The sequence below is a fragment of the Peromyscus californicus genome, unplaced genomic scaffold (genome assembly GCF_007827085.1).
Source record: "Peromyscus californicus insignis strain IS unplaced genomic scaffold, ASM782708v3 Scaffold_8__1_contigs__length_139910024, whole genome shotgun sequence".
Taxonomy (NCBI): domain Eukaryota; kingdom Metazoa; phylum Chordata; class Mammalia; order Rodentia; family Cricetidae; genus Peromyscus; species Peromyscus californicus.
The window spans coordinates 78,471,177-78,615,355 of NW_026294606.1; the positions used below are offsets into that span (position 1 = coordinate 78,471,177).

At 42.7% G+C, this 144,179-nt stretch overlaps 1 protein-coding gene across 1 annotated transcript; it reads right to left on the reverse strand.

The window, feature by feature from the left end:
* Window positions 1-20,249: 20,249 nt before the first annotated feature.
* On the reverse strand, window positions 20,250-69,638 carry Kif5b (kinesin family member 5B). Its single transcript, XM_052728870.1, has 26 exons — window positions 69,401-69,638; window positions 61,542-61,629; window positions 53,937-54,010; window positions 52,783-52,887; window positions 52,196-52,244; window positions 51,576-51,631; window positions 51,400-51,487; window positions 51,146-51,270; window positions 48,966-49,070; window positions 48,379-48,524; window positions 47,329-47,477; window positions 45,414-45,607; window positions 44,033-44,101; window positions 39,164-39,370; window positions 36,545-36,688; window positions 34,299-34,487; window positions 33,848-33,965; window positions 33,085-33,146; window positions 32,876-32,985; window positions 31,806-31,907; window positions 30,287-30,347; window positions 30,115-30,186; window positions 29,836-29,940; window positions 28,846-29,062; window positions 27,988-28,135; window positions 20,250-22,810 (listed from the first exon to the last, which is right to left on the reverse strand). The coding sequence occupies exons 1-25, from the start codon at window positions 69,524-69,526 to the stop codon at window positions 28,005-28,007; spliced, it is 2,892 nt and encodes a 963-aa protein (XP_052584830.1). The 5' UTR covers window positions 69,527-69,638; the 3' UTR covers window positions 20,250-22,810; window positions 27,988-28,004.
* Window positions 69,639-144,179: the final 74,541 nt, after the last annotated feature.

The following is a 144,179-nucleotide window of genomic DNA, read 5'->3' on the forward strand; positions in this document are numbered from 1 at the left end:
GTTTTGGAGACAAGAATTCTCTGTGTAACAGCCCTGGCTGTCCTGAAACTCACTCTGTAGACCAGGCTGGCCTCAAACTCACAGAGATCCGCCTGCCTCTGCCTCCAGAGTGTTGGCATTAAAGGAGTGCACCACCATGCCCAGCTCGTTCCTCTCATTTCTTTGGGAATAATTTCTCTCCCTCTGCAAGCAGGGCCATTTTTACCTCCCAGACATTACATCTACCTATTAGAGCAGCCCAGGATCTTTGACCCTAGAGACAGCAATCCGTCAGTGATGGAGCTTCATTGCAGCAGTGACATTGTACAAGGGGATGTGGGCTGGGCTGGTATAGGTCTTCCAGAGTCTGGGGACTTCTTGGTTCCCATCCTTCCCCAGGCTGGTTTTTCTTCTCCCACTCATGGGCCTCTGTTAGGCTGCCAGTAAGACCTCTTCTCCTTAAGTTAGCCAGGGTCTATTTCTGTTGCTTGTAACCAAAAAAAAACAAAAAACAAAAAACTTCTCAATATACTCATTTCAACACCTGGATAATGAATAAAGCAAGTACGTAATGTGACAGCAGCTGCAGAACCATTCTTTGCCGGGATCCTCTCAACCGCTGACACCTCCCTCCAGCCCCCCAGGATCGCTTTTTAATGTTGATCCACATTGTTGATTTCTGTAGTGGAAAGTTGAGTAACAACAAAGCGGGATAGACATTGAGCTTTGTGCTAGGACAGTGTGCCCCAGGACAGGGCCAGGCTCCGTGCTTCCTCTGCTCTGGCGGCAGCAGTGTGTCCCTGGACACCTGACTTGGCAGCATGACGTCATTTGTTTTCCAAACCTTTCTTCGAGCCAGCTATTAAGATGATTACAGCCCTCGGTACAGCAGGTACGTACTAGGTCTCCAGCGCACAGCCGCAGCCCTTAGCTTCCTAACAGTTCCAAGTCCGAGCTTCTAAACCCTTTTGGTTCCCCTTCTCCAGCATCCTGCCAGTTTTCTCCAGCAGTTCTCAGGAAGATACCTTCCAGCAGTGAGTCTGGCCTGAATCCTGGACACATTTTAACACTCAGCACATTTAGGAGGCATCAACCATCCATCATTTTAGAAATAATGGCTGTAAATACGATTTTCACTCATTTTGCAGCTTTTCATCAATTATAAGGACAGTTTCTCAAGGGGAGCAGGGACCGTTATGCTTTAAATCAATGCATCTCAGTTGGATGCGCCCATGGATCATGGAGCAATCTTGTGAAGAGTGCGGATGAGGGCTGAAGGATTTTCTGGGTGGCTGCTGCCGCCCAGCAAACCCTCCCAAACACATCACACCAAAACAGTCATTAAATGACTAGTCATTTACTTCCTCACATCCTGAAATTTGGGCAGGGCTTGGTAGGAATAGTTGTTTGTTGATGCTGGTTGTCAATGGAGACCACAGCTGGGGCTCCTGACCATAAAACACACACACTTCCTCCATGTGTGGACACAAAGCTTCCCGACAGCATGGTGCCCGAGTTCCACCCAGGATCTCCCCCGCCTCCAGAGAGAGTAAAAATGCGTGGAACCTCTCAACCTGACCTCCAAAGTCAGGCAGCCATTTTCTGCCACACCCCTGACCAAGGCCATCCTAAAGGTCTGCCAAGATTTAAGGGAAGGTGTGATGACATCAGTAATTGATGGGGTGGGCGTAAACTCTAGAAGAAGAGCATGTGGAATGGAGCTTACCATAGCAGTCATCTTTATAAAATAGCATCATTTCCCTAAGAGCCAGATGACCCCAGTGCTGCTGTCATTGCACCTGTGCTTTGAGTAGCAAGGGTCTAGACTGCTTTTGAAAGTCAATACATGGAAATTCTTGAAAAATACTGTAATGGTTACTTTGCTGTGGTAACACACCAGCCAAAGGCAACCCAAGGAAGAGAGAGTATATTTTGGCTAACAGTTCCAAAGGATAAGAATCCGTGATGGGCCGGGCGGTGGTGGCGCATGCCTTTAATCCCAGCACTTGGGAGGCAGAGCCAGGTGGATCTCTGTGAGTTCAAGGCCAGCCTGGACTACCAAGTGAGTTCCAGGAAAGGCACAAAGCTACACAGAGAAACCCTGTCTTGAAAAAAAAAACAAAAAAGAATCCATGATGGTGGCGTGGAGGCATGGTACCAAGCGGCAGGAATGGGGGTTGGAGCAGGATGCTGAGAACTCACATCCGTTACTGTCAGCATGAAGTGAAGAGTGGACTGGAAGTAGCAGGAGGTTTTCCGCACTGAAAGCTCATCTCCAGTGATACTTACTCCAACAAGGCCACACCTTCTAAACCTCCCCAAACAGTGCCATCCCCAGGACCAAACAGTCCAGCGCCCGAGAGCGTGGGGGCATTTCTCATTCAAACCACCACAAGTGCCAAGTAACTTTTTTGTTTTGTCTTTTATTTTCTTTTGTTTTTTTGAGACAGGGTTTCTCTGTGTCGCTTTGCGCCTTTCCTGGATCTCACTCTGTAGACCAGGCTGGCCTCGAGCTCACAGAGATCCGCCTGGCTCTGCCTCCCGAGGTGCTGGGATTAAAGGCGTGTGCCACCACTGCCCGCCTGTCTTTTATTTTCTTACAATGTTCCTTTTCCCTCATCTTATTTACTCTTTCTCTGGGACGTTCATCAAGGAAGGAGAAAAGCTACATGAAGCTTTGCTTAGTGTCTAGTTCGTTTTCTATTGCTGTGATGAGTAGCATCACCAACAGAATCCTGGGGAGGAAAGGGTTCATTTCATCTCACAGCTTACAGCCCATCACTGTGGGAAGTCAAGGCAGGAACTCAAGAGAGGAACCTGCAGGCAGGACCTGAGGAACTGAAGCAGAGACCATGGAGGAGTGCTGCATTCCTGGCTTGCTTCCCATGGCTTGCTCAGCCTGCTGTCTTTTTTTCTTTTGTAATGTAGCCCAGGCTGACCTAGAACTCACATCCACCCACCTGCCTCCGCCTTCCGGGGCTGAGATTATAAGCCAGAGCTACATGCCTTGCTTAGCAAATCTGTTTCTTAAGGTCAAATTTATGCCTGCTGAAACTGGTTCGTTTTAAGCTAATTTGTCTTTATGACAGTGATTGTGTGTGTGTTTGTTTTGTTTTTCTTGTTTCTTTCTCACAGAACTGAAGATGGAATTCAAGGCCTTGCACTTGCTAGGCAAGCACTCAAATCAAACATTGAGCTAAATCCCAGACCCTTGGATTTCTTGTGTTTTGACCGGATCTGTTGCTTGCGTGTCAGAGAAGTGACAGAGCAACTCAGGAAGGCCGCCCCAAGAGTCCCTTGTGCCCGGTCACTGAACAAATGATGGCTGTGGCCCTCAATGAGCTAAATACTGTTCTAAGTACAGGTATGCAAGCTCCCCGCTCCCCGAAGCTTCTATCCGCTGGGTAGTACTGGGAGAAGGCAATTATAAATGAGCAATGAGTTAAAGTGTGGATTGTTGGGAGTCCCCCAAGGCCCTTTAAGAAGGACTGCAGTGTTGTGTCTGGGTAAAAGATCTGACCAAAGTACAAACAGACATTGGATTTTAATGAAGTGGAATGTGTGGAATCCACATTTCAGTTTGCCTTTAAGAAACTACTATGCATCCAGACTGCACGTAGGATCAGAGGGAAATATCCACATACCCACCTACATCATCTCCAGATCATCTCCAGACACTTCAGCCAAAACAAAATGTTTCTTTGCATGCAAAAGCAAATGAAAAATCAAGCTTTCTGGTCAGCAAATATTAAAGAGATTTGCAAATGTGGAAAACAATGCTCTTCTTACTTAACTTTAGATAATTTTTAAACATTTTACAGTTTTGTAGGGGCACATCCGACACAGGGAGCCCAAGGTCCGAGAGTAAACGTCAGCAACTGCTTTTCTCCTCTGCCATGTGGGGCTCGGGCCAAGGGCCTTTACCAGCCCTAATTTTAGTATGGAGAATATACTTGAATTCGTGTAAGGTATGTGCTAGGGAATATAACACAGTGGTAGATGGAGCAGTTGTTAATGTGCAAAAAGTCCAGGTTTGAGCCTTAGAGAACACACACACACACACACACACACACACACACACACACACACACACACTAGGATCATAAAAATATGCTGTTTGCCTTGGTAGTACCTCATGCCTGTAATCTTAGCACTCAGGAAGCAAGGGAGGAGGATTGCCCACAATTGGTATACATAGTGCGTTCCAGGCCAGCCAGGGCTACATGGTGCGTGAGATTCTGTCTTAACCCTGCCCCCATTAGAAACATGCTACTTATGTCTGCATATGAAATTTGTATTATTTCAAATCAAATATAACTAATACGGGCATATGTGAGCCACATCAATGGCTTTGAATGTCGGAATGTGCTTCCTACACTTCTTTGTTTTTTTGAGGCAAGGTCTCACTATGTAGCTCAGGCTAGACTTAAACACGTGATCCTTTTACCTTAGCCTCTGAAGCACTGGAATCACACCATGCACCATCCTGCCCTGAAACCTCCCACACTTAAGTTGCATCACATGTCCTCCTGGGTGGCTATCATGGATTATACTGACTGTCAACTACAAGAGCTAGAATTGTCTAGAAAAGGATCCTCTGGGCAAGTCAGTGAGGCGTTATGGAAATTAGGCTAGCTTCTGGGCATGCCTGTGAGGGATTATGTAAAATAGGCTAGCCTCTGAGAACCCCTGCAATGGATTATGTAGGTTAGGTTAGCCTCTGGGAACCCCTGGTGAGGGATTATGTAGATTAGGCTAATCTCTGAGAACCCTTGTGAGGGATTATGTAGATTAGTCTAATCTCTGAGAACCCTTGTGAGGGATTATGTAGATTAGGCTAGTTTTTGGGCATGCCTGTAAGGAATTAGGTAGATTAGGCTAGCCTCTGAGAACCCCTGTGAGGGATTATGTAGATTAGGCTAGCCCCTGGGTACATATATATATATATGTGTGTGTGTGTGTGTGTGTGTGTGTGTGTGTGTGTGTGTGTGTGTGTGTGTGTATGTGTATGTGTATGTGTATGTGTATGTCTAGTTTAGGGGTATGTCTGTGAGTGAATTTTTCTATTAGGTAAATTGAGTTGGGAAGACCCACCCTGAATGGTGATGGTAGCATCCCAAGAGCCGGGATCCTGCATCCTGACAGTTGATGCAGCATGACCATCCACTTCATGCTCCTACTGCTGTGGCTGGCCCACCATGATGGCCTGTGGTACTGTGGAACTGTGGGCCAAATAAACTCTTCCTTCCTCAAACTGCTATTGTCAGGGTATTTTGTCATAGCCACTGAAAAGTAACTAATACGGTGGCCACTGGGGATGTCGCATCCCATATCTTGCTGTGTGGTTTCAAGAAGTGGCTCACAGCCGTCCATAACTCTAGTTCCAGGGGATCTGATGCCTCTTTGGGCCTCCATGGGCATCAGACACGCACAGGGTGCACAGATATACATTCATCCAAAAACCCACACACATAAAATAATAACTTTTATTTAAAAAAAAAAAAAGAAAAGCTGGAGAGATGGCTCATCGGTTTTTTTGTTTGTTTGTTTCGAGACAGGGTTTCTCTGTGTAGTTTTGGTGCCTGTCCTGGATCTCGCTCTGTGGACCAGGCTGGCCTTGAACTCACAGAGATCTGCCTGAATCTGCCTCCTGAGTGCTGGAATTAAAGGCGTGTGCCACCACCGCCCGGTAGGCTCATTGGTTAAGAGCACTGGCTGTTCTATCAGAGGACCGGGATTCAATTCCCTGCACCCACATGGCAGCTCCTGGCTGTAACTCCAGTTCCAGGCAGGGTACCCGACACCCTCCCTCATACAGATATATATGCAGGCAAAACACCAATGCACATAAATTTTTAAAAAAGCATTAGAAACAAAAAGAAAGAAAGAAACCCTGCCTCGCAAAAAGAAAAAAAGGAAAAAATTCTAAAAAAAAAAAAGAAAAAGAAAAAGGGGGAGAAAGAAATAAGAGATAAATAAATCAAATGAAGCATTGGAGAGATTAGAATCTTTGTGCCCTATTAGTGGGAGTGAAGAGTGGTACAGCTATGTAAAATGATGCAGAAATGGCCCAAAATGTTCTTTAAAAAGGACCATCATATTGTTCTGCAATTCCACTTTTGGGTAAATACCTGGAAAGACAGCAGAGACTCGTGTTCCTAACAGTATCATTCATAATGACCCACATGTGAAAAGAGCCAACCCAAATGGCCCTCAGCAAATGGAGAGCTGCGATAGGGTATACACGGTGCGCCCTTCCGCTGCCTCACAAAGGAGCAGCGTGGGATAATGCCGTCACACACTGCAACCGAGATCGAAGCGTGAGGACTTCATACTAAATGAAACAAGCCAGTCACAGAGGGAGAGAAACGGTTCCAGCCATAAGAGGTATTTGAAGAAGTCAGGCTTTTAGAGATGGAAAGAAAAATGTCCACTGCCACAGGCCAGGGGAGGTGGCAATGGAGTTATTATCTGATGAATGGGCATAGCTTCTATGCAGTTTTCAGTGACGCAGGCAAGGTGGCCAGGGGTGGCTCCATCTGTGACCATGGGGACTTGATTATATCTTAAAGGGTTAGGGAGCAGAGATAGCTTTGGCCAGACCAGAAACATGTGAGCCTTTCAAGGTCCTGCCTTCAGTGACCCATTTTTTTCTAGCTAGGTCATGATCCCAATTGCTTCTGGTCATGGGAGTCTGAGCTGGGTTTCCAACTTCATGGCCTCTTAAAATCAAGAACGAAATAAAAGCCCACACAGTGAAGCCATGGGACAGGTTAGAAATACATAATCAAGATTGACAGTGGGCTGAGTGAGTGAAGGTCTTCAAGGCCTCCATTATTGTTGGAGCTCCCATTTATGGATTTCAAGTGCTTGGTTCCTAAGTGTGGTTTGAGTGGTTCTTGATTGACAGATAAAGTTATATAACCACGTCTCTACTCATACATGGGGCTGGAGAGATAGCTCATGCCCCTTCCCATAAGGCATCTGATTTTAATCAGTGCATGCCCAATTATGTATAGGCACAGATGGTGAATAGAGGACTCGTCCGTCCTAAGAGTTCATTTTGAGGACAGCTTGCCTTATTGTGCATGCACTCAAAACCAGTCTAGGCTGGATTGGCCCATTGCCCAGAGTTCCTGGATTGTGTTCCGGGATGTGTTTCAATAGAGCATTATCAAAGGCTCTTAAGAGGAGCAGCTTATTTCCATTATTTAAAGCAGGTACATGACTGGTGGCAGTGGCACACACCTTTAATCCCAGCACTTGGGATGGAGAGGCAGGTGGATCTCTGAGTTCGAGGCCAGCCTGGTCTACATAGATCCAGGACAGCCAGGGCTACACAGAGAAAAACAAACAAAAATCCTATGCTCAAATGATCCCCCCTCTTAAGTTCTGGAATTATATATAGGTGTGCACCTCTGGAACCAGCCATTTTGAGTCTTTTTAAATTCCACTTAAAGTGGCTACTGTATGTTGAAGACAAAATGTGTATGGAGTTCTTCAAGCCCACTGATGTTATTTATAACTGTGCACTACCTTTTCTACATTCTGAAAAATTCAAAATTCCATACATTTGTTCCCAAGGCTTGTGGGAACATCATTTTTGCCTTTTGTGCATACTGAATTGCAGGTGATGGGGGGGGGGGCCTCCCATGCAGAGACGCTTGTATGTACCCACCCTACCTGAGGAGCTGTTGACAAGGATGGCTTCCAGAGAAGGGGGTCAGTTTTCTTTTACACTGCGGCCCCTACTCAGCCCCACACCCACACCCACAAGCAGGGAGCACAAAGTGGACTTTGTGGTTGTTGAAAGAAGAAAGAAAAAAAAGCGACTGGGCATGAAGGCACACACCTTTGGTCCCAGAAGGCAGAGGTAGGTGGATCTCAGTGAGTTCAAGGCCAGCCTGGTCCACGTAGTGAGTTTCAGGACAACCTGGCTAGGTAGAAAGGCCCTGTTTAAACACACACACACACACACACACACACACACACACACACACACACACCAAAAAAAAATGAAGTTGGGGTAGGAAGATCTTGGAGGAGTCTGGGAATAAGCGAGGATGAATGTGATGAAAATACATTGTATTCATGTAAGAAATTCTTTTTAAAAAAAATGATTTATTTTTATTTTATGTGCATTGGTGTTTTGCCTGCATGTATGTCTGTATGAGGGTGTCCCTGGAACTGAAGTTACAGGCAGTTGTAAGCTATCATACAGGGGCTGGGAATTGAACCCAGGTCCTCTGGAAGAGCAGTCAGTGCTCTTATCTCCAGGCTATCTCTCTAGCCCCATGTATGAAATTCTTAAAGAATAAACATATTATTGAAAGGAAAGCAACCATTGATATGATGGGGATCTGAAGGAGAACAGCCTTCAGAGAAATCCCCTGAACAAAGGGGATAAAGGACTTTGTAAAGTTTTTAGAAGTTGGTGTAAGTTCCACTTAACATGGCTTAGTCCATATGATGGTTCTATGAGCAGAGCTAGGTACTGGACAGGATGCCAAATTTCTGTTGCTGCTTTGAGGGAAGGGTCTGATCTGGGGAGGCCACAGAACAATGTGGCTTCTCAACTCTATCCCAGAAAGAGAGCTACAGGAGAGAGTGGTCTGATTTCTAGGAGGGAGAAGGGCATCTAGAGGGTCTGTGATCTAACCAGACTACCAGTATTTAAGAGAAGAATACAGCCAGGCATAGTGGCACACACCTTTAATCCCAGCACTTGGGAGGCAGAGGCAGGCGGATCTCTGAGTTTGAGGCCAGCCTGGTCTACAAAGTGAGTTTCAGGACAGCCAGGGCTACATAGTGAGACCCTGTCTTGGAAAACAATACAAAACAAAAAGCAAAGAAAGAAAAAAAAAGAGAGCAAGAGAGAGCGGGGGGGGGGGGGGGGGGGGGGGGGACAAGGGGAGGGGGAGAGGAAGGGAGAGGGAGAGGGAGAGGGAGAGGGAGAGGGAGAGGGAAATAAAAGTCCATGATGCCTGGTGTTATAATACACACCTGTAGTTCCAGATATTCAGAAAGCTGAGGCAGGAGGATCACTTGAGCTCAGGGATAGAAGGCCAGATTGGGGACCACAGCAAAACTGCCTCCAAAAAAGTTCCAGGGCTGCAGGGGTGGCTTGGCAGGGAAAAGCACTTGTCATGCACGCCTGATGACCTGAGTTCAATGTAAGCATTCCACGGTGGTGAGGAAGAACACCCAAGGGCTGACTCTGACCTCTACGTGTATGTTGTGACCAGTGCCCTCACCATCACACACATGAGCACACACACACACACACACACACACACACACACACACACACACACACACAATTTTGAGAGTTCTCCGGGGCTTGAAGAGATGGATGAGCGGTCAAGAGCACTCCAGTGCTCCGTCTCTTTGGGCATATGCAGCCACCCCACACACACACGCCATAGACTCACTCATACACATTCATTTTAAAGAGTACATGAGTGGGCAAGTGCTGAGTAAGGGGAGCTGAACTAGTAGAGGTATGCTAGTTCCTGGGCCGTGGCTAATAACCACAGGAAGGACACAGTGGCCCTTGGATGGCCAGGAGGTTCTCCACAGAGATAGCTCTTGGGATTCAGAATGAATTCAGTCTCGTGGAATGCACATGTGGCTCTGGGTGGGAAGAGCTTCGATGTTCCCTCTACCAAGAGCCCCTGGACCTCAGTGTCCCTTAAAAACCAGGCATCTTCTCAGTGTCCCTCTAAGAATGGGGGTAAGGCCTCCCCTCCTGTAAGAGTTCTAGTTAGTGGCCCAGACAATTTCTGGCCCCCTCCACCATGTCTGTGGGACAACAGCAGTCCAGACCTTTTGAGGAACGAGGTGCCACAGTGGTGTGGGAGGCACCTGGTCCTCCACACAGGTACGGGCCATGGGAGACCTGGAGATCTTTCAGCTTCCTTCGGTTTCAGCAGGACTATTCCGAGAGTCCTAGTGTTCAGGTCCTTCGGAAACAGAGACAACTGACGGATTTCAGGTCTGTGTTGACCCATGTGGTCGCCTGTCTAACGGAAGAAAAGCCCCTTTGTCACGTTCAGCTGAATGTTCTCAGCCTTAAAATGTGGGCCTTTGTGCATTCTGATTCGCCTACATCTGCCTAAAACAAAAGTTCATTTTCAGAGCAGTGAGAGGGAGGTTTTGCACAATTCTAGTCATTGTACAGGGAAGCTGTGTGCCTAATGTTTTGTTCAGAGAGAAAATAATATATTGGAGATGCGAACGTGGTGATTTTCTGTGGTGCATACTGGTGGCATCTTGTCTGTCTCAGGAAACAATGGGCATCCAACTCAGTTGCTTGGACCTTGCTGTGCTGCTCTCATTTCAAATAACTCTGAAATAAATGGGTGGGAAATGCCAGTTTCTTAAATGTTTTAAATACTTGTCATTGATTTTAATTTTAGCTATGGAAGAATGCTTTGAATGTAATATTAATACTACTTTGGTAAATTAATAGAAAGTGACAAACTCTAAGCAAGTATTTTGGTTTGGGTTATGGAACATACTGTGGCAAGTTTATTGGTGGAGCTAGACAGAATGCTAAGTGGGTGAGGGCACTTGCTGCCAGGCCTGACCCCCTGAGCTCGGTCCCTGGGATGTGGTAATGTGGTAGAGGGAGGGCAGTGACCCTGGTAATATTGTCCTCGGACATACACAAGCATGCTGTGGCGTATGTGCATGCACCACCCTCCCAAAAAAAGTAAATGTAATTTTTTGTTTGTTTGTTTTTCAAGACAGGGTTTTTCTGTGTAACCCTGGCTGTTCTGGAACTCACTCTGTAGAGGAGGCTGACCTTGAACTCACAGAGATCCGCCTGCCTCTGCCTCCTGAATGCTGGGATTAAAGGTGTGCGCCACCACCACCCAGCTAAGTAAATGTAATTTTAAAAAGACACTAGCTTTTCTAGTTCTGAACCAATGTCTGTGTGCAATTCCTTGGGGGTGGGGGTGGGGGGAGACTCCTTCCAACACCTTTGCATATGGTATACTTGAAAGTGGCCCAGATGGTAAATATTGTATGTATATGTTTTACCACAATTAAATAAAGTACATTTCTCTTTCAGATCTTCAGAATCTGGAAGCACTCATTTCAAGAAAGGAGTTCTTCCAGTATCTGCTTATTTAACCCCGAGTAACTATACTCCAGATGGGGAGGGTGATGGGAGGTTGAGGCAGATAGAATGCTCCAAGTGTGAGACCAGCCTGGGCTACTTAGTGACTACAGGGCCAACGTGAGCTACAAGTTAGAACCTGTCTGAGGAAGGATAACAGTAACTGTAAAGTTGGTAAGAAGGAAAGACGGACAGAGAAGGGGCTCAACAGCAGGGGTAAGACCTGCAGAGGGGTGCTGTAGTCCAGGGGCCCCAGAGCCTGTGCTCTACCTGGGGTGGGTAGAAGGAGAGGGCAAGGGGACTGAATGTTTTCCATTTCTTGGTCCATGGTTGGTGGTTGCTGGGAATAGCAAGCGAAACTAGGTGAGTGGAGTTTCAGAATGTCAGGTAATGGATAAGCATCTTTTGTGGCCTCCGTTTCTGGGGTCAGTAGGGCAAGAGTCTAGAAAAACAAGTTACTTTAGCATGACCTTGACTGGCAAGAGCAAACCTCATGAAGTCCGAGATCTGGTGGGTTTGTTCTTATCCAGTGTGTTTATGAAGGCTTCATGAAAGCAAACCTGACCCTTCCTCCACTGCTACACTGATAACTTCAGAAAAGATCACTCAACATCTCGGAATCAGAGAGCAACAAGAAACCTAAGGGTCACCCTGAGGTTTTCACATGACAATTCATTGTTCCACAGATGAGCAGGGAAGATCCACCCTGAATGGCAAGCTGCGACAGCATTCATCCCTGCCTGCCTGTGGGTGCCATGTGACAGCTGCCCCCTCTTCTGCTGCCGTGACTCCCAGACATGGACTGAACCCGTTGCCTAGGAGTCACAAGAAACTCTTCCTTCTTGAAGTAGCTTTCACCAGGCATTTTGTCATAGCAGTGAGAAAAGGGGCTAATACTGCCAGAAACTAGGAGAACCACACAGCAAGGCAGTTGGCTCCAGGATGCCTGCTCCATAGCCACAACTCCCCGTCCCATCTCACTTCTTTCCTTCCCAGGAGCAAGCAACCACTTTCACGATTTTAATCTCCGAACCTCTGATACTTCTGAATTATCCATTCTTAGGCATCATCTATAACTCACTATGTAAGACGAGGAGTGAGCTCACCACCAGCACCACTGCCCCATCTCCCTCCTTCTCAATTATGAATTTTGTTAATCTGGTGAACTGCTAATCATAGCTGAGCCATATAACACAGTATGATGACGTTTCCTTTCTTGTCTGATTCCCCCCATCCCCCAAGTGCTGGAATCAAAGTTAGTGTCATGTATAGGCTAAGCATACGGCCTCACCACTGGGTTATCTGGAAAGCCCTATGCTTTTCTGAATCAGTAATTTTTCTTCTTTGTGCTTTATGTACTATTTTCTCAGCCCTAAGCTGCACTCCAATTGTATTAACTCTCCTATCAAAATGATACATCAATTAATCTGTCCCATTTTTTCGTAAAAACTTATTGCTGGCAGCCTGCCCGAGCCAGGACTGACTGTCCTGCATGCAGTCACCTTGCAAGTTCTCTCAAAGACTTTACTGTTTTCAGTTATGTGTAGGTACATGTGCTTGCGTGTGTGCATGTGCACGTAAGTGCAGGTGCCCATGGAGCTCTGAAGCTGGAATTACAGATGGTTGTGAGCAGCCTGATATGGATGTTGGGGACTGAATTCAGGTTATCTGGAAGAGCAGTTAGTGCTGTTAATGGCTTAGCCAACTTTCTAGCCTCAAGTCCTTTCTTTTGTTGATTTTACTTTTTTGTTTTTTGAGATAGGTGTGTGTGTGTGTGTGTGTGTGTGTGTGTGTGTGTGTGTGTGTATTGTGTGTATGTGTAGTAGCTCTGGCTATCCTGGAACTCACTCTGCAGACCAGGCTGGCCTCGAACTCACAGAGATCGGCCTGCCTCTGCCTCCTGAGTGCTGAGGTTGGATTACCTTCTGGAAGCCTCCAAGTGGGCTATGTATGAAATTGTGAGACCTCAAGATACTGGAAAGACCAACATAGACTGTCTGCTGAGGAAAGCTGTAGGTACTGAGTAGAACAATCAACGGGTATAAGGGAAGCTAATTCAGGCTCACATCGTGCTACCATGTAGCCTGGAAGCTGGACAGATTACAGAGAATGTAATGCTTGCCCTGCTGCATTTCAGCCTTGCTGTGGGTCCCATCTTGCTATTCCTCTGTTCTTCCCTTTGAGGACAGGAATGCTGATCCCATGCCATTGTACACTGGAGGTAGCTCTGTTCTAGAGTCCGGCAGCTGCAAGTTTGTCTGAGGGTTGTGAGGCGGTTCAGTGTGTAGAGGCACTTGCACATAGGCTGATGTGATGGGTCCAGCCTCTGGATCCCACAAAGTGGCTGGAGAAAACTGACTTCTGAGAATTCTCGGAGCCACACACATGCTGTGGGACACACACATCTGCACTCACACAATACGTAAAGCGCTTGCGTCTTAGCAGACTGACCTTTGAACACTCAGTGTTGGATCTGTTAAAATGATGGGCTTGATGTTAGCTTGAATACCATGGCCTTTAGGGCTGGGGTGGGATTCTCTGGTCTGAGTCTGCAGTACGCCCCACAGGTTCAGATATTAAGTGGTGGCCCCAGCCTGTAGTGGTGCTACTCTGAAGGTGGCGGAGACTTAGGGGGTGCAGCCTGGCTGGTGGAACTAGGGGGTAGGTCTTTGACAACTGTTAGCATCTTTGCTTCTGCCTGTCTGTGCTTTGTGAACCAGCCTCTGCTGCATGCTCCTGCTGCCATGACAACCCCAAATCTCTCCACAACTCTAAGTCCAAATAAACCTTTCCTCCATTATGTTGTTTCTAAGGTATTTTGCTTATAGCAATGCATGAGTAACTAATACCCCAGGGACACAAACCTGCTAGGCTTCAGTGTGATCCAGCCTAGGAAAGGGCTCCACGAGAGATGCAGACTTAGTTGCAAGCAGCCCCATCACATGTAATAGGACCAGAAGACCCAACGACGCTGGAGATACCAGTGCTGGGACAAGAGGCCAAATGCAACGAGTGGCAATGCCCTGAGGCCAAAGTCCCAAGCCCCAAAGCTCCGAAGTAAGATTGTAAACTCTACAGTAAAATGTATGCTCTTGGAAAAACAATTCTGGTGTAATGCTGGGTCTAGCAGGGATGGAGACCTGAACACAGAACCCAAAGTGACAGCCCAATTTGAAATGATACCAAGAGATAGATTTTACCAAAGTCAGAATGTTACAAGGTCAGTGGCGCATTCAGGATTGAGCATGAGCAAGACCACAGGTACAAGCAAAATCCAAGTGCTGGTCACCCTGATACCTGTATCATCTATCACTACCTTGACAGTACCTTTCCCCTTACTTCACACCTATCATTGTATGAGTGATCCCATATGAACTGGAGGAAAATCCCAGGTTTGTGTTACAGATGGGCTGTTTCAGTGAATACATTCAGGTCAAATATGGACTGCAGTATCTCATGTACAGTCTTGAACAATAGTGACTTGGGGAGACTTCTGGTTTCCAGTCAACAGATCAGGAGTTTGGAAGACATCACTCCATTCTCACAAAAGAAAAGCTGGACCCGATGCTGCCCTCTTCAACAGTGCTGAAGATGGAGCCTAAGGCCTTGAGCATGGTAGATATGTGGTCTCCTCAAGAGACATGGACAAAGTGCTGGTCCCCAAATTAACACAGGAGAACAGAGTTCTGGTCAGCTGGAGAAGTAGTGATGCTTTTAGGAGTTACATGCATGACTCTTGGAGCCAGTACTCAACTTCAGACCATCATGTCCAGCTTTTAACAAAATATTATAAGGCATTTCTTGACGGAACAGATACAGAAAAGAATCAGAAACATATTCAGCTATCAGTATAGACTTTGGATCAGACTAAGAATTTAAAGTAACTTATGAGGGTGGGGGTGTACCTCAGTTGGTTGAATGCTTGCTTAGCATGTCTGAAACCCTGAGCTTGAGCAGCACTGCCTAAGTGGAGTGTGGTGGCTCACACCTGTAACCCCAACACCAGGAGGTGACGACAGGAAGATCCGAAATTGAAGGCTATCTTTGGCTACAGAAAGAATTTGAGGATAGCTGGGGCTACATGAGACTGTTGTTAAACAAACAACAAAACCGAAACTGTATAATGGATATACAGAGTTGGTATAGTAAATGTGAGCAACACAGAAAACAGAGTCGGAAACTCTTAACCGTCAAAATCCCCCAGATGTAGTAAGGGGACAACGACTAATATACTAAGAACTTGCACAATTACAAAGGCATCCATGTAACGACAGCAAAGGAGTGTCTGAAGCAGGAACAACCTAAGTTTCCTAAAACTAGGGATACAAACCCACGGATCTGGTCAGGTATAGTGCTGTGGACCTGCAGTCCCAGACCTGGGGAGGCAGAGGCAGGGGAATCACACTGAAGGCAGCCTAGCTATTAGAAGACACTGTCTCAAAAACTAAAACACCACAGATCCAGTTACCCCTCAAAACTGAAAGGGCAGTACTTCTTACATAAAGCTAGAAGAAATGAATGTCACTGGGAGATGTGCCTGGCAAGAATGTTAAAATGAAGAGCTCAGTCAGGCCTATAGAAAGGAAGAGCGTGGAGAGGGAACACACTAAAAACCAACCCTAGTCACAAGGGAGAGTCCTCCTGTCCTACAACCAAAGGGAGTCAGCACTAGCTACTCTGGCAGAAAGATCAGGAAATATCAATCTGTGCATATTCACAGGTAAGAGCAAATGGTATGCCATTTGTCCGTCATGGGGATGATGGCATGGCAGCAGAAGCATGAACTCAGCCTGTTACAATGCATCCAGTCCTGAAACAGGAAGTTGGGCACAGCTGTAAACCCTCATCGACTGTCCCGAGTGTACTTCCTCCATCAAAGCTCTGCCTTCCAAAGACTCTGGAACCTTCCTGAACAGTGCTGCCTGGGAACGAAGTGTTTAAACACGAGCCTATGAAACGGACACTTCGCATTTAAACCTCAATGACTAGCTGGATGAGAACAGAGGTTTAGGCTGGAGCAAAGCCATGAAGAACTCTATATATGAACTACTACGCCTACCAGGAAGAAGCATTCCTACACAGCATGGAATGGTACTTAAATGGAGTGCCAATAGTGGGCTCTACCAAAACCACACCTGCTCCTAAAACAAGGAAGTCTGATCCAAGCACTGCTTTGGCGGCATGTTCTACCTCTTGGCAATGGGATTGGCCATCCTTGAAGAGATCAGCTAGCAGCCTGTTGGTAAGCTGACTACATTAAATCTACTACCCTGGAAGGGCTGGAGATTTGTCTCTTCTGCTTCTGGATCTTAAGCAGTATTGACAGAGGTTACAACAGCTTGCTCATTCTAAGACCAGGACTCTCATTTCACAAAGAGGTACAGAGTGTGGGCCCATTAATCAGATCACACACTTCAAAGCCCACAAGCTGCTGGTGTGGTAGCATAAGAGTAGTTTGATGATGATGTTAATTGAAAGACCATCTAAAAACAAAAATTTTTAAGAATGAAGTACTGGGCTGGAGAGATGGCTCAGGGGTTAAGAGCACTGACTGCTCTTCCAGAGGTCCTGAGTTCAATTCCCAGCAACCACATGGTGGCTCACAACCATCTGTAATGACATCTGGTGCCCTCATCTGGCCTGCAGGGATACATGCAGGCAGAACACTGTATATGTATTAAATAAATCTTAAAAAAAGAATGAAGTACTATCCTTCAGAACAGTACACTCATCTAAGTACTTCTGAGTTCTTTGTTTCCAAAAGGACACAGTTCTAGGAGAAGGGAGCACCAAAATCCCATTTATCACCCCACCCCATGTCTCTGTGACCATGGGAACATTGTGTCCCCTCCCCTATAACCTAGAGGTCCTGATCGTCAGAGAAGTTTTACAACACAAATTTAATCCTGCAGTACTCCACTGCTTTACACAAATTGTGTGCACATGAATTTGTAGGTCAAAGGTCAACCTGAGTAGCATTCCCAAGATATCATCGACCTTGTTTTTTGAGCAAGGGCCTCTTATTGGCCTGGGACTCATCCTTCAGGCTAGGATGGCCTGGCAAGTGAGCCCCAGGACCAGTTAGTCTTTTCCTCCCAGCACTGGATTATATGCAGGCCCCCATCAGACCCAGCTTTTATATGTGGTTACTGGGGATGAAACTCAATCCTCATGACCAGCTGAGCTATCTTTCAGGTCCTGCTTTATGTAAATTTCTTTCCACTATCAATATTTGAATACAAAACTATAAATTCTCTGTAGCCAAAGTGAAACTTAACTTTCAAAGAACAATGCCAATTTATATTGCCTGTGCCTGAGAATTAGAGCCATGGATCCCTTTAATGGTTGAGGATTTGTCATTACTTATGACCATCACTTCAAAGGCATTAGAACTCCTTTAAGAGTTTTGCATCAACTACTTAGCATGAAATAACCAAATTCTCTGGTCCTTCCTCTCATTTAGATACTGAAATGTATCTATTCCCTATCCTGGTTTGCCTCATTAATGCAAGCATACACATCTGCACTTACGTCTTCACTTGATGGAGTCCTTTATCACCCCACCCTTTACTTGGACTACCTGTAAATTTTGTTTGGAAACCATTTTGTTTACGTTTCTTCAGAAAAGGAAACACCCTGAAGACTCATATAACACCTAAAAAACAAAAACAGGGTTGGGAAGATGGCTCAGTTGGTAAAGTGCTTTGTAGAATAATCCTTTACACTGTAGAGATTTGTCATTTGGATTGGTTTAATAAAGAAGCTGACTGGCCAATAGCTGAACAGGATAAGGTTAGGTGGGAGGGCCAAACTGAGAATGCTGGGAGAAAGAAGTGCGGAACTAGAGAGTTGCCAGAGATGCAGAGAGAAGCAAGATGGGCATGCCATACTGAGAAGTTACCAAGCCACAAGGCAAAGCATCGGTAAGAAATATGCACCAACATAAATGTAAGAGTTAGTGAGTAACAAGCCCGAGCTTTTGGCTCATTTACAATATTAAGACTGTGTGGTAGTTTGGAAGCAGTTTGGTGGGACAGGAAAACTCGACCTACATACTTGACAACTGGGGAGATGGAAATGGCTGGCTAGCTAGTCTAGCTGAATTGATGAGCTCCAGGTTCAATTTGAACCCTGTCTCAAAAATGGTAGAGAGCAACTGAGGAGGAAAGCTGAGGTTTGCCTCATGCCTCCATTTGTACATTCACATGTGTATATACACAGAGAGGAACCTGAGCAGCCACCTGCTCATCACTGATGATGAAGAGAAGCAACAGATGTTTTGAAACTTAAGAGACTGGGAAGAGAATCAGGTATTTATTCCATCTTTCTTATGCAAACTAACCTTTGGGTAACCAAATAGGAAGAGGGCAAGTTATTCTACTGAAGCTAACAAAAGGAATGATAGGATTACAGTGGTGCCATTCAGTAACTCCTACTGAACTGGAACATCTATGGCATCATTAAATGCCTGATAAGCTGTAAGATAGACTATAAGGTATTATGTCCCACTTGATGTAATACTAGTAGTACTACTGGTAAGTTCTCTAATGAAACAAAGTACCTAAATCCCAGTGGATCTAAAAACAAATGTACAGAAAATATAAACAACTGAGTGATAAACAACTGAGTGATGTTAAATACTCAAGGATTGTAATCAGCAACATCTGGGAAATGGCAGCCTACTGGCTGTCTTCATAAACTAATTTCAAGAGAAAAATAATAGAATAGGATTCTGCAATATGTGGGTGGCCCTTAATTGGATTTTGATGCAAACAAAATTCTTACAAAAACTAAAAATCTGGTTAAGAAATTATTTCCGCTGGGCTGTGGTGGCGCACGCCTTTAATCCCAGCACTCGGGAGGCAGAGGCAGGTGGATCTCTGTGAGTTTGAGGCCAGCCTGGGCTACAGAGCCAGTTCCAGAACAGGCTCCAAAGCTACACAGAGAAACCCTGTTTTGAAAAACAAACAAACAAACAAACAAAAAAAGAAATTATTTCTATTTTGGTGTGATAATGATATCTGGTGTGTCTTGTGTTCTTTTTAAGACAAAGCATACAGTCCAGGTTGTCCTTGCCTCTGCTTCCAGGGTCTGACATTAAAGGCATGCTCCACCATACCTACCTTTGCTATATGCTTTAGGGCATTTTTATTTTTAAAAAGCAGACAATAACAGCATCATGAAAATACCTTTAAAAAACTATGGACGAGGGCCGGAGAGATGGCTCAGTGGTTAAGACCACAAACTGGCTGCTCTTCCAGAGATCCTGAGTTCAATTCCCAGCAGCCATATGGTGGCTCACAACCACTTATAATAGGATCAGTGGCATCCTCTGGAGAGCAGAGGAACAGGCAGATAGAGCAGAGCACTCATACATAAATAATATACTGATATATGATTAAAACTTTCCACAATAATTTTAAGATACAAACCAAAATACAAGCCAATCCCACCTGAATTTAGTAGAAGTCACTCATTGCTAAAATATACACAAATGAGTAGAAAGATGCAAAATAACATTAAAATAACAAAAATGAGGCTGATTTCTAGGTCTTATTTTTAGCCTGTTGTTTGAGAGGCAACAACACATTAAAAACACACACACACACATGCTGTGGGATGTTCTGTATGGCAAATGTGTTGCTAATTAGTCAATAAATAAAACACTGATTGACCATTGGCTAGGCAGGAAGTGTAGGCGGGACAAGGAGGAGAATAAAGCTGGGAAGTGGAAGGCTGAGGCAGAGAGACACTGCCAGCCGCCACGATGAGAAACAGCATGTGAAGATGCTGGTAAGCCACGAGCCATGTGGCAAGGTATAGATTAATGGAAATGGATTAATTTAAGCTGTAAGAACAGTTAGCAAGAAGCCTGCCATGGCCATACAGTTTGTAACCAATATAAGTCTCTGTGTTTACTTGGTTGGGTCTGAGAGGCTGTGGGACTGGCAGGTGAGAGAGATTTGTCCTGACTGTGGGCCAGGCAGGAAAACTTTAGCTACACACACACACACACACACACACACACACACACACACACACACACACACACACACACACACACGCTGCTATTCTGTCAGGGCAGGCCATTCAGTTATATAAAATCAAGCTAATATTTCATTAAGTAAAGTTCAAAAAATGCCAATACATTTCAAAAAGATTTTCCTTTATTTAAACTCATTTACAGCATGCAGGTTAACTTAAAATTATATGGCGTCTTCCCAAACCAATTCTGTGTGAATGTAACTCTAAGCACTGACAATAAACCAGCATATTCCACAGGTAGACTCAGACTCTCTTCTGTTACCTCAAGTCAAACTGAGAGTTGCAAATAAATTCAGTTATGCATAGTAGTTAGTTTCCTTAAGTTAGGCAAATAATTTAATGATCACCATGAATAAATACTACTCTTATTTCACCGAGTTTCTTTTCTGAACCAATTACCAATACCACTCAGAAGGACATTAATATATCCAGTCACAAAAAAAGACACTGCAAATTAAAATATTTTCAATATTCTAGATGATAAAAAATGTCCATTTCAAGTGAATGCTATATTTAATGACCTATCATAGCAAAAAAGAGCAGTTCAGTTCACTGAAAAGAAATTTATGAAATTCTTAGTATAGTTTATGAAAGTTTGAAATTATAAATAGAAAAGAAACATTAAAATTTAAAAAACCTAACAATGTGTTTTCTTAACAACATGCTAGTTACAATTCATTGTGTTACACAGCACCAATACCCATGATACATTTTAAAACTACTCTATTCAGACAAAAGAGGATTTTTTTTTCCATTATGAAAACTGCCAAAGCAGCAAATTTTCACTTGGAAAGAACGTCCTTATGAATGCAGCCAGATGTCTCTCACAGAGACAGTGATAACCACAGGAGCCGTGCATCTTACTTAATCACGACTTAACACCTTGCTGCATGAAGGTTTCACTTCAATTTGTGGAGTGTTTCTTTCAATCATAAAAGCAACACAATCATTAAAGGCTGCAGACTACAACAGCAAAGATTTTGACTGTTAAAAAAATAAATAAGTTTATTTTTCAAATCAAAATTATTATAAAAGTGGAAATTACAATAGTTAAGGAAATAGAAAAATAAGCCAATTATGATCTGAGTCTTCTGACTATGGCTCCAAATTTAATAATACAAATATCTGTATATAAAACTTTTCCAAAGATTCTGACAGCCAGATTCTAGCACAGAACTTCCAAAGCTCCTCTATCAACTGAATAACCTCAGACACCCCATTTCCTGTGGATTTCTGCTAACAGGGTTGCAGTTACCCCAGCACTGAGGAAGCAGATGTTGAAATCTTTCCCTGTTACTTTTATAGTTCCTTAAAATAAACCTGATTTGAATTTAATCATCTGAAAAATGAGTGGCAAAAATAGGTACACACAGTTTTAATTACAAAATTATGCACTATGGCCAACAATCTAACTTTTTCGAGGATTATTAGTGACTTGCAAACAATTTATTATTTCTAACCAAACAAATTATAGTGTATGACTTAGTGTAGCAGGTGAAAACCACCTTCAAGATTTCAGAGCAGAATTAACCATGTATTTTTAAGTTTATGGTTTATCTGTCCTATTCACAATTTTTCTCAATTTTCAAAGGCTATGAATTTATAACAGTCAATGCAATTATTTAACAATTTACAATTGTTTAATTCTATAATGTCTTAATCCATAATATTTCCTAATATTAAAGATGACATTAGCATCTGTCAATTCTTGCTCTAGCAGGCAGGTCTAACAGAATGAAGCAGGGCACTACTGTCCCATTAAGTTATGTTAAGTGCAGAAGTAGAAATACACAGTTATTTCCAAACTCATCCTTAAAATGAGACTTGCTTTTGATATGTAAAATATTTCTATTTAAAGTAATATGCAACAGGAATTTCATGAGCTAACAGTCAAGCAGCCTGCTCAGTCTTGAACTCCTGGCTAGACAACCAGAGGTCTCAGTGTTCAATGTTTTCAGAGGCCAGCTTCAGAGACTCCAGAGACATAAACTCTGATTTCATTTCAAGGGATATTTATTTTTACATTTATTAATTTTTTTGTCTTTGTTTTTTGAGACAGGGTCTCTCCTGGAACGTACTAGATAGATCAGGCTGGCCTCAAACTGGCTGATATTCACCTGCCTCTGCCTGGGATTAAACATGTGTGCCACCACACCCTGCTCAAGGGATTTCTGAAATACAGTACTCACTGATCTGATATATTTTGTAGCATGTAGTCTTGTAAGTGGTAAAATTTAAGACATTTAATCTAAATATTCCATATTTCCTTAAAAAAGAAAAAAAAAGAAGACATTTAGTAGGAAAAGAAAAACAAACAGCAATAGCAGCTAGGTAATGTAAACAAGATTAAAGACACAGAAAGGCATCGAAAGGAACACAGTCCTGTCATGTAGTTACTCGGCACAGTGCAGACACCAAAGACAAACTGTAATAAATAGGCCGCAGCTGTAACTGTCATTCCCTTCTAGGACATCGACATTGCACTCTAGTGTTGGGAAGCAGCAGAGTTTACAAGAGTAGATAGGAAACAGCTGTACAGGTCAGGAATAATTTACACAGTAAAAAATCAAATGTCTACAATCCCAAGGGGGTAGAGGTTAGAGTTATTGAAAGACTGTTTTGATTTTATGTCCTCTTCAAACTTCAATTACTTTTCAACACCTGAAATGGGAGAAAGCAGAGAAAATTTTAGTTTTTATAAAACTCATGTTTGAGATAATAATGAAGGATGAAAACAGGAATGACTTAATTTCTTTTAAAAATACTTTTCAATTAGAGTTATGTGTGTAATTGTCTTGCCTGTATGAGCACCATATGACCGAACCCATGAAGTTCGGATGAAGGAGCCCCAGGAACTGGAATTAGGTACATGGGTAATGGGAAAGGAATTCAGGTCCTATGCAAGAGCAGCAAGCGCTCTAATCAATGTGTATCTCTCCAGCCCCATTTCTTTCTTTCTTTCTTTCTCTCTCTCTCTCTCTCTCTCTCTCTCTCTCTCTCTCTCTTTTTTTTTCCGAGACAGGGTTTCTCTGTGTAGCTCTGCGCCTCTCCTGGATCTCACTCTGTAGACCAGGCTGGCCTTGAACTCACAAAGATCCACCTGCCTCTCCGATTTCTTTCTTTTACTTATCTTTTAACTTGAACATTTACGAGCAGGACAATGTGTACAAGGTCAGCCAATCATTTCTTTTCATCCCTAGTAATAAAGCCATAGGTGGGCTGATATATGAATAATTTTAATAAAGAAATAGAGCTGGGCATGGTGGCTCAATTGTGTAATCCTAGTATTTGGGATTCTCAGGAAGAAGGCTTAACCATGAGTTGGAGGTGGGGCATGGGGAGCATGGAGAAGTGGGGAAAGCAGGCTTGTCAATCTTTTAAACATGACATTCTTAAATCAAAGGACCACTTTTAATTAGCAGCAGTTAGTTACAAATATATGTGGCTTAAATAAACATAAGGAAGTGCTGGGGAGAAGCCTCATTGGGTAAAAGTGCTCACTTGAGTTTGGATCCCCAGAACCCACATAAAGCAAGGTACAGGAGTGTATGCCTGTGTATCGTAGGAGACGTGAGAATGTCTGGACGCTGTCGGGACAGTTAGACTGGAGTGTGCAGAAGAGAGTCTGTCTCAAACAAGGTGGAGGACAATGAGTGTTGACCTCTGACATCCACATACATGCTGTGGTACTTGGGGGCCTGCAGATATACCCCCCAAATACACAATTATCCTCAAGTGCCTGCATTTAGTAAAATCCTGTTCACAGTGCTATGTGGCAAAAGACTGGCTATGTAAAACTGGAAACAAAACATATTAACACTATTACAAACTCTTATCACTGCCCTAAATGTATCCATATTTTGAAATGATTTTCTCAAAAATTAAAAAAACTTATCTTCAGGGTATTTAACTTTTCAACACTTCATCAGTTACCCATCACAGTTTAAGATACACTGGAATAAGAAATTAAAAGGCTTGAGGGATGATCAGCATGCTGCTCTTGCAGAGGGCCTTAGTTCAGATCCCAGCACCCACTGGGTGGTCCACAGCCACCTATAATTCCAGTTCCAGAGGGACTGATATCACTGGCTTCTGTGGGCACTATACATATACACATAATTAAAAATATTAATGAAAATAAGCCAGGTGGTAGTGGCACACACCTTTAACCCCAGTATTTGGAAGGCAGAGGCAAGTCGATCTCTGTGATTTCGAAGCCAGCCTGGACTACAAACTGAGTTCCAGGACAGCCAGAGCTGTTACACAGAGAAACCTCGTCTCAAAGAACCAAAACCAAAACAAACCAAAAAAATTAAAAAGTTAAAAATATTAAATAAAAAATGACTATCCTTGATACAGCAATCCACAACCCTATAAGCAATTATACTTCCTAAATTCATTTTCAACTCCTGAGAAGCCACTCAGCTGAGCCAGCTAGCTGTCTCCCCTATGTGTTAAACTGCTATCGCTATATAAATGAGCTGTACATATTTAACAGAGAACACGCTCTACTCTATGCAAATGAAATAGGAGTTCAAGGTTTACATAGGAATTTTAACATGAAAACAACATCTGAAGATATCAACTTTGAGCTCTAAAACTCCCTCCTCTAGGAAGGCAGAAGGGGCAGCTTCTATGGAATAAAAGCTTGCTGCTACATGATGATACCTTAACTCATATAATTCTCAAGAACTGTTTCCATCTTATTAATAAATAAGGGTTGAAGTCAGTTATTAGTCCAAAGTGGGCAGACAGGACATGGAGTGTGGAGGGGCATCTCTCAGTGTAGGAACATTAACTACTCTGTTTCCTGTGTTACTATAGTATAGCTCAATCAAAAACGCTTACATTACCACCTGGGTGCCTTTAATCCCAGCACTCAGGAGGCAGAGGTAGGCACTCTGTGAGTTCAAGGCTAGCCTGGTCTACAAAGTGAGTTCCAAGACAGCCAGGGCTGTTACACGGAGAAACCCTGTCTCAGGGGTGGGGGGCTGGGGAGTGGAGGTGGGGATGCTTACACTATGGGCATGGTGGCACACAACTTTAATCCCAGCACCTGGGAGACAAAGGCGAATGGATCTCTGTAAGTTCAAGGACAGTCTGGTCTACATGGCAAGTCTAAGCAAGTCAAAATATACAAGTGAGACCCTGGCTCAAAAAAAAGAAAACAAACCAAAAGCTTATGCTGTATCAGTCAATCTACATTCATATATAGTGAATAAAGGAATAACCATTAGTCACATATAGTAAATAAAGGAATAGACATACATTATTAAACACATCCAGAAGGTAGCATACATTCATGATAAGGGGTATCTTTAGTAAATCACTCTCACTAAAAGGGTATAGATATATTCTAAATTAAAAGAAAATTAAGGGAAAAAATACAAAGTCCTAGATCATGCCCTGGTTTAGAATAGCTTTACAGGATATTAACAAGAAATAGAAGGGCTGAGGGGATTAGCTCAATGGCACAGCCCTTGACTAGCAGGTACAAAGTCCTGGGTTAAGTCCTCAGCACCCCAAGAGAGAGGCACAAGAGAGAAATCTCAATTTGGATATTAGATAATATTACACATAATATTAATTTTGTTAGATGTGATTGTTATTACAGCTGCGCAAAAAAAAAAACCCAAACACTTAGTTTTCATGAATCCATAACTTACTTTTATAGTGAATTTCAAAGGGATTAAAAAGGAGAATGAGTTAACTTTTCATGTGTGTGTTATCTGTCGTGTGTGTGTAGAGGCCAGAAGTGATAATCTGCTTCACCAATATATTTCTTAGACACAGGACACCTTACTGAACCTAGAACTCTGGTTTACTAGCTGGCTGCCCAGTGAACTCTAGGGATGTCCCCTCCTCCAAGCAGGGTTTACGGATGTGCACTTCCTTGTCTACCTTTTACATGGGTGCCAAGCCAAATTCAAGTCCTCACGCTTCTATGGCAGACATTGAGCTGGAAGAGCGAGCCATCTCCCCAACCCAGAAAGAATTGACTTTAAAAAAGTTACTAGGCTCAAGTTCATGAATGTAACAGGATGACTGCTGCCAGACTGACACTTCCAAACCCCACACTTTTTATCTCTCACTTAAATCTTACACTAGATACTGCTGCTTTAATCTCTATTCAAAAGTTAGAGACAGTAAAATGCAAAGTGTCAAACAAAACCAAAATAAACCAGCCTTAGTATTTCTCAGAAGCAGTAAGAGTTTACCATCTCATAATTATCTAGTATTTTAAGTTTTCAGCTTTTGTGTGTGTAGTTTTTTTCAAGACAGTTTCTTTGTTTAACTGTCTTGGAACACACTTTGTAGATCAGGATGGACTAACTCGTAGAGATCCACATACCTCTGCCTCCAGAGTGCTGGGATTAAAGGAGTGTGCCACCACACCCAGCAAAATTTCAGCATTTACTGTGGGACTTCTGTAGCTAAAAGTCAGACTTATGGCAATGTGTCATAAACTATTAGGCAGCTATTTATTAATGAACGTGATACAGAACAAAGTTTGAGGGTATCACTAAATTAAAAAGAAAGTTATCAAGTACCACATGAAGAACACGTGCAGTATGTTATTTCCAGAACCTTAAATTTCAGTTATAGTATATAAAGAGAACTCAACTATTATATATATATACACGCACGCACACACACATATACATACATATATAGTTACACACACACACACACACACACACACACATATATACATACATATATAGTTACACACACACACACACACACACACACACTCTATACAAGCCTGAATTTGATCCCGGGGACCCACATGGTGAAAGGAGAACAGAATCTCCAAGTTGTCCTCTAATTTCCACACTTGTGTCCAGACACAACATAGAGATACATGTACATCAAATAAGTAAGGAAGAAAAAAAAGAAAAAGAAAGAAAAGAAGGAAAACTCAGAAACCCATTAGAAAAATCAACTCACAGGGGCTGGATAACTCAGTGCTTAAAAGCAGTATCCTCTTCCAGAGGATCAGGATTCAATTTCCAGCACCAACATGGCAGCTCACTGCCTATAACTCCAATCCCAGAGATCGAACACCCTTTTCTGGCCCAAAGGTGCACTGCATGCATGTGGTACACAGACATACATGCAGGCAAAATACTCATACACATAAAACTAAAAATTTTAAAAAAGAAAAGAAAAACCAACTCACAATAGGTGAATGGAAAAGGGACATAAAGAAGTAACTTGTTTAAAAAGGAAACATAAATGGAGATAAGTATGCATATAGAATCCACCTTCATTCAATAACCCAATGGGATGCTATTTGGGGCCTATCAAAATAGAGGATTACAAATTAACAATATTCAATGCAACCAAATGCTAATTTTTATTAAGATGCAATTTGAGGCTGTCCTTCTAAAAAGCAATTATAAAAGCCTTAAAAATGTTCACCACTTGGAATTCCAGTTTGGGGCATCTTCAGATAGTAATAATCTAAAGGATGAGATAGTATAAAAGACACTTCACATTTCACATTTCATTTATAGAAGTTTCAATTTTGAAACAAAATTAATGTGCTTTATTAAATTTCTAGTAAAGGCAATATTATAAACCAGGGCATAACCATTGGGTAGGATACAAATAACTATTATAAATGATCCAACGAGAGTTTAAAAACAACATAAAACTGAAAATACAGATTATCTGAATCATGAAACAGACTGTAAGAAATCATGCCAAGTTACTTTCATAAAACCACACACATTAAAAAAAAAATTCTGATCCTAATGTGAAACTAATCCTAAGCCTGTAGCTCAGCATTTCCACATACAGTGACAACTCAAAAGCCAGGCCCGCACCCACACCTGCGATGTGTCAAGGATTACGCCTGCTTGCCTCCGCCACCTCGAAGTGCCACTGGCTGGTTGTTCTGAACAACTGTGCCTCCTCCACGAACTGCAGCAGGGTGAGTTGGAGAGGCTGCTGGATGCTGTCCAGGACGGATGGGCTTTGCTGTGAGACAGACAATGGAGTTAGAACATGGTTTAACAGTGACTGCAGTGACTACTTAGGTTTCTACCCATTCCCCAGTATTTCCATGTATTAATTTCTTTTTGTATCTTTGTTTCTTGATCTCTTTTTCTTGGTTATTTCCCATTCTCCAGAAATAATCAATATAATCTCTTGTCTCTAACAGTCTTTCAAAATATTTATTGACTACTTGTTCATTTTTGAAATAGGTTTTCTCCATATAGCTCTAGTTGTCCTGGAACTCTCTATGTGGACTAGGCTGGCCTAGAACTCACAGATGGGTAATTTTCAGAAGTCAATTCTCTTACCACTGTGGGATTTAGGGATCAAACTCAAGCCATCAGGCTTGCACAGAAGTGTTTTCACCTGCATGCTCTTACAATCTCTTTTTCTGCACCAATAATTATTCTAATACATGAGTAACTAAGTATGGCTGCTGTCTCTCCTTTCTAGAAATTCTCTTCTACTTTCCTGGTGTTTACCTAGACAAGTCATTTAATAAGGCGTCCAGTGAGTGTGGCTATCTCTTGGTTTCTATCTTCCTTCCCAACACTGTCACTTTTTAGTAGTTTAGAAAATAAAGACAGGAAATACTGTCCTGACAAAGCATGATAAAGGAGAAAATGCTTTCAAGCTGAAGGACAAGCTACTTGGGCATCATGTCAAAGTTTGACTTTGTATATTCTACTAACCAATCTGTGCAGAGTGCCCCCTTCTGGCCATATTCTTTGACCGGACTGCTTCCTTTATCCGATCTACTTCTTGCTGATAGCGTTTGCGGTCACGAGATGCATTTTCTTTGGCTTCTTTCAGGGCTGACTCCAAAGCTTTTACTCTCTCAGCTGTAGCTCTAAGTCGCTTTTCTAACTTAGGAAGTTCGCAGCGAAGATCTGCATTATCACGTACTAACTAAAGGTATACAAAGAAAATATGGACAGCTTTAACAAGATGATTTAAGAAAATGAGCATTTCATAACTACAATTTAGAAAAATAAACAAAACTACATTTTCTATTGAGCTTTTCCATTTAGCCAGCACATGTGAAAATACATGCACACTAGACATACATCTCACAAAGCACACACTGTTTAGTTATTTGTTTTGAGACAATAACCTAGAATAGCCTCAAACTCACCCTGTGGAGATGAGCTTAAACTTCGGATCCTGACTCTCCTGAGTGCTGGGATTAGAGGCATCATCACCACACTAGGTTTTCTGTGGTGCTGAGGACAGAACCCAGGGTGTCCTGCATGCTAGACGCTAACATCCCAACCCTGTTCATTATTTTTTCATTTTTTTATGGGGCTGATTGACTGTAATCTTTCTGTACCGAGGCAGACAATAAAGTAGACCACAGTGCTAGTGCAGTTACTTCCTTCAGTAATACAACTCAGCTGGTAAAGCAAATATCTCTTTGGGTAGGTTTTTGAGACAGAGTTCCAGGTATCCCACATGGCCTCCTATTCATGTAGTGAAGGATGACCTTGATCCTCTGGTCTCTATGCCCCAGTTGGGATTACAAGTAAGCACTGCCACATCCAGTTTTTATGGGGGTGCTGGATATTGAATCCAGGATGTTGTGCATCTTAGGCACACATCTTAGGCCACATCTGAGGGTTAACATGCTTCCTACTCCCCCAGTCATGGTCGGCAATGCTGCCACAGGACACGCTCTCCATTACCTGCTTGTGCACTTTGGTAAGCTGCTCCAGATTGTTCTCCAGGAAGGAGATCTTCTGCTTCTGGGCAGCACTGCCACCAGTGTCGTCAGAGTCAACCTCGGCACTCTGAGAGGAGGAGGAGGGTGACAAAAGTGGAGGGTGTCAAGATCAAACACGGAGCTTTCTCCACACAAACACAGACGCTGCGAGACACACGAAGGCATGCCCACATACATCTACTTTAAAAAAACACCCCACACGGCAAGCACTCCTCGGGCAGCCCTCGCACTATGAGGTCACCTTTTTCACCCGGGTAGCCAGGTCCTGAACAAAGAGCTTCCGAAGGTTGTGCAAAGTCTGAAGTTCTTTTGCCTTGAATTAAGAACAAAGACACCGGTCTTACATTCACAATAACTACAGCAGAAAAATCCAAACATACTCCCCAGTCCTACTGATTTTCACATTTTCTTACCACGGTCTCCTCCAAACCCTTCAAGTCTTGCCTTGCTTGCTCTCGTCTGTCTTGCATAACCCTAAATTGAAGCAACACAGGTACATGTTTTCAGCTTTGACTCCATAAATCAGTTTTATCTAGCAAAAATTAAATCAAAATTTATTAAATTCAAATAGAAAGATGCTCATATTTCAACAACAGTTTGCGTTTGTCCATGCTGCATCTTTCTTTCATTTTCTTTTTTAGTATTTTTCAGACAAGGTTTCTCCATGTAACAGCCCTAGCTGTCCTGTAGACCAGCCTGGCTTGAACTCACAGAGATCCGCCTGACTCTGTCTCCTGAGTGCTAGGATTAAAGGCATGCGCCACCACTGCCCGGCTGTGCTGTATCTTTCAAAGAAATCTGTATGTATATATTTCAGTCTTTTTTTCAATATATAATTGATGAGGGAGAAACAGCCCTCATACAGCAATGGAAGAGATCAAACAGTATGTGGCAGAGTTCATATAAGGGATGGCTTAAATTTTTATTCTAAAACATGCTACCTATAGTATACTGTTAATTCACCCAAAATAACACTCATTCAGTGGAAAATTTGTCTGAAACTAAAATACTTTATATTACATAAAACTACAGCTGAAATTTAGCAGAATCCCCCTGTGCTGTGGTGCTGGGACTCAAACCCAAGGCTGTGCATGCCTGGCACATTCCCCACCCACTGGACAACATTCCCAGCCCTCAGCAGAACCTTTACGCAATCCTTTCTGAACTAGTCTTACAGTTTAACTATCCTAACTACCATAGTTCATTTGCAAATCATTTCTTAAAACTCAAGGCCTGTGGAAGACTAGCATCATGAGTTATCTACCTACTCAGACTCTGGGGAAAAAGTAACTCATAGTGAATGAGGAAAAGTATGGGGGAAAAACTCTCTGTTCAAAACATTAAGTTAGAGGTTAGAAAGATGACTTGGCAGTTGAAGCTCTTGTTACTCTTTCAGAGGACCCATTTGATTCCCAGCAACCACATTAACTTGAGACAGTCTGTGGCTCCAGTTTTAGGGGATCTGTTACTCTCTTCTGACTTCTGTGGGCACCAGGCATGCACATGGTGAACATGCATAAATCTGGGCAGGCCACTCCATACATTAAGAGAGACAGAAAAAAACAAACAAAAAACCAAACCAAACAAACAAACCACCACCAACAACTAAAAAACTCAAAACTTTTTTTTTTAAAGCCAAAACAATGTCATTTTTATGAAAAACCAAATTTGACAAAATGTATTAGAAATATATTCTACAATTTTTTAAATTATTATCATCAGATTTTAGGAGGGTTTTTATGATAGATTCTGAAGTACTGTAGACACTAAGAAAAGAACAGGCAGTCTGAGAAACAGGACTATAGTCTATGTGAGAACTTGCTTTCACTACAGAACAAGCACGTGTCACAGATGAAGCACGGCAGAAGGTAGCCATGCCCTGGGAGTGCCTGCAGTACCTTGTACTCTAGGCTTTAATCAGGTGACACTCACGTGAGCTCGTGCAGCTTCCGGCTCTTCTCCTGGTCCGTAGCTTTCAGCCTCTCATGCTCCACTCTTAGGCGTTCCTGCTCCAACACCATCTTCTGGTTTTGGCTGATGGAAGAATAGAATACAAGGCTCAACCTCAAAGCTGTCTGAATGTCAGCATCAAAATTGAACTTTTGAGGGGGGGCTTTGCTTTTTGAAATTACATATTCCTGTCCAGGAACTTGAAACCTTCCTGCATCAGTCTAGGATTACAGATGTGTGCCACTACACTGGGCTTGAACTCTAAAATGCTCTATCTCATTTGCCAATTGGCCAGGACCTCACTGCTCCATTCTCTAAGGACAGGAAAGGGAGGGGCCTGGACCTTTCAGTCACTTGACCATCTGAGATCACTGTTTTCTGCTCCCCTAACTTTTAACTTCACTTTCATCAGGTATTAGGAATAAGAACCACCTCCCAGAACGCTGTCATCACTATTCTTGTTCCTTCCTTTCGATTTTTTACTCCAATTATCACTGATTTCACTATTGTATAGTCTATGTATATGAAGCTAGGAAACATGGGAAGAGAAGAAATGGCTTCTAGATAAAAGACAAAGACTATTTAAAAACAAAGCAACATCCCCATAGTTTTCTAGAATGCCCTTCTCAAACCTCTTAGAAGCTAGTAACTATCTCTCTCTCTCTCTTTTTTAAAATTTTTATCCTGGTGTGACTGGACACCATATGGCCTGGGAATTGAACCCAGGTCCGCTGGAACATCAGTCAGTGCTCTTAACCACTGAGCCATCTCTCTTTCCTCGCTAGTAACTATCTCCACAAATGAGTTCAAACTGTTCCCTTTCCTCTCTTTTATAAAATATTCAGATCAAACAGTCTAAAAAAATATTTTCAAAACTGATCTGGACTTGGGAAGTGTTACTAAAAAATGTGAAAATAAATCTAACTTTGCTGAAAACAGCAGGTTTCTAGTGAGACTGTGTCTGTCCGTTAGTACCCAATGAGCTCCTCCTGTCTGAAGAGTCAACCTTCTGAATTAGTACTGAGCAACTCAGAGGCAAGTGCGACACTTACTCTTGGAGATCCGTGATTAGTTTTTCCTTTGCCTCAACTTCATCTCTCAAACTGCTGATTTGTTTTTGGTGAGTTTCTCTGTGACTCTGGATCTGCTGTTCAACAGCTTGCTAAAATTAGTTTGGAAGGAGAAAGATATTAAAGTTAGACTAAGATCAATAACAGTGATGGATTAAAAACCTTAGGACCCACTAGAGCATCAAACTTGCCTTCACTTCATTTGCAGTCTGAACCTTGTTTAAGTGCTCTTTTTCCATTTCATGGACCTTCTCTGTTTGGGTATGAGAGAGAAAGGAAAAAAGGAGGACCAAAGTGAGCCTGAGATTCCTAATAGAAACTGTAAAGCAAGCATGTTCTATAAGAACTTGGCCAAACTCTCCACGTTCAGTAACACTAGGATACTTCATTGACACCACTGTATTGATATCACAAAAGGGAAATGAAATAGTTTCCAAGTGTTGCATGTTAGAATTTTCTTTCTTTCTTTTTTTTTTTTTTTTTTTTGGTTTTTCGAGACAGGGTTTCTCTGTGTAGCTTTGCGCCTTTCCTGGAACTCGCTTGGTAGACCAGGCCAGCCTTGAACTCACAGAGATCCGCCTGTCCCTGCCTCCTGAGTGCTGGGATTAAAGGCGTGCGCCACCACTGCCTGGCGCATATTAGAATTTACATAAACACACCTATTCACATGCATACAAGAACTCTGTGGGAAATCCCTTGAATTGCTATTCATACTCAATACAATTTTTCTTTCTCTCAACATGTGTGTTTGGGCCTCATATGTTCATATGGATGTGTTTATCTGTGTGTGTATGTGTCTGGAGGCCAGATACTCCTTAATTTTAAAAAAGTCACACTGAAGTGGATAATTTATTTACTATTCCAAATTGTCTATTTTCTTTCAGTGGGAGTATGTGTACATCAATTTACATTACAGTAAGGAAGAATATGGACATAGCAATTGGAAGCCAATACCTTGTGCTCGAAGTTGGACCAGTTCCTCCCCAAGAGAGTCAACAGACTCCTCTAGCTGTCTCTTCTTCTGCTCCACATTTTGAAGGTATTCGGTCAGTGACTTGATTTTGGCTTCGTGCTTTTGGGGAAAAAATACTTATATGAAGTGGGGAAATACCACACATACATTGTGCAGTTAAAATGCACCACCTGAAACCTGAGACACTGCTATTCCTGACCCTCCCTGAACAGTTCCAGGGTAGGACCTACCAACATTCAGCAGCAAAGTCAGAACACTGGGCCCCGCAGTTCTGCTCATCCATTTTGTTAGTCACATATTTCTAGGTAATTTCCATACTTAGGATGTACATGTTACTAAAAATACACAGAAACTTGTGATCCTGAAAACCTTTATAATAAAATTTACACATATAACTTTTTAGGAACTTGAAAACCATTCTGTAGCACATACTTGGGAGATGCGGAGCTGGCATGCTGCTAACTCCTTTTCATTTTCTTCCATTTTTTTGTTGCTCTCAGTCTGTGTGCTTTCTAGCTGTTTGCAGCGTTTCACCATGGTTTTTACTTCCGATTTCATTTTGCTAATGTAGAGCCTTGCAACAGTGAACTCTTCGTCTATCATACCAGTGCCCTCCGGTTGCTGGGAGAAAAACATGAGGTAGTAAGTTAAAGCTAGGGCTGAGTGGTAGCAAACATCCCAGTACTTGGGAGGCTGAGGCAGTCAGATCTCTGTAAGTTCAAGAACAGCCTGCTCTACAAACTGAACCAAGTGAGAACCTGTCTCAAAATAAAACACCACAACACCACCCCTCAAAAACAAAACAAGCCGGGCGGTGGTGGCGCACGCCTTTAATCCCAGCACTCGGGAGGCAGAGCCAGGCGGATCTCTGTGAGTTCGAGGCCAGCCTGGGCTACCAAGCGAGTTCCAGGAAAGGCACAAAGCTACACAGAGAAACCCTGTCTCGAAAAACAAAAAAAAAAAAAAAAAAAAAAAAACAAAACAAAACAAAACAAAACAAACAAACAAACAAAAAAAAAAAAAGGAAAGAATAAGACAAAGCTGAAATTGTTCATTGTCTATTTTCCCAAATTAGGCTTGTGGGCCAGCCAGTCTAGGCAGTCAATGAGACCCTTGTTCCAAAACATAATGTGTACGACCAGTTAGATGGCCCCACAGGTCAAACGCTTGCTGTCAAGATTGAGGACCGAGGTTTTTAGCTGCAGAACGCAGGTAAAAGCTCAGCAGGCACAGTGGTCACTGTCAATTCCCAGTACTCAGGAGCAGGGGATCTCTATGGCAGGAAGCTAGCTAACTGAGCTCCAGGTTCAGTGAAAGACCCAGTCTCAATAATGAAGGGGAGTGAATAAGGAAGACACCTGATGTTGATCTCTGACCTCCATACACAAATACACATATTATTTTCAAAAAAGTATGAAGTGACAATAGGTCAATTCATTTATGAACTTTCTCTCCAATCTGATTTACTACTGTTCTAATCAAAAACAGAGACAAAAAAATAAAGATGTTTAAAGAATTTACCATCAATATCAACAAGCACATGTATGATATGCTTAAATACCAATGTGCACGTGATAAAGTACATGAAGTCAGTTCTCTCCTTTCACCATGGGCTCCAGAGATCAAATTAGATGATCAGGATTATGTGGGAAGCGCCTTTACTCACTAAGCCACATCACCAGCCCAGTGAGGTGATTTTGAAGTGAAAACCTTTACACATTTGAGGAAAGAATCCAACATGGCCCAATGAGGTTGCTTAGTGAATACCGTTTCTGTGCCTGTTACCCCCTCTTTTCTCATCTACTGAAATCAGAATTAAGGGGCTGGAGAGATGTCTCAGTGTTAAGAGCACTTGCTGCTCTTTCAGAGGAGCGGAACTGGGTTGCCAGCACCCACTTGGGGCACCACAACAGCCTATTAATTCTAGCTCCAAGAGATCCCAGACCCTCTTCTGCCCTCCAGAGACACATGCACACACATGGTATACACACAAAAAAATAAAAAAATAAAATAATCTAAAAGTGTAGTTAATACCACCTGCCATACATGGTTATGAGGATAATAGGTATGAAAAGAACTTTGTAAAAAAAAAAACAAATAGCAGGACTGAGAATATAGTGTAGTTAGTAAGACACAAAAGCCTGAGGATTTTTTTTTTTTAAATCCACATTAAAAAATACCAAAATGCGCCGGGCGGTGGTGGCGCACGCCTTTAATCCCAGCACTCGGGAGGCAGAGGCAGGCGGATCTCTGTGAGTTCGAGGCCAGCCTGGGTTACCAAGTGAGTTCCAGGAAAGGCGCAAAGCAACACAGAGAAACCCTGTCTCGAAAAACCAAAAAAAAAAAAAACACCAAAATGCAAAACAAAACACAGCCAGGTGTACTGGGAATGTAACTATATTCAATGCTTGGGAGGAAGGTAGAGGAGAGTCCCTGTGGGAAGCCCCAGATCCCACTGGGAGACTTACTTCAAAAACACGAGGTAAGACACAAAGAAAAAGAAACCCCAAAGTGAATGGGTGCTGAAGAACAGCACCCAAGATTCATGCCTGACCTTCACACATACCTGAAAACATGTGCATCTGCACTGCACAATAATGCACACACACAACAAACTAGAAAGCCAAAGGGTGAGCTGTACACAGAAAATTACATGTAATATTCAATAATCCTATTACCTTCACATCATTATTTCCTACAGCAATTCCTATTTCTGCAAGGTCTTTTAGCAATGATGCCATCATTTCAGCTGCTCGTTTCTTCTGGTGGTTGGTCATTTCCTTCAGTTTCTGAAGCTCAGCATCAATACTTGCTAAAGTTGCCTGCCAGAATGAAAACAGTATAGACGAGAATCTTCAAATATTCATTATAGTCCTTATAAAAGCATTTATTTCTTGCTTTGAGATTCTTCATCTATAATGAATGATGAGGTAGCTTCTAGTTCAAGCTTAAAAAATAAGACTTCAAACTATGTAAAGAAGGCATGTTCTATTCTTATATCCAAGTAAAAGCAGGTATAATAATAAATGTATCATTAAGTTCCTCAGACTGGATATTTTCTGCATAGAAATGGGGAACTTCAGTATTAATTATGTACTACTGTCATCTACTACTATATTTTGTTTATCTTTTGAAAAATTAATGTTTGGAATGCTATTTCCTGGTTTTGGAGAGCTGCTTTCTATGCAGTTAGTATGCTTCCTTTATTTACTTTGTACATGTTCACTAAAGAGAACTTACCTAGTCATAATTATTATTTTTACTACTATGATATAAGCAATTACCTAGGAGCTAAGGATGAATCAATGTTATCAAGTTTAATTACTCTAACTGTACATTAAAAATAATATCTGGTTATCAGCTACAAAGTTATCACATTTGGAAGAGTACAATCCAATCTGGCCCATGTTAAAAATGACATATCAAATATCAAATGTAGCATTTTAAATGCAATTTATTGTCTTTCAGTCAATAATTGAGTACAGGTGCTATCATTTCAATTGCTTGCTTCTTCTGGTGGTTGGTCATTTCCTTTAGTTTCTGCCTATCAGCAGAATATTTGTTCTCCCAATTTACAATATACTAGCTCTCCTTCAGGTTTCATAATTCAGCATGTTCCTATCATAATCAAACTGCCAGGTATTTTCATTAATATCTAAACAACAATACTGCTTAAATATATAAGCAACAAAATCTGGTGATTTCAGCTCCACATCTGTGCTACAAGTACAACTGTCTTAAACACCAAAACCAGTGGACAAAGGCCAACCTACCACCTCTAAGATTCACTGATGTTTTACCAAACAGCAATTAGGTTTGATAAAATAATTCAACCAGGGAAGGAGAACCTTCTTAGATATCCTTGTCAACTAACTATGACAAACCTAACTGTTAACTTTCAAAATTAAAAACAGAAAACAAACTCATCAGGAGCAGTAATCCTTTTATTTAAGCTCTATTTCTTTTAAAATGCATTGTATATGTATGAATGTTGGTGGTTTGTGTGTCACCACGTGGATGCTACGAATCAAATCTGGTCCTGAAAGAGCAACAAATGCTTTCAACCACTGAGCCATCCCTTAGCACCTTACAGGCATTAGTTTGTAGTAACTCAGAAGAAGTACATCTTTTAAAGGTGCTATTTGATAACACTTCAGGAGGAGCAAACCTTTTTAAAGGCACTATTTCTTAGTATTGACTACTTTCTTTCAGACACAGATAGGAAAGATAGCAAGGCACCAAAATGCAGGCACAGATAGGAAAGAGATGGAAGGTACCAATACTGAATACAACTAGGAATTGATTTCTAAGCAGAAAGTATTAATAACTGAAACATGAGACCAGTGTTGTTCAAATAATAACAGCTATCTACTATTTCTGACGTCACTCCAGAAGTAGGCATCCCACACAAATCACCATCTGCTACAGAACCACGAGGTCCTATTCCTTGTGTTGGGAAGGTGTGAACAGTCAGTACTCCAGTAAGCAAACCAATAATTATTCAGAATAATGTATCCCATGACTATTCTGATAACTCAATTACATGGCATTTCCTCCTTCCCTCCCTCCCACCCGCTCTCTTGGTTTTGCTGACAGGGCATCACTATATAGCCCAGGCTATCCTGGAATTTGCAGCTATTTTCCTGTCTCTCCTTCTCCAGTGTTACAATTAAAGACACATGCCACAACATCTGGCCACATTTATTATTTTTTTAAGTGTGTATTTCTTTTTTTAAAATATAATTTATTTATTTTTATTTTATTTGCATTGGTGTTTTGCTGCATGTATGACTGTGTGAGGATGTCAGATCTTGAGTTACAGACAGCTGTGAACTCCCATGTATGTGGGTGCTGGGACTTGAACCCAGGTCCTCTGGAAGAGTAGTCAGTGCTCTTAACCACTGAGCCATCTCTCCAGCCCCAAGTGTGTATTTCTTAATTTGAGATTGATCATCTGATAGTTTTACTAAAATGTATATTATTATTTTGTCCTAACATTAGAAATAGCCAACATTGACCTTTGGGGGAAAAAAAAAAGAAGAAAGAAAAAGAAAAGAAACAGCCAACATCATTTAAATTAACAATTAAGTTATGTATCAATATACTTTTAGGAACCAAAATTATAACCCTGCTGCTCTACCTCTTAGGCTTTATATGTAAGAAGTGAGAGTGAGACCTGAGTGTCTTGAGAGCTGATGTTACTAATATCTTAGGCATATACAGGAATAACTTACTTAAATAACTTTTCATTTAACATAACTCATAGTTAAGTATGAAGAAAACAAGATATATCTTACAGATTTTTGATTTAATTCATCACTAAGCAATTCATATTCCTTGGTTTTGTCCTCAACTTCCTGAGACTTCTGATCATAGTTAACAGCCAGTTCCTCTAAGGCTTGTAAAACTTCTTTGACTTCTTCTTTAGAGGCGTCATTTTCTGCCTGGAGGCGATTCAGTTCAGCTTGCATATTATCTTGATCCCTTCTGGTTGATGCCAGAAGCTATATGAGAGTAAAACAAACTTGTGAGAAAACATTCATCCGTGTCATGATTTACAAAAACAAGAGAAATGAAAAGTAGCTCTATTAAAGGTGCTGATACTTTATTCTTTAACAGATGCACTGAACACCTACTATGCGTGGGCACTGTGCTACATGTGTGGAATACAGAAAGGAAGAAAAATAACACTCTAACTTTGAGGAATCTACTAAAACTCAAGTCCAGGAAAATAAGGGCAAAACAAGGCACAGTTTAATAGCATAGACAGCAGATCGCTTGGTACATAGGAAAGAGCTATCTTTCTGGATAGCATTCATGGAGAAGTTAGTGAAGAAGTAGTGTTTAGTCATGTAAAAAAATTAAAAATTAAAAAAAAAAAAAAAAAAAAAAGGATTCTAGACTTGAGAGTACCATGTACAAAACCCCAAAAAAACCCCAAATCCAAAATGAATAGTTCTTTAAAAATTTAGATCTGGGGCTGGAGACATGGCTTATCACTTAAGAGCACATGCTGCTCTTCAGAAGATCTGGACTCAGATCCCAGTACCCATGTCAGGAGTCACACAACTGCTTCTAACTCCAGTTTCAGGGAATCAAATGCCTTCTGCTCTCTAAGGGCACCAGGCACACACTCTGTACACATGCATACATGGAGGCACTCACATATACATTTGAAATCAAAGTAAATCATCTTTAAAGAACTTAGATTTGCTTTAGGAAACTAAGTGTGGCCTCTGAGTTATGCCTCAGAGAAACATTTCAACACATTAAAGTTTGAACTGGAGAGAAGACAAAAGATCATCCAGGTCAGTTACTTTTCAGCAAAGACATTTGGAAATGCATGAGAATGTTAGTAATGGTTATTAATAGCATTGGGGAACAGGAATCATGAATGCTAAATGTCCCACAGTACGTAGGACAGAACAGCAATGAAATTATCAAACCCCAAATGCTAAGAGTCCCTCCAAGAACAATGCTATGGTTGAAGTAATGAAAGACACCAGGCATGGTGAAATACACCAGGAGGCTGAGGCAGCAACACACACTGAGGCTAGCTTGGGCTCAATGTGGAGTGCCGGACCAACGAAAAAGCAAGACCGTGTCTCCATACTCCAAAAAGATAAACAGATGAAAACTGATTTTTCTGATGATGGATATTTCATTTTACTGAAGCTTATAGCCTTTTCTATTCCTTCAGGCTCTCAAAAAAACCTTAAATAGGGACTATTTTTCAATTATCTCCAATATATTGGGTGAAATAAAATAAGGATCCAAACTAACTCCTAAGAGAAACATGGGAGAAATGATATGAAAAGTAGCACAGACTGGGTGTAGGAAGACAGCATGAAGGAGTAAAAGTATGTTTATTCATGTGACATTCACATTCCCAAAAAAAGTCACATTGAAAATTACACAATTACTAACAACTGTGATGGCTATTCTTGGTTGTCAACTTGACTATATCTGGAATTAACTAAAACCCAAATGCCTGGGCACACCTGTGAGGGGTTTTTTCCTTAATTAAATCGTTTGAAGTGGGAAGACCCATTTCTAGTCCAGATCTTTCGAGGTGAGAAGACCCACCTTTAATCTGGGACACACCGGCAGTCTATATAAGGACATGGAAGAAAGGACTTTTTCCTCTCTGCCTGCTTGCCCTCACTGTGGCTGCTAAGGCCATTCCTTCCAAGCAGGCAGTAGAGCCTCCTTCTTTGCAATTCTGTTGTTTGTTGCAAACCAGCTGAGACATCCTGCCTTGTGGACTGAACAACTACTGGATTTTTGGATCTTCAGCTGGTAGACAGCTGTGGTTGAACTGTTGTTGTTGTAGCCTGTAATGTATTCTGATAAATCCCCTTTAATACACCCCACACCCACACACCCACCCACACCCCCACACACCACACACACACACACACACACACACACACACACACACACATACACACACACACACACCCCACACCTCTCCGCTGCCATGTTGCAGCACATAACTCAGCAGCCTGAGATATGAACACACAATATATGTGCATCCTCAGGCCTGTAACACTAAAGAACTTTGTTTAAATATCTGGGCTCACGTTCCAAGACTACTGTATGTTATTAACTATAGTGTTTTTAACTTTGCATACAAGGTTTTCTGCTGTTATAGAAATAAGGTGATTTAATTATGGAAAATAAAACTTTAAATATTTTTCCTACCATCATCTCCCAACATGTAAATATCAAATTTATGGTGGTATTTGTGGGGGGGTCCCCAGGGTACTCTTAAGGAGTGAGGGATAAGAGATTTAGATAGAAATATAGAGGGGAGAGAGAGACAGACAGAAACACAGGATAGCCTTGGGAGGGCCTGGAGCCTTACCCACTGGCCCCTTCTGTCCTTTGTAAAGGGCTTTTTAAAGGAATGTCAAGGGGTGGAGCAAAAGACCTCTCCCTAGCACAGCCAAGTGCAGACCCTTCCAAACACCTGGTAACCACACATATGGTCAATCCATTCCCTTATGCAGCCCTGCTGGGTAAGGCAAGCTAGATCTTACTAGGAAACCTCTGTGGTCTCTCACAGGTATTGTTTTAGAATTTATTATTATTATTTTGGTTTTTCAAGATAAGGTTTCTCTGTGTACCCCTGGCTGTTTTTGTACTCGATCTAAAGATCAGGCTAACCTCGAACTCAAGAGATCTGCCTGTCTCTAACTCCTGAGTTCTGGGATTACAGGCATGCAAAATACTGTCTTGAAAAACCAAAACCAAACAAACAAAACCTGCCATGAGTTCCTGATTTAAGTCATAAAATTGTTCAGTGAGTTCTGGCTTGGGATTAGGACAGAAATTTCAGCAATTATGAAATGGCCCTTAAACATATTCTATCGTTTGCTTGTACTACATATTTATGCTAAGTGGCATTCTCAGCACCAACCATTATAAAATCAAGAGACTGAACAACTCAGTGTTAAAGATGCTGTATTCTGCAGTATCAAATGTGCAGCCAAGATTTAATTCTTTATATAAAAATGGTGAAGCACTCATTGGTATTCAAATCTACTTTCATTTTTAATAGCAAGCATAAATGCATACCAAAGAACTGTTCTAAAATAAATTTCTTTATAATTTATTGTAAGTAAATGTTTGATTTATATACCTATTATACTGGCTGGTTCTTTGTTGTTTTTAAGACTGGGTTTCTCTGTGTAGCCTTGACTATCCTGGAACTTGCTCTGTAGATCAGGCTAGCCTCGAACTCACAGAGATCAACCTGCCTCTGCCTCCCAAGTGCTGGAATTAAAGGTGTGCACCACCACCGTCCAGCATGTTGGCTTTTTTAAAAAAATGATTTATTTATTTTTATTTTATGTGCACTGGTGTTCTGCCTGCATGTATGTGTGAGTATGGTGATATTTTACTTGTGCTGAAATGTGATTTTATTTGTATGTTCATAAAGTTGCCTGGGGGTCACAGCTAATAGCAAGCCATAGCAGAAGTCTGGCAGTGGTAGCATACGCCCTTAATCCCAATCACATGACAGGCAGATCTCTGTGTGTTCAAGGACATAGAGACATAGGATATGGAGACACACACCTTTAATCTCAATACCAACCATAGAGGACTTGGAGGTCTGTATAGACAGGCAGTGACGATGAGGTCATGTGGTTGGGTTTACAACCAATGAGAAGGCAGAACAGAAAGTCAATAAAAAGACAGATACACAGAAAGTAGGTCTCTTTCTCAGGGGAAGGATGGCAGCAGCAGGAAGGGTAAGAAGGTGGTTTTAAGTCTCAGCTCTTAGCTACTGCTCTGACCTCTTGGGCTTTTAACTCTGCATTTGGCTCTGTGTTTCTTATTTAATAAGACCATTACACCTACATGTGAGGGTTTCAGATCCCCTGGAATTGAAATTACAGACAGTTGTGAGCTGCCATGTGGGTACTGGGAATTGAACCCAAGTCCTTTGGAAGAGCAGCCATAGCTCTTAATCGCTGAGCCATCTCTCCAGCCCATGCTGGCTTGTTTTATGCCAATTTGATGCAAGTTAGATTAATTTTGGAAGAGGGAACCTCAACTGAGAAAATGTCCCTACCAGACAGGCCTGTGGGCAAGCCTATGGTCAATTTTCTTGATTGATAATTGATGTGGGTGGGAGCTGTCCCAGAGGAGGTAGTACCACCCCTGGGCTGGTGATCCTGGGTGCTATAAAAAAGCAGGCTGAGCAAACCATGAGATGTCAGTCAGTTAAAAAACCCAAAAACATTCGGTCCAGAATTTCACTACTGTTGTTTCTGAGAAAGGGTTTCACTATGTAGTCTTTACTGGCCTCAAACTTGGAATCCCTCTGTCTCAGTACCCCTATTTCTGAGATTATAGGCTTATGTGGATTATATGCCACTATATCTGGCAAAAAATAAACATTTTATAGAAGCTGTCTTCTCCTTTCCATATAAGAGGAAACCCAAACTTTAAAACCAAGCCACAAAAAGCATCTAAAGGAGAAAATCAGTCTCCACTTCAATACACGGCATGATTTATCTCATAGCACACTGGCAAGCATGCACACACTCCATAACTTTAATGGTATAAGGCATAATATCTAGCATGAGCTGAGCTGCACAGATTCCTTCATCTTCAGATGATAAACACCAAAGCTTTTCAGGGAGCACTTAACTCACCTCTTCCTGATCCAACATTTGTGTCTTCAATTTCTCCACTAGTTGGCTTTGTTGGTTAATCTCTTCATCCTAAAAATTTAAAGGATGTCGTTAGCAAAGTAGATTATAACTGGGCTTGTTTTCCAATATCAACTCCAAAATTGTTGGCAGAATTAAATTTTTTTTTTTTTGAGACAGGGTTTCTCTATGTAACAGTTCTAGCTGTCCTGGAACTCTCTCTGTAGACCAGTCTGGCCTTGTAGACCACCAGGCCCAGAATTAAATTCCTAAGGAAAACTGAAAAGGGAAGGCATTTCTTCATTAACAATGTACCATGTGCTATACAACCAAGAAAAGGTCCAAAGTTTATAAAATAACTTTAAGGGCTAAAAAAATAGCCTCAGTTTATCCTAGTTTACACCTTTAATCCCAGTACTCAGAGGCAGAGGTAGGTGGATCTCTGAGTGAGTGAGTTCCAGGACAGCCAGAGCTGCATGGGGAAACCTGTTTTGAAAAACCAAAAAAACCAAAATGAAACAACAGCAAAACCCCCACAACAAACCAAACCAAACGATTTTCTATATCTACTGTGCTCATGCCTGCCTTCTTGCTAAGCACTGTAAGCAGGGAAGATAATAATCCTCTATTCTTTGTTCTTTGCTTTCTTCTCTTCCATGATCTCTTATGAGGTCCTAAGATCCCCAATTTTAAATGATTGCTTCATTATGATTCTTCAGCGGCCCAATGCACATTTTCCTGTTAAGTGTTGTCTGTCTGTTTCTAAGGGGTTGGTAGGATGTCCAGGTCATTCCAGGCACGTGGCACACACTCTACCAATGAGCTGCTGTTGTTTTTCAGATAGGGTATCTCTAGCTGGCCTCAAACTGGTGAGTCTTCTGCCTCAGCTTCTTATATGCTAACATTACAGGTATGTCCCCCGATATGGAACAGTTTGTTTACATACAGTTTCTACACAGAACTGATACTGTATTTTCTTTCCCTGGTGCTGCTAATGGAATCCAAAGCCCCATGCAGTGCAAACATTCGACCACTTAGTTACATCCCCAAACTCCTGAAGTCAGCTCTTCAATTTTCTGTTAACATAATTCCCCAACTCCTTCCAATCATCTTGGGTCTCATATAGCCCAGGCTGGCTTCAAAATCACTATTTAATGAAGGCTGGCATATGCCTGGTCTTCCTGCCTCCACCTCCTAAGTGCAAGAATTTCAGCATGTTCCAATACACCCACAACATCATGGCTTTCTAAAAGCCAACAGAAATAAAAGGAAAAAATGTAAATCACAAGGAACCTTAAAACTGAAATTAAAAACTAAAAATACTGATCTCAACAGCATTCTAAAACAAAACAGACAAATATAAACCAAGTAATATAAAATCTACCTTGTCATCAAGTTGTTTATACAATTTAGCAATCTCTTCTTCACACTTTCTTCTTTCAGCATCCGTAAAACTGCCAGCCACTCCAACTGCAGCTGCTGGTTTGTCATTGGTGATAGTGATATCTTTATCTGCTGTGAAAGCCTCCAAATTGGCTTTCTCTTTGTCAAACTGCTCATCGAGAGGCACTGTCTCCCCTAAAATAAGATGATGAAATGGTCACTACAAATCTGCACATCTAAAACACACACACACACACACATTCTTTTCCCTCTGCACGTCCACTTTCCTCTGCTTCGACCAAGCCTGCTGCTGGTGTTTCCTACTGCCATTTTAGCACAGGTTTGTGTGAGCTTTAAAAAGTACTTGAATATCTCTCCAGTCATGGTTTTCATTTCCTTCAACTGTCTCTCTATACTTTGCAGATTTTCAGAGCTTGGTTACAAAAGCTACTCTGAATCATCAGTTGATTCACTCATCTCTATTTCTTTAGGATTAACCATTGACACTTTATTTTACATCTCTGTGGTGCCATGTTTTCCTAAATAATCCTTATCGTATACTTTGATGTCAACATTTGAAGAATGACCAACTTATTCTAGTCTTTGCAGATTATATTTGTTCAAGAAAGACCAGCAATAGTCAGCCCATCCAGAGATGCTGGACAGAGTAGTATGCAGGGTTCTGAAGCCCAGGGCTTCTGCAGTGGAGCACCAAGGAGGCCTGCCTGCTGCTGAAAACTGTCCAAATTCTGGGATTGCTGAAGTTGGAGACAAGAGTCCATTTCGCAGACTTAAAGCCTGAGTCTGTAAGTTCTCAGACGGCACTGAGGCGGGACTGTAGGCATCTGTGTGAGGTACAGAGCAGAGGAAGTTTGCCCAGACGTGGGGTCCAGTGTACACTTATTTCCTTTTCCTTCTCCCTATCTTGGGTAAGGAATAGGGAGGCCCAAGATATTTAAAAGTGTCCTTTTTACATTTTCATTGAAACTATGCTTATTAAACTACATCAAGTTCTATTTTTCACCTGTTATTAAAATTAATGTTTTTGCAGCCGGGCGGTGGTGGCGCACACCTTTAATCCCAGCACTCGGGAGGCAGAGCCAGGCGGATCTCTGTGAGTTCGAGGCCAGCCTGGTCTCCAAAGCGAGTTCCAGGAAAGGCGCAAAGCTACACAGAGAAACCCTGTCTCGAATAAACCAAAAAAAAAAAAAAAAAAAAAAAAAAAAAAAAATTAATGTTTTTGCAAAGGGTGATAGGTAGCAATTCCCATTTTACCACTCTTTTTTGTTCCTCCTCCTTACTCAATGTCAGCGGCTCTCAACAACTTTTCCTTCTGCTCTGTTCTTGAGTTTTTTGTTTGTTTTGAGATAGGTAGTCTTGCCATGTAGACCAGGCCCTGCCTTACAAATGCTCGGATTAAAATCATGTGCTACCACTCCCAGCTATATTTTACATATAATATATATAAATGTATATGTTCAAAAATATGTGTGTGTTTGTATTTATGTACACATATTTTATACAAGGCATTGTTACGCAGGCTAGGCAGGGTCAGACTTACGAAACTACTGAGGTTCTGCCTCCCAAGTGCTAGGCATGTACCACAAAGCTCTGTCCCCAAGATCTGGACATCTGGAAGTTCACTGATCTTACCTGCTTCTTTGAAATCCATCAAATCTTGCCTATTACTGACTCCTTTCTAACCTAGGCACCTTACTATACTGTAGCAGCTATGGCTCTTATTGTTTTAAGTAAAGCAAACATTTAATGACAGATCTTCATCTTTATTTGAAGACGGAAACATGCTTAAAACCTGAAAATAGGTTTTATTTTCATTTAGCATTCATATAAAGATTTCAAGTATGCAAAATGGCGCCAAGTAAGAAAATTTAAATGACAAATCCTGAAGTTATTACCATTACGCCATCGGTTGAGTTCATTTTCAAGCCACTGAATGGTGTTTCGTAGAGTCTTATTTTTTTCCTTTTCTTTTTCATACTTCTTTTTCCACTGCTCTGCAGTTAACTCTACATTGACACAGACTGTGTTCTTAATGGTTTTGGCCCTAAGAGATGCAATGATGGAAAAGATGACATAATTAAGAGTAGTAGTTACAAAAAAAAGGATATGACTGAAAATATTTTTTGTTGACATCCCTATTTAATATACGAATATATAGCTAAGTAACAATTTGTCCAAGATTATCTAGTTTTTTCTTAGAATAAACAATAAAAGATATCACAGAGTATTGTTTATTCACAACCCAAATAAATTTCTGTCAGTCCTAAATCTTTGGTAACATGAAACAAACAAATCAAAACTAAGAATATATACTTATTTCTCAACTCACCTTGCAAGGTTGAATTAATAACACACGTTATTATTGCAGGTCTAAGATAACACTGTCATTGACTTTCCTACAGTAGCCATTTCACGTACATTACTTTGAGCCTGTTAAGTATGTCAGTGAGCTAAACACAGGCTCATATATCTGACAAGCTTTAACTTTTTCATCTGATTCAAATGCTTACTTTATCAATGGGAAATTAAATTCTCACAAAAAATATGACTAAATTTCACAATTAATTTTAATGTCTATGAAAAGTTAAAGCTCATTAGTCTAAAATATGGATCTAATTTATATTACCTATGTCCTGATCTATATACAGGATCTAGCTCTCTGACAAAATGTATGGATTTGGATTTACTGAGTAGTAGCCATCTGACATTAATAACTCATGCACAAATGTCTTTAGACTTTGTTTTTTGTTTGTTTGTTGTTCATTTTTTTCGAGACAGGGTTTGTCTGTGTAGCCCTGGCTGTCCTGGAACTCACTCTGTAGACTAGGTTGGCCTCAAACTCACAGAGATCTGCCTGCCTCTGCCTCCTGAACGCTGGGATTAAAGGTTGTACCACCACCGCCACCACCGCCCGGCTTTAGATTTTGTATTTCTTAACAACAAACCTTTGACCAAAGAGGAGTGTTGATTTTGTTTCCGACTCATTGTATGATGACGGAGAGCAGCAGATGACAATGGTGGTCCTACAGTTACCACCTAACGAGTCTTGAAGAATTCTGGTCATTTTACTATCTCGGTATGGAACATAGGTCTACAAACGAAAACCAAGAGAACACAAAGCCAGTGGGTTTTTATACAATCAAATCTGTTAGAGAACTTTTCTTTCTTTTTTTTTTTTAAGACAGGGTTTCTCTGTGTAAGAGCTTTGGTTGCCCTGGAACTTGCTTTGTAGACCAGGCTGGTCTGGAATTCACAAAACTCCACCTGCTTCTACCTCCTGAGTGCTGGAATTAAGTCCTATAACTCTTAATCACCTGTTTGTGTCTCAAGCGTTGTGTTCAGATCCGGGTCTGGCTCATTTCGTTTAACTATTTGATTTCAAGACAGGAACTAGGATGCACATACTAACACTAGCTCAGAAGACAGCACACATACTCATTCAGTGACTCTTTCAGTTTTACATTCCGGCACACATACGGTCTCTATAAATAACTACCCATAGAAAAGGAAACTAACAGACATGTATACTCACACTGCCCTCTGCCAAAGCAGAAATGACATTGCCAAGTGCAGAAAGTGACTTGTTGATGTTCTTAGCTTCATCCAGCACAGCACCTTCAGCTCCAGTTTTACTAACCTATAAGAATACAAATAATGAAGTAAAATTACAATAATTTAAGATAATTTTCTTTCAACTTTTCAAAAAATCATCAATAAACAGCAGTATAAAATTACAAAGGAAAACAGGTATTCATATGAGGAAATAAGACTCCTTGCACACTTACTATTACCCTAAGAACTTGGTCAAATAACTAGTTGTATAAGAATGTGATTAAAGAAATATTAAATTTTATTTTTAGTGTATCTGTGACAATAACAAATTTAGATGTAAATTTGTAGTTTTCATTTTTAATCTCTTTGCTACATTAGAAAATGAGAAACTGAAAATCACCTAAGCATAACGAAGATGTCATAACTGCTAAAAATAAGACACAGTTCTAAAGTACTACATAAGCTAACTTATGATTTATAAAAACAAGTATACTATCTAAATGGCTTCTAGAATTTTAAGATTAGAGGTAATCATTAATAATAGATAAGCTATGTGTAAGACTTTTGGTAAACAAGACTAGGTACATCATTATAAATCAGAAGAAGCAAAATAGCATAATGGTCACTGAAGTCCATATTAAAACATTTAAATATACTGATTTTTTTATAGACTAAGATTAGAATTATATAGGACCATAATAATAAAACAAAAATCCCCATTAGTACAACTGACCCTCCTATACCCATGTGTTATAGAAGTAGTTGAAGATGTGTTATGTGCATTTATGTTGTGGAATATTAGTTTAATGATGCAAAGACGTGTTGCATTCTTTTATGTTGCATTTATTTCACTCTGTGAAGCTGTGTTACTTTGCCTGTCTAATAAAGAGTTGAATGGCCAATAGCAAGGCAGGAGAGAGAAATAGGCAGGGCTGCCAGGCAGAGGGAGTAAATAGGAGAAGAACAAGGGAGGGAGGGAGAAAAGGAGGAGAGGAGGATGCCAGGGGCCAGCCACCCAGCCACCCAGCCACGCAGCCACACAGCCACCCAGCCACCCAGCCACACAGCCAGCCACAGAGTAAGAAGAAAAAAAAGATACACAGAAATAGAGAAAGGTAAAAGCCCAGAGGCAAAAGGTAGACAGGATTATTTAAGTTAAGAAAAGCTGGCTAGCTGGGCAGCGGTGGCGCATGCCTTTAATCCCAGCACTCAGGAGGCAGAGCCAGGCGGATCTCTGTGAGTTCGAGGCCAGCCTGGGCTACAGAGTGAGTTCCAGGACAGGCTCCAAAACTACAGAGAAACCCTGTCTCAAAAAAACAAAAAGGGGGGGAAAATAAATAAATAAATAAATAAAGAAAGAAAGAAAGAAAGAAAGAAAGAAAGAAAGAAAGAAAAGAAAAGCTGGCTAGAAATAAGCCAAGCTAAGGCCAGGCATTCATAAGAATAAGTCTCCGTGTATTTATTTGGGAGCTGGGTGGTGGGCCCCTAAAGAACAAATAGTTAAAAAAACAAAACAAAAAAACCAACTACGCCCATGGACTCAACTAGCCAAGGAAGAGAAGCATTCCAAAACAAACTGCATTTGTACTGAATATATATGAACTTAGTCTCTTGTCAACAGTTTCTGAACATTATAGTTTAACATTCATTTACATGGTCTTTACATTAGGTATTAGTAGTAATCTACAGAATATATATAGAAGAATGTGTGGAGAGTCTATGCAAACACTACATCATTTTATAAGTGGTCTGAGCATCTGTGGATGTTGGTATACTCGTGAGGGTGCTGAGGGGTCCTAAAAACATTCCCCATGATTATCAAGGGACAACAGTACAACCAAACCAGAAAGGTCGCAGAGAGAGGGATGGAGAATCAAGTTATAAGGGCACGTTAGCAAGTTGTCAGTAAGGACATTCACCTGAATTCAAACAGTGTATCTACTGACTGAATCAGATACAGCTAAATGACAGGAACTTGGGAACAAGTTATCTTTCGTTATCATATAGAATTGGTATCACCAGTTACAATTCTCAGATTACCAAATTCAATTTCACAAGTTCTCAAGATGCAACAATAGGTAGGTAGCATATAAATTTCAATTCAAGGTAAAGTTTACAGAAATGCCGAAGTATCTATCAGAATTTCAAGAGGGGGTTTACCTTTTCACTGCCAGCTAAATCAACCAGATAAAGCTTTCCACTCAGTTTCTGTTCCGTTTGTGTATTCTCTTGTTTTACATTAATAAGAAATATACTGTGACTCCTAGAGCTATGTTCATTCATATCTGCAATGAAATTAGTAAGCAACTATAAATACAGTTTCTTCAAATAATTTCCCCATATGCATTATTTTATACTAGAAATATCTTGAAATTAAGACTGCATTATCCAGTACTAATGAATACTACACTTACTTGTAACTGCTACGTGTCTGTTGGATTTCCCTTCATCTATGGTATCCATAACTTCATCTGGACTACATACAAAACGTTCTGTGCACCCCTATGGAATAATTTAAAAAGTATTATCAATATCCTTTTAAAAATCTCTTACTGGGCTTTCTACAGTAATCATTCTCTTTCATAAGTACCTTTACATAAGGAACACGGTTTTTGTCTTCATGGACTGAAAGGTTGGTCTTTGAAACTGAAAAAGAAAAGTTGTATTAGCAGTATTACCTAAACTCTAATATCAGCCCAACAGGAGGAAAACTTAAAAAACATTTATTATACATGTTATATATGTATTATTATAAAAAAGCAAGGCCTGTTAAATATACTAGGAGAGTAATCTAGAAACGAATATAACAATATAGAATTTAGGTATATTCAAACTTCTACCACTCACATTTTATAAATAAGAACATTAGGCCCGTGGGAAGGACAATGAATCTAACAACTGAGACAAACATTTTGGGTTTAAGCCTACAACTTTTAGTGTGAAGCTCTCATTATCACTTAAGAATTGCCCATATGATGGCAGCTCATGTTCAGGTCCCCTTCCAGTTTCCCAGCTACAAAGAGCTATTCCTTTACTTAATAAATTTTGCTTGCCTTTAAAAAGAAATTTATAAATAGATGTACCCATATGCTGTAAGTTATCCTATGTATAACATATCACTTCATGAAATTTCATCCATGTTATTAAGTATATCTATTACTAGAAGAGCAACAGGTGCTATTAAAATTATTAGAGCAAGAATTTACTTACCGTCTAACAGGTCCCTTATCTTATCCAAATATATTTCAAAATATGAAACCTAAAGCAAAACAAAGAAAAAACTTAATCCACCAAAATTACAACAGCTCGTTCACTTTGTAAACCATGCAGTCTAAGTGCCTGATATGCACACTAGGACATTACATCAGCTGCAGTTCACACTCTAATAGAAAGTTTGAGTTATTAGGCTGCTGAAATAATGGAAAGCCCATCTCTGTTACAAATCACCCACAATGGACAGAACAGTTAAGTGTGGTGGGAACCTTGAAGCTTTGTAGTCAAACTGCCTTTTGTACCCAGAGAGAAGCTAAGAACAGACTTAGCTAACCCAGGAAGTCATTTAATGGCATAGGTACTAGAGTCAGGTTGTTAACTCTAATGATCCTTCAACCTTACCTACCTCTAACAACTTTTTGAAACTGACTTAGCTAACCCAGGAAGTCATTTAATGGCATAGGTATTAGAGTCAAGATGTTAACTCTAATGATCCTTCAACCTTATCTACCTCTAACAACTTTTTGAAACTGACTTTCAGGAAGCAGCTATTTTCGAAAATAACTCTTCCCACAGGAATTTACCTTAATATGAAATTCCAAATTTTCATCCATCGAGTAAATATAATTAAAAATATCTTGCACTATTCTTGGGATAATACCCATGCCTTCTGGATCATGTAGTTTACCCTGCATGGAAAGAAAAGCAGAATTCTTAGCAAATTTTATGAGATAAATTAAAAACAAAACACTTTGACTCTTTAATAATATATAATTAATAGGATAAGAACTGTGACTGCCTTTTTTGTATTAGTTGCTCTATAATTAATTTAAAATTTTCAACTATTACATGTAATATTGTACAAGCATATACCAACTAAGTTTATCTATCTATCTATCTATCTATCTATCTATCTATCTATCTATCTATCTATCTATCTAGGCAGGGTTTCTCTTTGTAACAAGCCCCAGCTGTCCTGGATCTTGCTCTGTAGACCAGGTTGGGCCTGAACTCAAAGATCTGCCTGCCTCTGCCTCCTGAGTGCTAGGACTAACGGTATGTGCCACCACCACCTAGCCACCAACTACATTCTTTAAGTACTAGATTTAGATAATCTGCATTTGTAAAATAAACAGAAGATTTTAATTTCTTTCCATATAAATATCCATTATTTTCTATACCAAATCAAGTTCATGCAAATGCTAGGAATGTCTTCCTTTCTATTATTTTATAAAAATAACAAAATTAAGTTGTCATTTACTTTATACAGTACATTTGGATAAATGATAAACCCAGATGGCCTGCAGCAGGGGCCAATCACAGGCAGTTTTCTAGGAGCAAAGTTAGAAAGGGCCAGCCATATATAGTATTGAAGAGCAGAATTGAGAAAGGAGGGGACAATCTTATCAGAAGTGTAGCAGATATTCAGGAGATATTAATCACTTTTAATACCATCTACATTTTTCCACATAGTAGAAAAACTCATGTTTAATTATAAAATGTTCCTTATTTTACAGTAACACTAACCAGTTAGACAAAACTTCATAATATAAAATACAGGTACAGGTTATTTGAGAGCTAATTAGAACCCGACACTTACTTTTGTATCATTTGTATAAGAAAAGGCAATAAAGTTCAACCAAAAACATTTAAGCGTGGTGAATTAACTGCAAGAAATTAAAATGGGTGGCTTATCTATGCTACAAACTATATTCAAGCACAGATTATGAAATGTTACCTCCATTGTGTGTGTCTTCCCAGATGATGTCTGCCCATATGCAAATATTGTTCCATTGTAGCCCTCAAGAACATCTATGAGAAAACAAAAGACCTTGTATTTCCGGGACTTTTTCCTTTAAGCATTGCTCTCATAATAAAGTACATAAGAAGTGATTAAAGTTTAATATGTAAAGAGTTTATAAAGTCATCAAAAGAATGCATGGAGAGATGGTTAGTTTTATGTCAACTTGACACAAGCTAGGGTCATCTCATTGAAGGGAACCTCAGTTAAGAAAATATCTCCATAAGATCTGGCTGTAGGCAAGCCTGTAGGTCATTTTCTTAATTAGTGACTGATAGAGGAGGACACAGCCCATTGTGAGTGAGGCTACCTCTGGGCTGGTGGATCTGGGTTCTATTAGAAGCAGGTTGAGCAGCCAGGCACAGGTAGTGCATGCCTGTGATCCCAGCTCTAAGGGGGGCGGCAGGGTGAGGGGTGGGTGGGTAATACAGATGGCTCAGTGGTTGGGGTGCTTCCTGTTTGTGAGTTTGAGACCAACCTGGTCTACAGAGTGAGTTCCAGGAGAGCCAGGACTGTTAACTGTCTTAAGGGTGGGAAGCAGGCTAAGAAAGTCATAAAAAGCAAGGCAGTAAGCAGCATCCCTCCATGGCCTCTGCATCCGCTCCTGCCTCCAGGTTCCTCCTCACTGCTTTTGATGATGAACTGGTATCTGAAACTGTGAGTGAAAGAAACCCTTTCTTCCCCAAGTTGCTTTTGGTCATGGTGTTTCATCACAACAGTAGCAACCCTAACTAATACAGATGGCTCAGTGGTTAAGGGTGCATAGTAACCCTAACTAATACAGATGGCTCAGTGGTTAGGGGTGCTTCCTGTTCTTCCAGAGGACCCAAATTCAGTTCCCAACATCCACATAGGGCAGCTCAGTACCACCTGTAACTCCAGCTCCAGGCAATCCAAGGCCTCTGACTTCCAGGGGCAACTGCACTCATTAGTGTGTGCACACCAGCACACCATACACACAGAGACTTTAAAATAATAAAAACAGGACTGGAAAGGGGGCTCAGAAGTTAAGAGCACTGGCTGCTCTTTCAGAGGCCCTGAGTTCAATTCTCAGCAACTATATGGTAGCTCACAACCATCTATGATGAGATATAGTGACCTCTTCTGGCATAAAGGCAGAACACTATATACATAATAAATCTTTAAAAAAATTAAAAGATATATTTAATAGTAGTTTAATGATCCATATAAGCAATTATTTTCAGGCCTAGATTACTTCCTGTGATCAACTAAATAAATTTTAAGATTCACTGCTTAAGATCAACTTACTAACATAAAGCTCAACACTTCATTACACTTATATCCCAAAGCTTTATTGACTTAAAGGACAAAAACCAGCCAGGCAGTGGTGGTACACGCCTTTAATCTCAGCACTCAGGAGGCAGACAGATCTTGTTGAGTTCAAGACCAGCCTGGCCTACAAAGGGAGTTCTAGGACAGCCAGAGCTACACACCTAGAAACACTGTCCCGAAAACCCAAAATCCAAAACTAAGAAGACAAAACTCTGCCAACTAATAATAGGCATGTACGAATTAGCTTTACAAACAGGCTTAATTAATTGCTGGCTAATCTCACAAACCTACCCATGAGTATATCACACTCAATCCTGGTGGTATGAATGAGACTGGCTCCTGTATTTGCATGCTTAGTCCCCAGTTGATGAGCTCTTTGGGAAGGATTAGGAGGATAGGTGGCCTTGTTGGAGGAGCTGTGTCACTAGGGGTTGGCTTTGAGGTTTCAAAAGTCCAAGCAATGTTCAGTCACTCTGCCTGCCTGCTTGCCTGCAGATCAGAATGTAGCTCTCAGCTACTTCTCCAGCACCATGCCATCAGAATGTAGCTCTCAGCTACTTCTTCAGCACCATGCCACCTGTGTATAGCCATGTTCCCCATCATGATGATAATGGATTAACCCTCTGAGACTGTAAGCAAGCCTCCAAATAAATGTGTTCTTTTATATGAGTTGTGTTGTAGAATAATATTTCTGTACACTGTGAAGATGTGTCTTTGCCAAGGCACCTTCTGCCTGGTTTAATAAAGAGCTGAATGGCCAATAGCTAGGCAGGAAGAGATTAGGTGGGACTTCTGGGCAGAAAGAGGAAGAGGAAATGAAGCTAGAAACAAGAGAGACACCGGGAAACACCAAGAAGAAATAGGAGGTGCAAGATGGAAGAGTAGTAATGCCATGTGATAGAACATAGATTAATATTAATGGGCCAATTTAAGTTATAAGAGCTAGTTAGGAATAAGCCTAAGCTATAGGCCAAGCTTTCATAATTAGTATTAAGTCTCAGTGTCATTATTTGGGAACTAGTGGTACGAAGAACAATCTTACTAGGAGTTGCCATGGTCATGGTGTCTCTTCACAGCAATACAGTAACTAAAACATTAACTCAAAAGTAATTTTGCTAAGAAATTATTAAAGTCCTTGGGTACCTCAGGATCATTAACATGCAAGAATCTTAAGGAAGGATTGGAGGGGAAAAAGAGTTATCAGGGGACCTTTTGATGCCCAATTTTCAGGGATTTTAGTTGATTTTTGGTATCAAAAAAAGGGAGCTATAGTATGAAATTGTGTTCTATAAGAAGTAAAAATAAAAAAGACTCTGGCTAGCCATGGGTTGCACACCTTTAATCCTGGTACTTAGGAAGCAGAGGAAGGCAGATCTTTGTGAATTTGAAGCCAGACTGGTCTATATAATGAGCCCCAGGACAGCCAGGGCTAGTAGAGAACTGTCTTGGGGGGGGGGGGGGTTGGGAGGGGTGGGCAGAGTCTGCTGGAAATGGACAGTAAAAGGAGCAACTGGGGCTGCTTGGTTTTGTTTGTTTGCAGTGCTAGGGATTAAGGAAAGGCCTTGCCCAAGCTAGGCAAGCACTCTCCTACTGAGCATGCTCAAAGCCCCTAGCTGTTTATATTGACATTTTGGAAAAGGAAATCAATCAATCAATCAATCAATCAATCAATCAATCAATCCCAACACTGTACACATTCAGAAATAACATTAACTAAAAAAGAAGACATTACAGCCTGTTGTGATGGGTCCTATTTCATGCTCCCCCTCCTACTGATCTCAGCAGAAGATCAGAAGTTCAAGGCCATCCTGGGTTGTAAAAAAAAGACCTTGGGGACTGAGGTGGTGGAGGGGAAGAAGGCATTATTACTTAGTTCCCACTGAAGATACTTAATAAATTTCAAGTATTTGAAATTTTCCTTCAAAACCTTTTACTTTTTTCTTGTTGTTCTCTTTTCGTTGTTTTTTTTTTAATTATTTTAAATTTTTGCAATACCAGGGGCTGAACCAAGAGTCTTGTATATGGCAGGCAAGTGCCAAGCTACATCCTTCAATGCTCTTTTTATTTTAAGCTAGCATTCTTTTCTGGTTAATTTATTTATTTAGTGGTACTGGAGACTGAACCTAGAGCCTTGTGTATGGCAGACAAGCACCCTGAGTTGTATTACATTTCCCAAAGTCCTTTTATTTTTAAGGGAAATAAAATCATTTCTTGAGTCACATTTACAATACATGGGATAGTAACACCTATGCCAGCAATTCTAAAAAAGCAGGGCAAACAGGACCAGACCCATTCTTACTCACTTTATACATAACTAACTCTCAATAGGTCTATGTCAAACTCCCTTGCTTAAGATCTTTCAAACAATCACATACCTAAGCATACAATTCAAAGTTTTGATAGATCTTTTAAAAAGATCCTTCTGAAGCTGGAGAGGTGGCTCAACAGTTAAGAGTACTGGCTGCTCTTCCAGGATCTTGGGTTCAATTCCCAGCACCTATATGGAGGCTCAAAATTGTAACTAGCTCCAGGGGATCCAACGCCTCTTCTGATTCGTGGAGACACCAGGCACACAAGTGTTGCACAGTCATACATGCAGGCAGAATAACCGAGCACATAAAATAAAATTAAAGTATTTTAGAAATAATAGAAGTAAAATGTCCTTTCATGATATGATCTAAATAATCCTGCTACTTCACAATTGGTACTAACTAAATATTTGTAGAGAAATGTCTACATAATACATGTCAGACTACATACAGTTGTATAACATTGGGGCAATAAATGCATACATGTAACACATCTGAGACTTAAGCACCATTTTTAAAGTTTTATATAATTACAGAGAGTTTGAACTATGCAATGTTCAAATATTTACTAAGCACCCACTATTATCTATGTTGTTTGGGGTGTGGAAAAGACAACAAATGCTAAGATTACATTAAGTATTCAAATATGGCAACAGCAATTGCATTTTTATCAGTTAGGAACAGTATCAAGAGGGACTAGTTTTAGGACCTCTGAGGACCTACCAAAATGCATAGGTACTCAAGTCTCTTACACAAGATGGCATGTTTGCATATAATCTATTCATATCCTCTCATTTACTTAAATCATCTAATTACCTACTAAATGTAAGCCAATGCTATACAGTTGCTACACTGTATCATTTAAGGAATAATGAACAGGGTGGTGAGAGGGTGTATATGTTTGGTATGGCATAATTTTATTTTTCAAAGACTTTCGACCAGAGGTTGGTGGACTTATGGTTGACTGTAATAATTTTTCATATCTTCAAATATACTCAAATTTAATTTTTGTATTGCTTTGTTTTTTGGCTTTTTTGAGACAAGGTTTCTCTGTGTAGCTTTGGAGCCTTTCCTAGAACTCACTGTGTAGCCCAGACTGGCCTTGAACTCACAGAGATCTGCCTGCATCTGCCTCTTGAGTGCTAGGTTTAAAGGCGTGTGCCATCACTGCCTGGCTTCAGACTTTAATTTTTATAATAATTTTATTGCCAACATTTTTCAATATAATATTAAGAATGAGTTCTATGGTAAATACTCCTATGACCAAGACTCTGCCACTAACACTATTTTTTTTTTTTTTTTTGGTTTTTCGAGACAGGGTTTCTCTGTGTAGCTTTGCGCCTCTCCTGGAACTCACTTGGTAGCCCAGGCTGGCCTCGAACTCACAGAGATCCGCCTGCCTCTGCCTCCCGAGTGCTGGGATTAAAGGCGTGCGCCACCACCGCCCGGCTGACACTATTTTACTGTTTGCTTTTAGTCTTTAGAAGGAGAAGGAATCTGACAATCTCTTCTGGTCTCCAATGAGTACCTGTACATCTATGGCAAACATTCACACAGACAAACAGAAACAGACCAACAGATGGACGTCTAGGTACACATACTAAAAATAAAAATCTTTTTTAAAAAGCAAAACAGCAATTGAGAAGATATCTGAGGTTAACCTCTGACCTCCACATACAAACACACATACACAAAGCAGGTTGCAAAGAATGTAATATAAGTACAGTCCATAATACAATCTTTGAGGAAAATTATTGGTGCTATCACACAGTATAACACCACTGCTCCTCTTTGTTGCAGTTATAGAAAGACAAATTAATCCTCCCTCATTTTACAAACATTTCAGCACACGTTCACTGCCTCTCACCAACACCACTCTTGCTGTAACTCTTGGTGGAGTTAAAGTCCAAACAGTTTTGTATGACCTGACTAGGACACTGACTGCCCTCGCAGACACTTGATGTGACTGACAGCCTTTCACTGTTAGCTAACCACAGCACCACTGTAATCTTTTTTTTTTTTTTTTGAAGATGTATTTATTATGTATACAGTGTTCTGCCTGCACGCCAGAAGAGGGTGTCAGATCTCATTATAGATGGCTGTGAGCCACCATGTGGTTGCTGGGAATTGAACTCAGGACCTCTGCAAGAACAGCCAGTGCTCTTAACCTCTGAGCCATCTCTCCAGCCCCCACCACTGTAATCTTAAATATTCACCTTCTATTACACCTGACTGATGGAGTCCAAGAAGCCTTTTGTCTTCTGGAACCTATAACCTATTAACCTCTCTATCAGTTTGTTAAGCTATTTTAGAGACAGGATCTTAATATGTAGCCCTGGATGGTCTGGAACTCCCTAGATGGCCCAGGTTGTCCTCATAGTTTTGGTAATCCTCCTGTCTCTTCCTCCCAAGGGCTGACATTACAGGCATTCCCAGTTTGCCCATTATCCATCATCGTTTTTTCCTGTCTTTCCCAGTTCCTCAGACTGAACTTACCTTAGGTACCATGATACACCACTATAAATGTTACACTGACAGTATCATCAGTTCCCTTGCCTTTCTCTCTCCTGCTTTGTCCTTGCCTGGTAAAACTCCAAATGGGTAAATTCAATTCTTCTGGAAGCTAACTTCAGTTGGGCCCTTAATGCTGCCTGGCAATGCTTCCACATGCCCCAATCCATCCATTTCAAGCCTGTTCCTAGAACCACCTCCCCATTCTTCACTCTTTGTGATGATTTTGGCTCTTACATTCAATATGCAATATATAATTATTGTGAAAAGAACGTCTGTAGTTTTCCCCATCACATTTATAAACCTGCTTTTATCTATAAACTCAACTTTCTCTTGTTGTTAAGATATACTATACTACCTCTGCTATTTAATCCCAACTCATTTGCTTTTCTTTTTCTTTTTTGAGACAGGATCTCACTGTGTAGACTCGGCTGGCCTGGAACTTACTATGTAGACCAGGCTAGCTTTGAGCCCATAGAGACTAGCCTACCTCTGCTGTCCAAGTCCAGGACTTAAAGACTTGTGCCACCAGGCCTGGCCCTTACTCATTTATTTTTATATTTAATCCCAACATGTCTGGTAAATATCATAAGATTTTTGCTTCAAACTGAGCAGTATTTTTAGAACTATCAATAAATATAATAATCATAAACAATTTAACTGTAAAAGCCCTTTGATAAAAAGGCATTTTTATAGTAAATATGAACTCCAGCTAAGCATTTAGCACCCTCTCTGCTTTCAGAGTTCTACGGTTTAGAAAATATAAAACTGCCGGGCGGTGGTGGCGCACGCCTTTAATCCCAGCACTCGGGAGGCAGAGCCAGGCGGATCTCTGTGAGTTCGAGGCCAGCCTGGTCTCCAAAGCGAGTTCCAGGAAAGGTGCAAAGCTACACAGAGAAACTCTGTCTTGAAAAACCAAAAAAAAAAAAAAAAAAGAAAAAGAAAAACTGGAAAATACTCTCATAGGTGTTACTTTTCTTTTAATCCTTGGCAATCCCTAATAAACTCCTCCAGGGTTTTATTAATGACTATAAGTTAAGCCTTTGAGGAAGGAACAATGGAATAGGAAAAAAAGAGACGTATTTTCTAATTTTTGGAAATTTATCTAGCCACTTCACTCTCACACTGTTTCATTTCTATAATATTACCTTGGAAATTCTCCCATGAATAGTGAATAGAAACTCACTTTCCAAGAATATGCTTGTAACATAATCTCTGTAACAGCCTTAACTAGGTGCAATATATGAGATCATGGTCATTGAAAAGAATAATACATTAACTAATTGTATTCATATTTTTGTTACTTAACTTTCTTCTAATTAATGTATGTGAAAGGGATATTAAAAAGAAAAAGCAATGTTAGGAAATGGGAAAGATCACAAACGAAGTTTTACTTATTGCTGGGACAGTTTAAGTTAAACATATTTACCTTTAACAATTTTTTTTGCACAATCATTGTATACTTGCTCTTGAGATGTGCTTGACTGGAACACACGATCAAATGCATAAGGTTTGGACTGAAAAATAAAAGCAAAAATATTACACAAATTACAGATGAGTGGGCATTTTACAACTCAAAGATGTCATGACATTCTTTAAAAATAGTATACCTACTCTGCACCTTAAGGGTAAGAGACCTTAGCAAATTAGCTCCACGAAAACAAGCATATCCGTTTCTGCTCTCCTTGTACCCAGGATCTATTCTGATAAGTACTGAGATTCAATTTTCTTTCTCTCCCCTCTCCACTTGCTATCCATATAATGCCACTTCTGAGTTCTAGCCCCAGCCCTCCTCACCTTCTTTAAAAGAATTTTGTTTTGAGACAGAGTTTCACTAAATTGTCCAAGTTGGCCCTTAACATGAGTTTCTCTTGGCTCAAACTCCCAAAGTAGTTTGGATTTCAGGCCTTTCACCTCCAGGACTGGCTTCCATTTTCAATATTAATATTACTTTGCAGATAAGAAAAATAGAACTTTTACAGGAACAAAAACTGTTGTTAATGACAAAATTAAAATAGACAAGTCTGTCAATTAAAATTCAGTCCTCTTTCAATAACTTTGATTCAGCTTTTTATTCTTTCATTTAACAAATATTTATGGAATGCAGATGCCATACTGACCAAGACAGATTCTCTGTTTCAGTGGAAGCTTTAGTAACAGTGGGGTACACACGACACAACTGAGTGACTACAGCACTTAACTGACATGTTGAGTACACAAGAGAAGAGCAGAAGAACGTCAGACAATCACAGAAAAAGCACCAACTCACTGGCCCGCTTTCCGCTATCAGCCATAATGCCAGCTGGGTTGCTGTGAGGAAGTGGTGCAGGCATTGCTAAGATGCTTCAAGAGCCCAGAGTCAAGAGGAGCTTGTAACACTCAAGAAACCAAAGTCTGCAGTGGCAGCAGCAAGGATCAAATGCAAATGTCAACCCAGTGAAAATGACATCATTATTTTGAAAGTCCTTTAAACCTTGTGGATTCCTTACAGAAATATGAACACTGGGGACCACAGAGACCACACCTGGAGAAATACTTCAATAGTCGACAAAATAGCCAGAAGCCTAGAAAATTTTTTAAAATTAGGAACATGGGGCCAGTGAGATGGCTGGCTCAGTTGATAAAGGAGCCTGCCACGCCTGACGACATGAGTTCAACCCCTGGTACTCATGTTAGGTAGGAGGCCTAGTAAGTACTACTCTATAATGTTAAAATTGTTTTTCCCTAGAAAAACATGACTGCTGTGTATTTTGAGATCCAGCTTTTTTTCCTTGAAAAACTAGGGAGCAGGGGTCTATCTGGAACTTCTGTCCCTCTTTTTCTCATCTTTAGAGGCCAGCTCTCCACAATGATTACATTGTTCCTACTAGTATTCAACCTATTTTAAAAATTAAATCGGGGCTGGAGAGATGGCTCAGCGGTTAAGAGCACTGGCTGCTCTTTTAGAGGACCTGGATTCAATTCCCAGCACCCACATGGTAGCTCACAACTATCTGTAACTCCAGTTCCAGGGAATCTGGTACCCTCACACTGATACCAGTACACATAAAAATAAGTAAAATGTTTTTTAATTAAATCTTCATAGACTCACTGACAAATCTTCTGCTCTAATTGATTGCTTCTTATTCTTTTTCAACCTATTATAACCTGACCTTTGAAGTCAATGCTCTACCACTGACCCATACCCCTAGCACTAACCTGACCTTTGTTACTGGGGATTTTTCAGTTCACAACTACCTTTCCTTGAAATACACGCATTTTATATTCTGATTTTTCTTAATTAAAAAACTAAATTACACCGGCGGTGGTGGCAAACACCTTTAATCCCAGCACTTGGGAGGCAGGGGCAGGCAGATCTCTGTGAGTTGGAGGCCAGCCTGGTCTACAGAGCGAGTTCAAGAACAGGCTCCAAAGCTACACAGAGAAACCCTGTCTCGAAAAACCAAAACAAACAAATAAGCAAACAAATGGAAAAAAACCCACTAAATTACATTTATTTGTGTTGTGTGCATGCACTGCACACACACATTCGGAACAACTTGGAGGAGTTGGTTCTTTCCAACCTACGAAGACACTCAATATCTTGCAGATTTAATTCTTTGTGTAAAAGTAAACAAGCACAACTATCTCATTAGTATGTAAAATCGTATTTAACTTTAATAAGTAGTATCAAAGGGATGTTTAAAATAATTTTACAATTATCAGAAAATGTCTGGCATTTTATATACGAATCCCTTAGGCAAGTGGGAAAAAATTAAGAAGCCCTGTTCTACAGGGCTACCTATCCCAAACCTTCTCTTTTCCCTCGGACTTCCTACTAGTCTAGCCCACTTGCAACTGGTGGTCTTATGACCCAGTTCTGGAGCATATAAAGTGGTGATCTGCTAGGAGGCCTCTGAGAAGGTCTTACTGCCCTGATAAAAGGGACTACCCAGTTGGAACTGCTTTCTTCGTGGTGGGATTAAATCTGGAGCTGTAGCATCCATACTGCAAGTGTAATATGATAATCAAAAGTGAGTAACTAAGCATGACAGACTCTAACAGGGGCTTGGAAGCAGCAGCAATATGAACCTATTTCTAAAGTTTCTATGACATGAGAAAAATAAAACTTACTTATTTAATCCCCACTTGTTTTCCCTCAGCAACTGGAAGCATTCCTATTGGGAAGAATGACTTCACCTGGGCATCAATTTAAAATGGTATCAATTTTGATTATTCTAAAAGTATCCTTTTGCTAAGATGCTACTGACACATTAACATTCAATCCCATACGTATAGGTTTGTTAAGATAATTTGTTTGACAAAACATTATTTTTGGATTACAGTTCTAAGATATTAATTTTGAGACTGGAGAGATGGCTCAGGAGTTAAGATCTCCTACTATTTTTCTAGAGGGCCTGAGTTTTGTTCCTAACATACCAGGCAGCTTATAATAGCCTGTAACTACCTCCTGGTGATCCAATGCACTCTCCTGACTTCGATGGGTACCTGCATATATGCACGCATACACATATGCACTCACATAAACCCCAACAAATATATTAAAAATAAATAATTTATTTTACTATGTAAGGCAAATGTTATCATTAAAGACATAGTCATAAATTTACTAACTGAACCTGACTTCCTTGGAAAAAATCAAGACCTTGTGAATGAAAATTTCATAGTTAAGACACATCTCTATCTTTTGAATAAATTAAACAAAGGAAACCTATATATCAGCTCTTTAATTTTTTTCTTCAGTTCACTTCTTTGATTTGAAATACACATTATACAACCTATAATTCTATGTTTTCAAAATTACTCTACTTTACAAGCTCAAAGTCACAAGATGCATCCCTATCTGACTTAGCCTTCAAGGGGATAAATCCAAGGAATGAGTTTAAGTGAACTTCATCATACCTTAGATTTCTTGAATGACTGCCATGTGAGGTTGCACAGATCAAACCAAATTTGGTCATGAAGCAGGGATATGCTACCGATAGGAATTCTGAACAGTGATCTTTCAAATTGTAGTGTGTGCTGAATTTTCCTTACACATGAAGGTAAGTAAGGATGTCTCTTTCCTCTCTTTCAGTTTTCACTCAAGGCAACCAAGGTTTAAACATCAAACCAGTATTGACTTGTAAGTGCAAGTTATGTTTTGCTTGAGGTAAGGAAACGGGCAAGATAATCTAATTAGTTTTAATTCTCTTCCAATGTCAATGAATTACAGCAGGCTGGCTTAGGTTCTGGCAACCTGAACAATATACTGTATAAGGAACTATGATTAGAAGACATTTAATCCTGCACACACAGATACAGAAATAATTTCTATCAACTTTTTAGCTTTGGGGTTTTCATCAAGTTCAGTGGAACATGTGGGGTTTTTGTTTTTTCTCTTGTTTTGTAAGCTCTCTAACTGAAATAGGATATTTTGTAGTGTTTAAAGATTTTCAGGGAATAACTTGTTTCATTCAGTGTGATATTTATGACACCTTACCAAGTATTTATGTCACAAATAAAACTAAAAGCTACATAAGACATACACAATACTATAAGATCAAAAGGTTTGTTTATCAGAATGTCATATTATATTAAAATGATTGATTTTGAGGGTAACAGGAAAAATTTTGGACAAAATATTAAAAACTAAACTTAGAAGAAAAGCAGAGTCCTTAATTATTTCCTTTATGAGTAGTGTTACAATTACTATTCAGTGACATTATAAATTAACACAATCAGGTTTTAAATTTTGATTTGACTTAAAGAAAATGGACAAGATACTTAAAAAATAATATTTAAAATAAGAGGAGGGAGAGGAAGGATTGTAGGAGTCAGAGGGGATGAGGACACCACAAGAACATGGCCAACAGAATCTACCAAGCAGGATTCATATGGGCTCACAGAGACTGACTTGTCAAACATGGACGCTGTATATGGGTCTGGGCTAGGTCCTCTGAATATACCTTATGGTTGTATAGCTTGGTGTTCTTGTGGGACTCCCAACAATAGGAGTGGGGGTATGTCTCAGGCTCTTTTGCGTGCACTAGGGACCCTTTTCCTCCTACTGTTGCCATGTCCAGCTATGATATGAGGGTTTGTGCCCAGTATTATTGTATGTGTTAGGCTATGTTTGGTGGAGATCCCTGGGAGGCCTGCTCTTTTTTTTTTTTTTTGAAGGGAAACAGAGGAGGAGTTGATCTGGGAGAGAAGGGAGGTAGGGAGAGGAATGGAGGGAGGAGAAATTGTGGTCGGGATGCAATGTATAAGAGAAGAATAAAAGCTAAAAATATAATAATTTAATTTTACATGTTATGCTGTTGAAATTCTCTCTCTTTTTTTTTTTCCCCCAGTTTGTTTTTTGAGACAAGGTTTCTTTGTGTAGCCCTGGCTACCCTGAAATTCATTCTGTAGATCAGGCTGGCCTCAAACTCAGAGATCAGCCTGCCTCCTAAGTGCTGGGATCAAAAGCGTATGTCACCACCAACCAGCTGCAAGCCTCTTTTAAACTATTTATTTCTAATTTATCATGTTCAGGATCCAATAAAATGAATAAAATAAATCATGTTTTATAATTTTTTTCAATCTGGTTCTTTGGCATAGAAACTTCCATTTCATTCCTTAAACCCTCATATGAATTCCCAATAGGCTTTTAAAATAGAATTCACTAAAACTTTGAATACAAAGACTCCAGCATATTAAAATGTAAGAAAACAGTTCCTAAAATAATGAATGAAATACATTAAATATTCTCTTAGTGTCCTTAATGTTTCCCTTGGTTTTATAGTGTACTTTCCCTATACTTTTTATTCACCATCTACCCAAAGTTTCTATTCATCACTTAAACTTATTTGTATTACTTACAGAAACTTTGAAACAGAAATTATGAACAATTTTCCCCAAAGGAAAGGACCTAGAAGAAATGTGTTTTCTGTAGTAGTGGCTAGCTTTTGTTTGTGTATTATATGCCAAATTTGGCCCACACTAGAAAATTACTTTCTAACTTAATCTCTCTCAACCCTCCCTCTCTCCCTGGGGTGTGTGTGTGTGTGTGTGTGTGTGTGTGTGTGTGTGTGTGTGTGATGATACACAGCCCAGGCTAAACTCATACTCATGGCGATCCTCCTGCATCAGGAGTGCTGAGATTAAGGGTCTAAGTTACCACCTCTGGCTTTTTAAAACAAGAATAAACAAAAACCAGGCTCTCACAAGCCTCTTGTCTCAGGCTCACAAGTGCCATGATTACAGGTGTGTGAGCCACCATAACTGAAGACATTTTGGAAATCCTAAATTTTGACATTCCAGGCAAAATAATCTTAGTGATATTTATAGATTTGTTTAAATATGCATAAAACCCCAGAGAACTAAGACTATCTTAATACAAGTGGAAAATGAAATGCATCCTTATTGTCTAAACTACTGCTGAAGCTGAATAATCATAGATCCTAAGGAATAAGCAGCCTCAAGTTTGATAACTAATCCTGAAGTTTAAAGTTTCTACTGACTGCAGGCACAATACACACACACACACACACACACACACACACACACACACACACACACACACACACACACCCCTCTCCCCCACTCCCAGGCGCCTAAAGAAAAGGAGGATCCCTACACTTAACTTCCCTTCCTTAAGATGACCTCATTTATAGCAAGAGCATCTTGAGGGCTTATTAACAAAGAACCGGCCTGACAGTCTCCACACAGCAGTAGCTGGTAGTGACCTAATGATTTCCTTTTTCTGCCAAAAGCCTACCAAGAGGATGTGGTACTAACACATTCAATTTCCAAAACTGAACTTTGGAAACCTTTGCATTAACACACCCATTAGAGAACTTTAGTACCATCTTCAGGTCAATGCTTTCAATCATCAATGGTCCGTCTCCTGTGACCTCTCTGCCCTATTTCTGTATTAAGTAGCCCAAATGATAGACTAAATATAAAATTCCACTCAAGAAAACAATTGAGAGTAAAAACAGACATTAAAAATTGGATCCTAGTAACAATGCACATGGCATCATCACTAATGGTGAATTTTCTTTTTAGTTTGGCTCGCTGTTTTGTATACAAACTCTTATTTACTTTTACTCTTTAATTCAGAATGCTGTTTTCAGAGAACTTGCAATGCTATACATGAAAAGTTCTCTTTCAGGTTTCTCTAATAATAATCGATCACCACCTCAGTTATATTTTACACTACAAAGGGATATTTACTACTTCTCAGATTACCAAGATCAACTTTCTTCAAGATAGATTGTATTTGTATTAATATGAATGTAATAACGGTGATTTCCTCCGCCCCAATAAGGTCTTTACAACACTCTGTCTCATTTATAGCTATCTTTCCTACACTGTTATCCCATAAGACTCAGTAAAGAGTGAAATTCTAGATCTTTCTGACACTTATTTGGCCCAATCCTCAATCCACTTATATCTACCTGAATCCACTTATATCTACTATAACATTAGACATAATTACTCTAATTTCAAAGAAAAGCCACTAATTCTTTTTACAGGCCTTAATTTCCCACTTATTACGGGTAACATGCAAAGTCTAGAGGGTGAACGTTTGAGCTCCAAGCATTATTGTAGCCGCATTTCCTCTTCCCCTGGGATTTCAACTACAGTAGCACGTTCCTTAAAACTTAAAACTAGGTATCTATTATTTACCGTACAGTACAGTTGGACCCATAGCTCAAGTGTTCTGGGTGAACTCTGAATTCTTCTCAATTTGGAGATAGTGCACAACACTAACAGCATCAGGAACAATAAGCGCGCGCGCACGCACACACACACACACACACACACACACACACACACACACACACACACAAATGAATATATCCTAAACTAGCTCCCAGGACGTAGCCTCCAGAGCCCCAGGGAGGAGAGTATCCTAACATACAGACACAGACTGACAGACGGACAGCTCCCGTAGAGTATCCTGAACACACACACACACACACACACACACACACACACACACACACACACACAAATGTGCCCTAAACTAGCTCCTAGGACGTGGCCTCCAGAGTACCAGGTAGGGGAGTGTCCAGGCTGAAAGACAAAACACCTCCCCGCTGCCAGAGCTTAGAACTGGAGTTGGGGGTGACCCTCGAACTATCACGGAGTCGCCTGATCAGTATTCGTTCTTCTCTGGCCTTCTGAACCCACAAGCCCGGCTCGGGAGAGCATGCACTGCCCTGCTCCCTCTCGGCTCCGCGACAGGCCACGTCCCAGAACTCACCGCCCTTCCCGACCTCCCGCGAGGTGGGGGCGGGGGCGGGGGCCACTCACCGCGATCATCACCGTGTCTTCTCCCTGGAACTTAGCGACATACTTGTCGCCGCGGTTCACCTCGGACTCGTTGAGAGGTCTGAAGCGACACATCACTTTGATGTTGCACTCCGCCGGGTCGGCCATCTTTCCGGCAGCCGGGGCCGCAGGCCGGGAGCCACTCCCCGCCGCTCAGTCTCGGGGTCAGCGGCGGGAGCCGAGGGGCAGGGGTCGCGAGAGCCGGGCGGGCCGGGCTCCGCAGCGCCGCGCGGGGGGGCCCCGGGCAGCGCCGGGCAGCGAGACCGAAGCGCTCTCGCCGGCAGCCCGCGCCCGGAGCTCACTTCCGCTCCATCATGGCGGCCATTGGCGGCGGCGCCCGCAGCGTCTCCGTGCTCCTCAGCCTCCCTCCCCGGCCTCCGCAGGCTGCGGGGACTGGAGAGCAGCTCCTTCCTTTCTTCCCGGGAGGGGCAGCCGGGCCTACGGCTCGGCCCGCTCGCCTATCCCGGCAGCTCGCCGGCTTCCCGGCCAGCTGACGCTCGAACCCTCCAAAGGCCACAGACCCCGGACCGGCGGCGGGCTGGGCGGGCGGGAGGGACACTGCGCAGGCGCGGAGAGAAGCCGAGCAACCAATCATAGCCCGCGCCGGGCCGCAGGCCACCGCTGGCTCCACCTCAGCTGTAGGTTTTTGGGCTCCAGATCAAGTTTTCCTACAAGTTGAGTAGCGCCGAGGCCGCTGCAGAATTCTTTACAATTCAGGAAGCTTCCTTCATCTTTTTCTTTGGACAAGTCTGTTTTAACCACTTAACAGTGTCGTTTAATTTAATATGACACCAGATCTCTAAAAGGAAACGTTGGCTTTCATTTTGGCCTTAGAGGGGGAAATGATAACTGATGCACTGTTGGTTTGGTTTGGTTTCTTTTTTAGATTGCTTTGCCAAAACTGGGGAAGATTTGAATTAAGGGTGGGGCATGGCCCGGGTGCAGCAGTACTCCTCCATCCCCGTTCCCCCCTCCCCCGCCCCCTCGCGCGCTGTTCGGTATGAGTTGGACAGATATAACAAAGGGGAAGTTTCTTACCGAAGAGATATGGAACAGCAGGGTGGGATGGAAGAAGAACCCCTCACTCTTCACCTTCAGCTACCCAGGGCTTGGCCATCACACAGGTGGGCCCACGGCATCCCAGAAGGTATTCATTGAATCTGAGGTGCCACTTCCCCACCACCTGGAAACGTAACCCAGCTGCAACACAGAGGAATGGATTGCTTAAGACTTTTAAAGTTCTAGAATCTAGGCCCTAGATTAATGTGTAGATTACATATCTAAGAAAAACACTGTGGAGGATGGAGTTGCAGCTCTGGTATGGTGCTTAGAAAGCAGGAGGCCCTGGCTTCGACCCCCCCCCCCCCCACCTTGCACTGCAAAAACAAACAAATGTCTTAGCATTCTCTTCAGAAGATAAATACCACAAAAATTCTATGTGGAAAAGGCTCTGAGGTGCTTGCTACAAGGGAAAAAAACTTCAATGACAATTAGAAACCTTTTTTCTGGTTTCCAGACTTTGCTGGGAAAAGGAATGATGGAACTATGAAAAACTCCACTGACCCCTGAGCTCACTGGAGCGTTCTGGCACCTCCGGAAACAAATCCAGAGTTCAACAGAGTCAGCCTGATTGGTCTGCCGCAGTGGAGGAGAGCTCACAACAGAGGAACAGTGGAGAATCTTAGAAATAAAGAAAAAGACGGGAGTATCAGGCCTCGCAAGTGTGGAATTTGGATACAATTTAAATGATCCAGTATTTTGAGAGGCTTCGAGCAAAGAAGAACTCTGAGTAAAGGTACCACCCTCAGGTCTAGATAACAGTGGGCCAAGGTTCCATTTCCTTGAACACAACAAAGTTACCACGTATGAGGAATGTTGTCTTGGGAATACCCTTTTTCTGAAGCTCTTCAAATTAAGGCTGCTTTGCTGTTTCTGTGATCCTCCAGACATGCTGATATTTGGAACCACAGTTTCTGGTAGTCTATGGTTTTAGAGAACAGTTTTTAGAGAACAGTAAGCAATCCAGTCAGTATAGGAGGAATTGACTGTGATGTTTTATGGATGGAACATGTCCTTGAGAGGGATACCTTTTTCTGCTCTGTTTGTATCTGTCTTTATGTCTAGTATTAGTCCATTCTACTGAGATTTTTAACTTTCTTGCCTCTTCAGCCCTATTATTCTTCATCTGATTTCTTCATCATATCTATAGCCTGTCATCATTATCTCTAATTTCAAAAGGAATTAGTTCTCCTTTTGAAAAGTTAGTTTTTCATTTACATTGCACATTCTCCAGTACCTGGCTCCTTTAAGTGTTCATCTTCTGCCACTAACTGTTTCTCCTCCTCCTCCTTTTCTTTTTTCAGCTCACCTGAAGGAAAGGAGACAAGTGTGTGCACTGTTATAATAACAGAGCTTGGGAGGCTGAAATAGAAGGATTGCAAGTTCAAGGCCAGCCTGGCATACATGATGAATTCCAGGCCACCTCAGATAGATAGAGATGCCCTACCTTGAACAAACAAACAAAAAACTATAAGCAAAACAGACAAACTAAAAAGAAAGCCGATATTAAATCTAATACCTTTATTGGTTTCTTTGACTATTAGCCTTTCATCAACAGTAAATAAAGCTGGCCTAAAGGCAAACTCTAAGCAGAGTTTCATCAGTACTGTGCTGCTGCAGTTGGACAAGAACCCATAGTGAAATGAACTCTGCTTTGTACTGAGATAATTGGGTGTTTTTAAGGAAAAATAGAGGACCAAAGAAGGAAATGGGCCGGGCGGTGGTGGTGGTGGTGGTGGCGCACGCCTTTAATCCCAGCACTCGGGAGGCAGAGCCAGGCGGATCTCTGAGAGTTAGAGGCCAGCCTGGGCTACCAAGTGAGTTCCAGGAGAGGCGCAAAGCTACACAGAGAAACCCTGTCTCGAAAAAACCAAAAAAAAAAAAAAAAAAAAAAAAAAAAAAAAAAAAAAAAAAAAAGAAGGAAATGGTCTGGGGTTCAATAGCATCAGAGAAATGAAAAAAACAAAAAGACTCAAAGTAGGAAATGGGGGGTTGTCTATGTGAAATCCATTTGGGTTTGTTAACTGCAGCTTGTGGAGGTTAGGATCCAAATCTCCCACAGAGACCCATCTCCTGCCATGACTTAGTTGGGGTTTCTATTGCTGTGAAGAGACACCATGACCACGGCAACTTTTATAAAGGAAAGCATTTAATTGGGGCTGGCTTACAGTTCAGAGGTTTAGTCCATTGTTGCCATGGTGAGCCACTGTGGCATGCAGGGAGACATGGTGCTGGAGAAGGAGCTGAGAGTTCTACATCTTGATCCACAGGCAAAAAGAAGTGAACTGTGACGATGGGTGTAGTTTGAACATAGGAGACCTCAAAGCCCACCCCCATGATGACACACTTCCTCCAACAAGGTCATACCTCCTCCAACAAGGCCACCCTCCTAATAGTGCCACTCCCTTTGGTGCCATTTTCTGAACAATGCTATTTTTTTAATAGTCTTGAATGGTCTGACAAAGGCATTTTAAAGGAGCTGGGGTCATCCTAAAAATGTATCATTCAGCTGTTACAACTATGTTAATGGTTTTGTTTGGTTTCAAGTTAAGGTTAAGGTCTAGTTGAGAAAGGCCCCAAAGTAACCTGGCTAGGATTTGGTTAGGAAGCTAATTTTAGTCACCGTGGGAGCCCATTTTCAGGTTTCCTAGTGGCTTTACCCAGCATGCATAGAGAAGATGATTGGACCATGGGCCTCAGTGCAGGTGTCCAAGATGGTCTGCACTTGGCTGTGCTGGGGGGAGGCCTTTTGCTCCACCCCTTGGCATTGCTATACCCTAGGGCAGAGACAGTCGGGGCTAATGGATTAGGATCCAGGCCCTCTCGAGGCTATCCTATATTTTATATCTGTTTCTCTCCCCTCTATCCTTCTAATATTTCTTGCTGTTCCTACTCAAGAGCACTCTGGGGAAATGCAGGGGTGGTGGGTAGCCCCTCCACAAGTCGCCTTCCCTGCCATTAAGTATGTGAAGTTGATTGTGGCTTTCCAGAGGTAGCCTGCCCATTTGAAGATAGCAGTGACTGCTTAACTCTAGTCACAGGAAAATGTGGTCCCAACAGTGCCGTTTCCCTTTTTTTCCAAAAAAAGGCAAAAGGTCTAGATGTAAGTCCCCAATTTTAAAATTAAATTAGCCTTTAACTTAAGAATAATTTATACGACATATGATTTGAGTAAAACCTGCCCGGCGGTGTCAGTTGTGATTGGCTGCTTCATGTGTGTGGCACCCTCATCTGTCCAGCTACTTACAGGCACCTGTGTTCAAGACTGTGTCGTAACCTCGGAGAGACTCCAAGCATTGGGTCCATTATTCTCTACTTCCTACAAATACTTGACTACTCAACTCTCTGGCTTTAATTACCAATGTCAGCATTCTTCCATACCCCCAGGCTTGAAAATTACGTCAGTGAGAACTACAGCTTCCTAATCTCCTTACATGCAAAAGAGAAGTGTGGTAGTCCACATCTGAATTTCAGCCTCCACTTCATGGTTCCCCCTTGTTTTCCCATGCTCCCCAACTCAGAATATCTGAAGGATGATTGATTAAGAGCCTTGACTTCCACATGGAAACGAATGCCCAAGAGGTGATTCAGAAGGCCTCCTGGGTATGGGAAGCAAAAAAAGATGAATGAGCCTCGGAGGGATACTCTGGGGTGCTGCTCTGAGCAAAGGACCCAACAGCCAGTGTCTATGGCCTTTCAACCCTTGCTTCTTCCTCCTTCATAGCAGATTTGGGAAGCTTAGGCCTCATAAAAACAAAAGCCATAAAAGGAAGTGTCCTGCAAGAGCATTCAGCTTTCAGACCTGCTGTACATACTTGGGTACAGAAGCACCCACATCCTGTCATCATAGAACCAAGAAGGAGAAAAATGCTAAAACAGGATCTTCCTCAACCTTTTATGGTAATAAACAATTATGGTAATAAAAGCGTATGGAATACTTTAATGAGGAAATAAAAAATGTGGTTTTTTTATTTGTGTGTATTGTGTATGTTATATAAGTGTATGCCTTGTGTGCAGGTGCCAGTTAAGGCACAGGATTCCTGGAGCTGGGGTTACAGGTTTTGTGAGCCACTTGGTGGTGGGTACTGGGACCAAACTGGTATCCTGTGGAATAGTAGCAAATGTTCCCAGGCCCTGAACCACCTCTCCAGTCCCCTCAAGATTGATTTTTAAAATTTGGTAATCCCAGTTTTTTCATCCATATATAAATAAGACAATTACACAATTGCTGAGTCCTTCGTGGCTTGGTCCTGGAAACCTGACGAGGGTGACTAGGGAATGAAGAAAGGACAGACAGACATACAGAAAAGCTGGGATTGGTTAGCTTGTGTTCTTTAACAGGCCCTTATTCTGTCCAGCAGGAGAAGGAGGTGTTAGCTGGACTCAGTGGGAGGTCTCTGTATGGGAGCAGTTTCAAGCTGTTAAGATCCAGGAGGAAGCTGCTTCTGTAAACTCTGTCAGCATTTGCACATAGATCATCGTAGGAAGGCTGTGTTGGTACCCTGAGTCTGACCCAGGGAAGGCTTTGCAGATTCCTATTGGTCTAAGGCATGGGGGTCCTTGTCAGTAAGGCACATTCACTCAGGACCTCATCTTCTCCTTACACACTCACTTGGGGCTTCCTCTGCTCCCCATAATACAACATTTGTAGTGAAATAGTCGATTTCTTTGAGCTCATGACTTGTCAACACAACATCCTAAGGAAAATGTGATACCTTTCTCTGTACAGATTAAGTTAGTCTTCAGTGACAGCCCTCCAATGAACCAGGCCTCCGGGGATTCACACCTTCATGTGACCTCTTTCCTAGGATCTAAGCTGGCCCTGTGAGCCTTGTTCAATGTGGAAGAATTGTAACACTTCATGATAACTGAAACTGACTGTGAAGGAAGCTGGTAGTGACAACTTTGATCTCTTGGAATACTCCTTTTGTGGTTCTGATTGCCACATCAAGTCCAGCCACCCAGAAAGCACCACGCTAGCAAGGTCATGTGTAGGCACTCCAGGCAAAAGTCTCAGATGATCTCAGTTTCCCCGCCATTCCTACCTAGGGAGCAGATTTGTTAGGGAAGCCATTTTAGACATGCAGGCCAGCATTATCCATTAGTTGAATACCAGTAAGTAATCTCAATTGACACGCAGAGCAGGAAAGGCAACCAGCTGAGGCCTGCCTAAATTCCTAGTCCATAAAATCATTAAATACAATAAAACAGTTATTGTTTCAAGATGCTCCTGCAACTTGGAACTTAAATTTGGTCTTCCAGAAATAAATTTGCAAAAGGTAGTTTATGTGTAATGAATGTACTTAGATTGGACTTTATTCTAGAGTAATTAAAAATTTTAAAGTTGGAGAGGGGACTGGAGAGATAGCTTAGTGGTTAAGAGTCCTGGCTGTTCTTCAAAAGAACCCAGGTTTGATTTCTACCACCCTCATGGAGGCTCACAACCATCTGCAACTTCTGTTCCAGGGGATCCAACTCCCTGTTTTGGCCTCAGGCACCTCATGTACATGGTGTACAGACGTACATGCAGGTGAAACAGCCATACATAAAAAGTTGGAGAGGACCTATCATAACTACTGTCTGGAACAGTATTACTCTAAGAAAATGTGTTTTATATTTTCTGTGAAATGGCGTTCAGAATAGGCTTCTAGGATAGGTTATTAATAGCCATCTCTTCAACCTCTAAAAGCTATTATTTTTATTTTTATTTTATTTAAGACAGGGTCTCTCTCTATATCTCTGGCTGTCCTGAACTCACTATGTAGACCAGACTGGCCTCCAGAATGTTAGAATTAAAGGTGCATGCCACCATGCCCACCCAGCACCCTAAAAGCTATTTTTTTACAAAAATCTTTTGAGAGCCTGGAGAGATTGTTCAGGGGTTAAGAGGCCTTGCGGCTCCTGTGGAGGGCAGAGTTTGGTTCCCAGCACTCATGCTGGGTAGCTTTGCAACTTCCTGAGACTTTGGCTCCAGGGGAGTCTACACTGTCCTCTCACCTCAGAGAGCACCTGAACACACGTGGCATAGACACATACGCACATAAATAAACATAAATCTTTAAAAGTTATTTTTAAATATAACAGATAAGATTGTATTTAAAGTATACAGCATGAGACTTTGAAGTGTGTGTGTGTGTGTTGTGGAGTGATTATATCTAGCTAATTAACTTATGTATTACCTCACATAATTATCATTTTGCAATAGGAACACTCTGTATGTACTCTCTTAACATATTTCAAGAATATACCACATGGTTAACTACCATGTTTACAATAGATGTCTTGAAATTATTCTTTCCATTTCAATGGCATTTTTTTATATTTTGGCCAACATCTTCTCCAACTCCCCCTTGCTATCCATCCTATTCTCTGGCCATTACTCTGTACTCTTATGAATCTATGTTTTAGATTCCACATATAACTGAGAACATGAAATATTTGTACTTCAGTACCCAGCTTATTTCACTTTTTTTCTTCAAGCTGGAGTATCATGTAGCCCAGACTGTTTTTGACTTTCTAGGCAACTGATATGACCTTTACATTTTTTAATTTTAATTTATTACTGTTGTTATATAAGTGATGTGTGTGTGGTGTGTATGAGTATGGGTTCATTTGTGGAGGTCAAAGAATAACTTTCAGGAGTCAGTTTTCTTCTATCTTGTAGAGGCAAGCTTTCCCTTGCTGTTTCTGCTGCTGTGCAGGCTAGCTGGCAATTCTCCTGTCTCTGCCTCTCACGTCACCATAACAGTGCTGGGATTACAGGTGTGTACCATCATGCTTGGTTTTTGTGTGATGCTGGAGGTCGAAACCAGGACATCATGCAAGCTAGGCAAGCACTCTACCAATGAAGTTACATCCTCAGCCTGCTCATTTCACTTAACATAATGTCCTCCATGTTCATCCATGTTAGACAAATGGCAAGATTTCCTTTACTTAAATGAATGAAGAGTATCCACTGTGTGGCAAGATTTCCTTTACTTAAATGAATGAAGAGTATCCATTGTGTGTGTATCGTGTTTTCTTTATCCTTTCATTTATTGGTAAACACTTGGATTGATTCTGTGTCTTAGCTGATTTGAATATTGTTGCAATAAACATGGGAACATAGATACCTTTGACATACTGATTGCATTTCCCTTGGATACATACCTAGTAGTGGGAGGGCTGGATTGCATAGTATGTAGTTGTTTGTTTTTGTTCTTTTCGGGGCCTGCCACCCAGCTCCCAAATAAATAACACACAGAGGCTTACACTTAGTTATAAATGCCCAGCCTTAGCTTGGCTTGCTTCTAGACAGCTTTCCTTAACTTAAATTATCCTGTCTATTTTTGCCTCTGGGCTTTCATCTTTCTCTATTCCTGTATACCTCTTTGTTTCTTACTCCATGGCTTGCTGTGTAGCTGGGTGGCTGGCCCCTGATGTCTTCCTTCCTCTCTCATTCCTTCTTCTCCTTCCAGATTTCTCCTTCTATTAATTCTTTATGCCTCTGCCAGCCCCACCTATCCTTAATCCTGCCTTGCTATTGGCCATTCAGTTCTTTATTAGACCATCAGGTGTTTTAGACAGGCAAAGTAACACAGCTTCACAGAGTTAAACAAATGCAACATAAACAAAAATAGCACACCTTAAAATAATATTCCCCAACAATAGTAGTTCTGTTTTTTACTTTTTGGGGAAACTACTTTTTCCCATAATGGCTCTACTGTTTGTTCCTACTAACAGTGTGTGAGGGTTTTCTTTTCTCACATCATAATCAACACTTATAATCTTTTTTTTCTTTTCTTTTCTTTCTTTCTTTTCTTTTTTTTTTTTTGAGACAGGGTTTCTCTGTGTAGCTTTGTGCCTTTCCTGGAACTCGATTTGTAGACCAGGCTAGCCTCGAACTCACAGAGATCCACCTGCCTCTGCCTCCCGAGTGCTGGGATTAAAGGCTTGCGCCACCACCGCCCAGCAACACTTATAATCTTTTATGTTTTTAATAGCTATCTTATCATGCATGAGGTAATATCTGATAGTGGTTTCGACTTGTATTCTTTCTAATGATGGATAATGTTGGACATTTTTCACTTACTTATTGGCCACTGTGTATCTATTCAGGTCCTTCACCCATTTAAAATTGTTAAGTTTGTTTTCTTGCTATTGAGGTGTCTATCATTTGGATATTAACTGCTCCATAGAGACATCCTTTGCAGACACTTTCTCTCATCCTATAGGCTTTCTCTTCCTCTGCTAATTGTTCCTTTTGCTGTGCAGAAGCCTCTTAGCTTGGTGTAACCTCCTTAGTCAATTCTTGCTTTTGTTCCCATGCTTCTGGGATCACAGCCACAGACATCCTTGTCCTGGCCACTGTGGCAGAGTATTTCTTCCTCCTATGTTTTCCAATAGGTTCATAGTTTGAATTTTGCATTTAAGTGTTTATTCCACTTTGATTTTATTTTTGTGTATGTGGTAAGATAAAGTTTCATTTCACTCTTCTGCATGTAAATATTCAGTTTCTCAAATTCTCTGTTGTGTGTTCTTGGCAGCGTGGAAAATCCATTGGATGTGTGGATTGATTTGGGGGTTACCTATTCTAGTCCATTGGCCTATGTGTCTGATTTGATCCTAGTACCATGGTCTTTTGGACACTCAACTGTGTAGTATCTTTGAAGTCAAGTATTGTTCTGCAGGTGTCTATTCCCCAGCTGCGTGTGCTCTTTCTGCTCAAGAATGTTGTGACCACTGAAGGTCTTTTGTGCTTCCTGCCCACGTCAGGATTTTTTTTTAAAAAAAAATCTATATATTTCTGTGAAATAACTTGGTATTTCTACAGGGATTACACTGAATCTGTAGCTTGCTCTGATCTAAATGTCTCTATTGACATTCTTTTGGACTGATTGTTTTCAACAGAGATGAACTCTAATTTATTGTTAAGTGAATACATCCTGCTGTCAGTTTTGGTTTTTTGTTGTTGTTTGCTTTATTTTTTTTATTGAGTGGGGTTGGGTAATCTCAACACTCAGTTTGTGGTTTGTTTTCCAGTTTTCAGGGAGGCAAGCCAGTCTTCTCTTCAACCGTGTCTGGTGTTTCCAAGTCCTCAGCCTCTCTGGCCCAGCCTACCCAGATAGGAAGTTTCCTTCCTTCAATTGTGTAGGAGGGTGCAATCACTTGGTGTTTCTGGTTGAGGGAGATTGTATTTCAAAAGGTCTCTATAGAAATTCTACAACACTTTCCTATTTTCCACTCTGCCCTGCCCCCATGCCTCTTGGTATCTACAATTCCTGAGGCAGAACACAGACTGACTTCTTAACTTCCTACTCTGCCAGCAAAGTACTTGGCAGTCTCCATAATATTTAGGTAGATTATGTCTCCAAAATGGTGCTGCTGTCTTGTTGATTATGGTTTTCTTCAAGTTTTCCTCACATTTGTGGGTTTAGGACTTTTTGTCTGTATTTACTGTAATTTTAATGGAAAATCAGGGGATAGAAGATAAATGTGAATATTCAGTCTGCTTTATTTTCTTTTTTGCAGTACTGGAAATTGAATCTAAGACCCAGGTCAGGCAAGCAGTCTACCACTAAGCTCTGCCTCCATCCCGAACCTGCCCAATATTTAATTGGCCACAGTTTATGCCTATCTAGTTATCACCCTAAGAATATAGCCTTCTGGAGAATGCTACTCATTCTCCAACAATGCTTACTTAGCTCAATATATGGGCTCTCTTAAATGCTAATAAATCATCTGTATTGAATGAAATTGGAATTCAATGAATTCCTCTTAATTACCCTGCTCTAGTCAAGAGGTGGTGGGATACAGGTGTAAACAAGGTGGGGTCACTGTAATCAGAAATCACCAGGGCAAGTTCTATAAGTGGTGCCACCACAGCACAAAAAGTGCACATTTAGGGGGCCAGTTATTTTCATTTATTTACTTACTGTGTGTACGCCCCTTGTTGCCACACCTCTGTGAAGTCAGGGTTGCTGATTCTCTTCTTCCAACATGTGCATTCTGGGAATAGAACTTAGATTGTAAGGCTTGGGGGTAAGTGCGTTCATCCACCTAGCCATCTTATTGCCCCCAAGGATTTTATGCCTCTTCTTTTTTGACATTTATGTATGTATGTATGTATGTATTTGAGGGGTGCGTGTGTGCCTCAGGACACACATGGAGGTCAGAAGACAACTTCTTGTTGTTTTGTTTTCGCTGGCTTTTTAAAATTGCTTTATTTGGGAAATGTTCTGCTTACAAAAGGGCAGCTGCAAACTATAGAGACCTCTGCAACCATGCCTTGCTTTTCTCAAGTGACAGAATGGGTGGGTTCCAGGGAAGTGAGGCCGAAGGATGAATCCAGAGCATCTCCCAAGTTATTTCAGGAAACAGAGTAACAAAAGGCAAAAGTGAAATTCCCATCAAGGACTTCTAACAACTTAACTTTTGCATGTCCTGTGAGTGGCCACATCCCCCACTTTTGATGGGAAGGTTTATTACTGTAGACCAATCCAGATATGTATAATGAAATAATCTATCTCTCAATAGTCAATTCTTTCCTTCCATCATGCATGCAAATGTGGGTACAATGTCACAGCACCCCATACTAACATTGCAGGACAGTTAGTGTTTATTTCTGCAGAGATTTCGTTTTTCACAGAGTAAAAACCATCGGCTGATGCTTCTCTATCAACTGTTCTCTTATTTACCAGTAACTAAAAACAAAGCTGAGTGATTAAATGGGCCCCACTAAAAAGAAAAGAAGACGAACTTCATTTTCTGTGACTGTACTCCCAGTTAGGAGGCACCATGCTGTCTAACTGACACTCATAGTCAACTCTTTCCAAGTCTTTTTCTTTGATATATACTTTTAATCAAGTCGCATGTCTGCCTGTGGGTATGTACATGTGAATCAGGTGCCAGAGGCCCTGGTTCCCCTAGAACTGGGGTTACAGGCAGTCGTGAGCTACCTGACATGGGCTCTGGGAATCAAACTTGGGTCATCTGCAAGATCAGTAGGTGTCTTTAACTGATCAGCCATCTCTCCAGCCCCCAAGTGTATGTCTTAATGTCAGAGACCCCTTGGCACCTTGGAAGCTGACTGGTTGCCAGCACCCATCTCCCTTTCAGTTCTGGTTTTCAGTGACATCCCACAAGATTAGGAACTAAGACAAATCCTGTTCAGAAGGAGCACAAGAAGGAGCACGCTCTTATTATGGAGGCCCTGAAGTGTATGTGTGATTTTTACTACATACATCCTAATGATAGAATCAAAATGGAAGAGTCTTTAAAGTTGAAATCAAGAAGGCAAAGCCTCCCTTGTCCTAATAGTAATCACGCTGGAACATGTCTGTCTTAGCTAAGGCTTAATCAGGACAGCTCCACCTCATGATGGATATAAAATACACAGAGTAACTACTAAGCTATTTCTATGACTAAGAGCTACAGTAATCTCCTTGTCTGAGGGGAGCATGTGCCAGTCCCTCCAGTGGATGCTTGAAATTGCAGATAGTACTAACACTTAGTTATACCCTGTTTTTCCCACACATACGTACAGCGTAGTGTGGATGCCCTGGAAAAGGGATGATTCATGCTCTGGGTGAGACAGCAGAAGGCCAGAAGATTTCATCATGCTACTCAGAATGGACTGCGTATAAACAATTCCAAACATATGAATTGTTTATACCAGAATTTTCCATATAACATTTTCAGATAGTAGTTGGCCAACAGATAATTGAAAATCCATGGATAAGGGGATACCAAATGTATAAACTCAAAATTGATAAGGATCTTGTCTTTTCCAAGCTCATCAAATTGTAAATCTATCACTCTTGAGTGTTAAATGAGGAGAACTGGCAGCAAGATGGTGTTCCAATAGCTTGTTTGGTAGAGGGTCTAATAGGCATCAAATCTTTTCTTCACAGCATTAAAATTGATGTAATTGACATTCCTGAAAGTCATTTATACATTTGCAGCTGGTTGATCTGAAACTCACAATATGGAAGAACTGAATTCTTGGAGAATTAGGGAACTACTAGAAGGAAGATGCATTTCATTCAGATTAACAATGTAAAACACTGGCATTTGCAATATTGTTGAGCAAAACACATTCTGATTGATTTAACAGTCAAAATGCAACTTCCAAGTACAGGATCAATAATTCAAATGCAGCTCTTTCATTTCCTTATTGGCGTGCTGAGAATAAGCACATGACTGACCAGAATCCTAGTGCAGTATGTACCCAGACTATGAAAATCTCCAAATCAATATGTGAAAGTAGTCCAGTGTATCTTTGCCAAATTTGACTCTGGGAAATAACTTGCTCTCCTTCTTTGGGGCTGTAGAGAAAATATGTATAAGATCTGGTTAAGTTCACAAGATAGAATTCTTTGTTATTTCTTTATATATAAACATACATGTGTACACTCATATATACATATCACAGTAGCTTATTTACGTCTATCTATCTATACTGTATACATCACAGTAGCTTATTTACATCTATCTATAATGTATACATAAGTGATCCATATATAATATATATGTATGTATTTGGAGTCAATCATTTATTTCCTACATTATTCCCCTCCCTCCTCAAATTCTGCTCCCTCATCCCATTTAATGTAGCTTTAGGAAGTACAAGCAGCCATAAAGTTCAAGGTCACAAACAAAGGAGTTCTGCCAGCCACTGAGTGACGTCTACAGCAACCAACCAGCACTCACCATTAAGTTTTCTGATCTGCAGTCAATAGTCAGTGTGGGGTGTTTGACAGTTGCTTGAGCCCAGCTGATGAGGAGCAGGGAAGGGGTGGAGTCAGAGTTCAGCTCTGTGGTCTTTCCTCCAGTCTTTGACAGCAACACAGGTGCCAGGAGCCCACGAGCCATAGTGTATCTCCCAGGACTAAAATCTTCATTCAGCAGATATCAGCTGCCCCTCAGTAAGCACCAGCCTCTGAGATTATAATGGGGGAAATAGACCTAGTCCCGCCCTCAAGACTTTCACAGCCCAATGGAAAAGATGAGGCCGCTAGTTGAGGTAGAAATCTAATTTTTCCTGCTACCGTTTGATAAGAGTTCGTAATTCTTCATAACTTTGTAATGCTACTGTCAAACACCAAATTTTCATATATTCATGAACATGTTCCTGGGCTCCTTAAGATAAAAGATATGAGGCAAGCACAGAGGCACACAACAGTGCTCATAGCACTTAGGAGACAAAGTCAGAAGATGAGTTCAAGGCCAGCCTGGTCTACATAGGCCATTCCAGATCAACCAGGACTGCATACTGAGACCCTATCTCAAATAAATAAACAATAAAACACTCACTGAAGATGCTATTGCTTTAATTATATACTCTTACATTTTGTCAATTGTTAAACTCATAGCAGAGTCAACAGAATTTTCTAGTAATCACACATGTTCCTATAGCTTGGATTCTGCACTAATCATTTCACTATCTTTTTTGTGAATCCAGCCATCCATCATCCACCCACCCACCTATCTATTACCCACCCAGTCATCACCCACCCACGTAGCCATCTATCACCCACCCATCTAGCCATCACCCACCCATCCACCCAGTCATCCCCCACCCAGCCATCTATCACCAACCCAGCCAGCCATCACCACCCACCCAACCATCCATCACCTACCCAGCCATCACCCACCCACCCAACCATCCATCACCCAGCCAGCCATCACCCAGCCATTACCCACCCATCCAGCCACTACTCACCCATCCAGCCATCACCCACCCAGCCATCACTCACTCAGCCATCTATCACCAACCCAGCCATCACCCACCTACCCAGCCATCCACCCTCTCATCCATCTGTTGACTACCTTCTTTTTGATGTATTTCCAGTTAAACTGTAGACACCACCACACTTTTCTTTAGATACAACACAAACTTTAAAAATTATAGTTTTGTGGTAAGTTTATAGTTTTACTGTTATCAGAGCTGGATTTTTCAACTATTTGGCATTTAAAGGAATTTCTTACCAAGAATATGAAAACTTACCAACGCTGGGACAACAGCTTGTTTGGTGGAGAGTGTTGTGCTTTTGGTCCTTTTGCTTGGTGTCTGCTGGGCTCTTAGCTTACCTGTGCCTGGGATCTGTAAAACTCAGAGAAGCATACAGTTCTGAACTCAGCTGCACGTTGCCAAGCAGGAGGCTAAGTCTACCTGTGAGGGCAGAATGTTCCTTGTCTCCTAGTTTTTGAAAAATACATTAATGGGCTTTTGGGAAAAGAAACTCTCTCTCTCTCTCTCTCTCTCTCTCTCTCTCTCTCTCTCTCTCTGTCTCTCTCTCTCTCTCTCTCTCTCTCTCTCTCTCTCTCTCTCTCTCTCTCTCACACACACACACACACACACACACACACATTTTTATTGAAATCTTTAGTAACATGGCAAGCTATACTTTCTGTATAACATTTCAAACCCTTGTCTTCATTATGGGAGAGCCCCTAAGAATTGAGATTCCTCGAGAACTCTTCCTTAAATACAGTTTTGCTCTGTTCTGTCCTTGAGAATGATTTATTGTTCTTGTAGATGTGTCTGTGCCTCTGTCTATTTCTTTTAAACTAAGATCAAAGCACCTGGCACAAAATAGACACCCAACAAAAGTTAATCATTATGCACAGTAAAAATACTGGGCTTCTGTTCACTGCAGACACTGGAGTTCAAACTGCTCACCTTTCAGTGTGACAGGAAGTGAAGTCAGAAGGCAGAGACATCCATCAGGCACTCCTGGAGACTCCGAGAGAACATTCTCTCCATACCCTCTGAGGAGGGTGGCTACTTAATTTCCCAGAAATATGAATGCTAACTAGTGGGAAGTGACCTGCCAGAGTTCTGCCTGAGAGGTCAGCAGACGATCCAATGAACGCATTGAGAGATGGGGAAGGCTTGGGACTCAGAAAGGATCGTGGGAACAAATGGGAGAACTCTGGATCCCAGCTTTCGGCACTTCCTCTCCCATCTGTCTTCAATGGCTCTTCTCAAATCTCTCCCCAGAGAGGATTTCAAACACAGTCACAGTCAACTACAAATTACAAACTGTTTAAAGCATCACCTTTCCCAGGGAAATTAGCACCTTAACTGTGGGTTGGCTTTAATGCAGCTCCCGTAGCACTGCCTGTGGGCATTATACAGTTCATTTCACACTGAAACTAGAGGCCAGCAGATAGGGGTACCACTCTACATTCACCCCTGTGTGTCTGGATACATTTTATTAGTCGACAGATGTAAAAGAGAGTGCTAAAATCCACTTCCCTTGAGGTTTTTCATTCTTACAGGAAAATCTCTAAAATAATAACTTTGTGGTTAAAAAAAAATTCCGCTCCTCCCCCAGAAATGGCCATCATATCATACAAATGAGATCACAGCCAAGGCCAGTAAAGCAAGACACAATTATTTCACTTCAGATAGGAACACTGACTAGATAGCGCTAAGCACGCTGGGGGACCGAGAAGCCTGAAACCTAAGCATTTAAATTATCAAATTAGAAAGGGTAATCATGATTAGTGTCTAGCTTGGGGAGGTTTATGTTTTCTCTTCCCCAAATGTGAGTGCAAGTGTTGTGAGTCCAAAGCTCTGAAACAACCCAAGCAGACGCAAGAGGTCCTGCAGAAACTGGCCAGTCATTTCAGCAAGTATTTAAGCAGAAAAATCACAAACATCCAGGCCAAATTACAGTTACATTTTCCACCAGTCAGGATTCAGGGAAAGGGGTTTTTCTAGCAACATTGTTCTGTGGTACCCTTATCTTGCTCTCATTGGTTGGTTCACTCAAGTGTGGTGGGTCAGCTTGCCCACCATTCATGTCTCACCTTGGCAACCAGGGTGTGAGTTACCCAGGGAGATCTGGAGAGGTCTTGGGAACTTCAGCTTTATTTCACCCTGCTTTTCAAGATGGAAGTTTTATTCAAAATGGCTTCAGTTTGGTTCCTTCTTACATAAGCTGTGGCACATGTCTGGATGATGATGAACAATCTGCTATTAATCTCTGAGACTGATGGCATACATTGCAAATCCAAAACTATTTTATGTGACAGTGGCATATTACAATGTAAGCAAATATGGTCTAGGGCGCTCCGAAGACCTGAAAACTTGAGGATGAACTCAGACAGGAAGGTTCTGAGAGCTGACTGCTGTCCAAACGTGTCACTTCCCTTCAGCAGCAGGTCAGTGGTTTCCCCCATCTGCGTCAATGCTTCCCTGTGAGGCAGGGATTCTATCCTCTGCATCCTGTGGTTGGAATGTGGCAATCGAGGGTGGGCTCTGTGGTTGGAGTATGGCCATGGAGGGTGGGCTCTGGCCGTGCTCTCTGTCTCATGGCCATCAGCTTGCCCTGTGGGACTTGAGCTCACCACTCACTGCCGCTCCAGCCTACCAGCTCTTGGTTCACCCATTGCCGTTTCAACCCACCAGCTCTTTTGTTCCGACTCTGGCCCGTTCTTGCCTGGCATCCCACAGTCTCCTTTTTGCTGATCTCATCTTCAAAATATTCTCTGTCCTGCTACCTAGATAATTTCCCACAGCCACTCACACTACAGTATAAAAGACTGTGGTGCCTTCCTGAGACTTTCTATCCCATTTTGAAAGCATTACTTATGCAATAAAATCCACACAATTCAAAATGCTTGATCGCCTTTCTAATTGTGCATTAATTGGGAACCACCCAGATGTGGAGTGGCCTTCCTCACCTTCACCACCCAGATGTGGAATGGCCTTCCTCACCTTTACCACCCAAATGTGGAGTGGCCTTCCTCACCTTCACCACCCATGTGGAGTGGCCTTCCTCATCTTCACCATCCAGATGTGGAGTGGCCTTCCTCACCTTCACCATCCAGATGTGGAGTGGCCTTCCTCATCTTCACCATCTGCCCTTCACAGTTCATCATTTCTCCTTCCTCCCATCCCTGGCCAAACACTGATCAGATTTCCCTCACTGTAATGTCTTTTGATTTTATGTAAATACTTCTTATTATTTCTCCTAAAGCAAATTTTAACATTTTACAATTATAGAACAATTGCAAAATTGTGTTAAAACATTCCTTTGGTCCTCATCTTCATTCCCTGGCATGCAGCTCCTAAAACCCTTGGAGACTCCAGAGCCATAGGAGTCATTTAATAAGCTGTCTGGTGATTAAGGGTGCCTAGGAAGACCAAGGTATGATTAAGAGTCAAGCCTTTGCTCTCGTCTGGATCTATGTCATCATGAACATAAGTCACATGCAGCCCATCAAGATGGCCAGGGTCACCGAAGTGCTAAGCAGATCCAGGTCACAGGGGCAGTACACACAGATGCGTGTAGAACTGACATCCCACACGTGAGGGTGACATATTCACTTTGTTGGAGTCAGGAAGAGAGGGCTGGAGTCTGAACTTGCTTCTGAGTCCTGGATATCTACCACTTGGCCCATGGGAGTGCTAAATAAAACATTTGTATTAAAAACAAGATGAAAGAAAGAATAAAACAAGTTAAAGCTTTTGCACCACCCTGCTTTCCTTTCCTGAGGAGATGTAAACAGCATAAGCCTACTCCTTATAAAGTCCCAACCACACACAAGGTGTGAATCCATTGAAGTTCACTCTGGGAACCAATGAGATTATTGGGCTCACTTACAGAACATGGGCGAGGAGTTGCCTACAGGAGTATGGGTGACCCTAAAGCTGCCTTACTAGACAGTCTTCAGCCAGCATGGATGATGGTGTTTCCGTGACTGCATAGATAGAGCCCCCTTCATGGTCTTCCCCCAGCCTATACATGCTAACATGTTCTGAGACCCCAAGGTCATATGCAAGTAGGGCAGAATTGCATGCAAATGGCTGAGAGAAGCAACTGGTATCTCAGAGGAGAGTCAAATAATCCCCTCTGTCCCCTTCACTGAGGAAACATCAACAGACAATGGACCTACTAGTGATAGACACTTGGAAACACAGATGATCTGAATAAGAATGTGGCTCTTTGGCTCAGAGAACCACATTCTACAGCACATCCCAATCTCCCTGCAGGGGAGTAGCTAAGGATGCTATGGTAGCCAGAGGTAAATGCCTTAATCCATCACACCTGCAGAATGAAGCTTTCAGAAAACCCCCAAAGGACAGGCTTGTTGGAAGGCTACAAACAGCAGAGCATGAGGAGGTCTGGAGTGTGGTGGGCCCAAGCAGGTCATGGATGCTCCAAGTTGTTCTCACATACTTTGCCCTATACTTCTCTTCCATGTAGCCATTCATCTGTATTCTTTGTACTGTTCTTCATAATGTATATATATAGATAAATGAAAGTGAAATGTCTTCCTGAATTTAGTGAGCTGTCCAAACAACTGAATAGAACCCGAGGAAGGAGCTATGGAAACCCTGATTTTTTAGTCAGAAGTGCAAGTGGCAGACTATACTTATGGTCTCAGTCAGCATCTGAAGTAGAGACAATAGGAGAATGAAACATGTGGGTTCAGATACTATTTCCAGATTAAAATAGAATAAAATGGAAATAGTAGACATTTGTTTGGTGCCTGCTTGAGACTGCTGCAGAATTTCTTTCAGGCAGCTGGGAGTGGTGGTGTAGGCCTATAATTCCAGCTACTTGAGTGGAATCCAGTGGAAGGATTGCACATTCAAAGCCTGCTTGGACTATAGAGCAGGCCCAAGGCCAGCCTGGGAAACTCAGGGAGACCCTGCTTCAAAAAAAAAAAAAAAAAAAAAAAAGATAAAATAAAAATCCAGGGGCAAAACACAGTGGCAGAACATCTGCCTAGTGCATGCAAGACCCTAGAGGGGCAGAGACAGGAGGATTCGTGGCTTGCTGTCCACCCAGTCTAGTCTAACAAGCTCCAGGTTCAATGAAAGGCCTTGTTTCGAGAGAGAAAGAGGCGGTGGGGGTGGGGTAGGGTGGGGGGGGGGAGGAAAGGAGGGAAGGAAGGCAAGAAGGTAGCAAGAAAGGAAGAAAGGAAGGGAAGGAGGGGAGTTTGGGGGACACTTCCTAAAACTATGATACCGTGATGTAACTTCTGAGTCAAAGGAGTTATATGACCACATTTTAGGCATAAACTTACTAAAACTAAGTCAACTCACTGTCTTATTAAAATCAATGCACCAAACTGTATGTGTCCTTCTGTAGCCACCATTTTTATACTGTATCATCTTTTGTACAACATATGTTAATGTCTCTTTTCAGGGCACCATAAACTCATGGAGAGTCAGTCTATTCTAATTCTATTAACAACAACATTGGCTGTCTGTGGAGGCTATTTCCTGATGGGAGATGGTTAAGCAGGTTGCTATGCCTGCCAGCCCTGCCACTGCCATGCCTAAGGCACTTTTGCTTTTTGGCAAGGCATGATGTTTTAAAAGTGATCCTGATTTCTCTTGCCCCAAGTCATGAGATCAGAAATCGTAGGAGTCTGCCCATTGTTTCGAGTTTTACTTTTTGGCACTGAGCATTGAGCATAGACACTGGTACATGCTCTGCCATGGAGTAACACCCCGGAGTCTTCTCTTTTGTATGAAGTACAGTATTATATACTAAAAATGGTGATAATGCCTGTGCTGCTGTTGCCATGGAACTAAATCCAACCATGATAGACCTGGAAAACATGGAACTTTTTAAAAGCCAAAAAACTTCATTCTAATTTTCTCCTTTTTAATGTATCATGCCACCACATGGTTCATGGTTGTCAAATTGAGACAAGCCATTCTTCCCAACAGAAAGGAAAATCTCATTCTAGCTGGTGCACAGTTCACTGAACAAAAGCGCTCCCAGGGAACAGCGCGTCCTCTAGAACAACACGTTGGCCATATTATTCTGTTTAGTAGAGTAGTGCATGACAGGACCACTATTCTGAGCCCAAAAGCAGGACTCAGCTCCTCAGGGCTGAAGATCAGCTCCAAGGTTACAAAATGCTGTCAGAGCTGCTATGACCAGGGTTTGATGATTTCCCACTATCTGAGGACTCTGGGACAGATGGAAATTTTAATTTGCTTAAAGATTTTTAGATAGGACTCTCAATTTTCATCCAAAAGGTCCATGTCACAATAGTCTTAGACTACCTAATAATTATAACGATCGAATGCTCCGAGTCACTCATTTCTTTCATAAAATTATAAATAGAATATCTCCATTTTTAGACTAAGTGATCGACTTTTATGGAATTTCTTGGGTGGTTTCCAGTTGTGAAGGCCTAGAGTCAACTGCATTCTGCTCTTGTGAGTGCTTCCTTGCTGGGTGATGGGTGGACATTCTGCTTAGCTTGTCAGCGCGTATTCGTTGAGTCTTTACAATACACCAGGCTTAGAAGTGGAACTGTTTCTTTCCTTTCAGCCACCTCCCCAAACTAGCTTAACTTTGTAGAACCAAGGAGGCAAGAGATACCATTCAACCACTCTGGGTCTGTATTAGCTACTTTTCTGTTGCTGTGACAAAATACTGTGACAGAGGCAGCTTCTAAAAGGAAGAGTTCATCTGGGTTTACCGTTCTAAGGGGTTAAGAGTGTTAAGAATCGGTGATGGTGGAGCAGGAACATGGAAGCCCACGCAGTGGTAGGATCGGGAAGCTGAGAACTCACATCTTGAACAGCAAGCATGAAACAGAGCCTGAACTGGAAGCAGGCGAGACTTTTTTTTTTTTATCTCAAAGCCCACCTTCCAGTGATGTACTTTCCTCAGCAAAGCTGCACCACCTAAAGTTCCCTAAATAGTGCCACCAACTACAGACCAAATGTTCAAATGCCAGGGACTGTGGGGAACATCTCTCAAATAAACTACTGCAGGATTCTACAGGGATGGTCAGTACTAGAAGGGACTTTGCATGTGACTTGGTCTGGGATGGATTAGTGGTCCTAATTGTTCCACAGTGAAGGAAAGAAGAGGGGGGTTGTAAAGAGGAGATGTACGAAGGGAAAGTACTACAGGACTCCAGACTACTCTTCCACGAGTAATCTTCCACCCCTAGAATGGCCTTGCGGCAGCTCTCTTGATCACCCTAAAGCAGACTAGAGGCCCTGAGCTGGAGTTCTATTCCTACCCGAGAATTAGGATGCATGTGGGCTGACCATTGGCTTGCCTTGCTCCATTCTATTCCATTCCTGCCTAGCCACCCTAAGACTCTGTCTTTCTTGAGTCCAGGGCTGCAAATGAATGGATGTGTTTGTTACCCTGAACTTGAATTCTTTAGGTAGCAGCTAGCAGAATTAATATTTCCAACATCAAAGAAATTATGCTTGACCATGAAACACCACTTTTAGCAGTTATTCCTTTGGTATTTGTAGCTATGACCCTCTCTTGCATTTGCTCATTTACTCATTCATGTGTCTAATACATATGTATCAAGTTCTTTATATACAATTATGAACAGTGAGGAAACTGAGGACTTACCAAGGGCAGAATAAGTCTGCAGACAGGTGACAGCAGGTATTTGTTCCTTTGCTTTAAGTCACCTCCCGAAACTATCCTGACCTAGTGTGTGTGTGTGTGTGTGTGTGTGTGTGTGTGTGTGTGTGTGTGTGTGTGACAGGCTCATAATTCAGGAACAAGTTGTGAAAGCAATTGTCTCTGAAATTAGAGTTAGTTGGAACAAAATGTAAACTGCACAAGATTATCCTCATTCACAGAAGTTACCCAGCCAAGATGACATGCCGAAGAATCCTCTAAGACACCAGCTGTGTTCATCATAGTAGTCTGTGACTGGGGGGCATAACTGGAGGTTGTGGTGCAACGCTGTACTCACATTTCAGAAGCAGTAGTGTTGGGGTTGGGGTGAGGGACTTAGAAAAGCCTTTGTTCCTGTGCCTTCAGTACTGTCCAGAGGAAGGAAATAACAACCTAGTATGTGTTAATCCTCAGAGAGAAGGCGAATAACATCCGCAGGGTACTCTAGTTTCCAGAAGACTTTCGTGTACATTATCTCTTTCAACGTTCACAGCTGCCCATAAACTTGGTATCATTATCATCCCTGTTTTATTGAGGAGCAAATGGAGTTAAGGAGGGGAAGTGACTTCCCAAGGTCTAAGGTCATTTTGTCAGTGAGGGGAGAGTAGGGAGTGGTCTGACTACACAGCAAGTGTGTTTTCCAAGGACCCCCCCCCCTCCGCGCGCACGCGCAGTCTGCCACACACTAGGAGAAAGCCCACCACACTGAGTCAATGGACACTGGACACAAGAGGCCTCTCCAAAACACTGCTTTTCCTTCCTCCAAGTCTAGGCTCATCAACAAAGTTACCCTTTGTTGAAAATACAACATGAAGGTCCTTTGGCCCACAGATCTCTAGAGAAACCAGGAATGCTAAGTGCCACAGGATTGTCTTTTCAATGGAAAAGATGTAAAACCTGTTCTTCCATTGAGAAAGCTGGGAATTGGAAGTGATTAATAGAACGGTGATCTGCATTATCTATTGGGCCAAGTCATATCAAGTTCCTACAAACAGGATTGGAAATACCTATTAGCTTAAATGTTTGCCACATTATCTGTGGAGCTAGAGGCTTCCCTATGCTCCCACAAGCAGGACCAGAAGTGGCTAACAGCTCAAATGACCTCTACCTTAGCTGTATGTCTGAGACCAGGCCAGACTCTTCCTTAGGCTCCTAAGCTAGTACAGGTAGCCTCTCTTTAGAGCCCATTTTTGTGGAAGAAATTACATGAACCCTGAGTCGAATTTCAATGTACGCTTTCTTGTGTACTGGGATTGTATTACACCAGGAAACTTTTTTCCAAATTATACTGTGTTTAAATTTGTTGGGAATAAACTGCCTGGCATCAGACTCCCCAAAGTCTTGATTCAGGTTGATGAAGTCAATCAGAACCAACCTTTCATTCTCATCTCTATGAGGTTCACTTTCCTGCTTTGCTGTGACCACCTGCAGGGTTCCCGTCAACCATTTGTTACTAAAGATTTGTATATTTATTTCTCAGATGTCTCCATTAAAACCCTGAGTGATCCTTGGCCAACAACTGGAACTGTGGTCTATGAAATATTCCTATGTTAGCAATTGATAATTTTGTTATATACAGTTGGAGTAATGGATCACACTTGTCACATTGTTCGCACAAATATCAAGCATGGGATTAGGGTTGGGTCTAGAGACACCTAAAAAACCCACCATCTGCAAAGGCCTCCGATACTGAGACTCAAACAGGCTTTCTCTGGAGAGTTATTTCACATATGTTAGATAAAAGTTCCCCATGCGGTCTTGAATCTGGAAGTTCATGAGTCTCCTGGACTAGAGCTCCATGTAGTCATCTACTGCTCCTTGTTCTTGTTCATAATCTTGTTTTACATCAAATACAGCCATGAGTTTAATAACCTGCCACTGAGTCTTGTGTGGTGTTCTCATCACAGAGCGAGAGACAATGCACAACATTTAAAAGACAACCTACATGCTACTTTCTGTTCTTCAGTGATAGGGTATGTTTCATTGGAATACTTATCTGTAATGGCGACGACTATGATGATAAACGGTAGCCCCAAAATTTAAAAAAAAATTGACATTTATTTTAGTATTTTGAAGAATCTGGAGTCTATTAACATTTGAATAATTTTTAAATAAAAGCTATAACCCTGTGAGGTTCAGATGCCATTTGGCCATTTGGAGAATATCTTTCATTTTGAAGACATGTGCACTTGCTAAAATAGACTTGGATCAGCTCACAGAGTGCATGCCTTTGGGTCCTTAGATTGATTACTGCCATTCTATCTTCTCCAACATTCCAGAGGTACTGATTCATGGTTGCAAGTGTTTCAAAACTCTACCGCATATGGCTCCACCAACACTAGTTCAGTTTTTATATCTTTGCAAAGACTTGACCTCTGATGAGGTCTTAGGCTCATTTTATAATACACTTGGCCAAAAATAACTAGAAGCAGAGCCCCTTCGTGTAATATTTTTCAGTATGTTTAGCTCTTTTCACTATTTGTTAAGATGTATAATTTTAAAATGCAAAAGAATATTTAGGAAATGACAGAAAACTGTTATTTTACAGGTTTTCAAAGTCAATTTCTTTAACTTTTTTTATTATATTTGTTTATTCACTTATTTTGGGGGATGGGATTTGGGGTCGGTGTGGTTGTACACATGTCATAGCATACATGTAGAGATCAGAGGACAACTTTCAGGAGTCAATTCTCTGCTTCTACCGTGTGAGTCCTAGGGCTTAAACTTCGATCATCAGGCTTGGCAGCAGGCATCTCCACCCACTGAGCTATTTTAACGGCCCTTGATTTCTTTTACTGATCATTAAGAGCATTCTTCGCTTATACACAGGGCTCTTTTATCCTTTTAAAATCTTTAATTAGGGCCAATGGAAGAATAGAATCGTGCTGACTGGCCTTATGTCACCTTGACACAACTAGGGTCATCTGAAAGGAGGGAACCTCAACTGAGAAAGTGTCTCCATAAGATCCTGCTGTAAGGCATTTTCTTAATTAGCAATTGATGGGGGAGGGCCCAGCCCATGGTGGGTGGTGCCATCCCTGGGCTGGTGGTCCTGGGTTCTATAAGATAGCAGGCTGAACAAGCCATGGGAAGCAAGCCAGTGAGCAGCACCCCTCCATGACCTCTGCTTCAGTTTCTGCCCCCAGGATCCTACCTTGTTTGAGTTCTGTCCTTCAATGATGAACAGTGATATGGAAGTGTAAGCCGAATAAACCCTTCCCACCCCAACTTGCTTTTTGGTCATGGTTTTCATCACAACACACACACACACACACACACACACACACACACACACACACACACACACACGCAGGCCTACTATAGTTCTCCAGAAAATGGTTCTTCTGCCATGGCTGGTATAACCCCATTGGTCCTGAGCTCCCCAAGCCTTAAGTGTATGCACACTGGATGCTATCGCCTCTCTCAAAGAAGACAGTGCTCAGCCACTGCACGCATAAGCAATCTGGATTTGTTTGCTTCACAAAGTAGTACGTGTTGGGGCACATCAGGTTTTCCCACAGTAATTTAGGCTGGGCTTCCCCAAACATGTACTTCCTACTATCAGCCTAAAGGGCTTAAGAGGGAAGGTCAGCTCGTGGAATCAAAGAAGCTGTCCATGTCAGCTGAGAATCCAGGACCGAGAGGCCTGTCTAAACTATGGCACAAACTACGAGTGACTGAGTGACAACCACGGGACAGAGATCCGTGCCAGGGTAAGTTTCCACCTCTTGCTATACAGAAGTTATCTGACACCTGGATTCAAGCAAGCAAGCAAACAAAACTCTCTCTATTTCTAGATAAGAAAGCTATGCCACATTGTCCCACATTCAGAGTAGGCTGATAGGAACTTTCTACTTTACTCATCTGTATTTCTCATTTTTTTAAAATAGGCATATATTGATTATGTAATAAAAGTCACAGAAAATTAGTTTAAATTAATAAATGTAAAAGTCACAAGCTCTGATTACCTCATCAGGCCTGGTGAAGTGCAAGATGGTGTCTCTGTGGCAGAACTGCTCACCTAGGGGACAGTGTTTGCAGAAAAATAGCAAAGTCTAATGTCATATGCATTAACATGTTGCTTTAAAGCCTTTCTCATTTTCTCAATAATTCTAAAGGGAAAATGAAAACTTCTAAAGACTGCTATGTAGCTAACTGAATTTTGTGGAGACATTCAAATCAATTAAATTCAGAACTGTATGCAGGCTCTAGCTGGCCTGAAATTCTCTATGGAGACCAGGCTGGCCTCGAACTCACAGAGATCCACCTGTCTCTGCCTCCTGAGTGCTAGGATTAAAGACGTGCACCATCGGCTGGGCGGTGGTGGCGCACGCTTTTAATCCCAGCATTCGGGAGGCAGAGCCAGGCGGATCTCTGTGAGTTCGAGGCCAGCCTGGGCTACCAAGTGAGTCCCAGGAAAGGCGCAAAGCTACACAGAGAAACCCTGTCTCGAAAAACCAAAAAAAAAAAAAAAAAAAAAAAAAAAAAGACGTGCACCATCGTGCCTGGTCTATTTGATTTTTTCTTAATGTCTTAATGTGTCAGGTATAACAATAGATGCAGTGGAGTTAAACACTAAATAAAAAGTGACAGAACACTTACCTAGCATTTGCAATGCCTTGGGTTCGATCCTCAGCACTGGAAAATCAAATAAAATAGTGTTAGACAGAGTTCCTGCCCCCAAAGACGGAGTAGTCTTCCAGGTAGTCTGGGACCTGCTATTTGAGTGTTGAATGTCCCCAAATGCCCATGTATTGAAGATTTTGTCTATCCTGTGACATTACTGGAGTTGGTAAGCCGTTAGGAGGTAGGATTGTATGTGCATGTGGGGCAGGCCAGAGGTGAAGGCACATTAGGAAGGATGTCACATACCCTAGTTGCCTCTTCAGGAATTTCAAAGGTGGACATTATTGGATCACTCATGGATGGATGACTCCAATGCCATTTATAGACTGACTATAGCATTCACACACACACACACACACACACACACACACAAATCCTATGTTCACATGACATTTAATCTCTTTTAAAGCTACAATTTCCAGGGCACTGAGGACTTAGCTCAGCAGTAGAGTGCAAAGTTTTGCCATGTACAGGCCTGGTGAGAAGGCCCAACAGGTAGAGACACTCAACAGGTAGAGACACTCACCCCTAAGCTTGACTATCTGCGTGTGATCCCTGGGACCCATGGTGGGAGGAGAGACCTGACCCCCACAGGTTGTCCTCTGACCACCATGTGAGTGCTGTTGCGCACACACAAAATCAATAAATATATGTAATTTAAAAAATAAAATCAGTGTTAGCATGTTTAGATCACTCAGGTGAACCCCCAGCACTACACCCAAAACAAACAAACCAACAAACAGGACCTGTAAGTAAGTGCTCCGGAAACACATGTTAATTTAAATGCAGGACTCTGACCACTCGATAGAAAGCCCTTTTTCTTTCCCTTAATTGTTTCCATAAAGATCTTTTTCCTCACTGAAGTAATGAGCCCGTAATAAAGGACCTTTAGGTAGGTCTTAGAAGGAAGATAATTCTAGAAATACAGTGTGCTCTTCAGCTATGCTTGGCAAGCCAAGGTTTGCCCCACAGAAAGCCATCTATATGAATAAGTTATAAGTATAAAGAAGCAGAATTGCTTATTGATGTGAATGAGACTACAAAGTCCAACTAATAATGGCCCCAAGTTCATATTCTAAAGGACAACTAGACTGCTGTTTCTCCCAAAGAAAACAAAATATGGCAGACTTCCTCAGGTGGCCTTGCATGTGGAGATTCTTTCAAGTCAAGTTTTCAGTTTTTATTTTTTTTAAAAAAAATTGGAGTCTCTTTTGAGTGAACTCTTCCTATTGAAGGCTAGTGTTTTGGCTCTTACTCTGTATCCCACTGACTGAGTAAGAGGAGAATGGAGGCGAGGCATGTTATCAGCTATGTGGATCAGGAAACTGCTCTCTTTTTGTTTTGTTTTTTTAATTAAATAGCCGAGGATTGTGATCCAACCAGACAAGCAAAAGCAAATAGGTCACACCAGATCACAAAGACATGTAAAGGGTCCTCCTGATCTACGCTGCCTTATCTAATATCCACCAAGCGCCTAATGCTGAAAATGCTGTTTTAGAGACCAAACACAACCCAACTGTTAGTCACAAAGACAGAGCAGAAGGTTCTGCAGAGGCGAAGAGGAGCCTTTTGCTCCTCCAGTGGGAGTCCAGGCACGGAGCCACCGACACCAGCACCAGCCTTAAGGAGAGCGGGTTCTTCCAGCACAATGACGTTGGGTGGGGAAACTGCAGTTCCCAGCTTCAGCTCAGGGAACAATTGTGACTAAGCAGCTCAGAGGGAACAGTAACACCCCCTAGGGAGTCCTGGCCAGGGGAAAGTGACTCTGTCCTCTTCCCAACAAGGGAGGGTGTCTGCGTGCCTTGTTATCTTTACAGCTCTGGGGGCAATGTCTGACCCTGCTGGCAGCTGACATCAGGGTCGGAATACTTACAGAGAAGAGGACAGAAGTGCCTGTGGGGAGTGACGCAAAAGCCACAGATAGTGACAAGGGGCTTTGATAGCCAAGGCTGGAGTTGGATTGTCTAATCTTCAGCATTGTATCTCCCTGGGAACTCTCAGCCCGCCCTCCCCACCCCTACCCCCCACCCCCCCCCCACCCCCCACCCCCCCACCCCCGCAAAAAAACAAATTTCAAAGGGAGAAATTTTGCAAAGAAAAAAGAGGCATTTCCTCCCTTCTCTTTGAGGTTGAGCAAAGGAGGTGGCCCCCTATCAAGTTAGGATGAAACAGCCTTGAAGTGGACAGCCAGGAGCCAGGGACTTGGAAGGGCAAAGCCTGCACTCAGATGTTTAACTCAAGTGAGAAGGGGGAAGGACTGTAAACACTGCCCTGTCTTTTCAATGTCCTTTGAGTCATTGCTGTAGCTCATTTTCTGTCTAGAGAGGCGGATGCACATGTTGAAACAGCTGGCTTCTTGTTTGACTTGAAGTAACAATGCAGATGCATGCTCTCTCGGCAGTCCCGGGTGCCGTGCATGTTGACATAATTTGGGTGAGGCGTGCTGGGGGAAATGGCAGTTGAATGGTTGGATTCCATTTGGAACGTGCTTCCCTGCACAGTCCGAGGGGCACACACACCAAAAAGAGACTCATTTAGAAAGTCAAACGGAGCAAGATTCCCTAGGCTGAGCTGGACCCTAAAAGCAGAATAGGACTCAGCAGTCAGAGGCTTGAGCCGAGTTACCTTAGGGCATGGGCAGAGCCAGGGGCTTCTGGAGGGTTAGTATAACCCTCCTGGAGTGGCACAGGTTTGAGACTTTGTACTTAATACCCTGCCTAACTTCCCATGACTTTGGGGGACACAAAAACGTAGTCCTTCTTCTGTTGGGGATGTGATTGTGGTTCAAGTTCAGGCAGCCTGGCGGAGTGAGTAGGGCAGAGTCTGAGCCTGACGTCCACCCTGAAGGATAGTGGAAAGGTCTGGGGCCCTGGGTCCAGTTCTTCCCAAGACAGCCTCATTTCTGTCCCAGGGCTCCAGGAGACACACAAGTGTCCCAGAGAAGCATACCCTCTAGCTTTAGTCAGGTTGAATTGGGAATCTATCCCTTCATCCATAAGAATCATGACTAGTCCAGCACCATTATTTTATTTCATGAGTCACTGATATGGAAATTGTGATATCTATTTATTTCCCTCTTTGATCACATTTCAAATCATGTCTTGAGTAAAGGGAATACATAGTGACAAATGGCCACAGTGTGGGAAGCATGGCTCAAAGAACTGAGCTTCATGTAGTGGCAGGAATGCTTTACTTAGGTAGGACTCAAGAATTTGGCACTAGCCCTGGAAACACTAACAAAAAGTATTTAGCTGTATTAAGAAACGTTGTGGGTTTTTTGGATATGACAGGGCTTCTGCATGTGTGAACTCACAATTCCTGTGGTTGCCTTCACACGTGGGTGGGAGAGGGGCTGACAAAGCCCTACCCCTCCCTAGCTGAGGTGCTATTGGCAGTTGGTAGATGCGGGGGGTGGGGGTGGAGAGGAGAGTTGGTTTTCTTCAGGGGGATGATCCCCTGGGACTGCACATGCTGCTGTGGACAGCCTCACACCCATGCACATATGGGCAACACCGATTGGACTAGGTGGATTTTAAAAAAAAGAGGACATGATCGACTGATATAGCAATGTATTATACAGAAACGATAGGATAAAAAGGTAGATTGTTGAATCTACTCTGAAAAGAAAAAAAGAAGTCTGGCGTGGTGGCGCATGCCTTTAATCCCAGCACTCGGGAGGCAGAGGCAGGTGGATCCCTGTGAGTTCAAGGCCAGCCTGGTCTACAAAGTGTGTTCCAGGACAGCCAGGGCTGTTACAATGAGAAACTCTGTCTTGAAAAACTAAACAAAACAAACAAACAAAAAGATACAGATATGATAGGATAAAAGGGTAGATTATTGAATCTACTCTGAAAAGAAAAAACAGGATTATAGATATAAGATAAAAATATAGATTATTGAATCTACTTTTAAAAAGCAACTATTAGTTTTAAATATTTTACATTGAATTGGAATTTTGTATATTGTATACAAATTTTGTATATTGATACAAATTTGAGATTATTTTTGTTAGAACACACTGTACATACTTTTCTAATCTTGTTCAAAGTATTGTACCTATACATCTCATTTAACAATGTAATGCAAATTGCTAGTCCTTGAAAGTTATTACAAACTGTTTAGGATAATAAAGAAATGCAGGTTAGTAGTTAGTCACCTATTACAATCGAACTTGTAGTTGTGTTAGGTATGTTTTCAAGGCCAAACAGAGATATATTTTAGATAGACAGGTCATATTCAAACACTTCAGAGATCTACAGAATATGGCATTTAAGATGTTTCAATAACATAGATTCTTTCTTTTTTTTTTTTTATGACAATGAGACATGTCTGCTACTGGCAGCACCAATCTCCTTCAGAGAAGATGATGGGCATCAAAGAAACTCTATATGGAGTTTACTTTCTTTGTGGCAAAAGTTAGCCACTGGGCAAGAAAGTGTTCTTGCCTCGACTGCTGACAGCATGCTGTCCAAAATGGACAAGCAGGACACAAAAGAAAGGATTGCCTTACCTTGCCAAGACAAGGTAGGACTATCCTTCATATATCCTGCTTCACAGAAAAGTCTGTCAGACGTGCTAAGCCTGTAGGCCAAAGATGGATGAATGTTGCAGAGGAACCTTGGGTGACTGTCAGGGCAGCCAGCTGTTTCTGTCATTTCTCACATTTTTTGGAAGTCACTTGTTTGCACTTCCTGCTTACTCAGTTAATACTATTTCCTTCTCAGGTCTCTGATGGAGTTGAAGAATAGATAGTTATAGTTTTCCTTGTTAACAAATTCAGAAAAGAAACTCACTAAAGAGGTGTAAAGTGTATAAGTTTGAAAGACATCAAAAGAGAGTTGGGTTGGTAATACAAATTAGGATAGAGAGTGAATCAGGTACAGCATTTTGGACTCACCAAAATAGGATAAATAATGGAGTATTTTCTCTGAATTTGTCAAATGCTTATGGACTGGACATTGTTAATGTAACTCTTGACTGTATATATTGAATAGACTTATTGTACTTATTGCATATAAGTTTTACTTATATTAGTTATAACCTTTTTTATTATTTTAGACAAAAAAGGGGAAATGTGATCTATTGTGTACCCCAATAAACTTTGCCTGAAGATCAGAGGACAGAAAAAACCCACTAGATTAAACACAGAGGCCAGACAGTGGTGGCACACACCTTTAATCCCAACACTTGAGATCTCACCTTTAATCTCAGTATTTGGGAAGCACACACCCCATTAATCCCAGCACTAGGAAGGAAGTGATGGCTGGGTGGAGAATGATATATAAGGCGTGAGGAGACAGGAACTGAAGTCTTTTCAGGCTGAAGAGTCCTCGAGGTAAGAAGTGGCAGTGGCTTGATCCTTTGTCTCTTTGATCTTTCAGCATTTACCCTAATATCAGGTTCTGGGTTGTTTTTTTTTTTTTTGTTTTTTTTTTAAAGATTTATTTATTATCTACACACAGTGTTCTGCTTGCTTGTATGTACCTGAACACCAGAAGAGGGCACCAGATCTCATTATAGATGGTTGTGAGCCACTATGTGGTTGCTGGGAATTGAACTCATGACTTCTGGAAGAACAGCCAGTGCTCTTAACCTCTGAGCCAACTCTCCAGCCCCAGGTTCTGGGTTTTTTATTAAAAGACCATTTAGCATTTGTGTTACAATCGACACTGCCTGGATGGCCAGGAACCAGAAGCTATGGCCCTAGGGTAAGACTGGCCAAAGCAATGGCCCTAGGGTAAGACCTAGGGTAAGACTGGCCAAAAACAAACAAACAAACAAACAGACAGACAAAAACACCAAAACCAAAGCAATCAAAACCAGCCAGTGAAATGGTTCCTAATGATATTCTGCTATCCTCATACATTGGTGCCTAGCCCAGTAGTCATCAGTGAGACTTCCTCCAGCAGCTGATGGGAGCAGATACTGAGACCCACAGGCAAGCATTAGGTGGAGCTCAGGGAACCTGAGCTTGGGGAATCTAGTGGAAGAAGGGGAGGAAGGAGAATAGGAGCAAGAGGGGTCTAGGACACGATGAGAAGACGGCCCAAAGAATCAACTAAACAGAGCTCACAGGGGTTCACAGAGACTGAAATGGCAATCAGGAAGCCTGTGTGGGTCCGACCTAAGTCCTCTGCATACATGCTGTGGTTATTTAGCTTGGAGGTTTTTGTGGGACTCCTAACAGTGAGAGTGGGTGTGTCTCTAACTCTTTTGCTTGCTCCCAGGATCTTTTTCCTCCTACAGGGTTACTTTGTCCAGACCTAATATGAGGGTTTGTGCCTAGTCTTATTGCATCTTGTTATACCATGTTTGGTTGATATCCTTGGAAGGCCTGCTCTTTTCTGAAGGGAGATGGAGGAACAGTGGATCTGGGAGAGTGGGGAGGTGGAGGGGGGTGAAATGGGAGGAGTGGAAGGAGGGAAGGCTGCAGTCAGGATGTATGGGAGAACACACACACACACACACACACACACACACACACACACACACACACATTTCCTATAGTTAAAGAAAGGGGGGGACATGAAATTGGGAGAATGGATGGGGGAAATTCTAAAAGTTGGAGGAGGAAAAGGTAGTGGATAGGACTGAAATACATTGTATTCATAACATGAAATTATCAAAGAACACATTTTAAAAAATATTTTTAAAGAGCAATGTCTAAAATGACAGAAAACCTGTTAAAGACAAGCCCAGTAAAGAGATACTCACAAAAAGCGAGAGCCGTTCCGTCTTCTTCTTGGTTTTTTTTTGTTGTTGTTTCGAGACAGGGTTTCTCTGTGTAGTTTTGGTGCCTCTCCTGGATCTTGCTCTGTAGACCAGGCTGGCCTCGAACTCACAGAGATCCACCTGCCTTTGCCTCCCAAGTGCTGGGATTAAAGGCATGTGCCACCACCACCCGGTCGCCATTCTATTTTCTAAGCTACTTTACATTAGCCTCTCTCAAAACACACTCACATGTGCACACATACTCGTATACAAATAACACACACACACACACACACACACACACACACATCCCACATACATATACATACCACACATACACTCACCCCCCCCACGTATACATATACCACACACACATACCCCACATATATATACAAACCATATACGTATACCACACATACACTCACCCACCATACACACACACACACACACACACACACACACACACACACACTGGAAATGAAGGCCTCATTCATCAGTTTCATGAAAAACACAGCAGTCTAGGTATCAGCATGAGAAAGCAATTGTTCATGTGAATTTTAGCATTTCAAGTGTGTGTTGCTATGAAAACTTATTTATGTACACTCAGTTCACTGACTTGAAGACTTTAAGGACCAAACCAGGCATGGTGGTGCACACCTTTAACCCTATTTTTGGGGAGGCAGAAGCAGGCAGATCTATATCAATTCAAGGCCTGGTCTACATAGCAAGTTCCAGGCTAGCCAGGGCTACATGTCTCAAAAACAAAAACAAAAACAAAAACAAAAACAAACAAGAAACAAACAAATAAAACAAAAAAAAAAACCTTTTAAGGACCAACATGGTTTTGTATTCATTTTGTCTGTTTCAACACTTGACATTTTTAATTTGAGCCCACTAATTTATAGAAATGAAATTTAAAGAAAACCTTTTCCCTTTGTTTATTTGGGGTAGGGTCTCCTGTAGTCCAGATTGCCCTCCAACTGGCTTGTAGCTGAGCCTAGCCTTGAATTCATTTCTTCCTCTACCTCCCAAGTGCTGGGATTGTAAATGTGTATCACTACACCTAGCTTAAAAAAATAAAATAAAAATCTTGCTACTTATACATTTCAAGTTCCCATGACTTCTCAGTACAGTACAATAAAAACCTATAGCCTTCCTGAATTCACCCAGAGTTCCATTTATTCAGTTGAGACTGCCCATTTCTGTGAGATGTGGGGCTCTCAAAGGCACAAACTGAGAGCGTGTAAGGAGATATGAGCTGAGGCTATCCTACGATTCATGTTCATGGGTTATTTTCTGTTCTTTCTTTACCAACACACAGACAATAAACAGGCTTCAGCCCCAGGTCAGAATGAGAAAAATGTCTCAGGCTACAAACAGGAAGCCTTTCTACTGACGCCATACATAAGAGGGCTCCTGTTTATTGTGTTTTCGGGGTGTGTTGCTTGTACGCAGAACTGAGCACAGTCCTGGACATGGTCTGGACTACGGCTCTAACAAGATCAGAACCTTGACCTTGACCTCCTGAATATAAGGTCCCCAGCTGTCCAGTGAAGCAGTCCCTAAGCACACATGATTAATACTTCAATTAGATAAAACTGAAGCTTCAGTTTCCAGTGGTCTTCTTTCAACTCTTCTACGTCATATTTTCTTAGTGGCAAATGGCTACTGTCCTGGGCAGCACAGAGGACAGTTCTGCCATCACCGAAGGTCTATTGGATTTTTTGTTTGTTTGTTTGGCTTTTTTTGAGATGTAGTCCCCATGACAGGGCCCAGGTTGGCCTCAAATTCATGATCCTCCAACCTCTTCTGCCAAGGTCTGAGATTATTGGTGTGCATACCACCGTGCCAGGCTTTATCACGTGGCCTGTGGACTGTGCTGGTTACATCCACGGCACTCCAAGGCTGTGGACCAGCAGCGGTGGCATTCCACAGGAGCTTGTAAAAAAAGGCAGAACCACAGCTCTCCAGGTCCACTGAGCCAGCGTCTGTGTTTTGTGAAGATCCCCAGGCATTCACTTTAAGAAGCACTGGCTTAGTTGGTCATTGGTGGCACATGCACTCGGGAGGCAGAGACCGGTGGATCTGGTCTACAGAGTGAGTTCCAGGACAGCCAGGGCTACTCACAGAGAAACCCTGTCTTGAAAAAAAAAAAACAAAAACAAAAAAGAAAAAGAAAAGAAGCGTTGGCTTGGACAATCAAGGGCACACACCTGAGACTTAGAGGAAGGGAAGAGCTCCGTCCAGCCATCCAGCTTGGGCTCAACAGGTGCAGAGTCACTTCCTGCAGGAGCCTGTCATTAGCGTGGCTTCTTAAAATAGAGAAACATCTGGCTCATTGCTTCCAGTCACAACTTAACAACAGTCTCTGTGCACCTGTTGCTGCTGGCATGCATTTGTCTCCCTCTCAACTCTCATAAAAATAACTAAAAAAGGTAAGCCTGTACTCGGAACCATACATTGTCCTAGCAGCTTCATGGGTTTTGATTCATTCTTCATCACAGACAACGCTGCAGGTGGCTTCTGTTATTAACGATGTTTTACAATGAGCATTCTGAGACATAAGAATAGAAGTAAGTCAAGGTCACAAGGACAACGCCGAAGTTCCATCCCCACAGTGCCTGAGCTCCGCAGGACCCAGGGGAGAGGCTCGTGCCAGGCTGTGGGCAGTTCCTGGAAGACTGCGGCTTTGGGGGTTCCCTTCCAGGTGCTCTGAGCTCCAAAGTAAACTCCTCTTCCACAAGGAACATGTGTCCTGTGTCCCCTCCAGTTCCAATGGGTTCCAGGTTCTACCTTCTTACTTTGACTCCTTCAGCTAGCTCCTTCCAATGTGACTCAACTCTGTCTCAAAATCCCTAGAAAACCCTAAGAGGGAGACAGGAAACGGATAACAATTAAACTCTTACCAAGATGCTCCTGCAACCCATCCCCAGGGAATTCAGATGCCTTCTACCCCCGAACTCCCCCCCCCCACCTCCATCCCACCCCACCTAGAACAGCAAGAGAGTCAGCTGTTTCCTGCCCAACCTAAGAGGACAGGGTGAGTCATCACTTTCCCTGCCCCAGCTGAGGCGTGGCTCCTGCCATCCCTCTGCGGTGTCTCCACCCCAAATTCTCAGAGCGGTCTGCTAGGGTTGGAAAGCCAGGCCCTCCAAGAGTGTGCTCTCAATCTCATGAATTACAAATAAGCACACTTCAAGCCCCAAAGTGCCCACTAACAGACTTGAAACTAACTCTGTTAGCCTTTCCGCGGACACGCCTTGGGCTCACCCTGGAGGGTGCAGGCTTCCCAGGCCTTGCCCTCCAGTGACCGGAAAGGCGTGTGAGGGAAGCCAGCTGTTAGCACCAGCCCTGCTTGTTATGGCGTGTTTGTGACACATTGTTCAGAACCAATAGGAAATAAGCCCCAAGGCGTCTTCTAGCTCCTGCCCTCCAACACTCTGCCTATTTGAAACAGTAGACATTAAAATTTAGAACAGCTGCACTTTTGTCTCAGTGCCTCCTCCATCCCTCTCCTGTGCGTGGCTCAGCCGAGCCAGCAGTAGATCCTCAATGGATGTGTATTCAGAGAGAACATAGAAATGAACGGGGCTGCGGCAACTACTATTGCTAAACTCTCAAAGGAGCTTTGGGGTACTTTGTAGCTCTCTGCTCCTCCAACCTACTTGGAGCATCCTACAGGATTTCAGCCGGCGGCGAGCGCTTCCGTCATTGCTGCTTAGTAACCGGGAAGGTTGGAGATGGGCAGCATGATCCGGCCGCCTCCTGATGCAGCCGGGTAAAATTCAGTCTCCTTCTTTGTACTTTAAGCTTTTCTGTCTGGACTGAGCAAAGATCAAAGAGGAAAGAGCCTTGTGACCAGTCAGTCATCCCGCCTGGCTGACTTAAGTCCGTCTGGAGGTGACCTGACAGGAGAAACAGTGTTTGCTCTGGAGCTGCAGAATTGTCCCCAGGGGAGAGGCAAAGCCAGGCTAGGCCAGGCCTCTGATCTACACCGGCTCCTGTGCTTCTCACAGGGAACCTGGAGAGGAAGGACTGAGAAGTGGGGAAGAATAAACAAACAGAAATCAGAAGCACTTTGGGATGGCCGCTGGCCAGGGCTGGCCTTCCTGGCATCGATCCCTGTCAGGACCTAGCACAGAGCACAGGCAGAGGCACTTAACTTAAATGTTTGCCAATACTTTCACCCCTGTGGAGGCTCAGGGAAGCATTTTGGGGAGGAGACCATTACATCATGCTCAGATTCGCTCTCCTCCTAGCTCTGGGTTGGGCTGCACTCGCTCTTTATTATCAGCTGGCATTCTGTACACACCCACGCTTAGCTTTGCCATCAAGCCCGTGAAGTGGAATAAATGGGCTCTTTATATCTACATAGGACGCTGGTCAGTAAATGGCCTCATTAAAGAACCAGCACTTTCATTGTGTTTACTGGATCACTTTACAAAAACAGGCGTTCTAGAGCCTTCCTGAAACAGGCCAATGACTCCGTGGTCTTGAGTATTACAGCCATCAGCGCAGAGTGGAGATGAACTCCTGTACATGAGGTCCGCTGCTGAACGAGGTCTACCTGGAATGTTCCAGTTCAGAGAGAAGCCATGACTTTGTGTAGTAGCAGCTTATGGGTTGGCTTAGAATAACCCCCTCCCCGCTCCAAAATACCATGTAGCCCAGGCTGCCTCAAACTGGCTATGTAGAAGAGAATGAACTTGAACTTTTGATATCCCACTTCTGGAGTGCTGAGTTTAGGCCGCCATACCTGATTTATGCACTGCTGGGGGCTGAACCCAGGACATAGAGCATGCTAGGTGAGTGCTCTGTCAACTGAGTTAGAGTCCCAGCCTGACCTGGAACTTCCGAAAATCTCAAAGTAGCAAGAGTTGGTTATAATAATTCTAACAGTAGCATTTTCATGCATAGCGAGTCAGCTTTGCGAAGTCCTGGGGTATTGCAGGTCCTACCCTTTAACCTCAGGAAGCTCAGAGGTTGCCTCCAGGTCCTTCTCTGAAGCCTCTCTAGCGGACTGAGTTTTAGTCCCACCCCATCACACACTGGTGGGGAGCGGCTGAAACGTTTGCTCAGAGGATTTTGTTCTCAAGAGGCACAGTGGAGCGCCCACCCCTGTGATCTCTTCACTTGGAAGACTGAGGCAAAAGGATTGTGATACAAGGCTGAGCTGGGCTCCACAAAGAGACTGTCACTAAAACAAAGCAAAAAAGATAGCATGTTCCCGAGGCCTCTGTCTACTCATTTAGAAAATAAAGATGATCTTTGAATTTATTTCAAAAGTTCAGAGGATTATATGAGATCTCGGGCAAGAAGTGAGGCTTTCAATCAGTCTTTGATGACAAAGTGGATTACACCATACTGTAATACCTTAAGTGAAGTGCAAGCTTCCTGCCAGTGACAAACGAGACTTATTTATCTTTGTATGCCTGGCAAGGGCCACGCGGCTGCAGTGTTGGTTAAGTCTGTGGGTCTCAGCAGAGCTGCTCTGCGGCCCTGCAGAAGCCAATCAACACAACAAGCCAGGATGAAGGCTGTAGCCCTAAGTGCAACAGCACAAGCCAGAGGAGAAAGGGGAGAAGGGCTGGTACCCCCACTTGCATTTTCTGCCGTGGAACGGCCCCAGTGAGGATCAGCACTGTGAGGGTGCGTACAGTGCACAGTGTTGTTTTTTTAACCGCTGAGGGACTCAGCAAAACCCTGCACTTTAATAGACCAGGAAGCGAAGCATCAAGGGTGGAGACCGGGAGGTGAGGCAAGGCCTAGGAGCAAAAGAGCCCAGTGCATCTGAGTTAGGGTGGAGCCTAACTGAGCCTGTCTCCTCTGCTCAGAACTCCGCAGGAAGGAAGGGAGCTCCATGTGGAGCCACGTGGTTGTGCTGCCTGGTTTTCTGTCAATTTGACACAAGCGACAGTCATCTGAGGAGAAAGCCTCAATTGAGGCAATGCCTCCATCGGATCAGGCTCTAGAAAAGCCTGCAGGGCATTTTCTTGATCGATGATTGATGTGGGAGGAACCAGCCCACTGTAAGTGGTGCTACCCCTGGGCAGGTGTCCTGAATAAGACAAGAACTGAGCACACCAGGTGGAGCCAGCCAGTAAACCACACTCGTCCAGGGCTTCTGCTTTAGCTCCTGTCCTCAGGTTCCTGCCTTGAGTTCCTGCCCTGACTTCCCTCAGTGAAGGAATGTGACCTGAGAGTTGTAAAATGAAATAATCCCTTTCCTTCCATGTTTTCTTCACTCATGGTGTTTTATCACAGCAATAGAAACACCAAGACAGTGGGCTAAGTATAAGTCCAGGAAAGATGTCCACAAGAACCTTCCTGGTTGGCAATGGCAATGCAGCAGGTCACTCACAGGTGTTTGGTCAGGAGCTAGACCCTCTCCAGTATACTGACAAATAACACAGTCATAGGCTTTAAATATTCAGGTGGACTTGAGTTGGCAGGTCCAGAGCTGGAATCAGGGTGAATGAGTTTTGGCTCTACCCTATTATGGCTTGAAGATGAAACATCTCCCATAGTTTAGAAACATCTCCTGTTGTAGAATATTATAAGGTGTGTTACTTTTGTTTATGTTGTATTTATGCATTTGTTAAACTATGTGAAGCTATGTTGCTGTGCCTGTCTACAACACCTGATGGTCTAATAAAGAACTGAACGGCCAATAGCAAGGCAGGAAAAAGGATAGGCAGGGCTGGCAGGCAGAGAGAATATATAGAAGGAGAAATCTGGGAGGAGAGAAGAAGTAGCCAGAGAAGGAGGAGGATTCCAGGGGCCAGCCACCCAGCTACATAGCAAGCCACAGAGTAAGAGTAAGATTCACAGAAGTAAGAGTACAAGAAAAGCCCAGAGGCAAAAGGTAGACAGGATAATCTAAGTTAAGGAAAGCTTGCAAGAAACAAGCCATGCTAAGGTCTGACATTTATAAGTAAAAATAAGCCTCCATGTGTGATTTATTTGGGAGGTGGGTGGCAGGCCCCCCCCCAAAAAAAAGCAAAACAAACAACAACATTTTGCTGTACCAATGTGGCACTCAAATTTCCATAGTGCCTAAGAAAGTGTAAAAAAAGAAAAAAAAAGAGGATAAGGCTCCTTTAAGAGTTTCTGCTTGCTGGCAAGCCCCTGAGAAGCTGGCCTTGAGAGGCTAGTACATTAAGTCGGAACAAAAAACTAAGTAAAAACGCCTGCCACAGGGCAAGTATCGGCATTCTAGAGCTCTAGAAAGGCTGAATGCACTTCCTGGTCAAACAAACCTCGAACCAGTCTCGAGTTTCATGCTTGGTTTTCGAAACCCAAGAATCAGGGAGCCAGCTGAGAGCCTTGTGTGGAGGATCCAGGTGTAGGTTAGCAGTTTAAAGTTTGCTCATACGATCAAAAAAGGTTGAAGATATGCAGTAAAGACAGATCCAGATGGAAAAACCTCTAAACAGGTTATAGTGTGTTTAACAATGAGTAGGCTTAAGAAAAGAAAAAGGACATAGTCATAGAAAGAAATGAATAGTTTAAATATAAGAATAAAGTCTTTAAAGAGAAAGTAAAAGAGAAAAGCCATGTAAGATGGGAAATACACAGGGAGGGAGTCTGGATCCTGTATGTTATTGTGTTGATTTTGAATTTTGAGCAAAAAACAGCTGCTGGCAGACATGGACTTGTTAACAGGACTACAAAATTGAACCAACCTAGATACTTCAGGACTATCTTAACTTTAAAAAAGAAGTAAAAAATATATTTGTCAACTGGAAATCAAAAATGCTTTGGAGTTTTGTTCCCACAGGAGATGAGAGATTGTGGAATCCTTCAGGATTAATATGGATCAGGTTTGATCAGGAGAGACCTCCTGAAACTTGACAGGTGATATCTATCTGGTCATTATCTCAAAATTTTTCTCTGGAACTCTAAAGCTGTTTTGCCCACAGACAGCAGGAAGCAGTTTAGAGAAAACTATACCCACATACACAAGAGTTGAGGGGCGTGGGAGGGTTTGGGTTATTTGGTGGGTTATGGATGTTTGTTATCATTTCCTGGAATGTAGAATATTGATACAAATTTAAAGTTATTTTTGTTACATTGTATATATGTTTCTGCCCTTGTTTGGGGGTATTATACCTATGCAGTTCATTTAAAAATATAAGGTAGGGCTGGAGAGATGGCTCAGTGGCTAAGAGCACTAGCTGCTCTTCCAGAGGTCCTGAGTTCAATTCCCAGCAATTATGTGGTGGCTCACAATCATCTGTAATGAGATCTGGTGCCCTCTTATGGCCTGCAGGCAGACATATATTCAGAACAATGTATATATAATAAATAAATAAATCTTTTAAGAAAAGTAAGGTAAAGTTTTAGTTTTTGAAAGCTATTGTCATAAATTATATAGTACAATCAAGAGACAAAGGTCATTAGTTAGTCATTTATAACAATCAAATTTGAGATATGTTAGGTATGTTTTTTAGGTTAAATAAATATATTTTAGATAGATGGTCTTCAAATACTTCAAAGACCTATAAAATATGGCATTTAAAATGTTTTGTTAATTTGTTTTTTTATGACACTGATACACATCTGCTCCTGGTAGCACCAATTTACTTCAGAGAAGATGATTGGCATTGAAGAAACTCCTTATGGAGTTTGCTTTAATAGTGGCAAGGTTAGCCACTGGGCAAAAAAACTGTTCTTGCTTTTGACTGCTGTCAGTGCACTATGCAGACTGGACATGCGGGACACACAGGAAAAAAATTGTTGAATTTTGCCAAAGCAAGGCAGGAAAGTCTTTTAAAATTCCTGCTTCACAGAAGAGTCTGTCAGATATTCTGCAGGACACAGAGAAAAGTGACTGATGAACTTTGCCAATACAAGCAGGACAGTCCTTCAAATTTCCTGCTTCACTGAGAAGTCTGCCTGAATCTCTAGGCTGTAGGCTGAAGATGGATGCTCCAAGGTTGCAGAAGAAACTCTGGGTGACTGTGTAGGCAGTCAGATGTCTCTGTCATTTCTAGAGTTTTGGAAGTTGTTTGAAATGCACTTTTTGTTTACTCAAATAATGTTATCCTTCTGGGGTCTTTGATGGAGTTGAATACTATATAGTTATAGTTGCAGTTTTCCTTAGTTATGATAGAGAGTAAGCTGGCTATAAAACTTTAGATTCATTAATGTAGGATAGATAATGGAGCATTTTCTTTTAATTTGCCAGACACAAATGAACTAGAATTCATTACATTGTGAATGTAATCTTTACTTGATAATTGTTTTTACTGTGTACAGTCTTATGTTAAAGTTAAAACTTTTCTTTTTATTTATACAAAAAGAGGGAAATGTTGTAGAATATTATTTTAAGGTGTGTGTGTTACTTTTATTTATGCTCGGGAACATTTGTTTAATGATGCAAAGATGTGTTTGATGAAATAAAATTCATCTGTGGTCAAGTGGCTGAGTCAGCAACTAGCTGACAGGAAGTGGTAGGGAGGAACCAGATGGAGAAGGGTTTTTAAGGAGGGGCGAGGAGTAGCATGGGGGCTTTTTGGAGGACTCGAGAAAGGAGAGGTGAGCTACTTGCTCTTCAGCCTCTCTGAGGAGCAGAATTCCACCTTAACCTTTGACTCTTGAGTTTTTTAGAGGGACAGAGATTTAGCTAAGTTCCCTTGATAGCTTTGAAAGAGTCAGTGCCTGAGGGAACAGAATTCCTTCAGGCTGTGGCTCTTGCGGCCTAACCGCTGCTGGTAGGTGGAGTTGCAGTTGCTGATTCAGACAGCTGTGGCTTAAAAGGCAGCAACAATTAAATAAAAGGACAACGGTCTCCAGCTTGTCAGCTTTGTGGGGCTGTTTTATTTATTTATTTGTTTGCTTATTATTTGAGAATTTTATACATGAATACAGTGTGTTTTGATCATATCAATCCCCTATGACGTTCTCAACTCCTTCCAGAACCCTCCTCTCCCATCTCCCCCTTCTAACTTCATGTCTTCTTTTTACAGCACACTGGGTCTAAGCAGTATCGTCTTTTATGTGCATGGGTGTTAAAGGCCCTAGAGCATGGACAACTGAATGAGTGCCACTTCTCCGAAGACAACCGGATCCCCTACCCTAGCAGTCTTCAGTTGCCAAGGCCCCTCATCTCTGGTGGTCTTTCCTGAGCCTCTCTCCCACCTATGCCTGATCTTGTGTAGGTTACACCGACAACCACCTCTACTGTGCACTCATGAGTGCAAAGGCCCCCCCCCCAAGATATACCGAAGACACTGCTTCTCATCAGACCTGTCTAACCTGTGCCTCTTACAATCTTTCCACCCCCTCACGTGCAATGTTCTCTGAATGGTGACCCTAGATTTGTGGAGGGTTTGGAAACTTCGGGAGGTGGGGCCAGCTGGAGGAAGTATACTACTGGAAGGCCCTCAGGGCTGTCTTGTTCTCCCATTTCTGTCAGCCACAAGGTGAACAGCTGTCCCCAGCCCCTGCATGCTCACACAGCTGTAGAAGATGAAGCAATCATGAGCTAAATCATCTGAAATCATGAGCCAGAACAAATCCCTCTTCCTTTAAGTTGTCCGAGCCAGCCACTTGGTCACAGCGATGATACACTGACTGACAGACTGCGATTATTTTGCTTGCAGCAGAGTGAACCTAGGCAGAGTCATGGACTTGGACACTATGGAAAGTTGTTCTTGGGAAGTACTCCAAATAGTGTAGACAGAATTATGAGCCTGTTACCTTTGTCTCATCATGTTCCTCCTTTGACTAGACTGCATCATGTACAAAAGGAACTTTTTTGATGTAATTCACTTATTAATCAGTAGCCTTAAAGTGAAGAGATTTTCCTGGGTTTGCTGGATGGGCCCAGGGCAATTCTGGGTGCTTTAGCATAAAAGGAAAGCAGAGCTCTGGGGGGTGGGGGTGGGGGAGCGGCTGCAGCAGAGGACAGTCAGGGATCTCATGCACTGCTATTGGTTTTGAAGATGGACAAGACCGTGAGCCAATGCTGAGCCTGTATTCCCAGCATTTAGGAGGCTGAGGCAGGAGAATCGTGGAGAGGAAGCTGTGAGATAATTAACAAATATGTGCTGCTTTGAGCCACTGAACTCATGGTCATTTGTTAGGGTAGCAATAGAAACAAATACACAAGTTCTGAGGACAAAACAAAGCTCCACACTGCCCATGCCCCTCACCACCTCTTCTCTCCCATTCTTAGTCAGCTGGACCAGTTTGCACCTGCTAAGTGCTGCTTGAGTGTCTCCCAAAGTTCCACTGAAGCTGCTATGAAGGTGTTGGGCCTGTCTCCGAGGTCAGGGTGCCTAGCAGCTGCATCACTATCCTTCATCTGTGAGATACCCAGTGGGAAACTTCCAGGCCAAGGAACTAGAGTTGTCAATTGAAGTAAAGATGCCCACCAGCTAAGGGTGAATCTCAACTTTTAAATACAGTGTTTTAATATGCTCTGAATATTGCATGAGACAAAATATACTTATATTAAAACATATTTTCTTTCTCGCCCCTGCCCCCAAGTCCAGCAGTCCTATGAGGAACAGACATCAAAACAAAGAGTTTTCTAGGGCAAGTAAAACTTACTAGGAATGCACTGAGTGGTGACCTAAATTGGATCTGGCCTCTCTTTCTGGGACCTGTGCCCTTTTGTTCCTGGCATAGTCAAATCTGATATCAAGAAAGGATCTTATGTCAGATGCTTACACGTCAGTGGGAATTTCTCTCAGCAGACTGTGTCTGCATCTTCAAAGTTATATCCCAGCACTGAATTAAAGCACTTGTTTCTTCTTTAAAGTAAGGTTGGCACCACTGAGCAGGTGTGTGTGTGGGGGGGGGGGGTAACACCTCATTCTATGTTCCTTCACAGCTCAGTCTATAGTGTATATCTTTAAAGTGATTATTATTTTAGTTAAAGTGTGTGTGTGTGTGTGTGTGTGTGTGTGTGTGTGTGTGTGTGTGTCCCTACAGAGGCTAGGAAAGGGGTCAGATAGGCAGATACATTGGAGCTGGAATTACACAGTTGTGGGTGCAGGTTCCCAAACAGGTCCCTTCTGTCCTGTGTCTTTACCATGATGTGCTGTGCTATCCCAGGCCCAAAGTAACGGGACAAGTGGATGTGGACTGAAACCTCCGCAGCCTTTTGAAGTTGATTTGTCTCAGGCATTTTGTCACAGTGCTGATAAAGACACAAGGGTTGGGGGAAGGCGCGGGGTTTGGAGTGGCACAGAATTTCCTTCAAATCCTGATTTTGCTGCTCTCTGCTTCATGACATTGATTCTCACCTTTATCTTCCAGTCATCAAGAGGATTGACATGACTGTAGAAGTGCACAGTATCTGGTACATCGTAGATGTTTGGATGATGTGTGTGTTTTCCATGCAGTGGCGGAGATGAGCCTCTTGGTGACTTCTCTCATGGTTTTCTACTTTTTTACTCAGTCTGGGAGCCTAGTACATGTCCAGAATGTCTTCCCTCCTCATTCAAACCTCTCTGGAAACTCTCACAGACACACTCAGAGGTGTGTCTGCTAGGTGATTCCTACCCAATGATGTCAGCAATGAGGATTATCCATTGCAAAGTCTACCTAAGGCCATCCACACGTACCCATCTCAAATGCTTATCTGCAGCTGAGACGGTGACGGCAGGAAGAACAATAGAGAAGAGAAGCTGTGCCCTGATGATACATCCATACAAACCATTTATTAGACATGTGTGATAACATGACACTTACAAAGATCATCCCCGCCGATGCTTCACACTTACTAACTCATCAAACAGCCAACAGCTCTACAAGGAGACGCCGTTCCTTCTGCACCACAGCTCCTGCACGGCCAGATTACGCACCGGCGTTCACACAGCTAGTACATGGCAGAACAGATTTTGACCTAGGTCATTGGATCCAGAGATCTTCCTGTCAACCATCTCACCTGCCAGGAGATGCTATGTCTATCCCGTGTGTCATTTAACAAACAACAAAAACCTGTTGGGACTGGAAAGATGGCTCAGCAGATAGGAGGTGTAATGCTTTTGCACTGCGTTGGTTGGCTCCCACCTGCATAGAACCCCAGCTCCAGGGGATCTGACACCCTCTTATGGCCTCCATGGGTATATGCACTCATGTGCATGCACACACTCACATACACATAAAAAAAATAAATTTTAAATTTTAGAAAAGAACCTGTCAAGTTAGAATTTCTTTAATCCTCTGGATCTCACAGTTGAACCAGCAGCTAGCTAGCAGGGGAGTCCAGCTCTGAGCTCAGGTAGACAGAAGAATGCAACACCCTGAATCCCTGCAAGATTATGCTGTTATTAAAGTGTATGTTTCACTCAGTGAGGGTGCACCTCATGACTAATAACTCGACAGCCGTATGCTTAAGAACACTCTTTTTCTAGAATCTCCCCTTGGTGTCTCAGAGAAATCCCATGCAATCCTTGAGGTGGAGACAGGCTTTGACAGCTGCCTTGATGCAGGTGTGTGTGTGTGTGTGTGTGTGTGTGTGTGTGTGTGTGTGTGTGTGTGTGTATCAGATTTCCACTGAAAACAGATGCCAAAGAGGAAAGAAAAAGTCCTGGCATGACTTTGAAGGACAATTCTTTGTCTTAATGCTGGAAGCCAGAGAGGAAAGTTGGCAGCTCAATTGAAAGATGAGAGTGCATTGGACACTGTATGGTCAGGAGAACCTTCAAAGTGGAGCCAGTGCTTCCCTCTGCACTGGGGACTGTGAGGAGGATGCAGCCGGCCCCTCACTCTGTGCTGAGGGCCTGTAAGGCAGACAAGAGGCAAGCTTGGAGTGTTTGGGTCCAGGTCTCCGCCTCCTGGGGTGGAATCAAGTTGCTTCCTCAGGATGACAACCGAGTCATTCCCACGCCCATGGCCCACTTTTGAAATGACTTAGCACAGGGAGCAGAAGCCAAATTTGAAATAAATTGCTCTGTGACTCACACTGTTCATCTCTGTTTTGACAACAGCAAAGTCCTTGGAATTTCAGCTTATATTTTTATAGACAATACCATCATGAAATGATCAAAAGTCTCCTTAATTTATACCCTCCACCCTGCAATGCCATTTGCAGCCAGGTTCTTGGGAAGATTCAGTGAGTTGGAAAGTTCTAGAACCATGTACTAGAGGCAGGGGGATCTCAAGTTTGGTTCCAGCCTGAACTACATAGTGAGCTCATATCTCAAAATGAGGTGGAGCTGGAGAGATGGGTCAGCAGTGAAAAATCCTTACTGTGTTTGCAGAGGACCAAATTTTGGTTCCCAGAACCCAATCTCCATCCTACTGTCTCCTCTGAAAAATAATAACCTCAACCACTTCCCAGGTTCTTGGGATGATCCAATGAGTTGGAAATTTCCAGCACCATGCCCTGGGAATCCAATACCTTCTTGTGACTTCCTACTCACACACACACATTCACGCACACACGTTCACGCACACAATCTTAGTTACTTTCCTATGACCAAGACAAAAAGCACTGCCAGGGAAACTTACAAAAGCAAGCCTTGACTTTGGGGCTCATAGTTGCAGAGTTACAGTCCACGGCCGTCACGGCCAGCAGTGTGGCAGCAGGCAGAAGCATGGTGCTGGAGCAGTAGCCAGAAGCTTACAGCCTGAGCCACAATCATGAGGCAGAGAGAGTTCACTGGCAATGGCATGGGCTTCCGAAACTTCCAAACCCATCATCAGTGACACACTTCCTCCAACAAGGCCACACCTCCTCACCCTTCCTAAAACAGTTCCACCAACTAGGGACTAAGCCTTCAAATATTTGAGCCTATGGGAGCTATTCGCATTCAAACTGTCACACAGACATACACACAAATAAAAATAAAATAAAAGGAAATTCTATAATATTAAATATAGCTCTACTTACAGTAGTTCTACTTATAAGTTTTCGCTTTGCAATGAAATGTCCATTGTTTTTCACTTCAATATAAAGCTCTATAAATGACACCAGATTTCCCAACACTTGACCAGAATTGGTGTTGTGCTAAATGCTTTTGCTGTACTGTAGTCTAACAAAGGAGGTGTTCTGGGCACCTGGAGTGAGGCTAAGCTAAGTTATGACATTTGCTAGGTTTGCTGTGTGATGTGTATTTTTAATTTGCACTATTTTTGACTTAATGAGTTAATCGGGCTCAACTGTTGGTGAATTAGGCCTGTCTGCTTTGCACGATGTCACTCAAGTGAGGTAGTTCTTTCATCATTCTCATGTTTCTGTGATCCCTGGAGAACAGCCAATGGGCAGCTCATGGACTCGCTGCTCAGAATTCATTCCTTCTATAAGGGCATTGTCTTCCCTACTCCAGGTAGGAGGGGAGGGGAGGGCTGTCAGTCACAGCCCTTGACCTCTGGGACGCAATCATTGGCCCAGAGTGGACATGTGATCAAGCCAAGCATGTCAGAGCTCTTCCAGGATGTTAGATTTGCATGATAGACAAGACTCCCTTGTTCCTGGGACCATCAGCTGACAAATTCACAACTTATTTAAACAGATTGGACTCGGATTTGTGTCACTTGCAAACAAAAAGTTCAAATGAAGACGTAAATCCTTTCATTTCCTTGTATTCATACCTTATTGTGGTGTACCATAGTCACTCCTTAAAAAACTCTTTTGAAACAATTATAAATTCCTAGGAAGTTGCAAAGGCATTATAAGAGAATCAGTGTACTTTTGACCCAGTTTCCCAAAGTGAATACATATTTCGTAACTATAATACAATGCCCAAACCAGGGAATTACCATTGGACAATGTGTCCTTACATGTGTGTTTCTATGTCATTTTACTACACATGTATGGCAGGAGAGCATCGTTACAATCAAAACATAGAACTACAGAGGCAGAACCCAGCTCCCAGGAGGCTGAGGCAGGAGGATCTTTTTGAGGTTAGTTTGGGCTACATAGTGAGACCCCCATTTTCAGACAAAACAATACAAATATGTAACTATCACATGACTCCAAAATATGTCTGGTACTGCTTTTAAAAACTTACAGCTAATAATTTGAGTGAGGTAGCAAGCTTTCTACAAGACTTACACCCTCACAGCCTTCTAGCTTCTTCCATTGTCAAATGACTGTCTTTTTTTTGTTTTTTGTTTTTTGTTTTTTGTTTTTTGTTTTTTGAGACAGGGTTTCCTCTATGTAGTTTTGGTGCCTGTCCTCCGTCCTGGATCTCACTCTGTAGACCAGGCTGGCCTCCAACTCACAGAGATCTGCCTGCCCCTGCCTCCCGAGTGCTGGGATTAAAGGCGTGCGCCACTACCGCCTGGCCTCAGATGACTGCCTTAAATACTTCCTTTGCGTACTTCACAATACGTCAGTTATTGCTAATAATTTTGTTTCAACTTTTAAACACAGTTTAGAAATTCTAGAAAAGAAAGTCTTTTTTGTTGTTGTTTGTTTGTTTGTTTTTTGAGACAGGGTTTCTCTGTATAGCCCTTGCTGTCCTGGAACTCACTCTGTAGACCAGTCTGTCCTCGAACTCACAGAGATCCCCCTGCCTCTGCCTCCTGTGGACTGGGATTAAAGATGAGTGCCACCACTGCCCAGCAAGAAAGTCTTTAATAAATTAAAGGTAATGACGTATTTTTTTTAAATCCTTGAAAGAGCTGGTGACACAGCCTAGTGGTAGACACATGCCAGGCCCTGGGCTCAATCCCCAGCACAGCCACAGTGCTACAATACTAAATAATGGAACAAAACATGAAAACGGCTCTGGATTCCAGGAGTCCCAGTGAAAACACTGCTGCTTTTCGAACTGATTTTCTCTTATGGATGAAGTATGTTTTCTCTCTTGCTGCTTTAAATTTTTTTCTTTCAAACCTAACCTTTAGGACTTGAAAATTGGGTGTGAACTTCTGTGGGTTTTTCCTATTTAAGATTTACTCAGCTTCCTTAGTCTGTAGATTTATGTTCTTTGCTAAATTTCAATGATTCTTTTTTTAAACCTCCTGGTGTGTGTGTGTGTGGGGGGGCATGTGAATGCCACAGCATGTGTGGAGATCAGAGACAACCTCAGGGCCCAGTCCTCCCTTTCTGCCTTGTCTGAGATGGGGGTCTCTTGTCCCCCACTGTTTGCGCAGGCTGACCACTTGAGAGCTTCTGGAGAGTCGCCCATGGCCCTTTCTCTTACCTTAAGAGTGCTGGCATTGCCTCAGCATGTGGTGTCTTCGGGGTCTCGCTGTCAGGTTCTGGAGGTGAAGCAAGAACAATGGCAATAGCCAGCAGCAAAAGAAGCGACCCCCTCCTGGACTGAGATTTCTGTTTGCTAGTCTCTGGTGTCTATAGGGGCATCATTGCCCTGTACAGGGTAACTCCATTCTCTCTCTCTCTCTCTCTCTCTCTCTCTCTCTCTCTCTCTCTCTCTCTCTGTGTGTGTGTGTGTGTGTGTGTGTCTTATGTCTGTCTTTTTTCTCTCTCTTTCTCCATATATGGAAGCTTCTACAGTTAGTTTCCATATTTTTTTCAAAGGGTCTTTGGAGTTATTTATCCCTCCCCCTTCTTCCTCCTCTACCATACCCTCCACTCCCCACCCCAGTTTAACCCTTCCTGTTCCATTATCTCCCTTGAGCCCCTCATACCAGTGCATTCTATCCCCCTTCCCTTGAACGTCCCTCCCCACAGCTCCTCCTGCTTGGATTTAAATCCCACTTCACAAGATGAAACTAATATCCAGCACCTTTATCAGGTCAAGAGTCTATGACTAGACAAGTCATAGCCCCAAGGGGGAGAAACTAGTATTATTATGTTTCTAAATGAACACAGTGTTAAACCAAGTCCTAATGACTTATTGTTATACCCATAGATTAGTGCATCTCTCAACCCTCATCAGAGAAGCTTCTATTTGCAATAGGTAGTGAATAATACAGAGACTCACAACTGGTCAAGTGCAGAGAATGAGAGACTGCAGAATCCTCAGCCCTAAAGGGAATATGTGTGTGTGTGTGTGTGTGTGTATGACTTCTTCCTCCCAAGGTTCTGGAATCATGGAAAAGGGACACGGTGAAAAGAGTGTAAGAGTCACAGGCCGTGGATGACTACAAGGAAACATTTTCTTACACAACAGGGCCACTGCACACCTGAACTTACAGAACTTGTGCAAGCCCAAGTCTGCCAAATCCCAACACGGAGAGGGGAGTTGGGCACACAAGCCTATCCCTAGCCACGGAGCCCATGACGGCTGGGAAAGGAAGTGCCCGTTTTCTCTTAGAGTGTGTAGCCTTGGTAAGCGGACCACACTCCAGTGGAAGGTCACATCCAGGAATATTTTGGGCAGCACAAGGTGGACGTTTTCTTGTACAGGACACAGTGTTAGGTGGGTTGGGGAAGAGTCGAGTGGGATAAGTATGATCAAAACAGACGGTAGGAACCTTGAAACGCTCAAAGGACTAATTTTAATAAGAAGAATGCTGGGATCCTAGCAGGTGCTGGCACATCTGGCTTTATGTGGGCTGTGGGGATTTGAACTTGGGTCCACATGTACCTGCAGCAAGTGCCTCACCCACTGAGCCACTCCCAGTTCTCAGTGATTATTTTGTGAAATACTTTTCTAGTCCCATTCTTCTCTGGTAACCTTGCCTTTGCGTAGTGATGTTAGTGTGTCTTGAGTATCTCTTTCCAGTCACGTTGACACTTAGCTGGTTGTTGGTATGATTTCCTATTGAACCCTAGACATTCTGGGCTTTACATCCTCACATTCTGGATCTTGGCCAAATCTTCTCTTTGTGACCTCTGAAGCCATTCTGGTGAGCAGAGGTATCTCATCCCTGCCAAGTAGGGGTGAAGTCCAGGTTTCCCACTCAGCCTTCTTCAGGCCTGGGGCATCTGCTCTTCACTGCAGAGCAGGGGTGGGAGTTTTGCTGGCGGGAACCTGGATGGCTTGTTACTGCTCCCCATGCAACCCTGAGAGGAATGGGGTGGGGTCACCTCAGTACATCTAGACCCGGTCAACGTCTTTCCTGACTCTCCAAAAGACTACCTTGGACATGACCCCGTGTGTCTCATTACTACAAGCTTTGTGGTGACAGGGAGTGGATGAGTGTGGAGCCACAGTTGTACCCGTAGTGTTCGGTTAGAGTGGAATGGATATGTGAGTGGATGAGTGTGGAGCCACGGTTGTATCCGTGGTGTTCAGTTAGAGTAGAATGGATATTTATCTACAAGTTTCCCTCTTCCTGGCCCTTCCGGTAGGAAGGACAGCTTTGTTGTCGTTGTCTTTGTTTTCTTTTTGGTTTCGTCTTCTGCCTCTGTTGGCATGTCTGCGTTCTCAGCTTGTCTAGTGAGACTGGGCTGTTGAGGCATAAAGAAAACCCATGGAACTGACTCCTTTGTTCTCCTCAGATATCAAGGTTCCCGCTAGACTCCACTTTGCAGACTTCATGTGCTTTTTATGTGACGTCCAGGTTTCTAGTCACACCTGGCGTATTGAGTATGGAAATGACATCTGTGCTATCCTTCTGAAGGTGGAAGCCTCATGGTTTGAATACTCTTCAGGAGCTCTCAAATGTGGGATTCCACCAGCTCTAAGAAGGCAGCTCTGGCGGGGTAGTGGTGCCACACATCTTTAATCCCAGCACTCCGGAGGCAGAGGCAGGCGGATCTCTGTGGGTTGGAGACCAGCCTGGTCTACAGAGAGAGTTCCAGGACAGCCAAAACTGTTACACAGAGAAATGCTGTCTCAAAAAAACAAAACAACAACAATGAAGGCAGCTCTGCCCGAGTCCAGCTCAGAGTTTCTGTCCATTCCCTCTCCCCCAGTGAAGATTAAGAAACAGGCCTAGTGAGGTCTCCTATTATGGTACCCTGGAAACATATTGAGCAGAAGTTTCTTTCTCTCTCTCTCTCTCTCTCTCTCTCTCTCTCTCTCTCTCTCTCTCTCACACACACACACACACACACACACACACACACACACACACACACACACCACTCCTTCTTGAAAGAATACCAATAGTTTCAGAGAAAGACTAATTAAAATACATACCTGGGGGCTGGAGAGATGGCTCAGAGGTTAAGAGCACTGACTACTCTTTCAGAGGTCATGAGTTCAATTCCCAGCAACCACATGGTGGCTCATAACCATCTATAATGGGATCTGGTGCCATCTTCTGGCCTGCAAGAACACATGCAGACAGAATATTGTATACATAATAAATAAATAAACCTTTGGGGGGAAAAAAAATACATACCTGTAGAATCTGAGGCTGTTGATCAGTGGTTGGGTGCTTGCTTAGGCTGGACAAGACCTAGGTTCAAGTCCCAGAACCAAGCAACCCTCTAAACAAAACAAAAGAAAAACAGAAATAACGAAAGTCATACTTTAAAAGAATTTATCTGTGTGCATATGTGCTTGCCTGCATGAGTTTATGTGTACTATGTGCATGCAGGAGGTCTCAGAGAACAGAAGATGACGTTGAACTCTCTGGAACTAGAGTTACAAGTCGTTGTGAGCCACCTGATATGAGTGTATGAATTGAACCCCAGAACTCTGAAAGAACAGCAAGCACTCTTAGCTGCTGAACCATCTCTCCAGACCCTCAGAACCCACACTGTTTTTTAAAAAAGTTGCAAAATTAGCCAGGCAGTGGTGGTACATGGCTTTAATCCCAGCACTCTGGAGGCAGGTAGATCTCTGAGTTTGAGGTCAGCCTGGCCTACAGAGCAAGGTCCAGGACAGCCAGAGCTGTTACACAGAGAAACCCTGTCTAGAAAAAAACAAACAAGAGCTCGGTGGTGGCATACACCTATTATCCCAGCACTCCAGAAGCAGAGCCAGGCAGATCTCTGTGAGTTTGAGGCCAGGCTGGTCTACAGAGTGAGATCCAGGACAGGCACCAAAACTACACAGAGAAACCCTGTCTCGAAAAACCAAACAAACAAAACAAAAATTTGCAAAATCACAGTGCTGTGAAAGATATGCCAATTTACATAACCAAAAACACAAGAAAAATTATTTGTGTGTTCATGGGTGTGGATGTGGGCTCAGACATGCTACAGTGTGTGGGTGAGGCTCAGATGTCAACCTTGGGTGATTGTCCTCACTTTCCACCTTGTTCTAAACAGTCTCCTGTTTACTGTTGTGCACATCTGGCTGGCTGACCCCCACCCTGCAGCTGCTTGGGGTTTTCCTGTCTCCACCTCCCATCATACCATAAGAGCACTGGGATTACAGACCTCTGTGGATCCAAATTCAGGTACCCAGTTCAAAGATGATTTTGTTATCTTGGCTGAAGGGTCTCTCTCTCTCTCTCTCTCTCTCTCTGGCTAAAGGTGTGAGCTACCATGGTCCAGCTCAGACCATCATTCTTAATATGCACATCTTAAAACATGTGTCACAGCTGGGCGTAGTGGCACACGCCTTTAATCCCAGCACTCAGGAGGCAGAGGCAGTCGGATCTCTGTGAGTTCAAGACCAACCTGGTCTATCTACAGAGTGAGCTCCAGGACAGCCAGGACTGTTACACAGAGAAACCCTGTCTCAAAAAACCCAAACCAAATAAACAACAACAAAACATCTATCACTTCCTAAAACTTTCTGAAGGTCAGTGTTCGTGTGGAATCACAGTACTCATTGTGGCTGCAAGAAAAGGAAAGAGAACAGTGGTTAATAAAGGTTGAGATGGCCAGGCATGATGGCACACCTTTAATCCCAGCACTGGGGAGGCAGAAACAGGTGCAAATCTGTGAGTTCGAGGCCAGCCTCATCTACATAGTGAGTTCCAGGCTAGCTAGGGCTATAGTGAAACCTGTCTCAAAAACAAACGAATAAACAAAACGTTCTTGCTGAGGGCTGAAGAGAGAGTTCAGTGGCTAAGCAGTGGTTCACTGCTCTTTGTAGAGGACCTGCACCAGCTGGGCCCCCTCTGCCCTGGAGTCCTGCTGGATCCAGCCAATCCAAAGCTCTGGCAGGAAATAGAGTGTAGAAGGAGAGGAAGGTTGGGGTATTAATCTGTGTCACTTAGGATTGCTATTGCTGTGATGAAACACCACGACCATAAAGCAAGTTGGGGAACAAAGGTTTATTGGCCTTACCCATTGCTGTTTATCACTGAAGGGAGTCAGGACAGAAACTCAAACAGAGCAGGATCCCAGAGGCAGGAGCTGATGCAGAGGCCAAGGAGGGGTGCTTCTTACTGGCTTGTTCACCATGGCTTGCTCATCCTGCTTTCTTATAGAACCCAGGACCACCAGCCCAGGGATGGCATCACCCGCAATGGGCTGGGCCCTCCTCCATTGAACACTAATTGAGGCCTTACAGCTGGATCTCGTGGAGGCCTTTCCTCAGTTGAGGCTCCTTCCTCTCTGATGACTGTAGTTCGTGTCAAATTGGCCCACACAACCAGCCAGTACATAATCCCCTGACACTTCCGTGAGAGCTCCTCTCCAGATCTTCCAGTCTTCTTTTCTCAAACCCCTTAGCCCAGGGTGCCCAATAACAATACTGTTGCAAAGACCAACAGCATCAGAACTGTAGGTGGGGGCTCCCAGCAGCTATGCTTAAGCTCCTCCAGAAGGATTGGATGTGTAGCCGAGGATGAGAACAGCTGCAGAGGCTGGGAGTCTGTCTACAAGCAGAGGCAGCTGCAGGGTCTGAGGTGGGACTTGCAGTTCTGCATGCCAACAAGCTCTTCAGGTGACATGGTCATATTAAACTCCGAGGAGTGCTGGCCTCTACCAGCTCTGTGCTTAGTAGATTAAAAAAATCCAGAGAGACTAAGCAACTTGCCCAAGAATATACAAGGTCAAGCCGCAAGTCTCTCATCGAATGCCGCTGCCATAAACTGCACAGGCTAGAGGGCCAGGATGATCCTTGAGGTGTCAGTGCAGGGGCAGAAAAATTAACCGCAGCAGAAGTGTGCAACTGCACATTCTTTAACAAGGTTATGCTGAAGAAGATGGACACCACACACACACACACACACACACACACACACACACACACACACACACACACACCCTGGATACATGAGACCCAAGGAGAAAGGAAATTTCCTGAGGCCTCCCAGGAGCAGGTGCAAGCTGCAGCTGCTGGGAGAGGTCTCCCTGGGAGCATTAGCAGAGGGAAGCAGAATGGACCAGATGGTGTCAGCTCTTCCAGAGACCACGTCCCAGGCATCCTGGGGAAAGTATTGCAGCACTTACTAACTGCATCAGAAATGTGCTAACTTTGTCACGTGGTTGGAACTAATCTTTCGGCAGGAAATGATAAGCTCATGTCCCTCTGATTCACCGTTTCTAAGACTCTGGCTTCCTAAGCTTGACTGGTGACAAGAATGCCCACGTACGCCCCCTCCCTTTTCCCATGTCCTTGAGTTTTCCTCTCTCACGTTGACTACTTGCCTTTAGTGTAACACAAACCAACCTGCCATAAGTAGATGTGGGAAGAGTTTGCACATTGGAGTCTGCCCTTTTCCGCTGGGACCCTGAGAAGACCACGTGCAAAGCCTATCTCAGGTGATAGAGGAGATTTCAGTCTCTTTTCTTTAAATTTTTAAGAATTGTTCAGATTTTATATTGACTATGCCTTATCTAATACACTTAACGCTGCACAAAGCTGTTTTCCTGGGGCTTAAAATATGTTTTTTCAATTATTTGATACTGTCACATAACATATAATGTATCTTGATCATAGCATCCACCAAATTATCCCTCTCACTCCCTCAGCATCCCCCATCAACGCCTGTCCCTCTGGCCTTCATGCTCTTCTTTTGAATAAAAAAAAAAGTAGCCCGCTGATTTCTGTTAGTATTGGCTGCATGAGCATGGGCAATGTACCTCCTCAGCTAGGAGTGGGGCCATGAACCCCTTCCCCATCCAAGCTGGAATTACTGATTGCCTTGATCTTGTGCAGACCACCAGAGCTAGGCCATATGCAGAAAACAGTGTCTTATCACACTCCCTCCTCTCCTCATCTCTTTGGTGATGTTCCCTGAAGCTTATACAGGTTGATATATGTCTCATCTAAGACTGTGTCATCAACAGCCCCTTATTCTCAGCACTTAGACCAGTTATGAGTGAGTCTCTTCATTGACCGAATCTAGTGCAAAAAAGCTTTGTTGGCTATATTGTGAGCAACACTCATCTGTAGATATAAATGTAAGTGTTTTTATTACGTCCATTTATTTGTGTGTGGGGTGAATGTGTGGAGGGCAAAGGACAACTTTTGGGAGTTGGTGTCACATTAACTTTTCCTGGGGAGACACAAACACATCTCAACAAAGGTTTAGGCATAAACACATGTATCCATCTTTGCATAAGCAGGATTGTGCATATTTGGGGGTATTTAAACTGAATCCTTTGTTTTTGTTTCCCCATTCCCATGCTCCCACACCCCCATTTCTAACAGCATCTCCACCACTCTGCTCCATTCACTGGTGAGTACCCTTTCATGCGCTTCTGGTTCATCTACCCGTATAAATATACACACACAGGACTTTGACATCTGACAAATATGAGCTCTTGCTAGCTTCACCACTTTGTGAGTTTGCGCTGCTCCACTTACAGATTCTTACAGTCATGTGTACAGACACAGTGGTTCCTCCCAATTGATATTCACAACTCACATGAGCTTTCACAGTATTTTTAACACCCTTGACAACCATACATAGGGATGCAAGAACCAGTAGCCTCAAGGTGGTTACAGTCTCTCAGGACTGTCCGTGTGGAGGGGGATCTATTAGCCTTGCCTATGTAATAAGCCAGAGCACACCTCAGCATCTCAAACCAGCCACCAGTTGATTTAGCTTGGGGTCAGTTGGGTAGTTCTGCCATTGACTGGCTGAGCTGGTATCTGCTGGGTTTGCTGTGTGATCGTGGTCTGCTGTTGGTGGGTGACAGCTAAATGGCCTCACTCACCGAGGGGAGGGGTCTGGGAGCAGAGTCTCAGCTGATGTGTGTTGTCTCTGCTCCTATGGGCTCTCTTCCTGACCACACCCACCTCACAAGAAGCTACTGGACTTTGTTCAGCAGTCATGAGTCAGCTTTGGAAAGGAGCCAACCAGGACACCAAACTATCCTCCTGGTTGGTGGCTCTGAATTTTCTGTGACACAGGTGCTGAGCCCAGGGAGCCATCCTGCGCCTCTCCCTGCTCTGGGAGATAAGTGTGTCCCCTGGGAGGTTGTGCTCCACACAGGCCCGGGCAGATCTGTAGAATGTCTAGACTGTCATTGCGTGGCCTATCACCTTCAGAGAAAGCGTTCAGCTAGAGCAGCAGATCCTGTCCATTGTACAGTTGGCTAAAAGTCCTGAGGTACAGGTCTGGTGCCTTTGTGCTGTCCCCCGCCCCCGCCAGCTCCTCTGTGGGGTTGTGTGTCACCGTCTGTGTTAGCACGTCCTGTTGTCAGTGGCTTTCTATTACAAAACAGCATAACACCAAAACTTGTGGTACATGTAAACAATGGAGATTTACTCAGCCATAAGCATTTGGGGGGTGGGGAGAAGAAAAGAAAGGCGGAGGAAGACAAAAAAGGGTAATAGAATGAGTCGGCTCCGAGTACATACTAATGTGTGGAAATGTCACAAGGAAGCACCTTACTTTGTACAGTTAATATAAGCTAATAAAACTATAAAAAGGAAAGCAACCGGAAGCCCATACTCCTGAGGAAACTCTAAACCTTTCGGTTAGCTCTGGTGTAGAACAGTGGGTTTGATGACCAGCACTGGAGGAGGGTGGGAAATTGAGCTGTGTGTGTAAACTAGTTTCAGACAGGGTGATCCTCCTGTGACTTCGAGCCCAATAGCCCTTAAATACTTGGCCTGGTGGCCGAGATGCCCAACACAGCCCTGTACCGAAGGCTTCCAGGAGCCCCGTCACCGGGTCCTAACAAGGTCTGCCCAGTCGTGGTGCTCTGGAATTTGCAGAACCTCCCCCACCATCAGGGAAATCTTTCCACTCAAAGTTCTGAAAGAACAGAAAGCTGCCATTTCATGGAAGCCACAGAACAGGCTGTGCAGCTATTAGTTGCTGGCAGACGTGTATAGGTGTGACCTTGTTCTCCTCGCTTTCCTTGTGGCCAACACACAGCCTCCTAGTGAGGTGGTTTCTTCTATAGCAAGCTCCAGGTCACCCTTTGCTATGGTTTTGAAATGTCTTCCAAAGGCATGCATGTTTCAGGGCCAGTGCTCAGCCTGTGGCGTTATTGAATGTCCTAGGACCGTTCGGAGGAGGGGCCTGGTGGGAGAAATAAGTCATTGTGGGTGTGTCATTGAGGGACCATGGAGGCCAAGCTCTGTCTTCTCTCTCTTCTACACTCTGGCCATGAGGTGAAATAATTTACTACATGCTGCTATCGTGGTATGCCGCCTTACCACAAGCCCAGAGCAACAGGGCCCATTGACCAGGGACCAAACCCTCCGAATTCGTGAGCCAAAATAAACCTCTTTCCTTTAAAGTGATCATCTCAGGTATTTTGTTATAATAACAGGAAGCTGGCTACCCCATCCTCCCTTCTAATGGTTTCGCCTTCTCCTCTCACTCCTTCTTCCTTTCCTTTCTTCTTCCTTTTTTAAAAAAATTTTTTTGAGGGGGGGGGCGCTTTTTAAAAAACAGGTGCTCACTGTGTAGGCCAGGCCGGCCAAGAGCTTGTGGCAATCCTCCAGCCTCTTTCTCTTAGGATTACAGATATGAGTCATTAGACATGACTGATTTTTTTAAATTTATTTACTTCTATTTTTATGTGCATTGCTGTTTTGCCTACATGTATGTCTGTGTGAGGATGTCAGATCTTGGAGTCACAGACAGTTGTGAACTGTTATGTGGGTGCTGGGAATTAAACCTGGGTCCTCTGGGAAAGCAGTCAGTGCCCTTAACCGCTGAGCCATCTTTCCAGCCCCAATGACTGATTTTTTTTAAAAGCCCAATAATTATGAATAACCAACAACATACGTGTTCTAAAAATACTTCTTAGATCTACCTACTCTCCAACAGAGTTAGATCTGTTTGATCTACCCACCCTCCAACAGAGTTAGATCTGTTTAGGGGGGGCACAGCTGGTTGCAGACGGCATGGACTAGCTATGAGAATGTCAGCCTATTACCACTTGGCCCTTTGCTTGTTAGGAGAGAATCTGAAGTTGCATGTGTGTAACAATCTATCCTGGTGATCAGAAAAAGAAAATCTAAAACAACAAACAAAAAAAACCAAACGGATGACAGATTTTCAAACTTCAAAGCCATTTCTGAGTTGGTGCAGTGAGTCCAGGTTAGGTGGACAGAGGGATGGGAGAATATGAAATTGATGAAATTTGGGGGGAAAATGTGGATTAGTCCACTTAAATAATTACTGTTTTTTTTTTAATGTTATATATATGGGTATTTTGCCTGCATGTATGAATGTATGTGTGCCTGGGGCCCATGGTGGCCAGAAGAGAGCATCATTGCCTGTATGTATGAATGTATGTGTGCCTGGGGCCCATGATGGCCAGAAGAGAGCATCATCACCTGTATATATGAATCGATGTGTACCTGGGGCCCATGGTGGCCAGAAGAGAGCATCATCGCCTGTATGTATGAATGTATGTGTGCCTGGGGCCCATGATGGCCAGAAGAGAGCATCATCACCTGTATATATGAATCGATGTGTACCTGGGGCCCATGGTGGCCAGAAGAGAACATCATCACCTGTATGTATGAATCCATGTGTGCCTGGGGCCCATGGTGGCCAGAAGAGAGCATCAGATTCTCTGGGACTAGAATTACGGATGATTGTGAGCAATCAAGTGGGTGCTGGGGTTCAAACCTGGGTCCTCTGGAAGAACAGCAAGTGCTCTTAACCTCTGAGCCATCTCTCCAGCTCCATTACTAAGCTATTTTGCAACCAGGCAGTGGTGGCATACCTCTTCAATCGCTGCACATGGGAGGCAGAAGCAGGCGGATCTCTGAGTTCAAGGCAAGCCTGGTCTACAGAGACAGTTCCAGAACAGCCGGGTCTACACAGAAAAACCCTATCCCGAAAAACAAAAACAAAAACAAAACAAACAAGCAAGCAAAAAAAAGATATTTTGCATGCTTATAAAATGTTTGACACTCTGCCGAAAACCTTGTTTATCTTTCGCAGGGCAGAGGGCTTAACGCATCATGAATGTTAGGCAAGCCACTGGGCTACACTCCCAGCCCTGTTCCAAGTTCCTTAAACAGATCCCCTAATTTCATACTTTCCAGGTGAATGATACCTGTACTACTCCCACGAGGAGGCAGCTGAGTTGGTAGGTCACTTGTCAAGGTCACAGTGCCAGAGGAATGATGCTTCAGATCTATAAGTAGGTGATGCCTGCGGAGCTCAAGCTGTGAGTGACTGTCCTAGAGGGCTGCCATCTTAGCAGCGTGGAGAGCTGAGGAAGGACAAAACCATCCTGTGAGCCGTGGGGGCCACAGGCATGCTGGAGTACTCCCTGTTCAAACAATTTCTGGTTTGTGTGTCCCTTGTACTTTCCACATGTGTTGGGATGCTCAGGGACCTCTGGATAATGGGGCTGGGGAGGGTGGTATGGTACCCTGGGGATGCTGTTAGTTCATCTTTTCCAGGGCAGCATGAAAGCAATGACTGGCTGAAAGCCACTCCCAAGACGGAGCCAACCAGGATGATTGTGGGGAGAGATGTTAGCATTTTAGAACAGCTGGGACAGAGTGTTAAGGGAGATGGAGAGTTGCTTGGTGCAGTGGAGGCTCTCACTTGTCCTGCGTTAGTTCTTATTATTAGAACTATTAGAACTATTAGAGCCCTATCAAATGGGCCTCCAGGGAACTTTATTTACTTATTTATCTGTTTGCTTATTGTTTATTTATTTGTTTGTTTTTTAATTTCTGTATTTTCAGTGAGTTTTTTAGGCAGGTTCTCATTCAGTTGTCTCACTCAGTTCTCATTAACTTGCTTAGACTTGCTATGTCATCCAAGCTGGCCTTGAAGTCTCTGCCATTCTCCTGCCTCAGACACTCTGGTGTTAAGATTACAGGCATGTACTACCACCCGAGCATGGGACACTTTATCCTGATTTCTTTGGGGTAGGAAAGTGGCCATGTATATACTGGTCAAGTGCGCTACCACTGGGCTACATCCTAATTCCTTTGTTCATTTGGTTAGACCCTTGCCCAACTTGACCATAAAACCTGAACACCATGAGATGCTCTCGACAGCTATGGTGAGGCTCAGATCACATCCTCCAAACCTGCCCTTCTTCATCTTGACTCAGCACTCTCATCACACTGGTTTACACTGTGGCTTCAACGGTCCTGTTGATAGCTTCTAATTAATGTCACCTCTCATTATGGAATGAAATGCTGTGAGAAGTTTGATTGTCTGTGGAATGGATGGGAGCGAGACAAGGATTTCTTCCCAGGATGGAGATGGTGCAGGTGAGGAGGCAGGGGTCAGTGAAAGGTCTGGGCAAGGAATCTGTGCAGCAGCTACAGCGGTGTGACCAGTGGGTGCTCAGGAGCCAAAAAGGAAAGCCACGAGCAGACAGTGGTTTAAAAAAAAACATCTCAGAGGCCCCACTGTAGAACAGACACACAGCCCTAAGCCCCAGGGCCTCTCTATGATGTAAGTGCATGGAGCAGTTGCCTAGCCACACCTCTTAGCACATCCCATCCCTGGAGAGAGGCCAGCTCTCAGGAGCCAGGGACTAATGAGGGCTGAAACGAGCTGTACTTGACAAGAGAGCTGGAGGCTGACAGTCATAACAGGGACAAAGCAGAGCCAAGCAAAAACAAGGAGCCCGTGTACATGCTGGGGAAAGCTTCTGCGTGCAGCAGGAACGAGACTAAGGGAATGTACGCAGGGCCGGGACAAAGTGACAGGTGGCTTCAGGTTCCGGTCTCGTGTGTTAAGCTTCGTGTCGTGACTATTTCAAGAGTAAATAGATATTTTGCTCTGGAGAAATTTCTTGAGTTTCTTTTTTTTTTTTTTTTTTTTTTTTGGTTTTTCAAGACAGGGTTTCTCTGCATAGTCCTGGCTGTCCTGGGACGTACTTTGTAGACCAGGCTGGCCTCAAACTCAAGAGATCCGCCAGTCTTTGCTGGGATTAAAGATGCACACTGCCACACCTGGCTGGAGTTCCTTATTTATAGAAATGAATACATGACACACAAGGTCATGGACATGGGCTTTGACCCCAAGGAGCACAATCCAGACAGGAATGAAAAGATGTGACTACTGTAAAAGTCAGAATGAAAGTCATCTGGCACTTTAGGGACTCGGGACAATGTCAGGTGGGGCAGTCAGCAAAGGCTTTGAGAAGGCCGCAGCCGGGTGTGTGCTGAGCCTGGGAGCTGGGTGTGCTTTTCACAGAAAGAGGTGCAGGAAGAAAAGGATTAGCCTGCGAAAGTCGCCAAAAGCAAGGAAGGGCAGTGGTTTGGAATAACTTCCCCTTAGGAAGACAGCAGTTGGACCTGAAAAGTTAGACTTGTGTCTCCAGCCTTCCCAGGGCATCTGCACGGGACCTGTGTTCTCACTGTAAATCAGTCCCTCTCTGATAAACGGGTCAGAGTTCGTGTAGGTAGCTTGCAACAGGAATGTTGTAGAAAGGGGCCAGCAAGATGGTTCAGTGGCTCGGGGTACCTGCTGCCAAGTCTAACACCCCGAGTTTGATCTGTAGGACCCACGTGGTGGAGGGAGAGAGCGACTCCTCCCACAAGTTGTTCTGTGATCTCCACCTATAAACCCTGGCATGTGTACACCCATCCATAATAAATAAATAAATAAAATATAGTGCCCTTAACGAAAGAATGTTACAGCAGAGACTTGTAGGAGACTGTCCTCAGGAAACCACTGGCAATCACGGGTGAGGTACCAATATGTTTATGGAGCAAATACTACAGGAAGGTTCTTACTAGGTGCTAGGAATATTGCAAAGGGAAACAGACAGAATCCTCCCTCCTCTGGAATTTGCCCATGAGCCATTTCATTCTGACAGATGGAGAAACAGGACAAGAGAGACATTATCATACCTGCTTATACCGGCATCCAGAAAGGGACAGGACCAGGGTTGGAGGCCAAGCTGCTGCTGTTCCGTGGTGTGGGCTTTGCCATATGTGGACAGTGGCCAAGATGTTGCTAGGAAGACATGGAACAAATGAGTGGTCACAAGTCAACAAAGGTATGTAAGACCCATCTCCCTCCAGGAACACATAGGAGAGGTTGGTTTTTATTTAATTCTTTTGAAAAATGGTTATTAGGGTGTGTGTATATGGTTATGGGATGTGGCACATGTGGCAGTCAGAGGACAGCTCTGTAGTGTTGTTTATCTCCTTCCATTTTTATGTGGGTTCCAGGGATTGAACCCAGGTGGTCAGACTTACATGGCAAGTGCCTCTACCTGCTGAACTGCCTCACCAGGATGAATTTGATTTAAAAATATATGTATCTATATAGACATAGATAGATAGGTAGGTAGGTAGATAGAGAAATAGAGAGATAGATTGCTTGATAGACAGACAGACAGACAGACAGATAGATAGATAAGTGTGCAGTGACCATGCTTAATCCTAGTCCTCATGAGGCTGAAGCAAAAGTATCTTGAGTTTAGGTCAGCCTTAGCTACAGCAAGTTCAAGGCCAAGCCTGGATTATGAAGCAAGACCTTGAGGGGGGTGAGAAGGGTACCTGGGGGAGGGTGGCTCAGCAGGTAAAGACACTTGCCACCAAGCCTGCAAACCTGAGTTTTAGATCTCTGGGAACCACATGGTGGAAGGAGAGAACTGACTGAATCTCCCAAGAGTTGTTCTCTGATGCCCACACGGATGCTGTGGGATGTGTGCCAATACACACACAACAAATACGTAAGTTTAAATATGTATTCATGTGTAAAAGTATATTATAGCGCTTCCTTTTCCATTCCTTTTCCTTTTCTTTAAAAAACCATTTAGATGCTACATACTTGAGTCACAGAACACGGAGGAGTCAAGCTGGTGCGGACTTTGGAAGCTCCCTTCCTACTGGCTGCTTTCACAGTGCTGGAAGTCACTATGCACGCTGCTGTAGGAGAAAAGTGACCATCAGTTCTATCCAACTGTGAACCCATGAGCCACGGTAACGACTGCTCTGGCAAGACAAACCCCGGATGCAATAATGGCACAAACATCATGTGAGAAATCAACCACTTTTTGGTTAGATTTAAGTCCCAATCCACAAGATGAAACCCATAACTGACACCATAGCTGGGTAGGTCAAAGGCCCTAGGGGAGAATTCACTGCAATTATTTTGTTAAATGGACACAGTATTAACCCAGCTCTTAATGACATAGTGTTATATCCATGGATTAATGCAATACATGGTGATTAATATACTGCACTCACAACTGGTCAACACTGAGAATATAAGAAACCCAGGAATGATCAGCCCTAAAGGAATATGTGTGTGTGTGTGTGTGTGTGTGTGTGTGTGTGTGTGTGTGTGTGTAGCAATTCCTCCTCCCAGGGCTCAGGGACCATTGCAGAAGAGAGTGTGAACAGAATGTAAAAGCCAGGGGTGGTAGATGGCTACATGGAAACGGTGTCTTCTGTGTACAGGGACTCAGCTACAAATGTGAATTCACAGCAGTTTTGACAGCAGGCACAAGACCTGTGTAAGATGAAGCCAAACCGAATCCCAGCACAGAGAGGAAAGCTGGGAACAAAGTCCCCCCCCAGAGCCAAGGATCTATGGGCAATAAAGCTACCAGAAGAGTCAGTTTCCTTTAAGGATGTAGCCCCTGGGAAGTCAACCAAGCTCGAGAAGGAGGCCATGCATCCAAGAATATGTGGGCAGTGCAGGCTGGACTCGATGGGTATACACACGCACACAGAAAAAGAGGACAGGAAGTCTGGTTGGCAGGAAAGGAGGGTGGATCTGGGAGAGTTAGGGGGAGGAGTGAATAAAATCAAAACCTATTATCCAAAATTCTCAAGAAACCAATAAGGGTTTTTTTGTTTTGTTTTGTTTTAGTTTGGTTTTTTTGAGACAGGGTTTCCCTGTGTAGGTTTGGAGCCTGTCTTGGAACTCGCCCTGTAGCCCAGGCTGGCCTTGAACTCACAGAGATCTGCCTGCCTCTGCCACCCGAGTGCTAGGATTTAAAGGTGCGCTCCATCACTGCCTGCCCCCAGTAAGTTTTTTAAACAAATAAAAATTTAAACACATTTTGCATCTAGAGGAGAAGGGGGGTATAGAGGTTGTGAGCTGCCAGTTATGGGTGCTGGGAATTGAACTTGGGTGCTCTGCAGCAGTAGCAAACACTCATAGCCACCGAGCTGCTCCTGCAGCCTAAGCTAGAACACTTACAATGCAGAAAGGAGCGCCAAGCAATGAAAACAAGTCAGAAACATGTGACTAAGAAAAATTGTACTTTTAGGGCCGACCATGCTGGTGTACGCCTTTAATCCCAGTGCTCAGGAGGCAGAAACAGGCGGATCTCTGTGAGTTCAAGGTCAGTTAGGGCTACCCAGTGAGACACTGTCTCAAAAACAAATGTGGAATAGTTAACTAGATTTTGTCATTGAGGGTATCCCCATCCCAAATCCAGTCAGTTCTTTTTTTTTTTTTTTAATATATCGTTTAGCATCTTCCGATACTCAGCTGTGTTAGCATTAATGTGGAGGTTTTCAGGGTGCAGTCTTAGTTTTGTAAGAAGTGTTTGGTACGGTGGTCCCTAAGGCACTTGGATGCTGCCACTGACCTTATGGACACACTTGAGCATCCAAATAGGGCACTAGAGCCTCTGTATAGCTTTTGTGTATCCTCCATTACACACCAAACATCACACACACACACACACACACACACACACACACACACACACACACACACACACATACTGATAATAGGTAAATTTAAAGTTTTAAATCTGGGCATAGAAGAACTTTCTGAAAAGGAAGCAAGTAGCACAGGCAATCGCCTCAAGTATAGATAAAGAGATCACAGGCATTAAAAGGCAGCTGCATTGGAAATGTGACTCCCAGTAGAGTGGACAGACAGAAATCTTTGCCAGATATACTTCAGATAGGAGCTTAATGTCTAGGCTTATGTAAAGAACTACAACTAAACACTCACTAAAACTGCTATCCAATAATTGAGCCAATGAACTCAGCAGAGTTCTTGAAAGAATTACCAATGTCCAATAATATATCAGTTCAAATCTTTAGCCGTCTGTTCAACGCATGTTGAAATTTCACCGCGATGCCATCTTACCCCAGTCAGAATGGCTATCCTCAAGAAAACAGGTAGCAACAAACGCTAGAGAAGATGTGAGGCTAGAAGCTGGTGGGTGTGTCAACTGCACACCCGCTATAGAAATCGGTGTGAAGGGTTCTCAAAAAATTAGAAGTAGAGCCAGGTGGTGGTGGCGCACGCCTTCAATCCCAGCACTAGGGAGGCAGAGGCAGGCAGATCTCTGTGAGTTTGAGGCCAGCCTGGTCTACAGAGGGAGTTCCAGGGCAGCCGGGACTACCTAGAGAAACCCTGTCTTGAAAAACTGAAGAAAAAAAAAAAAGAAAATTACAAGTAGAACTACCGTGTGACCCAGCTAAAGTATCGCTGTGCATGTACCCAAAGCACTCTGACTCCTTCTAGAGAGAGACTGTACACCCACGTTCACTGCTGCTCGACTGACAAGAGCAAGATGGTCCCGCTGTCCATCGGCTGATGGATGGATGAGGAAAATGGGGTACATATAAATCCTATTCGGCCACAAGACAGGAAGTTATGAAATTTGCCAAAGAGTGAATTCATCTGGAAATTATTGTGTTGAGTAAAACAACATAAATGTGAAGAGACAAATACCAAGTGCTTTCTCTCATCTGTGGAGTTTTCAACACACACACACACACACACACACACACACACACACACACACACACACACACACACATTGTCACTGTGGTAGTTTGAATGAAAATGGCCCCCATAGTTCATCATATATTTGTATCGTTGGTTCCTAGTTGGTGGATAGTAAGGAAAGGTTAGGAGGTGAGGCCTTGTTGGAGGAAGTGTGGCCTTGTTGGAGGAGGTGTGGCCTTGGTGGAGGAGGTGTGGCCTTGTTGGAGGAAATGTGGCCTTGTTGGAGGAGGTGTGTCACTGGGGGTAGGCTTTGAGGTTTCAAATCCCATGCCAAGCTCAGTCTCTCTCTCCCTCCCTCCCTCCTCTCTCTCTCTTCCTCCCTGCTTCTCTCTCTCTCTCTCTCTCTCTCTCTCTCTCTCTCTCTCTCTCTCTCTCTCTTTCTCTCTCTCTCTCTCTCTTTCTCTCTCTCTCTCTCTTTCTCTCTCTCTCTCTCTGCCTCTCTCTCTGCCTGTTGCCTGTAGACAGGATGTCAACCTCTCAGCCACTGCTCCAGCACCATGACTCTTTACTTCAAGCCATGGAGATAATGAACTAAGACTCTGAAGCTACAAGCAAGCCCAATTAAATGCCTTGGTCATGATGTCTCTTCACAGCAACAGACCAGTGATAAACACACACACACACATACACACACACACACACACACACACACACACACACACACCTGACTTTTAAAAAGAAACAAAAATGACTGCTAATTTTGAACTTATGGGTGAAATGGTTTAAGCCTGGTACATTCAAATCTAATTAATTCTAGAACTTGAGTCCTTTTCTTAGGTTATTTTGCTGGATGCTTTCCTAGTGAATATATTCTTAATATACAACTGAAGACACTAAGACTTTAGTAAGACTGTGACACATATGTAATAATGGATATATGTGTTTGTCACAATGGAAATGGCAGGCGACTCCAACCCCTATGAACAATAAAACTCAAGGACCAGGCAAGTTTACTATGTATGTAATAGAAAAAGGACTATGTCATTAAGTCTTACTGACAACAAGTGATAATTAATGCCTTACATTTGTTAATTTATTAATTATGTATTTATGTATTCATTTGTATATGTACACATGTGTGCGGGTTTGTGCAAATGTGTGTATCATGTGTAGAGATTAGAAGACAGCCTCAGATTGTTAGGATCCTGCCCTCACTCCTGCAAACGCACAGCTCGGGGTCTTGCATCTTATGTCATCAAGGGACGCTGGTGACTACATACACACAGCATGGTCACGCAATCTGCACCTTAAAAGCCGGATATAGACCCCAAGCTCTCTCTGCTCTCTGCTCCCTGTTCTGCTCTGCTCCCCTCTTCCCCCACCCCACCATCTTTCTCTCTCACCAGGCCTGGTCCCCTCCCCCTCACTTTTCCTCCTGATAAAGCTCTGAATACTGATACTGGGTTCTATCGTGACCATGACCTTTCCACGCGATAACCAGCTCCGCCGCCAGCACCGGTTAACATCCTTTCACAGATGTTGTTCCTCAGGCACTGTCTACGTTTTAGGTTAGGCTGGCTGGCCAGTGAGCTAGGGATCCATCTGTTTCTACTTCCCCGGGGCTGGGACTCCAGGCACTTACACCACACCTGGCTTGTTTATGTGAGTTCTGGGATCACATCCATGTCCTCATGCTTGCAAGGCTGAGCTATCTCTCCAGCTCATACATTTCATTTAAAAGGTAAATACATTTTTAAAATGCTCTTTATTAAATGTTCAGAGAAGATAACTGACTTTCACTAGGTGAACTTAAAATGGGAATCTGAAGACTAAGCTGAGGACGACTCTAGGTGTAAATGTACTTTTGCATTATTGCCGGGCTTTGTTCTGTATGGAATATGCATGTTTTGCCTGTGGTGAGATGGGCTGCTTTTGCTGCTGGGGTAGTGAAGTTTTAGCAGTTGCGGATTCATTTCTGACTGCTGTCATTTAAGAGGCTGCATTCGTAAGAGTCCAAGTGTTGTTCTTGTACCTTTAGGTTTTTTTTTTTTTTGTGTGTGTGTGTGTGTGTGTGTGTGTGCACATGTGCGTGGGTGAGCATGTGTGCCCATGAGCACACATGTGTGGGGACCTGTGGAGACTGGAAGATGGCATCAGATCCCCTGAAACTGGAGTTACAGGTAGTTGTGAATTGCCCCACAAGGGTGTTCAGAACCAAACCTAGGTCCTCTGCAAAAGAACCCAGTACTCTTAACTGCTACACCTCTCTCCAGCCCCTTCTTATACTCATCAATAAAATAAATACTATTCTTTTAAAATAGTTTCGAGTTTAGAGGGAAATAGAGTGGAAAGCACAGAGAATCCCCACACATCCCCTCCCTACTCCAGCACCCACACTTCCCACTCTCAACACCCTGCACCAGAGTGGACGATGATGAACCCACCGTGACACCTCGTAATTGACCAGTGTCCACAGGTCCTGGGGCCACTGTGGTTTTGTCACACCGAGTTGTCACACTGCTCTCTCGTGGTGCTGTCATCTTCTCACAGAACGCTGTTCATTTGCACTGTCACCCTTCAAGTCCTTCTATAGGTCTTGATGGTCACCGTGATGCTAACTGCCTCTAACCTGGGTGCTGTGGCACAGAACCATTATCTTATCTTACAAGTGTTTATTTCATGGCTGGTGTTGCAACAGACCGAAGTTTGCTCCTGAGTTGGGGATCTATAAAGCGTAAGTGCGGGGTACTGTGTCTAGCATGTAACACCTAAGAGCACCGCAAACATCTGAGGCATCCGATTGGCTATTGCTTTCGCTGCTCTTTTTCCTCCCTAGGAGAAAAATGGCCCCCACCCCATGGTGCTCGCAAGGAGGAGGAACTGAGCTGTCCTGGACAGACACAGGCAGAGACGCTGGGAAGGGACAGGAGAGACCAGGATGCGCTTTGCGCCAGGTGTTGTTTTTGACCTGCGTCTGAACGTCAGTATGGTCAATTTTACGTGTCAAGTCAACCGGATTAAGGGGTGGCCATGTGCTGGTAAAGTTTTATTTGGCGGTATTGTTGAAGGTGTTCTCAAAAGAGATGAGCATTTGGACCCGTAGGGTAAGTAAGGAACATCAGCCCTCACCAATGAAAATGGGGGTCACTCAGTCCCCAAGGGCTTGCCAGAGAAGAGGGCGGAGGACTGAGTCAGTTCTCTCCAGCGGGGCGTTTGTCTTTACCCCCACTAGAACTCCAGTCCTGGGGTCTTCTGACTCTGGGACTCACAGCAGCACCACCTCCCTCCCTCCGGGCTGTTTCTCGGATCCCTGGCTTCCCAGGCCTTTGGATTCAAGACTGGGCTGCACCTGTGGCTTTCTTGGGTCACTGGCTCTCCAATGGTGGAATGTGGGGCTTCTCTGCCCCTGTGGTTTCCATAAGCTCCCATCGTAAATCTCCTCTTACGTCTCTCTCCACATATATCCTATAGAAGTCGTCTCTGGTGTGTCTGCCAATCCACTCACATTCCCAGACTGTCCTTGACTTAGAAGATTTTTCAGCTTCACAGTGGTGTGAAAGTCCTCCGTTTGAAAGCTGAACCTCTTCCCAGTGCTGCAGGTGGAGCTGGGTACTCCTGGCGGGTGCTGCTCAGCATTCAGGAGCTGGGGGGCTCTGTGAGCAGGGATACCAGGTCCCTGAGCAATCCTCTCCCATGCTCTGTGTTGTACCTGTGGCGTTTGGTGGGTTACATGCAATGGGCGCTTTTTGCTTTACAGTACCACTCAACTTCTGATAGCCTCATTGGGGATAAGGGACATACTATGGCAAAAGATGATAGAGTATGCATGCCATTGGGGGCCTGGCCTCTGTTCTCCAAAGCTAAGAGTTACTGTGATAATGGCCACCACTACGATTTTGTGTTGGGGTCTAGAGATCAAGCCCAAGGCCTCCCACATGCTAGGTGGATTGTTCTTCCAATGGGCAATCATCCCCAATCACCACTACCTAAGCTTTTTAAAAACAAATTATGAATGTGTGTATGAAGTGCGTATGGGGGTGGGGTGCACGCATACCTTGGCACACATGTGGAGGTCAGAAGATAACTTTCTCACCTAGGTTATCTGCTTTTGTAATGGGGTCCAGGAATCAATTCAGGTTTTCCGGGAAGCACTTTTCCCGCTATTACGACATTTTATGGAGTGCTTGGGTCCTGAACAATGATTATATCCGCTGCCTCATTTAACTGTTGTGGTTGTGGAAGAAAGCACTCACTGTAGGAGTCTTAGAATTCTCTGTATCTGTGTGTGCCTCTCCCCACCCCAGTTTGTACGCCCTGCTCCCTCCACGAAGCTGTAGAAGGGACTACTTTTTGAGACTCATCAACGCTTGTGAGGAAGAGTCATTGAAAATAAATCTTCAAAATAAACAAGGGCCGGCTGATCAAAAAAATGTAAAGAAATAAAATAATAAAGCACCATTGTGAGGGTTGGGACCTTTAATATAGAGCCTCGGTGTTTTTTTAAAACTGTCTGCAATAACCATTGGTACCACTAGATGGCAGACTTGAGACCAAAAAACATCCAATTCATGCGTTAACACAGGTTTTCTCCAGCTGTATTATGTTGAGGCTTTTACTGTCAGAGAAATATAAATCTATTTGGGTCCCCAAATACAGTAACTGTAAATATGTTGTAAATAGAGAGTCTTTCAGGAGGCATTCAGGTAACATGTCCTAGGATTACTGTGATTGTGCCTACCTTTAATCCCAGCACTCAGGAGGCAGAGGCAGAGGCAGGAAGCAGAGGATAGAGAGTCAGAGAGAGAGGTAGAGAGACAGAGGCAGGGAGACCTCAGTGAGTTCCAGGCCAGCCAGTGCTACTTAGTGAAAACCTGTCTCAAAAACAAAATAACAAGAATTAGTGATTTAATTATTGTGTGATGTTCTACAGGAGAAGATAAGTTGTGGGTACCATCAAAATTGATAAAGGTTCGATTTGAACAAGAGAAACCTCTTAATTAGAGGAGGTGATAGTTCTTCAACCAGCATGAACATCCAATTTAAACTAACTTATACCAGTAACACATGTCTTTTCATTTAATCAGATAATAACTTGCCAAAAAGGAACATCCCCAAAATTAGTCTTGGGGAAAGGTTTTTGTTTTTGTCTTTTAGGAGAATGAAGGTTAAGGAATCTGAAGAACACTGGACAAATGAGACAACTGAAGAAAAGAGATAAATCATCTATCCCAGGAAACAGAGTGAAATGGTGTATGGGTATATATTATCTAAAAAATTTTATGTCTTCCTAAATGTTTCTGCTTTTCTCTAAAAATTTAACACTATTAGTCTTCTAATAGTCCCAGTTCAATTAAAATTTAAAGCTGACTTTGGAGTTGGAGAATGGCTCTCTCCTTCTTTAAACTCAAGCATGTTGTTAAAAGGAAAATGCAAACTCCCTGTATCATGCCAGAAGAAAAGAGCCATCTTCTGTTATGGGACAGGAGAAAAGCCAAATTAATTAAGGGACTATTCTATTACTAATCTCAACTCTTTGATTCTATTCTGATTCTTTAAAACTTTTCTTAAAGTATAAATTTTATATCAAAATTTACAAGATTAATATATATAGATATATATACATTTTAAACTTTGTTAAGATATGAATGGTCATATAGAGTACTAATTAATTCTAGAAAAAAAGCTTCAATTAGCTGCATATATATGTCTTTGTGTTCCAGTCTCTTATCAGTTTTCTGCAGGAAATCACGGCCAGGCCTAACATCAACTGAAGTCTCCAGAAAGAAGTTGGGGCCCCGCAACAACAACAATTCCACGTGGACAATAATAACATCACTAAGCTGACAAACATCATGTACAGATCAGCTTTGAACTACAAGGTGCTCAGAGCAATTTTGAGATGACTAGCTGAGATGATCCAGTCTCAAAGACTACTTGAATAAGGACTTGAGATAAACCCTGAACTTTGGCATTATACACAGACTGGATAATGAAGGATATAGTTACCTTTCCTAGAATTTGACAATTAACCTAAAATTTTTCTTTCAGGATAAAGATACCTTCGCCCATACCCAGCAAGAAGCAATTTTAAGAATACGACGCCCACATTCCCAAAGAGGTGGTGTGGGGCGGGTGGTTTTTTGGTCTTTTTAATGGGTTTTGGGTCTGGGATAATTTTCATTGTTTAGGGGGGTTGGTTACAAGTTGTTGTCAAGGGTTGGGAAAAAGGCTAGGCAAAGGAGATT

Excerpts from the sequence above, each read along its gene's own strand:
- Kif5b (XM_052728870.1), bottom strand. The coding sequence starts at position 69,526 with ATGGCCGACCCGGCGGAGTGCAACATCAAAGTGATGTGTCGCTTCAGA. Across the intron at positions 34,488-36,544 it reads TAGGAAATAATGATGTGAAG|CAACCGGAGGGCACTGGTAT; the intron begins GTAATAGGATTA and ends TTTTTCTCCCAG. Across the intron at positions 29,941-30,114 it reads TGGCTACCCGGGTGAAAAAG|AGTGCCGAGGTTGACTCTGA; the intron begins GTGACCTCATAG and ends TCCTCCTCTCAG.